This window comes from Mirounga leonina, unplaced genomic scaffold, assembly GCF_011800145.1.
Source record: "Mirounga leonina isolate KUSES-001 unplaced genomic scaffold, KU_Mleo_1.0 Mir_82, whole genome shotgun sequence".
In the NCBI taxonomy this organism is placed as follows: domain Eukaryota; kingdom Metazoa; phylum Chordata; class Mammalia; order Carnivora; family Phocidae; genus Mirounga; species Mirounga leonina.
Window position 1 is genome coordinate 31,538,160 of NW_023270825.1, and position 140,655 is coordinate 31,678,814.

General features: G+C 53.0%; 1 protein-coding gene across 4 annotated transcripts; it reads left to right on the plus strand.

Annotated features, from left to right (window-relative positions):
* Window positions 1–14,584: 14,584 nt before the first annotated feature.
* ACTN1 (actinin alpha 1) lies at window positions 14,585–107,466 on the plus strand. Of its 4 annotated transcripts, none has more exons than XM_034993043.1 (22): window positions 14,585–14,962; window positions 65,159–65,273; window positions 69,198–69,317; window positions 76,200–76,286; window positions 78,102–78,189; window positions 78,765–78,843; window positions 82,307–82,388; window positions 83,707–83,792; window positions 91,046–91,138; window positions 92,486–92,716; window positions 94,397–94,544; window positions 97,351–97,501; window positions 97,968–98,076; window positions 98,615–98,755; window positions 99,569–99,751; window positions 100,055–100,189; window positions 101,381–101,560; window positions 102,229–102,375; window positions 103,284–103,364; window positions 103,833–103,898; window positions 105,122–105,280; window positions 106,736–107,466. In XM_034993043.1, the coding sequence occupies exons 1-22, from the start codon at window positions 14,858–14,860 to the stop codon at window positions 106,892–106,894; spliced, it is 2,745 nt and encodes a 914-aa protein (XP_034848934.1). In that variant the 5' UTR covers window positions 14,585–14,857; the 3' UTR covers window positions 106,895–107,466. The 4 variants fall into 4 exon arrangements, with proteins under 4 accessions (XP_034848934.1, XP_034848935.1, XP_034848936.1 ...); XM_034993046.1 differs by lacking the exon at window positions 14,585–14,962 and adding an exon at window positions 58,458–58,521 and having other exon boundaries at window positions 106,736–107,071; XM_034993044.1 differs by lacking the exon at window positions 103,833–103,898.
* The last annotated feature ends 33,189 nt before the right edge of the window (window positions 107,467–140,655 follow it).

Here is a 140,655-nt window from a genome sequence, read left to right on the forward strand (position 1 = left end):
GAAGCGGGGGGGGGGGGGTACCCACACCCAGCAAGCTGTTCACCAACCACAGGATTATATCTGCCCAGGTTTGTTCCCATCCCTATTCAAAAACACTTTGGCACATCAATTCTTCCTTCTGAGCATACAGAGAAACAGGTCGGTGAAGGGGATTGCTCAGGCTGGTGGACCAACATGGGAGACAAGAAGATCCTTGAGGCCTGGACAGTGTTCCCCGTGAGGCTTCTCCTCAAGGCTGGGGCTTGGGAGCTGGGTCATAAGCTGTAGCACAGTGAAGTTAGGGAAGGTGGAGGAAGGCTTTCCAGAAGGCGGGAGCATGATGGATTGAAGAAAAGGCTTGTGGAGGGCGTGCCAAGAGGGCCATGAAGTAATGTTCCCAGAGCCCTCCAGTCCTCTGGTTAAAGGACCATTAACAACGAATTATTATCCTGGCTATTATTTCTGTCTGCAATAACAGCCATGACAATGGATGCTGCAAAGGTCAACCCTGGGGCTCCTGTTGCCTAATCCATTTAGTGAGGGTTGGAGGCGGAAATGAGCTGATGAAGTTTGTTGTTGATCCAGACACGTTTTGGCTGGCCGGCCGCAAGGTCGTGAGAAACTCCAGATGGAGTTAATCTCCTCTGTGTCCCAGGCAAGGAGGGGAGCTAAAATTGAACCTGAGCACATTCAAGGTAAGGCACAAGGAGTGAAAGCTCATCTCTGCTTCTTTTGTGAGGACACGGGGCCGAGTCCTGACAGGGATGGGCACACGCCCGGTTTGGGGCAGAGGCCCGCCTTGGTCACCAGAACATGCAGCTTGCCTGCTGTAGAGGGGCCCCGGCCTCCTGAGCAGCTGCTAGACCCACAGGGGTCTGGGCTGCCCATTTTATCTGGGGTCATCTCAAATCCCACCTGGCATTGCCAAGACCAGCCCAAGGTCACCCAGTTAGATGAAGGCTGAGCCAGGACCAGAAGCTGCGGCCCTTGGCTTCTGGCCGGAGTATTTCCACTCCACTGTCTGCAGCTTCCCCGCCCCACCGGAGGCAAGTAAACGGCGGCCTTGAAGCTCCCAGCTGGAGATGGTGGGGGATGGGGAGCCCGGGGCCACCCCCCTCTCGTGCGCTCCAGTCAGCCTTCCAACAAATGCACATTGAGCACCTACTGCGTCTCATGCACTGTCACAGGTGGGGGATGAGGGCACGGGGTTCGGAGTCAGACCTTGGCCATTGAATCCTCTGAGCCTTGATTTCCTCATCTGGAAAGTGGGCAACATTAATCCCTGTGCCTCACACATATAGTGAGTGCTCCATGAAAGGTGGCTGTCTAAGAGGAGGGCCTGGCGCCCAAGAAGTTCTTGGTCTCTCAGCAGAGCCAGATCCATCAATAACGGCACGCAGCGTACACGAACAGTCTTTGGTAGCAGAGGCTGGAATAACTAACTAACCAGGGCGCTAACTAACCAGTGCTCTGCCACTCACCAGCTGGATGACCACGAGCAGCTTCCTCAACCTCTTTAGAGGGGCCTGAATCTTCTTACTTGTACATGGGGATAATATAAATAGCACGTAAATTCAGGGTTATGGATTTGTGATTGGGACCTAGTAAATATGAAGGGCCTGATGCTCAGTAGGCAGCAATAGTCTCAGAAGTATCACCAATTTTGAGGTGAAGTCAGAGAATCTTCACAGGAGGGGTGATACTTGAATTGGGTTTTGAGCAGAGCTTTACAGGGAGAAGTTAGGCAGAGAGGCATGGACCAGGGCATGAAGATGGGCAAATACAGCATATTCAGAGAAGAGCAAGCAGCTTGACGAATCTGAAGCAGGGAGTTCGTGGGAAAGCGATGGGGAGGGCTCTGAACTTTTGGACAATGAGGGCAACTGGAGGTTTTTGAGCTTAGGTAGCACAGGGTCAAATTGGCATTTTTATTTTTATTTTTTAATTTTTTTAAAAAGATTTTATTTATTTATTTGAGAGAGAGAGAATGAGAGAGAGCATATGAGAGGGGTTAGGGTCAGAAGGAGAAGCAGACTCTCCGCCAAGCAGGGAGCCCGATGCGGGACTCGATCCAGGGACTCCAGGATCATGACCTGAGCCGAAGGCAGTCGCTCAACCAACTGAGCCACCCAGGAGCCCCAAATTGGCATTTTTAAGATATACTTTGTTACCACTTTATTGGTTGCTGGTTTTTTGTTTTGCCAAGAGCCATGTTATAACAGCAATAATACGACAGTGATGAACTCCTGAATAATTGTCAGAACTCTATCGGTTGCCAGTGACAGAAAACCAAAATCAAACTAGGTGTGGTGGTTTTCGGATAGGTCCACAAATTCTTTGATCTTCCTTCCTTTGAGAAGGATTCCCCTCACCTTGAATATAGGCTTAACTCACTTCTAACAAACATAGTAAGTGGAAGTGACAACGTGCACATCAGAGACTAACTCAAAAGGCACTCCTCACTTGCTCTCTTGGATATCTCATCCTGGAGGGAGTCAGCTGCCATGTTGTGAGGACACGCAATCAGCCTCCAGAGAGCCCACATGACAAGGAGCTGAGGGCTCCTGCCACCAGCCCCACCTCGAGCCACTGGGAAACCATATCCTTCAGGCCCAGTCAGGCCTTCAGAGTCCTTGCTAATAACCAGACTGAAATCCTCTGAGAGACTCTGAGCCAGAACCACTCAGCTAAGAGCGCTCCCAAATCCCTGACCTACAGAAAGTGAGATGAGAGATGTTCTTTTCAGTCACCACATCTTGCAGTAATTGACTGTACCGCAATAGGTAACTAATACACCAGCTTATGCAACAAAACAAAACAGGGAATTCATTGGTGCACATAAATTGAGACGTTCTGAAGTAGGTACCACTTGATGCAGGGGATCAAAATATGTCTCCAGGATTCAGTTTCTTTTCAGCCCTTAGATCTGTCTTCCTCTGCATTGGCTTTTTTCCTCAGGTTCCGTGTGGTGGCTCCTGAAAGCTCCAGGCTCCTATCATCCTTACTGCTAGGATCTCCAGGGGAGGATACTGTGTCTCTCTCCCCCAAGGGTGCGTCATTCATTCTGATTGGGTCCCAAGCCCATTCCTAAACCAATTGCTGTGCTCTGATTGGCCAGTCCCATCATTTGCCCCGCCCTGGTGGTTAGAGGTGGGGCCATCCAACCAGCAGGTTGGGGCCTGGGGCAAGCGAGGTGCCTCCCTAGAGGAAAATAAGGGTTCAGTTGCCAGGAGGGGAAATGGTTGCTGGGCAGTGAAACAATGGGTATCTATTATACCCACATTTGCATTGTACTTTTCCGTGTGTGTGCGCGGGCGCGCGCGTCTGCTATGTGTTATTCCACAATAGACACCTGACGTCCTGGCGGTTCCTCAAAATGCTTTAGCTTCCTCCATCTCATTTAGGTCTTAAGTGTTACCTACTCAGTGAAACCTCCCCTGAACATGCCATTTTAAAAATGTAACCTCCCTCTACTTCTCCACTGAGATATTGTGATTTTTTTTTAAGGTTATTATTATTATTTTTTTAAAGTAATCTCTACACCCAATGTGGGGCTTGAACTCACGACCCCGAGATCAAGAGTCACATGGTTTTCTGACTGAGCCAGCCAGGTGCCCTGATATTGTGATTTATAATAAGAAATATATATTGGCCTTTGTGCTCATTTCTGGCACAAAGTTCCTAAAACCCTTGAATTTTCCTATGTGATAAGAGCAACGAAGGTGCTCTTACTGAACCCCTTTCAATAACACTGGAGTTTATGTAAATGAGGTGATTTTTGGAAAGCACTGAGTGGTGCTGGTTGCCGGGGGAGCCAACCATGTGATGGAAGGGTTAGAACCTTCAGTCCCATCCCCCTGACCTTCGGGGAGAGGGGAGGAATCGGAGGTTGGATCAACTGCCAGTGGGCAATGCTTTAATCAGTCATGCCTATGTAATGAATCCTCCATAAAAACCCAAAAAAGGATGGGGTTTGGAAAGCTTCTGGGTTGGTGAACATGTGGAGAACCCAGGAGAATGGCACCCTGTCCCCATAGGCATCTCTTCCATCTGGCTGTTCCTGAATAATATCCTTTTATAATGAACCAATCGTCTAGTAAGTAAACCATGTCTCTGAATTTTGTGAGCTGCTCTGGCAAATTAATCAAACCCATGGAGGGGGCTGTGGGAACCTGGGATCTATAGCCAGTCAGTCCAAAGCGGAGGTGACATCCTGGACTTGGGATTAGCATCTCAAATCTTGCGGGTGTGAGTACTTAGCCAGGGGGCCTGATGCTGGCACGGGTAGACAGGGTCGGAATGGAGTTGAATTGTTGGACACTCCAATGGTGTCAGGGAATTGCTTGGTGATGTCGGAAAACCCACATTATCAGATCCCTATACGCTGTTCCCTTCCCTGCTTTGTTTTTTTTCCTTCATACTATCATACTATTTTCCTCATTTATCTTATTATCAGTCTCCCCTACTGGAATATCAGCTCCACAGGGCAGGGATTTTTGTCCACTTTGGTCACTGCTACACCCTGTGTGCCTAGAACATAGTAGGTACTCAATAAATAATGATAGGATGAACGAATAAATGTTCACAGTCATCCTGGGAAGTAGGTAGAATCGAGGTGATTCTCCTCTCTCTCTTTTTAAAGATTTCTTTATTTATTTGAGAGAGAGAGAGAGCTTGTGCGTGGGCCGGCAGTGTGGGGTCACAGAGGAAAGAATCTCAAGCAGACTGACTGCTGAGCATGAAGCCCGAGGTGGGGATCCATCCCTCCAGCCATGAGATCATGACCTGAGCCGAAATCAAGAGTGGGATGCTTGACTGACTGAGCCACCCAGATGGCCCAGTGATACTCCTTCTTTTATAGATAAGGACATTGAAACTTTTTTTAGATTAAAAAAATTTTTTTCAGGGCACCTGGGTGGTTCAGTCCATTAAACATCTGCCTTTGGCTCAGGTCATGATCCCATGGTGCTGGGATTGAGCCCTGTGTTGGGCTCTCTGCTCGGCGGAGAGCCTGCTTCTCCCTCTCCCTCTGCTGCTCCCCCTGCTTGTGTTCTCTCTCTGTGTCAAATAAATAAAATCTTAAAAAAAAATTTTTTTTCTAAGTAAACTCTACCTCCAACGTGGGGCGCAAACTCATGACCCTGAGATCAAGAGTAGCATGCTCTACCAACTGAGGCTGAAAGGCACCCCAAAATTTAAAAAATTTTTAACTGAAGTATAGTGTACATATTGTATTAGTTTCAGGCATACGACGTAGCGACTCGACAATTGCATACATTACTATGTACTCACCATGGTAAGTGGAGCTACCATCTGTCACCACACAAAGTTACTACAGTATTATTGACTATATTCCCTATGCTGGACTTTTCATCCTTGTGATTTATTTATTTTATAACTGGAAGTGTGTACCTCATCCTCCCCTTCACCTATTTGCCCATCCCCCACCCCAGGATATTGAAACTTGAGAGATTAAAAAAAGATTAAAAAGAACTTAAAACAAAAACAAAAACAAAACCTTTAATTGTTGAGTGATGAGAACACAGCAGAGGGGAACTTAATGCATTATAGTGTGTTCCCACCAAGTGAAGGTTAAATGGTGCCCTGATGCAGTGGTTCAAATCGAGAAAGCAGTAGGAGAACCGAGTCACTGCCTGGTAGGTGGTGATGCCGGGCGTCCACCTGCTGGATCACAGTCGGCCGGCAGCCTCTGTCTTGCTGGGGGTAGCAGGTGCATTTCGCCAAATAGCAACAGTCACATTCAAATTAACATGGCTTCTTTGAGTCTTACTGGTTTCATAGTTTCTTGTAGACAGGAATTTGTAAGCTTGTTTTGATTTTAATTGTAAAAAACCTAAAACCTTAAGAAGTGTGTGCCGAGTTTTATGTTCATAAACATTTGAGAAACATGAAAACAAAAATTAAGTAACTTTGTGAGAACTTGTATCCTTTATAGAGGAACTTGCTTATATTCAAGATTGAGAAGATTGAGAAGCACGGATTCAGAAGACTCAAACCCTCTTGTCATTGGTGGCAGAGAGGAGCCTGAGAAGGATGTTCTTAGGACAGGGCTCAGGGCTTAACGACCACCAAGCCCTCTTACTGTGCAGGTGAATAAACGGACCCAGGGAGCACAGGTCCCCTGATCCCAAGGATCTTTCTCTGATGGTTATCCTGCCAGCAAGATAAGGACACCTGGCCTCCAGAAGATTTTTTTTTTAAAAGTTTTATTTATTTAAGTAATCTCTACATGCGACATGGGGCTTGAACTCATGACCCCAAGATCAAGAGTCGCATGGTCCTCTGACTGAGCCAGCCAGGTGCACCCCCACCCCCCATGAAGATATTCTATCACTTCTAGGAAGTGCCCTGGGCAGGCCTCTAGGGTTGAGCTTCTGAAGACCAGTGGGACCCAGCTGCTAAGAGGGGGAAGCTGAGGTTAATCGGGCTCCCCTGCAGCAACTCATTCCCCGGGCCTGGAGTCGGCCGGCCAGCTCCTAAAACGGGGCAGAGGAGTGTCTTACTCAATGGGAATGTCCCAGCTGTGATTTGGGTGTTCTGCTCTCGTATTTGCTGGGAAGTAGAGCTAGCCGGGGGTGAGCTTGCAGCCCTCCTTGGAGTCAGGTGGGGCAGCTATCAGGTAGGACTATCTCTGCACCCGGAGCTGACCTCAGGGTAACTCTGAGCTGGAGATTTCTGAGGGCCCTGCTTGGATTTGACCCCTGGAATTTGGGGTAGAGATATATGCAAAAAGATGAGAAAGAGGGCCCCAGAGAGGCCAGATGTTCCTTAACCTGACACCCAAAGCTGGAGAACTGGGCAGAGCATGGGAACCAAAAACTTCTGCCTGCTCCAGGCCAGTTCTTCACCAGAGACCGGGCAAGAGGGAAACTGACCGTGTTCTCTCCTCCCCCGAGCAGCCTGTGGTGGGAGGGGCAGGAACTGGCCTAGAGGCAAACAGCCTTTCACTGGTGGCGGAGACGTGGGCCTGGTGAGGGCTGAGAGCTGCTAGCTGAGGCATGTGAGCAAGATGGCCAAGTCAGTGTCTCCAGCACTAACCTCTTGGGTGGTCAGAAGACCTAGGAGATACCTACATGGGCCATGTCAAAGGACTGGCCTTCCAGGGCCTCCCACAGCTTGATGAGGGAAACTGAGGCACAGAGATAGAATGTGCCTAATGCCATTTTTCATTCAGCAAAGATTGAACTGGACCACCTATGGTGTTCTAGGCCCTGCGTTAGGCTGTGTGGGGGAAAGAAGAGGGATAAGACCAGAGAGGGACAGTAGGAAAGAAAATGTGGACAAAGGAACACAATAAAGCAGAGGGAGTTACCTCAGTCAAAAAATGGTGTCTATGGGAGTTCAGAAGAAAAAGCGATCATGAATTAAATTGCTACTGGGACTGGCAACAAAACTAAGGTCTCTGACCAACTGAGCTAGAAACCCAAGAAACCATGGTGATTTTCCCTCCCTCCTTTTAGCCTTCTACAGATACTACCGTGCCCTTAGGTCTCTTAGGAAGAGCCGAGAAGGAGCCTATTACCATTAGGGGGGAGGGTTAGAGATTCAGGACACGATGAAGGAAACCCCCAGATCTTTGGGCTGGGAGGTCCAGGGTACTTTTAGTTTCCAGAATCTTGCAGATCCTACTTTTTCTGTGTTTCCCCACAGGGACTTGCAGGGCCATAGTAGGGAAAGAAAAGGAACTTCTGAGCATCTAAGTGGTTGGTCTGCTGCATGCCAGGCACGAGGCTGGCACTCTACACTCCTGATGTCACCTCATGTGGCAGTCCAATTCATTTCTATTCTCTCGGCCTATGCCTGTCAGTAAGTATCTGTTAGATAATGAATGCTAGGGGAGGAAGCCCATTGTTTGGTCCCAGCTAGACCAGAAGGTTTGGGAGGAATAGGGCTCTTCTGTGTGTCTCCTAGCATCCTGCCTGGCACAGAGTGGGTACCCAGTAAGTACTCCCAGAACTCATAGACCTGAGAATTCCTCCTTCTTTCTAAGGAAACTGGGTCATCTACTCCAGAGCCAGGTTCTTTCAATAGCAAAGCACCTATGGCTTTCTGGGTGACTCATTACCGACTGGATTGGGGCAGAAAGAGCTGCCTGCCGTGCTGGTGGTAGATTAGGCTAGTTTCAGAGCCTGCTGCTGGTGAGTCAGGAGATCTCCCTTCCTCGAGCAGCTCCAGGGAAAGGCCTGACTGGGGCCTGAAGGGGCATCAATGTTGTCTTCCCTGCCTTGACTTGAGCAAACTTCTTGAGCCTCCGTTCCTGCCCACTGGCCTGTAGAATGGCAAGAACTCTGCCCACAGTCTTGGTTCCTTTGTTGTTGCACCCAGAGAAATGCAGAGGATGAATGGAAAAGGGGCAACAGAGGCTGAGCCTCTGGAAAGAAAGCGGTCAGGACTGCTTTGCAGATGAATCCTCTCATTTTCTTTCATGATCTTACCTCACTCCATTTTGGCAGCCCACATGACTCCAGGGATTTTGTTTTGTTTTTCAAGAGCTGTTTTCTCTTAAACTTTTAATTGAAAAGTCATATGAAATGGACATGTTCCGGCTTCCCACCAAAACAAGCCCAAACAAAACAGCTCCCGTGGGGGCCCAAACAACCTTTCCAAACAATCATTCATGGAAATTTATTAAGCATCTACTGTCTATTCTAAGAAGGACATGACCACTCTTGCATCTTTATCCAGTATGGTGCTGGGCATAGAGAAATTGCTTGCTAAATATTGAATGAATTAATTTGGTGAAATTGATATCATATGCATGCCACTGTCCCTTATCTCAAGCCCCAACACGGGGCTTGAACTCACGACCCTGAGATCAAGACCTGAGGTGAGATCAAGAGTTAGATGCTTAACTGACTGAGCCATCCAGGTGCCCCTCAAGCAGCTAATACATCAAGAATCAATTGCTATTGGGCGCCTGGGTGGCTCAGTTGGTTAAGCGACTGCCTTCGGCTCAGGTCATGATCCCGGGGCCCTGGGATCGAGTCCCGCATCGGGCTCCCTACTCTGCGGGGAGCCTGCTTCTCCCTCTCCCACTCCCCCTGCTTGTGTTCCCTCTCTCGCTGTGTCTCTCTCTGTCAAATAAATAAAATCTTAAAAAAAAAAAAAAGAATCAGTTGCTATTAAAGTGAATGGCAGCGGGAATGGAAGTTTTTTATTCAAAAGGTTGATAAGCCTATGGCAAGATTAAACCCATAAAAAGAGAGCACTCCTCACCCACAGTAATGGCTGAAATTAAAAAAAAAATTGATAATACCTGGTGGTAGGAGGATGTGGAGCAACTGGATTTCCCACACCTGTTGCTGGAGAGTCAATTGTTACAGCCAATTTGAAAAAGTTTTTGGCAATATCTACTAAAAGTGAACATAAACCCACCCCATGACCCAATAATTCCATTCTTAGGTATATATCCAAGAGAAATGAATGCATATGTTTACCAAAATGCACATAAAAATGTTCATGGCAGGGACGCCTGGGTGGCTCAGTCAGTTAAGCGTCTGACTCCTGATCTCACCTCAGGTCTTGATCTTGGGGTCATGAGTTCAAGCCCCAAGTTGGGCTCCATGCTGGGTGTGGCGCCTACTTAAAAAAAAATTAAAAAAAGAGTATTCATGGCAGCTTTATTCATAGATTTCCAAATTGGAAACAAGGCAAGTGCCCATCAATAAGAGAGTGGATAAATTACTTAGGATATACTTACACAATGAAATATTACACAGCAAAAACAGAAAAACAAAAACAAATTAACTACTGATACAAGCCACAACATAAACAAATCTCATAGACATCAAATTGAGTGAAAAATCCAGAAACCAAAGTGTACATACTGTGTGATTCCATTTATATGAAGTTCAAAAACGAGTAAGAACAATTATCGGCAGTAGGAAGTCAGAATAGTGGTTTCCTATGTTGATTGTGAGTATAGATTGGGAGGGGGCATGAGAAACCTGAGGTGCTGAAAATGTTTTATCTTGATGCGGGTAGTAGTTTCCTGGGTGTAAACCCAGGAGCAATTTCATTGAGCTGTATGCTGAACATTAGCACCCTTGGGGAATGTGTTTTACTCTATGTTATATCCCTTTTTTTTTTTTAAGATTTCATTTTTTTTTTAGGAATCTCTACACCCAGTGTGGGGCTCGAACTCACAACTCCGAGATCAAGAGTTACACGCTCCACTGACTGAGCCAGCCAGGCGCCCCTGTATGTTATACCCCAACTGAAAAAAAAGAATGGATATTATAAACATGCATATAACTTAGTATCCCTAAAAAATTAACCCGTTTAGTAATTCTGTTCTCTCTATAGAAGGTGGTGTTATATGGGACTAGTATCACCAGTGTGATGGCCACTAGTGAGTCCTGGATGGAAAGACTAGTCAATTCATCACCTTTGGTCCATCCCTTGCGAACTCCTCCCTATTGAGAAACCTAAGACCCTCTTCCTATTCACTTATGGACACCCACGCCCATCCTCGGAACCCCTCCCCCTCTCAGAGCACCAGGGCCTTTCCTCTCTCTTTTTTTTTAAGATTTTATTTTATTTTATTTTTTAAAGATTTTAATTTTTATTTATTTGACAGAGAGATAGAGAGAGAGCACAAGCAAGGGGAGCGGCAGGCAGAGGGAGAGGGAGAAGCAGGCTTCCCGCTGAGCAGAGAGCCCGATGTGGGGCTCGATCCCAGGACCCTAGGATCATGACCTGAGCCAAAGGCAGACACTTAACGACTGAGCCACCCAGGCACTAAGATTTTATTTTTAAATAATCTGTCCATCCAACATGGCTTGAACTCACAGCCCCGAGATCAAGAGTCGGATGCTCTACTGATAAAGCCGGCCAGGCACCCCCCCTTTCCTCTTATTGGCCCACACTTTAGCCCGTGTTCTTGAATCCACATGGTCCTGTCTCCTCAAGAACTATGCCATCTCTCACTTTTCTCTTGCTTGCATTTTCAATTCTTTCCTCTCAACTGAATCCTTCCTCTCAGACTACAAATAGCTCAAGTTTCTCCTATTAAAAAAAAAAAAATTCCTCTTTTAGACCCCCTCTAGGAATGCCATATATATATATATTTTGTTGTTGTTGTTGTTGTTGTTGTTGTTCCCCTTTTACCTCTTCTATATTCACTGTTGTCCCTCATTCACTGCCTAGTGTCTCTTAAATTCACAGCTTTGGCCACACTACTAAAATTCCACAGGCAAAGGACACTAGTGAATTTTCAATGATCATATGCAAAGAATACTGTTAGGCCTTATTTTCCTGATACATCTGATGCTGCTGACTCCCCTCACTTGGAAACTTCATACCTTTGACTTTCACGACACCATGTGGTCCAGACTCTGTGTTCTTGCTGACCCCTTCCTCTCTGTCTCCTTCAAGGCATCTTGTTCTTTACACTCCCTTCTAAGTGCTGCTTCTCCGGGTTCCACCCTTGGTCCCCTTCCCAGCCCCTCTTAGGCATCCTTCATGGGTGGTCTCATGGTTGTCAATACCATCTGTATACTGTTGACCCTCAGATCTGTTTCCCCTGAGTTCAGTCAGGGCCATGCAGTCAACTGATTGCTGGGCAACCGAGTCTGAACGTTCTCAGAGCACTTCAAGTTCAATGTGTTCACACTCAATCCAGGATTCCACTCCCAAATCTGAAATTCTTTATCTCAACTGGTTGTACTGCCACCATTCATGAGATCATCCCAACTAGAAGCCAATAGTGAAGGCAGGGGTTCTCAGCCCTAGTACTGTTGATAACTTGGGCTGGATCTTTCTTTGTTGGGGGGAGACTGTCCTGACCCACTCGTAGATGTTCAGCAGCAGCCCTGGCCTCTAGTGACTGCATGCCAATAGTGACCCACCAGTTGTGACAACTTTTAGAAATCTCTCCAGACACTGCCAAATATCCTCTGGGAGGAAGGGTGTCAAACTGTCCCAGGGTTGAGAAACACTGGGTCCAAAGCATGGGTTTAGGAGTCACATATCTGCGTGTAACCTTGCACTAGTTAGCTACCTCCCCGAGCCTTAGCTGGCTTTTTCTGTAAGGTGGAGACGGTTCTCATCTCATAGTAGAGCTTACATAGGTCATATAGACGAAGTGCATGGTCTGTCTCACATGGGGCACTGGGCGAGAGGAGCAAAGACTCCTCTCTGTCCTCACATTGAAACCCTGAGGCCAGGGTTTCAGACAATACAGACAAGTATTTCTTGTCTACCCACTCTTCTCCATTTGCAATAGACTGAATGTTCATGTCCCGCCAAAATTCCTATGTTGCAAGCCTAACCCCCAGTGTGATGGTATTAGGAGGGTGTGTAGGTCATGAGGGCAGAGCCCCTTGCACCATGTGAGGACACAGAAGATGGCTTCTAGCAACCAGGCTGCAGGGCTCTCATCACACTGAACCTAAGCTTGGACTTCCCCACCTCCGGAACTATGAGAAATAAATGCTCTTGTTGAAGCCTCCTGATCTCCGATATTCCGTGACAGTGGCCCAAATGGCCCGAGACACCACTGCTGCCTGGATGATTGAAACTGCTCTGCACCTGGTTCTCAGCTTCTGTCCAGCCTTGGTCCCCTCAGATCCGCACTTCCCATGGCGCACCGGGCCTCGGTGGTCTGGCAGCTGCCCACCTCCACGGCCCCGTCTCTTGCCCCTCCTGGCCTTGAATGTCTAGTCTAGCTACGCTGAAGTGTTAGGCAACCCTTTTATACCAGGCAGTGTCCTGCCCCCATGTACTCAGACTGATCCTTCTGCCTGGAAGAGCCTCCCATGCTCGGCGTCTGGCTGACTCTTGTTTTTAAGGCGCACTTGAATTTCACCTACTCCAAAAAGTTACACCTGGAGCCTCCTTTCCCCTGCTGGGCTCGGTGGTCAGAGCTTTCCCGCTCACGGCTGCCTCCTCCCGCTATATTTTTGTTTCTGTATCTGTCTCTGCGCTGCATGGGGAAGGAATTGTATCTTTTCATCTCTGTATACATAACATCTAGCACAACCCCTGACACGCAGACAACGCTCAGCAAGTATTCATTGAGGGAACGAGTGGCTACAGCACCATGTTACCCTCTAGTTAGGTGTAGAGCCACAGTTTAGAAATGGTTATAAAATAGTCCATAAATCAGGGGCAGTGCGTCCTCAGCCAGGGGCTTGTGGCAGGCAGGGCGTTGACCCGTAGCACTTGCACAAATGTGAGGTTGACTAATGATGCAGGTAGCTGACAACAGCATCTGCTGGCGGTTCTGAGAGGCGGAGGCACTTTCTTCACCTTTTCCATCTGTGGCCTTTCAGGTGTCCTCATTCAAGGCCCTTCCTGGCAATGCACTCTTCTTCTCACTCCTTCATTCGCCCCTGGATTGACAAGCTGGAGTTTCTGCGGTTGGCTCAGCCAACCCTCGGGGCACAAATATAAAAGCACTCCTGTGTGCATGACCTGTTGGAGGACTGTTCTTCAGTCCGGGATCCCCTAGAGGAGCCCACCAGGTCAGGTCTGCCTCTTCCCAGTATCTGTTACCGCTGGGGCGGTGTGTACTAGGCCTGGAGAAGGAAGCCCAGGCAGGCACCTAGAAGTTAGAGGTGTTTGGCCAATTTTGCCCTCCTTCCTCCTCGAACAACAATAAGGCTTTGTTTGTCAGGCCTGAGGTTACAGGCTGGGCCTTGGAGTCCTGAAAACCTGCTAAATCCCGTTTCCAATTCAAATCGTTGAGCCTCAGTTTGCCCATCTGTCAGGTGTGTGTGTGTTGGGGGCGGGGCGTGTAGTAGGTAGACCACTCAGGGCCCTCCCGCCCAGTTTTCAGGGGGCTGCTGGGGCGTGTAAGAGGGTGGATCCCGCCTGCCCGCCTGCGGGGACGGGCAAAGGATCCCAGGAAGCGGGGCGACGTAGGCGCCACCGGGAAGCCCTTAGGCAGAGCGGTCCCCTGAGCCGGAAAGGACCCTGTGGCGAGGCGGGAAAGCTCTGTGGCTCCCGAACTCCGTTCGCTGGCCAGACCCCGGGCTCTCGGAGGGCAGGGGTCGGCTGGGTCGCGACGGGCGGGGCCGGGCAGGAACGGGAGGGAGAGAGTCAGGAAATTCCCAGGAAATTCCTTTCCATTCCGGCATTCCCTGCCCCCTTTCCTCGGGTGCTGACTTCTCCGGACCCTAGGAAGGAGACGTGAAATGCGTCCCGGCTTTGCTCGCGTCCCTTCTCCAGCCCCTGGCAGCGTGGGGGGCACAGTCAGGCCGGCGCGCCCGAGTTCGCCGCCTTGCCGCGGGCGGGGAGCGTGTCCAGTCCCCGGCGGCGACTGGGGCTCCGGGGAGCGCTGCCGCTCGGTCCCAGAGCCCGGGGAGGCGTCCCCCGGCTTCGGTCCCGTTCAGCTTAAGCTGGTGTCACATGAGCGGCGGGGGAGTGGGAACCCGGGGAGTGGGCGGGGGCGTGCGCGCCGGGAGGGGGCCGCCCAGTCCACCTATATGCGCCGCGGCCCGGCTGACGGATGCCAGGAATTCCCAATGAAAGGCGATGGGGGGAAGTTTGGGCAACTCGGCCTGGCCAATGGAGAACCTCGGGAGGGCTCTGCCCCTTCCCCCCGCCCCCGCCCGCCTCGGCTCCCGCAGCGCGAGTGTGTCCGCCTCGCTCACTGTGCGTGGAGATTAGGTCCCAGGCAGGCAGTCCGCGAGCTCCAGCCGCCGCCGCCGCCTCCAGCAGCAGCTACCGCGAACAGCGCCGCGGCGGAACCGGGCGCCGGGGAGCGAGCCCGGCCCCGCCAGCCCAGCCCAGCCCGGCCCGACTCCCTCCCCACGCCGGGGCAGGAGCAGCAAGCAGCCGCCGCCGCCGCCGCCGCCGCCGCCGGGAGAGAAGGTGGAGGAAGAAATCCAGCTCGTAGCACGCGCGCACCATCATGGACCATTATGATTCCCAGCAAACCAACGACTACATGCAGCCCGAAGAGGACTGGGATCGGGACCTGCTCCTGGACCCGGCCTGGGAGAAGCAGCAGAGAAAGGTCAGCAGCCTCCCCAGCCCGCCGCAGCCCCCCGGCCCGACGAGCTCCGTCCGCCGCGCTCCCAGCTCCCGGCTCGGAACGGGCTCCAGGCTCTCACGAGCGGGGGCGGGGGATGCGCGGCCGCTGCGAGGTGGGGTGTTGGGTTACAGGCGCGGGCGGAAGGGGGAGAGCCCCTTTCCCAGAGCCCGCGAACGCCGAGCCCGAGCGCGGGGAGGTGGGGCCGCCGGCGGGCAGGTCGCCTTGGGGTCCGCGATTCAGGCCACCCGGCTGCAGCCGCACGGTCCCCGCGTGGGCAGGGGGTGGGAGGCGGTGCTTGGGAGGCTGGGGCTGAGCCGCTGGCTTGGTGGCTGCTTGCTCCGGATCGATTTTCCCTTCCCTTCCCCGCCCCCTGGCCGCCTCTCCATATGGCGTGCGGTGGCAGCGCGCTTCCTGGGCCGCCCTGGGCTCCGTACCTGCGGGGGGCGAGCAGCGCGGGACCCTGCACCTTCCAACCTCAGCCCGCAGGCCGCGGGGGGCGGGGGGGAAGCGGGCGCCGCGGGGATTGGCAGCCACCTTCGGGTCTGCCTGGAGGGGGACCTGCTGGAGTGGGGCCGGAGCCGAGAAAACCAGGGGGCAGAAGCCGGTTCCCCAGCAGGCCCTCTGGGGGCGGGGTCAGGACGGCAAACCGTTTTATTGCTAAACTCAGCTGCGGGCGGAGATGGGTTTGCGTCTGCGTCCTGCCCCTCCGGCACCCGCTTATTCCTGGGAGAAGGCGAATTTGGGCAACTTGATCTGAGTTGAAGGGCTCCAGGACAAGAGGTTGTTTACTGGGATATCTGGGGTCAGTCATTGGGGAATCTCTGCTTAGCCACCGTCCCCAGGCGTCCCAGACGAGGTGTACCGGGTGCGCACCCCGCCACGGGGGCTGGCTCGGAGCTGGCGATGGGACCTGGGCACAGTGGCCGGTGGCAGGAAGAGGTCAGAAACCACTCTTGTGGGGAGGGAGGGGAGGGCGCCCCAACCCTGCCTCTGCTTCCTGCCTGAGCTATGAGCTCTTGCCCCAGGCGGCCACGTACCCTGAACACCCTCCTCTCTTCCCCCCTCCCCTCCAGCCTCCCCCCCCGCCCCCCGCTGTCCGCTCCCATCCGGTCCCTCCTCATTTCATCTCCCCCCACCCCCCGCTGATCTGGGAATGGGGGGGGACAGGATGGCGCGTCCCTTTGGATAGTGCGGTTAGGGCTGGGCTTGAGGGAGAACGCTCATGTCCAAAAATGGTAACATTCATTCCCTTTTTTAAACTTAAAAGGGGGGGGAGTTTAGGGAGCCGACTGAAGTTTTTTTTTCAGCCAAAGGCATCCTGTATTAGCTCACTCAGGAATCCTAAACCCTGAATCGGCGCCCTTTTACTCACTTCATCATCAGACAAACAGAGGTAATTTAAAACACACGCACAAAGGGCTTCCTCAAAGCCCTGTGACCTGAGACCCAGGCAGGGGCTTCTGCTGGGCCTGGCCCTGTAGGGCAACGGCAGAAGGTCTCCGGCTTGGAGTTGACTTACTTGCAGTGTGACAGTTGCTTAAACATTCCTCCCCCTCTTCCTGTTGCCCCCCCCAATCCCCGGGGAGGGGGGTGCTGTGAGAGTCCCCACTCACTGGGCTTATTTCCTGGGACAATTGGGCAGTTGGTGGAGCTCAGAATGGAGTGGTTAATTTGAAGATTCTTGTGGGATCAAGGTGGGGGGGCCTTTTTAAAATTTCGGGGTGAGGACTTCTTGAGACTAGATTTTAAATTGGATAGGAGGGGGTGGGATTAGGGCGGTGGATGTCTTGGGCTCTTCCATGGACAGTAGTGGAGACATCCCTGTTTGCAGAGCACCTATTATATGCCTAGTTGGGGCACGAGTGACAGGATTGTGGGATGAAGTTCTTGGGAGGGCAGAAACTCTTGTCTCCCCAGTGTTGGTCACTGGACCTGCGTATAGTATTCTGTATTAAATGAATGAATGAATATATTAAATATAGTTGGGGATAAAATTATATTGTCTCTGTTTCTGTTTATATATACACACATATATAGACTTGTAAAACTCTGACGTGGGCGGTGGTGGGTGTGTCCCAGGCCTCTGTAGCCAGGTGGGAACAGGTCATCTGGGAACTGTGGTGATCTAGGGGGTAAACTCAACAGTTACAAGGGCTGGCATTGGATGTGAGCCTGGCACACCTGAGGTTGAGGAAATGAGGGGCAGAGGGGAAAGTAACCAGTCCAGAGTCCCAAATGGTGCATGGCAGGGGGCTGGGGGGAAGGGCAGCAAAGTTGGACTTGGCATCCAGAGCCTGCAAGGACCTCTGGACCAAGGGGAGCCAACATGTGCTTTGGCAGGGTTGATGGAAGGGGTGGGGGCGTGGCACAAGCTCTGGGCCTGACTTTGAAAATCCAAGGTTTTTTTTTCTTTTTGTTTTCTGCCGTTAATTCTGTTATCTTGCATGGGCCTCAGTTTTCTTGTCTGAAAATTTCACCTAGTTCTCGGGGTGCTGGAGATATAAGGAAGTGGTATTATGTGGGAGATGAGACCTAAAGTAACTTGTTGCTTTTTTTTTTTTAAGATTGATTGATTTATTTGAGAGCGAGCGAGTGCACAAGCGGGAGGGGCGGAGGGCAAGGGAGAGAGCATCTCAAGCAGACTCCATGCTGAGCACCGAGCCTGACATGGGGCTCGATCTCATGACACTGAGATCATACCCTGAGCCCAAACTGAGAGTTGGATGCTTCACTGACTGTGCCACCCCACGCGCCCCAACCTGGGTGTTGCTTTTGACAGCCTCCCTGCTGAGCGTGGGAGGTGAGGGATGAGGACAGACAGACTAGTGGACAGAGGAGGCTGGCCATTCCAGAAGGAGGCAGGAGAGTGAGTACGTAGCTGGGTGGGTGGGAGGACACAGTGCAGTGGGCTACAAAGGCCTCTGGGGGGGAGGCAGAAGGCCCTGCTTTTAGCTGTGGTGCACTCACAACAATTGGAGAGACTTCGGGCAAGTCATTTCATTTCTCTGAGCTTTTATTAGAGTATTCAGCAAATACTTTCTGAGCACCTACTCCGGCAGGCCCAGTTCCAAGTGCTGCGGCTGGAGCAGTGAATGCTCCAGACAGGTGCTTCCGATCTGTTTCCTCCTCTGTAAATGGGCTGCATTCCTGTCCTGCCCTGTCCTGCTGATCCCTCAGGGCTCTGACAGGCCTCGGATGAAATGACGTGGTGGCAAGTACTTCCCTGGTGACTGGGTAGGCCTAGGCAGGTGCAGGCAGGAGGCATGACTCAAGAACCTGCATCGGTGGGCTGTGGCTTGTCCCGTCTTCACAGAATGCTTCCGTGCAGAGTTCATGGGCCTGGACTCCTTGCCTCCAGACACAAAATGCAGTGGCCTGGGGAGTTGGCTGGCCTTCCCAATCTTCCTGACCTTCGAGGCTGAGCTCTAAAGCCGCCTTTTTTAAGGGAGCAGGTCTGAACGCCCCATCTTTGCAGGATGACGGTACCCCCGGTTTATTTGCTCACGTGCGTTTTGTGCACACCCTCCTGTGTGTGCCGGCTGGACACCAGGCCAGCTGGGGAGAGCATGGATTGAGTAGCACCCTGGCTCTACTTTTGCAGGCTTGTGACCTTGGGCAAGTTACTTTAACCTCTCAGCCTCCAATTCCTTATTTATAAAAAGGAGCTAATATCCCCACCTGCTGGGTTGACGAAGATTTGTAAAATGGCAGCTTTCAGCTGTTAAATTTTATTCTCTCTTCTCTCTTGAATCCTGGAGGCTCGGATTTAGTGGGTATTCCCACAGATGCCAGTCCTGGGTTTTGTTTTGTTTTGTTTTGTTTCACATATAGGAGCTTTGTCAATATTTGTTGAGCTAATGGTGTTGAAATAGGCATTCACCTGGCAGGTGAATGAGGGCCCCGGTCCCGAGTCTGCACCCACACCATGCCAGGGCACAGCAAGATGGGCCCCCTTGTTTATACTCCCTCCTAGACTGCAGGACCATTGCAGGAGCTAGTCAAGGCCACTGGTCAAGGGGGAGGCCTGCTATGGAGTGGTTCACCTGGGGAGGAACAGGACATCGCCTGCCTTGAAGGTTAGGGCTGCAAAAACCAGAGTGATGCCTGGTGGAAGTAAAATGTGCAGGAGGAGAGAACTGATTCTCGTTTCAGTCCTCCTACCCTTCGCTGTTCTGCACTCCTGCCTGCTTCACCTTGTGCCCGTGGCCGTGGGTACAGGGCCCAGCCTCTTCTGTTCTCTGCTGAATCCCTGGTGCCTAGTACAGGGCAAGGTGTTGAGAAACAGCATCACGCATGGCTCCCAACTCCGGGATGGGGGGGTGGGGTGGAAATAGGGATGGAATATTTTACATTCCAGACAAACCAGCTCATCTGGGGCTGTATCCTGGCTCCAGCCTCTGCAGACATGCTCTGGGCACCCTGGGTTCAAATCTTGGCCCCTTCACGGACTGCCTATGTGATCTTCAGTGAGTTACTTACCTGCTCTGTGCCTGATGATGCCAATGGGGAAATGAGGAAATTAATCATTCCTGCCTGATATAGTTGAGTGGAGGTTTAAACCAAGTTAATGTGTGTAGGGAATTTAGCATAGCACCTAACAGGGAGTGCTCAATAAATACATGTTAACTCTTTTGAGGAGCCAGAGTTTCTGTGGCCTTTACCCTATATTCTTGGGAATAAGGTGTAGTATATAAACCCATCTTAGGAGGAGCCAACTCCTAGTTGGCTAGGAGTATGCGGAGTTGTGTTCTTTGACCTTGGACCTTGAAGTCAACTCTGGCTCATTCCGCGTCACTTGACCTTTCTGATTGCTCAGTCCCTTCGCTATAGAATGGTGTAGAATCTCTTGCCTACCCTTTACCTACCTCCTGGGTGTCCAGGATGAAGAGATGAATGTGAAGTGCTCAAAAGCTTTGTCAGTTTGTTACAGTACAGGTAAAATGACCTCAAAGTATGAATTTCCTCTAGAGGATACAGCCTGGAGTGTCTTCAGGCCCCACAGTCAAGTAGCTGAGGGCATTCTTGAGGCCCTGTCCATGCCTCCCGGCAGCCTACCAGCCCTGCTTTGCTGCTTCCTCTCCCAAACCCGTCTCATGTGGGTACTCTGAGGACACGATTGCCAAAGCCTGAAGGAGCTGGACGGGGGTCTGAAGCACGGGGCTGCGGGGCTGCCTCGGGCTACCACCTAGGCTTCCCTAGGATAGATGCAAGAAGGCCTGGAGCTCACTGAGAACCAGATTGTCCAGTTTTGAGGAATGATGAGATCTTTTTTTTTTAAGATTTTATTTATTTATTTGACAGAGCGCATGCACAAGCAGGGGGAGTGGCAAGCAGAGGCAGAGGGAGAAGCAGGCTCCCTGCCGAGCAGGGGGAGCCTGATGTGGGACTTGATCCCAGGACCCCGGGATCATGACCTGAGCCGAAGGCAGACGCTTAACCGACTCAACCACCCAGGTGCCTGAGGAATGATGAGACCTTGAGGGGCTGTTAATCACTAGAGTTGGGCTTGTGGGTGTGATAGGCTTGCAGGCTCCTGCAAGGTCTGTGGTCACCAAAGGAAAAGGAGGAAAGTCATTTCCTGAAGCTGACTTCTTGAGGAGGTGCTGCCAAGGCTGTGCTCACTGGAGTGGGGGTGCGGGTGGGGGGAGGCCTGGACCCCTGGGCCCTTCCTTGCAGGCCGTTCTAAGTGTGAGGAGGTCAAACCACACGGGCATCCCGTAGTTTGTTGTTGGGATTTGAGCTTCCCTTCTCCTTCTCCAGGAAGGCCTGGAGCTGGGCGCCTGGCCAGTGGCCACAAACCCTAAGCCTGGCTTGAGGACACACAAGCTGAGGACAAGCCTGGCTTGTCACACAAGACCTGGTGCCTCCTGTGGTTCTGGAACCAGGGTGGGGCAGCCCGAGCCTGAGACCTGCGATCTGCTGCTGTGTGTCTCTAGGGAAGAGCCGGTGTCTCTGCTCCCTTCTAGTCCCTTCTCACTGTAAGAACATCCATGGTGTCTCCCGGTGGAGTCCATCGGTGAGCACTGGGTGAATCCCTGTTAGGTATCCTACACTTCACCCGCCTGGAGCTGTGCATATCATGGTTTAGGTGGAGAGAGAAGCAGAAAGATAGAACGTCACACCAGGCAGTGCCCCAAGTGGCCCGAGGTGTGGTGCCGGCCGCTGTCAGGCCAGAGCCAGCCCTGCTCCCTGCCTGCGCTGGTGGAGAAGGGAGAGAAGAGCTGGTGGCATTGAGCTGCATCTGGAAGGATAGGCAGCGGTTGAAGACTCTGTGGGAAGCCTCCCCCACCTTCCCTGGCAGTTGGGCTATGTGTGTGTGTGTGTGTGTGTGTGTGTGTAAAGGAGGGCAGGGCAGGAGGGAGCCAGAAGTGTGGAAGGGCAGACCAGAGGGCAACCATGTGTAAGCTGCTGCAGGCCGGGCAGCCCCCCGCTTCCATTGTTCTCGCTCCTTGTCCTTCGCGCAGAGCTGACCTCTCACCTTTCTGAGAGGCCAGGCTGTTTGTACAGCTCACAGGTGGGGCTCTTGAGCCCCACACCTGTGCAGGTGTTGTGGGGACCATCCCAGCCAGTTAACCCCACCTGAGCTGCCCCCATGTGTAACCCACCCAAGCTTTTCCTAGGATGGGGTGTGCAGCCAACGGGCTTGTGGTCTTGGGGCACCTTCCCCACTAGTCATGCTTTTCTCCTCTCTGAGTGTGCTTGGTGGGCACGCATCTCTGCAAGGGCCTGGGGAGTGGGGCTCGGTTACTCGCCAAGGACATGGGAGAGGTTCCAGAGCCCACCGGCGAATTTGGACAGGTTAGTCTGCAGCTCCCTAGAGAGGTAATGGCCGAGAAGCCGTGGGCAGAGGAAACCCGTTAGCCTGCTTCCTTAGTCCTGGCCACAATGGGTCAGCCCGCTCAGACTCCTGATTCAGACCCAGGGTTGTGTCTCATTGCTGAGGCACCCGTGTCCTGCTAAGCACTAATTGCCCAGACCTGGTCCTGCTGGAGTCAAGGGGCCTTGGGAGTGGTGGGGGCAGGAGACCCAGCAAATTGGGGCTCAGAGACAGCCTAGAAGCCCACTTTCCTCCTTTTTTTTTTCTAAATAGATTTTATTTTTAAGTAATCTCTCTGCCCAACATGGGGCTTGAACTCACAACCCCAAGATCAAGAGTCACATGCTTCCCTGACTGAACCAGCCAAGTGTCCCCACCTTCCTCTTAACACATCAGGATTTCTCACTGGGTCCCAGGCTAGGCATCAAGTCCAAGCTCCCAGAAGCCTTCCTTCTCAGTGGGCAGGGGTAAATTTTTACACAGAGGGGTGGTCAGCTGCTCTCTTCTCTGCCTTGCCTGCCCTCACCCCTGCTCCCATGTCCTGGCTGGGGATTATCTAGCAGGTTCTCAACACATTGGGCACCTGGAGTCTGGGATAGTGATGCATCAGCCCCAAAGCCATGTGGGCAGGTCATGACCCCAGCTTGCCTCCTCTGTGTGCCCCATTCAGCCCTCCCAGACAAATAAGCAAAAATGATGGCAGTCCCCAACAGCCTGGGCACAGTCATCTTCCCAGACCAGAGCTGGGAGCAGAACTGTACTTAAAAAAAAAAAAAAAAAAAAAAAAAGCTTTTTCGCATCATATTCATAGGGGCTCCCCCACTTCTGAGCACAGGCTAGGTATCCGGCACTGTGTTGGGGACTCTGTGCCGCATTAGCACATCTGATCCCGTGAGATGGGCACTTTATCCCCATTTTACAGACGAGAGAGCTGGCTCAGAGCAGCTGCAGAACTTCCAAGATCACACAGGCCGTAAGAGGTGGGCCTGGATCCCCGGCTGGGCAGTGTGGCTTCCTCCGTCTTCTCACCACTTCGCCACTTATTCAAGAAATGCTTGTGTTATCTGGGAACATTTGACCAGGGGCAAACATAGATGAAACAAAACCCAGGGATGAAAACATTCTGGAATTAGACATTGGAGATGGTGGCACAACCTTGTGAATATGCCGAAAACCATATACTAAATATACTAAAACTTGCTCAAAACATGTATACACTAAATATATGTAAACATAGTCTAAATATATACATATACTATATATGTATAAATGTTCTAAAACCCACTCAAGTGGGTGACTTGTGTGGTAGAATTCTATCTTAATTTAAAAAACCTGAGAACATGCTAAGTAATAGAAGAAAATGACAATTGCCTGTCCTCCCACCTCTGGAGCTAAGCAGCCTCCCAGGAGTTGCTGGGGCTCTCTGCCTCCTTGCCCCTCTTCCCCATTTGTGTCTCTGTTGCTCACTGTTTACTCTAAGGTCAGGGATCCATGTTCATGGTGAGTGAGTGGGAGAGCTGCAGAAGAGGAAAATAATCAAGAGGGGCATCTTTCATAAAAAGCTTGGTGTGACCCCGTGCTTGGAAACTGCTTAAGAATAGATCACACACAAGCACAGACAAGTAGAAGGCTGGGGTGGGGAAGGAGGGGGTGGCTGTCCTCATTTCCCCAAGGCCGAGTCCCACCGCACCTGCACCTCTAAACCCTGTTGGTCTGGGAGCGCTTCTCACCTTCTGCCATCCCCCGGGTTAATGGGGAGGGGTGGGAGTGTCCAAGGGGGGCAGCTTTCCCCAGGCCCGAGTCCTGGGAAGGGGAGGGGGCCCGGGGTCCTCCCTCAGGAGGCAGCTGCACTGCTCTTAGGGTTGCCTAGCAATAGTGGGAAGAGGTGACTTAGCCCACTACAGAGGCGGGAGGAGAATCAAAAGCAGCCGGGGATGGAAATCGGGAGTAGATGCAGAGGATGCCGTTACCCTGGAAACTGCCTTGGTCCTTGGCTGTGGGGGGCTACTTTGGGGCTGGGGTCTGTTCTTCATTGAGAGGTTGTGGGGTCCTCTCCAGACCTGGGGGGTGGGGGACACAGAGAAAACCCCTCTTGCACATGGCTTGCATGTTAGACATGTTCTTTCGGTGGCCCCATTTAGCATCCGTGGCAGCCTTGGAAGGGATGTGGGATGATCACTCCTGACAGATGAAAATCCCAAGCCGGGAGATAGAAAGTAACATGCTCGACAGCTGCAGAGTGAGAAGGGCCTGGGAAGGAAGGTGCTGGTTGCCTTGGTCCTTAGGGGAACCTTTTGGTTTAAAGCATTTCCCAAGCCCAAGATCTGGGAGGTGATGTAAACACTGCCTACCTCCTGGGGAGGGAAGAGAAGATGAGGAAGGGAAGGCTGGGAAGGAGCGTGTTCTGCTTTATACCACCAGCCAGTATTTATTAGGAATGTCTTGGTTCCCCAAATAAGTAAAATGACTGATTGTTCACACTATTTGAGGGTTGTATGGCTTGCATTACCTCAATCTGTCAACCCTTTGAAGAAGGTACTGTTCATTTCCTTGTTGCAGACAGGGAAACTGAGGCTCAGAGAGGTTAAGTATCTTGCCAAGATCAACCCGCTAGTAAGCCAGGTTATGAATGAGCCCAGGCAGATCGACCTCGGAACTCAACTCTTAACCAGAAGTGCCGACAAACCTTTTGCTATTCTGTAGTTTATGTTTTGAGAGACAAGGCTTATATAAATGATATCATAAGGAACAACTAAAGATGGTTTATAATCAAGAACTCATTATAGGGTTCACGGTCTTTTTTAAAGATTTATTTATCTGAGAGACGGAGAGAGAGAGAGAACCGGAGTGGGAGGGGCAGAAAGAGAGGGAGAGAGACTCTCAAGCAGATTCCCTGCTGAGTGTGGAGCCAGACATGGGGCTTGATCTCATGACCCTGACATCATGACCTGAGTGAAACCAAGAGTTAGATGCTTAACCGACTGACCCACCCAGGTGCCCCAGGATTCGTGCTTTTTTTTTTTTTTTTTTAAGTAAACTCTATCCCCACTGTGAGGCTCGAACTCATGACCCTGAGATCAAGAGTTGCATGCTCTGACTGAACCAGCCAGGTGCCCCACGATTCATGGTTTTTAGCATTTATGCTTTCACACGTAGTTTTCTCTTCATTAATCATGATGAGCAAACTTGTGAGGTCTTATCCCCTTTTTGTAGACAGGGCAAGTAAGGCTCTGAAAGGTTAAGTGACTTTACCAGTGTCTCTCTTTCAGCTTGAATGGGGTGGAGTGGTTTTAAGTCCAAGTCTTTGACTGAAGGGTCTGAGAGGCTAAGCCAAGGGAGCAGGGCCTATCCAAAGTTACTTTTCTTGGTTGAAAAGGTAGGAGAACATTCTAATTGTATTTCTCCACACTTTTGAGTAGAAGGAGTAACTGACAGGAATAGACTCAAGTCCCCTGAACCTGAAGGTCCCTGTGTCCCTGGTGGCCTCTGTAGGGCTGACCCCAGCTTTTGGGAACTGGCCTCCCTGCTTTAAGACTCAACTATGTCCCTCCTCTTGCTCTGGTTCCCTCAGCCTCACCTGCTCATCTTTCCCTTTGTTGGGTCCCCAGGGGAACAGGCTTTGAACCAGGTAGCATGAGGCTCACTGTTTATTTTGATTTTAAATGAAACCCAAAGCTGGAGGTTCTTGTTTAAGCATTTAGACTATTAAGAAAGTTGGTGAGGGAGAGTTGGGGGGCTTAGGCTGGAGTCTGTTCAGGCTTTTCAGCGCTGCGGGCCAAGCCAGGGGACAGCCCCGGGGGGAGGACGGTGCCCTTCCTGACCCCCCAGTTTTGAACCTTTCGGCTCAGGGTGTAAATCAGAGGCCCCAAGTGGTTCAGCGGGCGGCGGAAAAGCGGTCAGTGGGGGAAGGGAGCCGGTGACAAGCTGCCTGCTCTCTGCCTTGTTTTTCCTGTTGCGTGCTGGTTGGTACCGGGGCCCGGTCAGAGCGCAGACACAGGCCTGTGATTTGAGGCCAGGCCAGGGCTCACCGGGGAGCACTTTTATGGACCCGAAGATTTATTTTTTAAAAGCCATCTGTAAAGCTGATTATAAACGGATGGGAACAGAATGGAGGGGTGCTCTAAGCTCTATTTTCAAATCCTCTGTAGGTGAAACGCCAGGAGGGGTGGGTACATCGAGGCGGGTGGCCTCCTTCACACAGGTCTCCGAATGGAACTTGGCTTTCTGTCTTGGAGGACAGGCCGCCTGCCCTGCGTGTGGGTGGGTGAGGGCCTGTTACAGTCAGACTGTCTTGTCTCCTTATGTCCGATGTGGGACTGTCCACCGTCACAGCCTGGGGTTTGGGGATGCAGAGAAGTCGGCCTTTCAATTCTTCTCAGTCCCACCGCCAGGAAATGGGATCCCCACGGCCTCCCAGCGTGGGGTCTGCGGGGCTGGGGGGGAGGCAGCCGCTTGGCAGAGATGCTGTGCTCCCGACCTCCGTGTCTGTCCTGGGCGTGCAGGCCGTGCACATGTGTGAGTGCAGGCACACGTGTGTGTCTCTCTGGATTTCACAAGCCCCTGTGTTGATTTTGGCCACCGTCTTGACTTCGGCAGAGGAGTGGCTCCCTTTCAAACACCGCCGACATCCTCCAGATAATCCATAATGGCACTTTCCAGGGGAGTTCCCGATATTTCGGAAAGGTCTTTCTTTCCAGGAACCCAGAGTGCTTTTCCAGACTTGGCTCTGGGAGCTGGGAGATGGAGGAGGCAGCTTGTGAATCCTGCTTTCCCGGAGCAGGGGAAGCGGGGCCAGACCCCTGGTTTCCTGCCCTTTATCCTGGATCCTGGCTGGGACTGTTCAGAGGTATCTTTGCATGCATGAAACCCTGAGGCCTCTTTTTAATTTAGATGTTTCCCCAGACTTGAGTCTCTGTGAAAGCCGCTGTTTTTGTTTACATTAAACAGTAGTTAATTTGGAGGTTCATTGTATGTAACTAACTTAAAAAAAATATTAAGGAATGCTGCACAGGGGTCTCAGTTCAGGGGGCCTGGCCGGAACCCCTGTAATGGGGCTGCTTGCACAAACAGTAAGGACACAGTGGGGCGCAGGGCTGCCAGGCTCAGGGACCTGCCCCTAATTCCCTTTCCATGGGAGCTGCTGGTTCAGAAGGCCCAGGCCCAGGGAATGTGTCTGGGGATGTGGACCTGAGCATCCGCCCCCCGGTGTGTACCAGCCCGATAGGGTGGTGTGGGCCAGGCGCGGTCAGGGGTTTCCCAGCTATTAATTCATTTAGTCTTTTTTTTTTTTTGAAGATTTTATTTATTTATTTGATAGAGAGGGAGCACAAGCAGGGGGAGGGGCAAAGGGAGAGGGAGAAGCAGGTTCCCTGCTGAGCAGGGAGCCCGATGCGGGGCTCGAGCCCAGGACCCTGGGACCGTGACCTGAGCCGAAGGCAGACGCTTAACCGACTGAGCCACCCATGTGCCCCTCATTTAGTCTTCAGAGCATCTTATGAGATGACTTAGCTGGAGATAAGGAAATTTAGAAAGGCCTGCAAAGGCTCAGGCGGTTCCAGCTGGTATTTCTAGGTTTTCTGCTCTGGAGGCCAGTGCACCAAGACCATGTGTGTTATAGGTGGAGGTGAGGGGCTGGCGTGCCTGTCCCCCGCGCTGTCGCCGTCCTCCCTGGAAGTAACCGCTATCTGGTGTTTGGTGCTTTCTGTCCTCAGCGTATGCTGTATCATGCAGTCGCTGCCTGCATAGTTGTCTGTATTTTAAGTGGGGTCACAGCCAACATAGCACCGCACATGCGCGCTGTCCTTTCTGCTCGCACCTCTCCTGTGCCCTGGAGCTGTCGAGGTTGGACTGGCCCCTCAGCTTCACAGCTGAGACCACAGCTGAGGCCTGGAGGGGCTGAGGGACCCGAGGGACTTACAGGGGGCTTACAGGTGGAGGCGAGACCAAAAGCTGGGTTTCCTGCCTCTGCGGGCTGCTCTCTGTGTCACCCTTCTGCTCCGCAACCGCCCCCCTCGCCCGGCGTTCAAGGACTCCCTGGTATCTGAGGAGGGAGGGGCAGGAGCAGCCAGCCTCAGTTTCTTCTTTTCTTTCTTCCCACACGTGTTTTGGCACCTGGCTCCCATTTCCTGGGGGGCACCTGCACCCTTGCCCGCCGCTCTCCTTTCCTGGGGCCTCCGAGAGTCAGCTTCTTAGGGACTCACTGCTTTGCCAGTTTTTCTCCTCCCAGAGTAGCAGTTGTGCTTTTATTGCTTCTTGATGAAGCAAATATGTAATGACAGAAAGCTACTGTGGATTTGGGAATGCTTCTAAATGAGTTTGCATTTTATGTCTCGCAGTGGCATCTTGCAACATCGGGAAGTTAGTCGTTCTCGGCACGTAGAGTTTGGGAAGAGGCCGAGGTGGGGAGCCACAGCTGAGCCCTTCTTGGCTGGGCCCCAGGGGCAGCCGGTGGGATTCCAGTTATGTCTCCCTGCCCCGGCCTGGTTTCCTGGCTCTGGCCTTTTCTTCCTTCTCTGCTGGCGCTCGGCCACTCAACGCTTGCCTCGCTCACTTAGCGCCTGGGTAGAGGATGGAAAGGACAGGCGTGTTGGCAGCCCCTTGGCAGCCCTCATCACCCTCGCTTTGGGCATTGTTGTGAAACTCTTGGCTCTGAGGACATTTGGAGGGTTCTCAGGGGATGTCACTGATCTATGAATGACTTGAGGCTCCTTGGATGATTGGAGGTAGGTCTGGGCGGGGGGGGTGGGTGGGCGTCTCAGGAGCCCTCCAAGGAGGCGGTTTGTCGCTTGGGCTTCCTGGAGGCTATGCTACTGCGATCCAGACAGACTCATGCCACCTCGTCTCAGAGCCTTGAAGCCTGGAAGGGTGGTTCTCAAACGTGACCGGGCGTCGAATCACCCAAAAGGCTTGTTAAAATACAGATGCTGGACGCCTTCCTCAGGGTTTATGTCAGTCTGGGGTGGGGCCTGAGAATGTGCATTTTTTTTTTTTTAAGATTTTATTTATTTATCTGACAGAGAGAGACACAGCGAGAGAGGGAACACAAGCAGGGGGAGTGGGAGAGGGAGAAGCCAGGGAGCCCGATGTGGGGCTCGATCCCAGGACCCGGGACCATGACCTGAGCCAAAGGCAGACGCTTACCGACTGAGCCACCCAGGCGCCCGAGAATGTGCATTTTTAACAAGTGAGCAGGCACCTCAAAGTTACTAGCAAAGGAGTTAGACCCAGGCAGGGGCGAAGAATTGGGGCTACTTTGCAATCTGCTGTACAGGTTTTGACGTAGATGGTGACTTTGCTGATATTCACTACCTAGTGCCTCCTCACCCTCCCCCCAAAATAAGGGAAAGCTGGGTCCTTTCTCAATTTGGGTGGCCCAGGCCTGGGGAGGGAGATGTGCTTCTGCACCCTGAGCAGGGTGACTCCTGAGGAGCCTCCTGCTGGCGCAAGGTAGGTGCTCAGCAAATATTAGATGTGCTGAGCGGTGACAGTGGGTGCCTTGGGAGGGGGTGTGGCAGCCACAGTCCAGCAGGGCGATGTCTGTCGGATGCTCAGGTGTTGGGTGGCGACAGTCCAAGTCACCAAGGGCCGCAGCAGTGATGGGGAAGCATCAGCTGGAGATGGGGTCCGAGCCTAGGATGACCTCAGGCCCTGCTATGCTGCTCTGCACCCCGCCTCGGGGTGTCTGATTGCAGGGTGGCCTGGAGCCTGTGCGCCCCCCGCCCCTGCCCCCCAGCTCCCTGTTAGGCAGCCCTGCTGTGTGTTTTCCTCTTTTGGCCAGTGGCCCACTTCAGATTCCTCTCCCGAGGTCCTAGTCATGCTGACACGTCCCTGTGCTCCCTGCCCTTGTTGCATTTGGCTAGCGCCCCTACTTCAGAAAATCTTAGGGAGTTTCTGGTCCTCTTGTGTGGGTTTGTGGGCCTCAAAGGAAGTAAAACCTCCTTCCAGCCCCAGCACTGAGGGTTTTCTCTCAAGCGGTGGATGTCAGCAGCCTGCTGTCTTTAGCCACAGCAGCCTGGGGGGCGTGGAACCTGACAGAAGCTTCAGACCCTCCAGCTCACCAGCATTGGGGTCCAGCAGGACCTTGGTCCACCTGCCTCCCTTTCTGTTGGAACCCTGGTGGGTGGCATTTAGGAGAGGAGTAGGTGTGGAAAAACCGTCCTCTTCTGAGAGAGCTTCCAGAGAGCTTGGAAGTGCTGGGGAGGACCCTGTTCTGTCCTCTGGGAATAAGGAGAGCAGGCGGGCAGGATGTCCCAGGGCTTGTGGGTGCTGTGTGATGCTGGACAAGCCAGGCCCGATCCTCACCTACAACATGAGGGCCTGGGTTATAGGATGGTGGGAGGGGCGTGTCCTAAATGCCTTACCTGGCTTTTCACATGGAGATGATCTCTAAGGTCTGGGTCAGGGCCAGCACTCTGTGTTTCTGTCCTCTTGATGGGGATTGCTCCGGAGAGCCAAGCACTTCTAGAGGTGATCTTGAGGTTGATTCCTGGGCTTCCCAGCCTGGCCCTGAGACAACTATTCTGCCAACCCACAGAGACTCTTATCTTTAGAAGTCTTCCGTGTCCTCAGCTTTCAGGAATTTGTTCCCACCCTCTAGGGAGGGCGTGGGTGGCGCCAGGTGAGTGAGTTTCCCTTATGGATCCAGGGGTGCTCTGTGTTTTGGGCCCTGCATGCACTCTTATTCTGGAAATGCCTGCCTGGGGTGTGGCCGTGTGGGAAGCCTGGTGCCGGTGGAGGGTAGGGAGCCTTATTTGGGATTGGTGAAGCGTCCCTTAGCTCCACCTTCTCACCTGGGTGCTCCAGGTGTGGTCCGGGGGTGGGGAGAGCATCTCTGCCTACAGCAAGATGGACCGTTCATAATCCGTCTTTTGTGTAGGCTTAGCTGCATCACAGGACTGGTGCGAGGTAGGAGAAACTCCAGCTGTGCCAGGGAGCAAGGATTTCAGTTTGGAATCTGCCCAAGGGACGGGTGTCAATAGGCGGCCTTGTCCTTCACTTTGTTTACTTCTAGAACCCAGCTCTGGCCCTTCTTTCCCTTGTAGCAGTGCAAAGAAATCAAATCAGAATGCCGGAGCCAGAAGGGGACTATACTGTCACCAGGTTCTCCCCCGACTCAGATGAAGAGACTGAGGTCCATAATGGTGATCTGACTTGTGCAAGGATGCTCAGCCATGGGTTCATTCCTTGTGGGGCTGGTTTTGGGAAGGACTGTTTATTCAAGCCCATATGCACCATCTTCTGAGGTCATGCTTGTGGGTGGGCTCCAGAACACCTGCAGATAGACGGGCAGCTTGAGCCTCTGTGCTCTGGAGGCAGAGGGATGGAGCTGCTGGGGTTCCGGCTAGTGTGTGGGTGGTCAAGTTCAGGTGGATTTCACACATGATGGCAGCAGAGCTCTGCCAGATTGGAGGTGGTGAAGGACAGGTGGGTTCTTTGTATGGCTGCCCTTATACTCAGATGTTCCTGGGACTGGCTCCCGAGACTGCAGTTGAGGAAGGGAGTGAGGAATGAGCCAAAGGGTCAAGGCTGGTGGTGCGGGTGGGACTAGCGGTCGCGGTCCGGTATTTACAGCTAACATGCCCACACGCCCAGCCTGTGCTAAGTCCGTGATGTGCTTTCAATCCATGAATCCTCATAACCACACTGTGCAGTAAAGGTACTATTCCATTCTCATCTCCACTTTACACAAGATATTGAGCTTTAGGGAGATTAAGTAATTTGCCCCAACCCACACAGCTCTTGAGCGGTGTTCTAGCCTTTGAACCCAGGGCTGCCTGGCCAGAGCCCACAGTCCTCACCACTGACCTGACTGGAGACCGGAAGCCCCTCACTAGAGACAAAACTGGGTCTCCACCCTCCTTGGGCCCCAAATACCTCTCTGCTGACACACACATTCCTGCACATTCCTGCGGAATCTGGAGCTGCCTATGGCTGCTGGGTGATGCTGGACGCGCCACACCTGCTCTTCACCTACAACATGGGGGGGGCGGGGCTGAGTGATAGGATTGGGGGCGGTGCTCCGTTGTCATTGCTGCTGGAGTTCTGGTCCCTGACACTCCAGGGCCCAGTGCTATGTCAAGCAGTGGACATGGGGGCAGCTCAGGGCTAGATGGGGGCTTCTCTTTGGCCTCTCCCTTTCTTCCCCATGTCTCTTCTCTTTCCCTCTTGCCCTGTGTGGCACCCCGGGCTCTGGCCATCCCTAAGGCTGGTCTTGGGAATGAGGCTGTACTGGGCCTTGCCTCTGGGGAGAGGTGGAAGTCCTTGCCTTCCTGGGAGCACAGGGGTGCTGGCCATGCTTCTACCGACTACCCCAGAGTGTGGCACCTTCTTGGCCACGTCCGGGGTGGGCTGGCCCTGCGTCTGTGGTGGTACTCCAGGCTCCACCCCTGACCCAGTCATGGTGGCTGGAGGCCCTGCGTTGCACATCACACTCTTACTTCATCCCCGCAACAAGGTAGGAGGCATTAACTCTATTTATAGGTGAGGGGATCAAAACCCTGACAAGTCAAATAACACACCGAGGCTCGAGTGCTGCAGGCCGAAATTCGCACCCAGCTCTGTGGGGGCTGAAGTGCCCCGCCCCGCTGAGGCCCAGATTGAGCAGAAACTGGCAGCTGGCTCCCAAGAGGCAAAAGCCCAAACCCCAAACGACAAGGAAACAGTGCTCAGCCTGGCTACAGCATCCTGGGTCTGGGCAGGCCAGGGAAGAGAAGGGCGCGGCTGGCCAGATGAAAGGCTTCCACAGGCTTGCGGGCACCGTCTACGCATTAGGCTGTGGCTGGGGCATCGCTCGGGAAAGCTCAGGCGGGCCAGCATAGTGGTGCCAGGACAGCCAGAACCAGTCTGAGCCTGTCTCTTGAATCTGGCCTTGCCTCTGGGATTTTGTTCTTTGCATTTCGAACTACGTCGTCACTTAGACCTGTTAACAGGCCGTAGGAGTCTGGTGAATAATACTAATGCAGGAGTCATGAAGTAACTCTTCCAATGCCGCGTGCCTGGCACCGTCGTTAGCTTTTTACCTCTAAGGGCCGGGGCAAGGACTTTCCACGCGCTGACCCATAAAATCTGCACGATGACCCTGGGACGTGGGCACTAGGATCCCCATTTTACACATGGGAAAACCGAGACCCAGAGAGGTTTAGTCAGTCACCCAAAGTCCTGCAGCCAGTAAGTGGCAGAGCTAGGATTTGAATTCAAGGATTTCCTGTCCATAGGACCATGATTCCCTTGAAGTCAGGGACCTCCGTGTGGCCTTTATTTCAATCTCCAAAGCTGGCCTTGCACCTGATACTGAGAGGGCTTTAGGAAAAGTTGTAATGATAGAATGAAGGGTGTTTGGATCCTGCCCTTTGAGCGAAAGCTGTCTTTTGCAGGTATCCTGGCCTGGCTGCCTGTGGGCGTGTGAGATCTGCAGCAGCCCCAAGGCCCACCCTTGGTGGCCCACCCTTAGTGTCCTACAGCCACTTACTAAAAGGGGGGCTGCCCCCGTACAGGGGGAGACTGCAAGGGTAGGTGGAGGAGGCAGGGCTGGGGAGACAAGCCCAGGAGACACAGCGCCCAAAAGCCCCTCACTAGCTCTTCTGCCCTTTGGGGAGATCAGCATTGTCTTCACGTCACATGTGCCATCAGATGTTGAATTGTCCGGGAGGGATAAGATAGCAAAGAATTTAGAATTTAATCAAGTTTTCAACTCATCGTGGGGGGAGGGGGTTGTTTCTTATTTCTCTCTTTTTCCACCATGCCTGGCGTGTGGTGGGCACTTAGGGAATGTTAGTTGCATGAATAAGTTAAAAAAAAAACAAACTTATTATGGGAAATACAAATACAGGAGTAGAGAAGAGTATAATGAATCCCCTTGTACCCATTACCCAGCTTCAACACTTAGCGAAACCGCCCTGTCATATTTAGCCATCTGGGCTAATTTACATGAGATGAACGTGCTCGTGAACTGCTCTTCTCACGTGTACAAAGGACAAGCGGAGACGAGAGGACCTTATAGCCCTAACGTGAACTCAGCCTCGTGTCATCTCCGTTCCAGGCATGGACGTGCAGTGCTCCAGAAGGCTTGAACTACTTGGTACCTGGCCACATGGCATGGCCCCAGCCCCAGGGTGGGCGGGAAGGCTCTGAAGGATGAGTTCAGCCAGATATTTGAGGTGGCCAGACATACTCTGGGGCCAAAGGCACTGCAGCCAACGGTAGTCTATGCACTCAGTTCACATTTACTGTGGGTCATTTCATTTTTTTTTTTAAATGACATTTTAAATCTAAGAAAAAGTATGGAGCAGAGTACAGCAAAGACCGATGAGCTTACCACCCAGATTTAACAGATATTAAGTACTTGCTCTTTCCAGGTCAGGACCAGGTGGTTGAGAGCAGGTCAGGGTCAGGTGCTTGAGAGGCCTGTGGGTGACAGGCCTATAAACCTTGTCACAGTAAAAGATGTCACATGCAGTATAGTGGAGGGAGCCCAAGGGAGGCCTCAACCCACCTTGGAGGAGACAGGTTAAGAGTTCCTGGAGGAGGCGATAAAGTGAGCTAAAAATCGAATCTCTGGTATGCCTGGGTGAGTCAAGCCAAGGGTGGTGGTGGCGAAGGGCGGGGAGGTGGGCCAGGCAAAGAGTGTGACCAAAGGCATGAGCAATGAGTATCAAGCTCTGAGAAGGGCGGGGCAGGGGATGAGCAAGGAGGTGCGGGCTGGGAGCTGCTGGAGAGAGAGAGGCCTGGGGGTGGGTGGCAGCCTACCCGGTGAGTCAGCAGAGGGACGAGCACGGCCATCTTCCGGGCAGCAGTGGGCTCTGGGCTTGACCTGAGACCTGCTCGGCACTTGGCTCTCTGGACCCTGCGTGCTGAGAGGGCTGGAGACCCATACGGTCCAGTGGGGAGGGTAGGAGCCATGTCAGGAGCAGTGGAAGGAACCTGGCTGTGTAGAGAAGGCTCCAGGCCAAGTTGCAAGGCCCAAGGGAGAGAACAAGTACTGGTGGGAGTTGTGTGGGAGATGGAGTCTCGCTCAGAATTTCTAGCCGTCAAACTTTCCAGAGAAGGAATGAACTGTGGGGTCATGAGTTTCCTGGTCTTGAGGGTGTTTGGGTAGACTTGTTGAAGCCCATGGGGGTGCTGGAGGGAGGAGGGCTCTGCCTTGCCTGGTGCCCAAGGTCCCTGCTCACTCTGTTCTCAGGCTTGAGGCTGGGGAGGGCGGGGTAGGTGACCCCTGTCTGGGTCGGAGGGTACTCCGGGGAAGCGGCTGTGGGGGAGGTGCTGGCCCGTTGCCATGGGCACCACCTCTGCTGTGGGTTTCTAGTTCTGAGGATGCCCTGGAAGGGAATGAGCTCACTCCACCTGCGAGGTGGTGAGTCAGCCTCCTGCTTGCTCTGCAGGGCGAGGCTGTGCCTCAGACCACCGGGGCTTCTCTGCCCGACTGGAGAAGAGATGGACACAGTAGGGACAGCCGCCAGCCATTCTGGCAGCCCCGGGGACCCTGACTGCAGTGGAGGCCGGAGGAAGCCTCTAGTCCACTCGCCCTAACCTCGGCCCTCAGCAGGGGCTGAACCATCCCTTCCGCGGGCCACTTGGTTCCTGTGGCCCGGGCGCCAACCGCAACCGTGCTGGCCTTGGGCTCGCAGTCGGTCCCCTGGGCTGGACAGACACGGAGGTGGGGGTGTGGAAGGAGGCATGCAGGCCATTTGCAAATGTCCGTCTGTCAGGGGTGAGGGTAGTTTCTGGGGGTGGGTGAGGAAAGCTTCCTGGGGGGAGTGCTGTTTGATCTGACATGGGAAGGCTGAGGGGCCGCTAGCTCGCCAGTCAAGTCCTAGGCGTTTGGAGGTCAGGGGTCATGGCCGATGGCTCCCGCCTCTCTCCACAGCCATGTGTCCAGGTGTCTAGTCTGTCGTTCTTATGACGGTGTGCTTGGCACATGGCTGCTGGTGGACAGCGACGGCGAGAATCTCCAACAGCTTTCAGGGCACCAGGCGTCTTCCTCAGGACCCTAAGACATCCAGACCACACCCACTGGGTTCCAGTCCCTAAGGAGCCAGATGGGGGCTTGTAGCCCAGCCCCTCCCCCAGTGTGGCAGCCTGGGGGGTGACAGGGGAAGGCCAGGGAGCTCTGGCCTCTGCTTGCCTGCTTCCTTCACCCACATGGGCTTCTGTTTCCCTTCGAGAAGATAAACAACTTCGGGGGGTCGGGGGGGGCATGACCATTTTAACCCTTTTACCTAAACACACAAATTATAGTTCCAGAAACCTATTTTTGTTTTCATCCTCATATATGCGTTATTTTGATAGTGGTAATCATAATGTATATACAGTTTAGTTCTGCTTTTTTATTTCTCCACATGGCATTTTATCAAAGTCTTTTTTTCCCCCCCATATAGGAACACAGCCTTTGTGTTCCTTCCCTGGAGAAAGTGAGAGCCAAGTATAGAGTTTGTTTCATGAATATTTTTTTATTTGTACTTTTTTCCGCCTTTCTCCAAAAAGCATTTGAGGAGAGCACATTAAAAGGCTCATGTATAACAAAGTTTTAAAGTTGCAAGATCTGAGCTTTGTCAGGGTGAGGAGGAGATAGTTGAGAAAACAGTGTTATAAGAGGTTAGTTTTTGTAAGTTTGCCTTGACCCTAGTTCGGAGCTTCCTGGTAGCCAAAGCAAAAGGGGAAATTGGAATTATCATACGTTTGTTTCTAATAAAAGGAAGTATATCAGTTCATGGGAGAGACACTTTTTGTAAGTACTGAGGGCTTGAACTTACAACTCTGAGATCAAGAGTCACCTGCTCCACCTGAGCCAGCCAGGCACCCCTGCATATTGGTTCTTAAATCAACCCCCAGGAGACATGATGTTAAGTCACAGTTAGATGAAGGCATTTCTGTGAGAAACTGAATAATGAAATCTCATCCTCTGCTTCTAGAGGTTCAGCCTTGGCGAGGCCTCACTCCTTGCAGATGCTTGTCACGGGAGACCCTCACTTGCAGTTGTTTGTCTGGGGCTGGAGAGCCATCTGTGTGGACTCCTGGGCCCTGTGTTTATTAGAGGTTTTCCAAGACCTTTACAGAGAAGAGAAATGGTTGCTTTAGGTATGAGGCACGTGAGGACCAAAGCTGCTCTTTTGTTAGGAAAAAAAGAGTTTGGCCCGTCCATCTTTTCAGAAGGAAGGTGGTGGAGGCCAAGGATGTCCTCCAGAAGCACTTTTGGATTTGTTCCATGTGTCAGCCAGGCGTTTATGGCCCAGAGCATCCCTTGCCGTGGAGCAGGGATGAGGCCCTGCGGGGAGAAAGTGGCAAGAAAGTGGCTTGCTAGTCGGGGCTGGGCCTGGTGGGACACCTTTACTGGCTGCTTCACTCCTCACTGAGGCGACAAATATTCTCCTCTTCCTTTTCCCAGTGGTGGACATTTCCATGCTTTTTAGTTTTGGGCTATCCTAGCTAATGCCTCTGTAAATATTACTTTCATGTGGATACTTTCCTGCATTTTAGGTTAATATCTGGGATCTGAGTTAATTGGCCAAGGGAGATGACCATTTTACATATTCATCAGTTGCCTTTATAAGATGGACTGACTTAATATGCCACCAGCAATACACAACCTATTTTTTTTTTTAAACTACTTAAAAAGGAAAGTAATGCTTATTGTGGAAAATACAGCCAGGTATCAGGAAGAGAAGAAAGATGACCTGGAATTCTACCATGCTGAGAGTATGGAGGTGTTGGTTTTGGGCGCTGCTGGAGCGAACCCACTGCCCCTTGTCAGGCCGGGGTCAGAGCTGGGGCAGTCCCCTCTTAATGGCTGTTTTAGCTGCCCCCTACCCGGCAGGGGGGCCGCCGATTTTCCTCTGACCCCAAATATCTTCGCCACTGGCCTGCCTGGCTGTGGGCTTACATTTCGAATCTGAAGGCCTTGTTCACATTTTCATCTAGTGTTAGATGTGTAGAAGGTGATTCAGAAAACTGTCAGGACTTACATATTTGGGAGGAAGATGTGAAATATGATCCCGCAGTGACAACTTAGCAGATTCTTCATGCCAGGGCTGGGTCTCAGGGACGGGGGCACAAGGAGCATGAGCATCCAGGGAGAAGTGGAATCCGAGGTGGGAAAGATTTCACCCAGACCTGGCTGCTGACCACATTCTCCAAGTTCCTGTCTCTCTGTGAGGCTTGTCAGAAGGACCAGGGCATTTGGTAACATTGAAGGGAAGTGGGAGAAGTCCTAGAGGAGAACCTAAAGCTGCTGGCTCTGCACCGGGCTCTCACTTCTCCCCGTTCACTTCCCCGAACCCAGCCTTCCCCGGCCCAGGTGCCGCTCTCCTGTCCCCACCCCCCATCCATCCGCAGGAGGAAGCCTCAGGGCGGGAGAGCCTGCTTCCCACGCAGGCCGGGCCCCTGCTGAACTCTTGGCTGGGGTGCTGGTTCTGGGCTGAGGGTGGCCGCACCCCCAACCCGCAGTGCCGCTTCCGTCCCCGGGCAGCTCCACTGTCACCTGAGCAGTCACATATCTGACAGAATTTCCCAGACGCTCGGATGGGAAGAGGAAGCTGGACTGTTCATGAAATGACTTGACCTGAAATAGGGAATGAGGCCTGTGGCCTTGGGAGCTCTAAGAGCCAACTGAGGATTTCTTAGGCCACTTCAAATGCCCACATGGGGGATGCATCGGGAGCACTTGGTGCTTTACACGCACCCGTGACACCCCTGGATGTTTGCGTCATTTTCAAGACAAAAGAGGCGATGCACAGAAGGTTCCTTTCTCCTGCAGCTCTGGCCCTCCCCGTTTTTCCTCTTCACTGAGAACTCGATACGTGGAGTTGGGTGCGCTTTGGTCGGGCACCGTACCTGGAGGTCCGTGGGTGTTTCTCGGGGGAGGAAGAGGTGGTGCTTCCATGATGGCGTCTCCGAGTTACCCAAGCCCCTGGACCCGCATGTGGAACTTTCAGGCTGTCTCGGAGGTGCACCTAGAGGATGTTAATGCTGAGTGTCCCTAATGCCGAGTGTCCTGTGGCCAGCCCATCCGACACATTGCCCAGCCTTCCAGTGTCCAGGGGCTGTGGAGGACCAGAACTTCGGAGCCATGGGATTTGCCAGGGGGGTTCTTCGTGCTGGGACATTTCCTTGGGGGCACCGGAGGGGGAAGCCACTGGAATGTCTCAGCTGCTGTTCGGGTTGTTCGGGTAAAGAGCTCCCTGTCAGGGCCTCATGGTGCTCCAGCTTGCGGCCATATGCACGGGCTGGGATTGATTTGTTCTGTCTGGCTTGCTAGACACTCTACCCTCTTTGCCTCTCCCCCCTGCCCCAGAAAACCACAAGGAACTATAAAGGCTGGTCTAATTAAGACTCATGGTCATTGGGAAAGAGAGAGGGACTCCTGAGGAGCCAGCAGACTTGTGCTTTGCTCTGTGAAGGAGAGGTTCCTTTGCTCTGAGGAGTGGAGGCAGGGGACAGTGAAGGGCTTCCTGCCTACACTTTATTGAGCACCCACTCCAGGGGACCACAACTCCTATAGGTTTTTTGGTTCCAGTGGGCATGTCGGCTCTCTGCCACTGATGCAGAGAGTTTCACTCCGATGCCATATTTACTGAAGGGTGGTCCACGGCCCACCTCGGGTTCATGTACGAACTGTAGCCTCCTGAGCCTTGCCCAGACCTGCCATACCAAATGCTCTGGGCGCAGAGCCCAGGAATCTGCATTTCTAGCAAGCTCCCTATATCTTTTTTGGATAACACTAGAGACCTCTGTGCCTTCTTTCCTGGAGAATCTTGTTGCTTCAGTCTGAATGGTAGGAGTGTCCCCAAAATGTGAACCAAGTGTCTCTTCTGGACCCTAAACCCACATTAGTTAGAGGGAAAGTAAGGAAAGGAAGGAAAATCTGTTCTTGCTTTCCTGACTGTACATTGTTTTGGGCCAGTTGGCTATCTGCAAGGCTGTTTTATTTTATTTTTAATTTAATTCTTTCTTTCTTTTTTTTTTTTTTTAAGTAGGCTCCACACCCGATGTGGGGCTTGATCTTACAACCCTGAGATTAAGAGTCGGCATACCCTCTTGACTGAGCCAGCCAGGTGCCCCTGCAAGGCTGCTTTAAAGCAATACTGCAGGGGGCGCCTGGGTGGCTCAGTCAGTTGGGCGTCTGCCTTTGGCTCGGGCTGTGATCCTGGGGTCCTGGGATCGAGCCCTGCATCAGGCTCCCTGCTCAGCGGGGAGTTTGCTTTTCCCTCTCCTGTTCCCCCTGCTTGTGCTCTCTCTCTCTCTCTCTCTCTGTCAAGTAAATAAATAAAACCTTAAAAAAAAAAAAAAAAAAGCAATACTGCGCTGCTCATGCTTTTCTCATACTGGGCTTTCTGAGGGGCCCTCTCTACCAGACAGATGGCCCTCCCTGCTCAGTGACCGTCCAGCTCTGTTGTTTGGTTTCCTATGGAGAGAGGGCCTTTCAACGGTCTGCATCCTGCCCCGCCCTGTCCCACCTTAGTGACCTCTGACCCTCTGGTGTCCATTGAGCCAGATGCTGACTGTGGGCTGTTGTCTAGGTTCTAGCTTTCATGCAGACAGCGTGACCGCAGAGGTTTGGGTTGGCTCTGGACTGTGAATGCCTCCTCATTGTCACGCTCCTGGGTCTTTTCAGCCAGGGGTGGGGTGGGGGTAGCTGCCAGCAGCCGTGTGTTTTATTGGCCCAGACTCAGACTGGCCCCTGGAGATGGGCCCAGGCAACGGGGAGCCTAGAAGGCCTGTGAGACTCAGTTGACCAGGGCAATTCAACATCCCTGGGCATCATTTTGGGGGGCTTTAGGTTGAGGAGCCCTTAGCTGCCTGTCTATTAGGAGTTTCTCAGGGGGGGATGTGGTACTGTGGGGCCGCTGTGTGGAAGGGGATCAGGGATCTCAGACGTGGGGGAGATCGAGTTTGGTAGAGCAGGCCTCAGGCGAGCCACAACTTGCCAGTGACATCAGAATGGACTAGGGTTACCAGGATTGGCATGGAGAAGTTGGGCCTTGGAGCGAAGATACAAGTCAAAGGATCCGTGGAGCACTTATTCTGGAGGCCCAGAGATGATGAAATCTTCTGGGCAATACACCTTCACTGAGAAAGAGTTCTATCAAGAAGAAGAATCCAATCCAGGCAAGGTTCTAGTTGAACAAGTGGATGCCCCGTGTTCTGAAGGCGCTCGGGATTGGTGTGGCCTGTGGGTCAGCATCGTGGCTCATTTATGTAGCGAAAGCTGTGCCAATGTTCATACCCTTTGGCCTGGTCATTTTACTCCCACAGCCTCCAGGATTTTTTCTGAAGAAAACTGTCTGGTTGAAACAGAAACGCCAAAGGATGTTCTCTGTGCTATCTGGAAAAAAAGCTTCTATGTCTAAGTAACATTAGGGGAGGAATTTCACAAACCCTCCTGTTACCTGATAGTGCTGGGACATTTTTTCAGCTTTTAAAATGACATTTATAAATATCATACAGGAATGAAATATTCAGTAGTCTGTTGGTTATTAAAGGACACTATATGGTATGTGCATTGTAATCAGTTGCAACCGTCAAAACTAGTGTAAACAGAAAGATAATAAGCAAAAATGAAAATGTCTGTGTTGAGGTTGTAGGATGAAATACTTTTTTTTTTTTAAGATTTTATTTATTTGAGACAGAGAGAGAGTGCAAGCAGGGGGAGTGGCAGGCAGAGGGAGGGGAGAAGCAGGCTCCCCGTTGAGCAAGGAGTCCAACATTGGGCTCGATCCCAGGACCCTGGGATCATGACCTGAGTCGAAGGCAGTCGCTTAACTGACTGAGCCACACAGGTGCCCCAGGATGAAATACTTTTTTAAGAAAAAATAGGATTTCAATTTTATAGCAAGTCAGGTAATTTCTGTCTGGAGCACCATCCGTCTCCAAATATTTTTTTGCTGTCACCTGTCCTTTGCTTGATTAATGGCGGCTCCATGAGACTTTATGGGCTGTCCTGAACACGCTCAGTGTGTGCTGTATACCATTAGGTGCTGTGGGGTGCACAGAAGGTATGCAGCGTGGTCCCCCGAGCTTAAGGGCAGGGGATGTGTCGCCTTGCTAGGGAGGTAGGATGTGCCTCCGCTGGGCCAGCTTATTAGTGCTAGGTCCTGAGGCATGGCCCCAGCACGGATGGGGGGCAAGGGGAGGTGGGGGAGGATAGGTGGATGGTCTGGGCCTTCAGCTGGGGTTGGAAGGATCTGTTGGACCAGGAGAGCTTTCCGGACAGGGGAGCAACCAGTCTGGCAGCCCAGCAGACTCCAGCTCTCTTGAGGTGGGCTCTGTCTGGATCCTCACAGCCTTGCATGAGATCAGAGATAAATAAGATGCTGTTATTCATCCTTAGAGACTGTCAACTCTGGTCTTGGAAATGGACTCTTCTAGGAATCTCCACAGTCCTCTAGGGACAGGGCTGGTGCTCCCCAGGACCTGGCTGCCCTGCCTTTGCAAGCCCTCTCCGTGCCTCCCAGGGGCAAATCCCCAGGCGCAGGAACCACCTCTGGAAGGCTGCTCTTTGGTCCCTTCTGGGCTGATGGTAGAGGATCAGCATTTCTTCTCCAGTGACCTTTCCTTTTAAATCTGTCCCTGGCCCGCATGGGTGCCAGGCACTCCTGGGGGGCCACCCCATCCACATTTGCCATTTGGGGACTTTGACATTTTGTTTAAGCAGGGATGTGATTGAGAATGTGTGAGGGTGAGAACCGGAGGTGCTGGCTCTTTAAGGCTCAGCCTTCAAGTGAATTTGGCAGAGGAGACACCGAATGTTTAATTTTAGGGCCAGGAGGGGGTGGGGGAAAGTCCCTACCACATCTGGTTTGTGTTAAGCCCTTCCCTTCAGAAAAGGGCTGTGTTTATGGTTCAAATCCGGCAGAGATGGTGCGGGAGGGGCGCCACTTTCCCCTACCAGGCGTTGGGGCGCCAAGAATGCACAAAGCTTCCTTCTGGTCCTGTGACCCCCACCCTGAGCTAAACAGTACCAACTTTGAGAACTCCCCGACATCCATTTTATCCCTGAAGTTACAGCAGATGTTCGCCTTCAGACGGCCTCTAGCAGCTGGGATTGTGGGGCTGAGGTCTGTCCCTGGTGCCGCAGAACTCCCCAGAGTTGGCCGACTGTCAGCTCGGCCTGTCTGGGGTCTGAGGGTCCCGGATGGTCAGCAGGGCTGCTGGGATCCCGGGATCTCAGAGATGTTCCAGGCTGTCAGAGCTGGAGGGTCCCGCAGAGACCAGCCCCAGGCCCCTCTTGACAGATCAGGAAACTGAGGCCCAAAGGGCTGAAGGAGCTAGTCCAAGGTCATGCAGCGAAGCAGCGGCAGACGCGGGATTCAAACCACACTTTCCTGGCTCTCAGTTTAGTTTGGCGCTCTTTTCGGGGCCCTGTATGGCTTCCCCTTCTGCTCTTGCAGGCTCTGCTCTCTCTGAGGGCTGGCTTGGGGACAGGGGGTGGGGTGGAGACGTCCGGGAGGCTGTGAGTGCCTTGAGGCTGGGCTGCCCACCGGTTTCCCAGCTCTGGCACGGCCCCTGGCACAGGGCGAGAGCTTAGAAAACATGCAGTGAATGAGTCGTGTGGTCTGAGGATGGGGGTGCTGGTCCCGTTAGAAGCGTTGCTTCCGGTGGGGGCTGGATACCAGGCATGTGTCCCTGTCTCGAGGCTCTCCTTGTTCCAAGGCCATGCCTTGTCTTCCCCAGCCCTTTGCCAGTTCTGGAATATCACCCAGCTGGTTCGGAAGCCCACGGTTTCAGAGCTGAAAGGAGCCGCTGATAGCAAGTGTTCCATCCCTTTCAAGTGACAAGTGAGGACTTGAGGCGGGGCCACGCAGCTCGTCGGTGGGAGCATCGGCACCTGAGCCCGAGTCTGCAGCCCTCCTGGTGTGCTCACGGTGGGAGCTGAGGGTAGAAAGAGGAAAGGCCCGTCTTGTCCTCTGTGCCTCCTCCACCCTGAGTCTTCCTCCATCGGGGGAACGTTTTCTCTGTCTCCCTCTTCCCTGCAGCTTCCTGTCCCCCTGAGGTGGAGGTGGCGGACGGGAGGTGGTTTCCCCAGAGCCCTCTCAGGCAGGGACTAGGCTAAGTCATTCCCTCGTGCCTTCCTAGAAGGGGAAATGGGGCAGACTGGCTCATTTCCTCCCAAAGCCGGAGTCACCTTGGAGTCAGAGCCCAGGGAGGGACACCCCAGTTACCCTTCACCTCTGGTCCTGGGGGTACTTCCCTGCTGCTGTTTTCATGAAGGGTGAGGGTCGGGGCAGCCCTGTGCATGATCGCTGGCCCCCACCCCAAGTCTGCCTTTACTGCTTTTGGCGGGGGGTGGTTTCTCATCCTCGGTGCCAGGCAGGCTGGCGCTGGTGGCCAGGAGAGAGTCAGGGGATGGCCTTGCCCCGCTTGTGGAGTGGGCAGCTCTTAAACACCAGCATGGCTCACGATTTGCAATGTTTTGTGTTGATAAGTCGTCAGTGTCTCTTTTTATTGTATTATGAGAGTATAACTTGCTCATGGTTAAAAAAAAAATTCCCTGCAGGTAAAATGGTTATTTTTCCTATGCCACACATAAGGTTTTATGTTTAATCTGCATCTCTCTATATTTATATATATAGAGAGAGAGTTTGTGGTAAAATATATGTAACTTAAGATTTACCATTTTTACAAAACTTCATTTATTTGAGAGAGAGAGAGCACGCGCGCACAAGTGGGGGGGAGGGGTAGAGGGAGAAGCAGACTCCCCGCTGAGTGGGGAGCCCGACGTGGGGCTCCACCCTAGGACCCTGAGATCATGACCTGAGCCGAAGGCAGAGGCTTAACCAATTGACCCACCTAGGCGCCCCCCATTTTTACCATTTTTAAGTGTCCAGTTCAATGACATGAAGTGTATTCACAGTGTTGTGCAAACATCGCCTCCATCCATCTCCAGAACTCTTGTCATCTGGCAAAACTGAAACTCTGTCCCCGTTAAACACGAGCTCCCCATGCCCCCCTCCCCCGGCCCGGGACAGCCACCCTCTGTCTTCTCTGTGAATTTGACTGCTTTGGGTACTGCGTTAAAGGGGAATCATCCAGTATTTGTCCTTTTGTATCATGTCCTCCGGGTTCATCTTTGTGGTGGCCTTTGTCAGGACTGCCTTCCTTTTTATGGCTGACCAATATTCCATGGCATGCATCCGCCACATTCGGTTTACCCATTCATCTTTTGGTGGACTTTTGGATTGCTTCTACCTTTTGGCCGTGGTGCATAATGCTGCTGTCAACATGGGTGTATGAATATTTGTTTGAGTCCTTGCTTTCGACTCCTTTCTGTATCTACCCAGATGTGCAATTGCTACGTTTTTTGTATTGACTGTTTATGCTTTTCAGGCACTTTGAGCCCCCAAGGCAGGGTTGATAGGTCAGCAGAGGGCTCTGGACACCAGCCCTTTTTCCTCCTCCCCCAGGGCCAGGTCCCTGGTCCGTTGGGCTTGTCCCAGTAGCTGCCTGCAGAGGTGAGCCGGCTGGCCAGCCGGGGAGTCACCACGGGGGTACCATGAAGTCTGGGGCCACTGAACTAATGAGAAGCTCTGGCATCTTCTGGTGAAGAAGGGCCTTTTTGGGCCAGGTCCCAGTCTTCCTCCTGCTACAGATCCTGGGAAGGGGACTGCAGCCTCCTGGGCACTCTGGGGAGGAGTGGGGACCCAGAACCAGAGGGCCCACTCTCCCCATGGCCACCCCCCTGCCCCCCTCCTGTTCTTCCTGTCCTGTGCTGATTCTGTGCCAGAGGCTCTCCTGGAGGGTAATTGTGAGATAGATTTTTGGCCAGTGAGTTAGAGAGACTGATGTAAAATTTCCTAGCTTCCGCTGGAGAGCAGTTCTGTTTCTTTTTTTTTTTAAAGATTTTATTTATTTATTTGAGAGAGAGAATGAGATAGAGCATGAGAGGGGGAAGGGTCAGAGGGAGAAGCAGACTCCCTGCTGAGCATGGAGCCCAATGCGATGCGGGACTTGATCCCCGAACTCCAGGATCATGACCTGAGCTGAAGGCAGTCGCTTAACCGACTGAGCCACCCAGGCGCCCTGGCAGTTCTGTTTCTTGATAACAGAGCAGGATCTCCTCTCCCCATTTCTGCTCTCACCACGTCTGCTGCACCTGCAGTTGACCGCTGGCTCAAGTCAGGCCCTCAAATATGGCTGCACCCCAGAGCCCCGCACGGAGCAAACTGGTTTCTGCCTGCTTGCTGGTGCAGACCTCCACCACGAGCCAGGATTCTGGCTCCCTGCAGGGATCTGTGCATCATTCCCTCTCGGGTGTACAGTGATCCGTCAGCTCCATGTTGGCTCCCTGAGAGTGGTAGTTCTGGTAGTAGCTGATCTGCTACCGTGTACTCAGCAGAGGCTCAGTGAGGGAGACAGAAAGCAGGGGAGGCACTGTGGAATTGGGTGTTAGGGAACTCCTGGGTTTCCGTTGAGGGCTTGTTCTTTGCCAGCTGTGGTGCTTAACCCTCTGGAGCCTCAGTTTTTCCATCTCTGAAATGGGGTTCAAAATCTTAACTTGTAAGGTTGTGGTGAAAAGCCCACGTGATAACTGGTACAGAGTGCTTGCTTGGTAAGTAAGTGTCACTGAACGTCAGCTGTGGGCATCGCTGTGCCCTCTAAGGGGGAGGGGAGCCACCAGCCAGCAGGCTTGGGTGAGGCCTTGGTGCAGGAAGGCGAGGTCTGGGGGCTGCCCTGTGCTTTCCCTCTGCTGCTTTGTTGTCTGGACCCAGGCCGAGCCCCCCGGGAGAGTCTGGATGAGGGGAGGAAGGGGCGCTGTGATGCGCTCTGGCTGGGTGGCTGCAACTTCCTCCCGGTGCACTGTCGTGGGGCCGGCTGCAGCTCCCTTAGCAGGGATTACGTGTTTGGGGGAGGGAGGGGGCCAAGGTACCTTGGGCTTCATTCCAGTGCAACGTGTTTTTGGATCCCGGCACCCTCTCCTGCCAGACCCTCTTAGAACTCCTCACTTCTGCGCCAGGCATTCTGGCTCAGCACTCTCTCTAAGCTGGGTCTCCGTATGACTGTTTCTTACGTGGGTCCCCCCCCTACCTTCCTAGATTGCAGGCTCCAGGACCCCTGCCCCCTCTTATTTGGGGACAGGAAATAGCAGCCTCCCCCTCCAGGCAGTGGAATGCCCCTTTCTCCAGCAGGATAGGATGATTGGGACCACCCGTGCATGGGTCACGTCTAGGCTCGGGCGAGGGAACAGGAGGGTAGTCCTGCTTACTGCTGTCTTCTCCTTTCTGTCCCACCCCTCCCTCCAAGCAGGAGAGTCCGTCTTGCAAGGCTGCAGTGTGTTGAAGAGCCCAGCTTTGCGTCGGCAGTTCTGGGGTGAAGGGAGGCTCTGCCATCTTCGTCCTGTGTCCTGCAGGGTCACTGCCAGGACTAACTGAGAGGACGGATGTCAACCACCCCTGGTGGGCTCCCTAAATGTGGGCAGGGCTTGTTATTTCCTATGTGTGCACAGAGCCAGGGAGCGATTTTAGCAAACCCTTCTTGCCCCTCTCTGCCCAGGGGAGGTGGTAAAGACTTCCTCTGTGCTTCTCGAGCCTAGTGCCCCAGCTTGCTCGATTATAGGATTCACGTGGAGTACTTGCTACTTGTGAAAATTCTGATTCATGGGTCCCACCCCAGAACTCCTGAACCAGAATGGCGGTTGTTGGGGTGGGATCTGCATTTTCAGCATGTTTTGTCATGAGGTCAATTTTGGAAACTCTCATATTTGCTGCTTTCGGATTCCTGTCCCAGTGGCTGTATCATTTGATGTCACGAGAGCCCACTGAGACAGCTCTGAGGCACGTATGGCCCCCCATAACGTGGAAGACTTTCTAGGTGAGGAGATGGCGACGCTTCCAGGGCAGACTCAGACCCTGTGCTCCCTCGTGGTGGAATTGGAATTAGAACTCGGACCTCCCAGTGCCGGGTGTCCATTGTGCCTGCCAACGTTCTACTGAAGCATGGAGAAGGTGGGGGATGGAGAGAGATGGGGTGACAGGAAGGAGGTGAGTATCACGGCTGCGGTGGTGGCAGAGGGGGAACAGTGGCGTTCTGCTGCCACCCCTTGAGGGAGGCCCGCGGAGACCAGCCAGAGTGAGCGGGCAGCAGGGCGGCGGGGCGGGAGCTCCCCCAGGTGTGCCTTCTGGAGGCCGGGGCCCCGCTGAGCGTGGTGAGCCGTGGGCTTTGTCCCGGGGCCACTGCGGATCCACAGAGGGAAGGAGGGTAAGGGAGGCAGGAGGGGCCAGGTGGACAGGACTCGGACACCGTCTCAGGGCAGTTGGTGGAATCCTGCAAGTCCTGTGGGTAGCCAGTGTCCACTTCTCCTGCCCTTCCCCTATGTAAGGTTAGGTCTGGGAAGCCTTCTAGAAGCACAGACAGGGTGAACCCCCTGCTCAGATGGTGGAGGGCAGAGTGTGCAGGAAGTGAGGAATGGGTATTGCCAGGCCCCTCCAGGGGCAGGGGTCCACTGCCTCCCTGCTTCCTTATTCCCAAGGTTGGCTTGGTCCATGAAAGGAAAATCCTTTTAGGTTCTTTATGTACCCCCCTCTTCAGTTAAGGGGCTCTTAATGAGGCTTTTAATGATTTCAGCCTGATTGTCTCTGGGTTTTGGTGGAAAGGCTTGGGGAGGGTGGGAGGGATGCACTGGATTTGCTCCGTTAGGCTGTTCTAAGGCCCCGCTTGTCCATCCCATCTGCGCAGTAGGATCGCCTTCCCTGGGGAGGCCTCTGTGTGTGCCCGTGCAGGCTCCACTCCTGAAGGGTGATCTGCCTGGGCTGGGGGGCTGTGGGCCAGTGGGCAGTGAGAGGGGAGGAGCCTCACGCTGGGCTTGTGTATGTCACCTGCTGCTGGGTGCTTGGAGGGGTCGGGAAAGAGGAGGTCCTGGCTGACCGAGCCTGTGGTTAGAAGCATGGGCTCTGCAGCCTGAATTCTGGCTCTTCCATGTGCTGTTTGATGTGACCTTGAGTGACTTTGTGTGCTCTGTGTGTGCTTTCTCATCTTTAAAATGGGATTGATGGATCCTCCCGAGGTTGGGAGGATTAATGATGCCGATGCCGATAGAGCACTTGACAGTGAGCTTGCGAGGGGATCGTGGTCTCTCAGATCCTTTTCCTCTGACTTTCACATTCGATTGTCAGGCTCAGGGCTGTAGACCCTCCTTTGTAGCCATGGTGAGCTGCTGGAGGTGTCTGGGTGGGCAGGGGAGTGTGGTTTCGGTGGATGGCACGTTCATCCATTCATTCCTTCATCTCATGGCCCAGGTACAAAATCTGAGGGTGATCTCTGATCCCTCCCTGACCCCCAGGTGTACTTGCATCTACCCACTTCTCTGTCTCCACCACCGCTGCCCTGGTCTAAGCCACTTTTCTCTCTTGCCTGGACCTTTGTGTGGTCCCTTACTATTCTCTGCTGACATTCTTGTCCACCTCTGATCTGTTCTTCACACCAAAATTAGGAGTCTCTTTCCAAGATTCAGGTGTAATTATGGGTCAGCCAACACCTGACTCCTGCTCCCACCTCATCCTCACCCCCGACCCACAGCCGAAGTCAGACAGACCTCTTTGGGGGCTTCCGTTGTTCTCAGGAGAAACCATCCTAACTTCCCGAACGAGCCTCAAGACCGGTGGACTGCTGACCTCAGCCTCTGCCCCCCGCCTTTCTCCTGCACCACCTTCCAGTGGTTTGAGCAAGGCTTCATTCCTTGTGCCTGAGCACTGTGATACTTCATTCCCTCTGCTTGGGCGGCATGCCCGACCCCACACACATGCATGGGGTGACCATATGGCTTGGTTTGCACCTGTTGCCCTGATGTAATTATTATTTTTTTAAATTGAAATTTAATTAATTAACATATAGTGTCTTATTAGTTGCAGAGGTAGAGGTCAGTAAATCATCAGGTGCATATAATACCCAGTGCTCATGACATCATGTGCCCTCCTTAATGTCCATCACCCAGTTACCCCATCCCACTCCAGCAACCCTCAGTTTGTTTCCTGTGATTAAGAGTCTCTTATGGTTTGTCTCCCTCTCTGATTTCATCTTATTTTATTTTTCCCTCCCTTCCCCTATGATCTTCTGTTTTGTTTCTTAAATTCCACATATGAGTGAGATCATATAATTGTCTTTCTCTGATTGACTTATTTCACTTAGCATAATACCCTCTAGTTCCATCCATGTCATTGCAAATGGTAAGATTTCATTTTTTTGATGGCTGAGTAATATTTCATTATATATGTATACCACACCTTCTTTATCCATTCATCGATCGATGGATGCCCTGATGTAATTATTAATAGCACCTCCTTTTATTTTGAAGTGCCCTGGTTTGGATGATAAATTATATGGTCCCCCTTCACATTTACAATCTTTTCATCTAATTAAAATTCCTCAGCTTTAAAAATTCACTGACTGGGGCGCCTGGTTGGCGTGTCAGTTAAGTGTCCGACTCTTGGTTTTGGCTCAGGTCATGATCTCAGGCTTAGGTCATGATCTCAGTGTTGTGAGATCCCGCCCCATGTTGGGCTCCGTGCTCAGGGTGGAGTCTACGTGAGATTCTCTCCTTCTCCCTCCGCGCCCCCCCCCCCCCCCCCCCGCCCCCCCCCCCCCCGCTTGTGCTCTCTCACTCTCTAAAATTAATAAGTAAATCTTAAAAAGAAAAAAATTCACTGACTTCCTCAGGCCAGCAGTCAGGTGTGTGTGTGTGTGCAGGCACGCTCCTACCCACACACGACCAGCCCTGTTTTAGCCCCAGACCTGGAACTTTTCCTGTATGCATTTAAACTCAGTTTGCAAATATATAGTCATTTATATGAGTCTCTGATTAACATTTGTCATCCCCAGCAGACTGAAGGCTCCTTGATTTAGGAGCCCAGCGTGTAACCCCAGGCCCTGTGTGAATCTGGCTCCCAGCTCACAGGTGGGGGATCCTGGAGCCTGGGTGAGTCAGGAGCATCTGCAGTGGACTGCTGTGGGGGAGGCTGCTGACATCAGGCCAGTCCAAGCCCAAACAAGCCAGTTGCCCACACTCTGGCATACACACCCCCGACTTGGCTGCCCCTCTAATTATACCTGATCTCTCTCAATGGGCTTTGTGTTCAGAAAGCCAAAAGAGATCAGAGTTCAAACCCTCTCTCTACCTCCCTAAAACTGAGACTTAGAAGAAAAACCTGCCTGGCCCATTTTGCATCCCCAGGGAGCCACCGGGTCCAGGACCTTCTCTCGTGGCTGGATGTGAGCGCTGGGGGTGACTCTTAGCCTAGTGTCCTGGGCTGCCCTTTAGCTACCCTCCTTGATCCAGGCCCAGGGACAACCTGAGGACAGCTGCACCAGATGCCCGTGTGGCTCTAGACAGACCCAGGGCTGGTGCAGGATGGTGGGCAAAGCTGGGTGGTTGGGGCGGGTGGTGTTGGCTGATTCCTCATTTGCTTCCCACCCTGAATGAAGATAGAAGGCTTCCCTGGAGGGGCCTCAGCCCCAGCATAGCGGCAAGGGCTCAGGCTTTGGTGTCCTATGGACCTGGTTAGATTTCAGTTCTGTCTCTCACTAGTTGTGTGCCTGGGAAGGTTGTGAACACCTCTGGCCCTCGGTTTTCTCCTCTAGCATGGGATTGTTGAGCAGGTTTGCTGAGGTGGTGGGTGCCTCACAGAGTGGTAGGGATAGCCAACATCTTTGATCTCATTGCCTCTCTGCCCCCCCTCCTTGGGGCCAGAGGTCCCCATTGCCTTTAGTGCCCCCTTTGCGGGGGCTTGACACCGTATTTTTCTCAGTGGTTGTGGTGTGGTTGAGGGCTGTGGTGCCCTCCAGCTGCCCCTGCTCTCTGCACGCTTTCTGAGGTGAAGCCCAGAGCTGGGGGACAGAGCGGGTGTGGCTCTCCCAGCTTTGAGGGAGGCTGTGACCACACTCCCCCACAGACAGAAGCCCCGTGTCCTGCCGGATCCCAGCAGAGTTGGAGAGTCCTGGCCACATCCACCTGCGGCTGCACTTCTTCCCACCCTTCCGAAAATGTGGATGTTTCTGTAGACACATCCCTGTTCCTCAGCCTCCTGCTTCCTGCAGCGGATCCCTTTGCCGCCCTGTCCCTCGAGCTGGGCTGGCCACTTGGCCAACAGGCCCACCGTGCTGGCTGCCAATGCCCCGAACTCCTGACAGAGCTTGTGGCCCGGCCGGGAGGGCAGTGGTGGCATGGGATTCCATCGGCCTGGGCCTCGGTGGGCTTTTCCTTGGCTCACGGGTTGTCTTTGGGTCCTTAATAGGGGGATTTTGGGGTTTCTGTGTTGCTTTATAATGTGCTGATCTGTGTTTGGGTTTTGGGAGAAGAAACTTTATTTTCCTGGACCTCAGGTGAAGAGAACTGACCTAATTAGGCCCTCAGCTCACAGCCTACTGTCACTGCAGGTCCGGGCCTGGTCACTGTGCATCCATCATCTTTTTACCCCACTGTCTTCCTACACTGGACGTGCGAATCGTCCCCAACCCCTCCCCTGCCAACACAGCTGATGGAATGATGAACATTCTCCCACCAGTGGGAGTGCCCGGTCTTCACCACGGGAGGAGTTCTTTGGGAGGGGGACTTCCGGCGGGCATTGCTGGGTAGCCGGGCGGGTGCACGTTGAGGTGCACGTTGTGCTTGACGATCTAGTGCTGGGTTGTGCTCCAGAAGGGCTGCACAGTCTGCTCCCCAGCAGGGCATAAGAACCCGTGTTTCCCTCGACCCCAGCAACATCCTAATTGCTTACCAGTCTCTTAGGTGTAAAGGGACAATTACTGCTTTGTATGCAACTCAGGAGGCCCTCCATGTGCCAGCCTCTCGTTCCCTTCCTCCAGTCAGCACTCCAGGAACCAGAAACTTCCTCTTAGGCGTGGGGCAATTGCTGTCACAGAGGAGAATTATGGAGATCTTCTGCAGAAAGCCCCCATGCCTTGGGGAGTGCCAGTTTATAGAGTCTGCTGTTGCTGCTTAGGAAGTTTGCGCCTCCCCGCTCCCGGCCCCCTCCAGGGTGCCAGTCACCGGGGTGACTCCTCCTGGCTTGTGATGCTCCCACGGTTGTTGGACTCTGAGCTGGCGCCACCACGCCTGCTTTCTGCTTGGGGCATCTCTGGGCTCCCTGGAGCTTTGAGTTTTCCCTTGGGAGGCCGTGTGCCCACCTGTATTTGGTGGGAGGTCATGTGGCTGCTGGGTGGCAGTCCCCTCAGGAGGGAGGTGAGAGGCATCACAGCGTTTGGCTTCCGTCTGGGCCGACTGGTGCTGAGGGCCTCTCGAGGGTCATGTGGCCTTGGCTGGGTCAAGGAGTCTGGGGCCGGAGGAGCTGGGTCGCAGGGCCTGCTGGAGCTTGCTGACCCAGACTCGGGAACACACACGGCACCGAGGCGACTTCCCTAACTCCCGCAGGGTGCCCGCTGCCCGTTTCGCACACAGTTCATGTCCCCTTGCAGGCCCGTTCCTGCCGAGTGTGATTTCACAGATGGAGGCTTCGAGAGGTAAAGTTGACGGTCACACCTCAGCTACACAGGGGAGTCCAATTAGGGTCAAGTCAGCCAGACCACAGATTCCCATATTTTAGGAATACGAGGCTGGGCCAAATCCTTGTCATCCAGGGAAGCATTCTGTGGAACTGAGTGGCCCATAGCTGTAAGCATCGGTGCCAGAAAAACCAAATGACCTCACTTTTGGGTGGCTTTTCCTTCTTTGGAAAAGGAATGTGTAGGCTACTCCTGTGAGCTCCAGCCTGCCGAGGCCTGTGTGCCGTCAGACCTGCAAGGGCCAGAACTGGACTCCAGACGTGGGGGAGGTGTCACAGGCGGGACCAGCTCAGGGTCAGCCGTGGGGAGCAGGCCGTTCTCACACTGGTCTCCAGAGCAAGGTGTCGCCCTGCTGCAGGGAGGTGTGAGGTGTGGCCAGAGGAGCAGGTGCTCTGGGCTGTGAGCTGCCCTGCAGAGTTGCTACTCCTTGGGGAGGCATCCAGAAGGCCAGTGGTACCTCCAGCTCAGTTCAGGCCTGGCTCCACCACTACATGTGGCAAAAGATGAGGCCAGGCCCTGTCACCTCAGAATCCTCCAGTTAGCTTGCTTTCAGGCCACAGGCAGTAGCCGGCTACTCCAGTCCATGCCCTCAGCGCCTGGACCAGCGGAGGGTCCAGGACCTGCCTCTGCAGCTGGTTTCTTGCCAGTGGGACTAATGGGTAAACAACAACAACAAAACCGCGGTAAAAGGCTTAGTGGGGTCCTGGAACATTTTAGTTTAGTTTTGTCCTTTTTTATAACAGCTTTTTTGAGATATAATTTACATACAGTTCACCCATTTAAAGGGTGGTTAGTGTACTCACAGCTGTGCAACCATCCTCACGGTCAGTTTGAGAACATTTTTTTTTTCTTTAAGATTTTATTTATTTATTTGACAGAGTTGGGGGGGCGGAGAGCACAAGCGGGGGGAGCGGCAGGCAGAGAGAGAGGGAGAAGCAGGCTCCCCGCAGAGCAGGGAGCCCGATGTGGGGACTTGATCCCAGGACCCTGGGATCATGACCTGAGATGAAGGCAGATGCTTAACCGACTGAGCCACCCAGGCGCCCCTGAGAACATTTTCATCACCTCAGAAAGAAAGCCCATGCCCCTTAGCTTAACCCCACTTTCTCCCCTGCTCCCAGCCCCAAGCAACCAGGACTCACTTTCTGTTTCTGTAGATAGGTTTTTGGTTTTTAACATCTAGTGAGCACTTAATCTGCATCTCGCACTGGGCTAAGCCCTTTGCATTAGCTCACACAACCCTCCCGTGTGGAATAGACGCTCATTTTTGTCTTTGTCTTCCTGATGTGACAACTGAGGCCCGGTGGATCCGGATCACAAAGGCCACCAGAGCCTGCTGATGCCCTCACTGTACTTTGGCCTCTGGCTGCAGAGGTGGGGATGGTGGAGGCGCAGATTCTCATTGGCCAGGAGCTAAGGGGACCGCCTTTGCTTCTTCACGGGGATCACAGGCCACCTGTCTTTAAAAAATGGTTCCCCATTCTCTCAGGAGCCAGCAAGTTCCCCCTACCCTGGCAGGAAGGCGCTGGGCTGCCCAGGCCTCTGTCTGCTTTCTGAGGCCCTTGTCAGGAGGGAGGCTGCGGGCGCTGTCTCCATCCAACCCGGGTGTGTTCATCAGGTCAAACCGCCTGCCAGGATGAGCCATTTGGGCCCCTGCTCCTTTGTCTCCCAACGTGGGCTGCAGGTGGACATAAAGGGAGGAGACAGACAGGCCCCTGCTCCCCCGCCTAGTCTCCCCACCCCGGCTGAGAGGCTGGTCTCGAGGTTTCCTCATCAGTGGGGCAAAAAACAACAGGACGTCTTTCTTTCCAGCCTGTAGAGCTCTGTGAATGATTAACCTTGATTAAACAGAAAGGGATGGGAAGTGAGAACAGTACGACCGCGGATGTTTATGGGCTCCTTCTCTGTTGTGTTTGCTTCCTTCCATTGGCCTCATTTTGACAACAGCCTGCAAAGTAGGGATATTATGTGTCCCCATTTGTCAGATAAAGTGTTGGAGGCCTAGACAGGTTAATTACGGTCCCACAGCCAGTGAGGGACAGAGGTGGGCTGGATTAAGACTTTTTAAGTGTCTGCTGTGGACATACTACCAGGCCGTCTTTGATTAAGTACATAAGATCTAACCTGGTTCTTTCTGATGCTGTGCTGTGTAGGTCCTGTGGTTTTTTTTTTTTTTTTTTGTCAGAGAGAAAGAGAGCACAAGCAGGGGGAGCAGGCAGAGGGAGAAGCAGGCTCCCTGCTGAGCAGGGAACCTGATGCGGGACTCGATCCCAGGACCCTGGGATCATGACCTGAGCTGAAGGCAGATGCTTAACCTACTGAGCCACCCAGGCAATCTGCTGTGTAGGTCCTGTTATACCCATTTTATACGTGGGCATCCTGAGGCCGAGACTGAGAATCCTGTCCAAAGAGAGCTAGTGAGATGTGTAGGCTGGGGCTGCAGCCCTGGCTCCCTTGGGTGCCCCAGCCGCTTGCACCCTGAGTTTCCAGGATCCCAGCATTCCCATGGCCCGGGGGGCAAGCTGTGAGAGAGGTACCCTTCCCAAACAGAGGAAACTGCCTGGCCGTTCTCAACTTTGTCAGCAACCACTCCCAGGTTGGGGGAAAGTAAATAGACCTGGGTGGAGATGTTCTTGAGGACTCTGCTTTTCATCTTCTAGTGAGCCAGCTGACAGCTTGCTTTGAAGGACTGGCAGCATGCCCTTGATAAGTGAACCAGATACTCCTATTTATGTTACGAGAGCAGCGGGCATCTGAGATCACTTCTGGGCAGCTCTTTGCCTACACACACCACCCAGTGCCCACACCCTGGCTAGACTGGCCGCGTGCGGGGACCAGAGGGGTCTGCAGGGTGGCCTGCGGGAGAGAGAAGGTACTCTGGTGGTGCCGGCAGATGCTGCGGAGAACTCGACCCCGCGGAGAACTCGACCCCGCGGAGAACTCGACCCCGCGGAGAACTCGACCCCGCACACATGTGGAGGAGCACCCACTGGGAGGGGGGTCGGGGCTGGGGGCCAGAGAACTGATTTTTGACTTGAGGAGCCTAAACCCGGTCCCTGGTTGTTCTACTCCAGGGAGGGGCACTGAGAATGAGCAGCCAGGTACCACCTTCAAGAGGCTGAGAAACTAGACTGGGGTTTTCTGGAGCCTCTTGGCGAGGGGGTGCTGCCCTTCATCTTCCCCCATGGTTAGCAGTTTACTAACTATTGGGGTGGATGTGTGTGTGTGTTTGATTGCTGGCTTATCCTCCTGTCCTGGCCCCTAATTATGACTTTCTTGGGGAATATTCTACAGGGATAAGGCACTTTAAAGTTTTTCAGAACACATTCTCTATGTAATATCTTATTTGATTCTCTTACTAATTTTTTTAAGTAGATGGGACAGTTTTTTTCCTTTTTTATTGTTCTTTTTTTACTTTGGAAACATCTGTTCCCCCCCCCCCCCCCCGATAATACATGAGCACGGACCCCACACCCCCACAAAAGAATTCTTAGAGAAATGGGAAGTTCCCTATATCCCATCCCAGAGGTCTGACTTAGATAAATGTATATGCTTGCAGACAGACTTTTCTTATATTTGCATAGCTTTTTTTAAAAATAGGTAATGATTGTATGTGGTATAAAATTCAAAAGAAACAGAAGGGTACTCTGTAAAAAGGAAACGTCCGTCCCTCCTCTGTCAGGAGGCCCCAACTCCCCTCCCTGGAGGCAGCCACTGTCTCAGGTCCCTATATGTCCTTGAGGGACATTCTGGCCTACAGCTTTTGTGGATGATCCAGTAAACTACTAACAGGTGTCTGGTTGTGAGAGTGGGAACTGTCGGTCTCGAGATGGAAACACTGATCATACTTGGAATTCATTGAGAAGAAACTGTCCCTATGGAATTTATTGGCCTCTTTTGATAAGTAGCAGAGCCTACCAATCCGAATCAGCCCTACAGGAAACAAAAGATTGCCCCTGTGTGCTCTATTTGGTTGTGCTTTTTTTTTTTTAACTGAAGTATAGTTGACACACAGCGTTCCATTGGTTTCAGGTGTACAATAGTGATTCTCAACAATTCTATACATTTTGCTATGCTCACCACAAGGGTAGCTCGCATCTGTGCTTCTGTGAATTAGGCACGTTATTATGGGTAAAGTTGCTGGATTCCAGCTTGCAAGGTGTGACGGACTTATTTGGGGTTCCATTATTGGAAGGGGTTGAGGTGACTTATCCGGGATCACACCCACACCAGGTTCCCTGACCCCTGTCCTCTGAACACTAGGTCCCCTGGAATGATCTCAGAGGAGCGGGAGGATGTGCCTGGGAAAGGTGTGGTCAGCGCGTGAGCCTGGGGCCTGTGGTGGCTCTGTGAGGTGGCGCTGCTGTCTCCCCCCCCACCCCCCCCACTGCCACGCCATCTCATTTGGCTGCAGGTGGGTTATCTTGTTTACTCTGTTGCGCGACCAAGAGAAAAGGCACCTTTGTCAACGGAGGCTTCTCTGGTGAGGTCAGCCAAGAGTGGATGGCCTGGATTGTGCTCGGAGGCGAGTAAACATCAGAAAGGAAAGTGCTAGCAGGGAGAAGGGTGAGGGGGCAGATCGGTAACACCGGCCGTATTTGCGGACGCCTGATCAAGAAGCGGAGACAGTCACGGACGTTCGCTTCCTGGAGCACCGGCACTGTTCACGTGCGGATGGGTTTTGTTTCGGGTGTGTTTCATGTTCCTGTGATCACTCACTTAGCTTTGAACCTGCAGTACATACAGTTCTGTATTCTGCTTTTTTTGTTAGTCATATCTAAGGGTTCTTTCCATAATAAGACATGGTTTCAGAACCTCTCATTTTGGCCGTGTAATGTTCCATTAAGTGGATGAATCATAATTTACTTTGCTGATACTTTATTAATATAATTTGGGGCCATTTCTAATTTTTTCCTCTCAAGTAACGCTGACAAGAACATTTTCATGCTCACGGCCTTTGTTTAGCAGTGTTTGCCCAGAATAGCGCCCGGGCATCGGGCTGGGGCTTGTGCACATTTTACTTCCCTTTGGTGAGGAGCTTTCCCCAAGGTCATCCTGCGGCAGCCCGCCCGCCGCGACGTCAGCCCGCCCGCCGTGACGTCAGCCCGCCCGCCGCGACGTCAGCCCGCCCACCGTGACGTCAGCCCGCCCGCCGCGACGTCAGCCCGCCCGCCGTGACGTGTTGCGCACCTTGTCACGGTACCCACGCTGCCACGGGAATTAGCAGAAACTTATTTTTCCAAAGGTAACGAATGAAAATCGGAACCTTTGTTTCAGTTCCCCCAGGACGGCAGTGTGCGTGGTGCATCTGTCATCCCTGGTGACCGGTATCAATCCTCAGTCAAGCCCGAGTGAGGGGAGCCCCCTCTTCCCCGGACGGGAGGTCCTGTCAGCTTTTGCTACCAGCTCCCTGGATGGCCGGCGTCCGCTGTGGTGGTAGGAGGGGTGCCCGTGCTAAATAAGCACTGGTGGGTGCTCAGTACTGGTGTCAACACATTGTACGTTCCTGTTCTTGTACGCGCCACTTTTTTGGTGAGGAGACTTAGAAGGATTTCATGTTTTCCCACTGTGGAGCCAGAGACCCTAGGAGTCTTTTTTTTTAATATTTTATTTCTAAGTAATCTCTACACCCAATGTAGGGCTCCAACTCACAACCACGAGATCAAGAGTCACTCGCTCTACCACCTGAGCCAGCCAGGTGCCCCAGTCCTACTTGCCTTACACTTGCCCCTTCTGCTCATTTATTAAACCTCTTTGACGCTTCGTTTCCTCATCGGTAAAATGAGGAAGAATAATAGCACCTGCTTTAGAGTGGTGTTGTGAAGATATACGAGTTAAAGGGGGTAAAACACTGAGAAGAGGGTCTAGTACATAGTATGCGCTTGGTAGATGTTAGCTGCAAATATTGCTGTTATTTAGGGCATATGTTTGTCTCCTCTAGGTTCTTGACTGAGGGTGATGTTTAGTTGTTACCACTTGAAATGGGGAGATGTTAGTGGCATCTCATGGCAGGGCCCAGGGATGCTGCTGAACATCCTGTGATGCATAGGACAGGCCCCCCAACCCCTGACAAGAAACCAGCTCCAAGTATCAATAGTATGGAGGTCGAGAAGCCCTGCTCACACGTTTAAGTGTGACTCTTGGTAACTGATCAGCTCAGACTCTGTGCCACCGCTGACCCGAGTCACCCAGATTCCATCTGGTTGGTGGTATCATTTCACAGTGACCCATTTGCAACGATACTCCGTAAGATTCAGCCCACCCATACCTGCACCTGAAATCCACAGTGTCCTGGTGGAACAGGGAGTCAGGAGGCTGGGTTGTGAACATACCCGACTTTGTGGCCTGGGAAGAGCCACTTGCCTTCTCTGGTCGTGTGTCCTTCGTTGTAAAGTGAGGCTTTGACTTGGGTGCTGTTAGCATCGCTTCCAGCTCTAACATTCTTCGATGAAATGTGTTGAGCAGCAAGAACTTGTAATAATTGTGGTTCTAATTATTGTGGTAGCAGTAATAATAGGTAATTATTGGGCAGCCACTCGGTCCCAGGCTCTTTTCAGTGTTTTAAATGGATCATCTTGCGGAATCCTCCGATCTGTGCTGTTATTACCCTCATCATATTACCCCCACTCCACAGATGAGTGCCTTGAGCAGAGCCATGTTGAGTCGCCTGCCCACAGTTACCACCTGACCAGAAGTGGTTAGACCTGGAGTTTGCATCGTCTTCTTTAGAGTGAATCCTTCCAGTCTCTTGGATGCTTGCTCTCTAGAGTGATCCTGAGCAAGTGTCCTGACCTTCCTGTGTTTCAGCACCTCATGTTTGAACACTCCCTTCTCCCACCAAGATGAAGGGTATGAACACCACCTGACTTTAAAGGCTCAGCCTCTGACTCATGCTTATGGGGTGATCCTCTGTACCCCACATCCCAGCTGAATGTGATTATACAGATATTCTTTTGGAACCTAAAATATAGACAATAATGATGGTGATTGTGACTATTTCTTACACATTTACTATAGTTCAAACATATATTAGTAATACATTATCATTATTAACATAAGTTAGCAATATTAAGGTTAATATCTTTTTTCTAATTTTCTATTGTCTATTTTTTTTTTTTTTTTTTTTGCGAGAGAGAGAATGAGAGACAGCATGAGAGGGAGGAGGGTCAGAGGGAGAAGCAGACTCCCTGCTGAGCAGGGAGCCTGATGTGGGACTCGATCCCAGGACTCCAGGATCATGACCTGAGCCGAAGGCAGTCGCTTAACCAACTGAGCCACCCAGGCGCCCTCTATTGTCTAATTTTATCTTACTTAATTTTCATCACAGTTCTGCCTGGTAGATGCTATCATCCATCCCCATTTTACAGATTTGAAAACGGAGGCTCAAAGAGGCCCGTGTGACTAGAGTCACATTCTAGTGCATCTGAGCTGGGAGTGGGGGACAGCATGTTCTCAAAAGCCATTTGCTTTCTCAACACGTTTTAAGGGAAATATATACTTGTTAAAGATATAGTGGAAAGGTATTAGAGGATTCTCTGTGACAGCAGGACTGTGAGACCCATAGAGAAGGTAGACAAAGGCGCTTCTCCATGGCCAGCTCCATGGGACTCACCTGGGCTCTAGCACCCTCCTCACCTGTCTCCCCTGCTGTGATGTGTCTATCTGTCCCCTCGCCCCCAACTTGGGGCCTGGCCAGGCCTATTCGCAGCCCTTTCAGTGCTGTTCATTAGATAGGGTTAGATATGCAGATTGGATATGGGTAGATAATTCAGGGTCAGAGCGAGGTTGAACAGGGGTCTGGGTTCTCTGCCAGCACCCTCAGAGGTTGCAGCTGGAGGAGGGTGAAATGGGAAAGGGAACTTGTGAGCACTTCCAGCATGGGGCCCCAAGCACGTTTCCTGGGACCTCCCTGCATCTCTGAGTCCATTTCTACAGCAGAGTGCATCCACCAAAGGCCCATCAGCAGCTTCTTTCCTTTCTTTCTCCTTTTTTTTTTTTTGAAGATTTTATTTATTTATTAGAGAGAGAGAGAACATGAGCAAAGAGAGAGGGAGAGGGAGAAGCAGACCCCCTCTGAGCAGGGAGCGTGATGGGGAGCTCCATTCCCATCCAGGACCTGGGATCATGACCTGAGCTGAAAGCAGACGCTTAACTGCCACCCAGGCAGCCCCCATCAGCAGCTTCTGTCTCTTTAGACTGTGAGCTGAAGAAGGACCCAGTGATGGGCCTCTTGGAGCAACGGGAAGGTCCTATAGGGTGAGGCGGGGTTGGGACTAATGGCCCCTGCCCTTCATTTGAGTGAGGCTGGACCATAGCCCTGCTGGGGTAGTACTGCTCACCACGCTGGGGTGTCTGGGCTGGAGGCCATGGGGCCCTGGGGTCTCTAGCCATGGGCATCACTTGTGGTTGTTGGCGTTTCTTCCTTTCTGGACCCCTGGGGCACTGCTAAGGGGCAGGTGACCTCCTCTGTCATAATGTTGGAGCATGAGCGTCAAGACCAAGGTCTGTTGGCGCATCTTCACCATTAACGGGGACATCTCCACCCTTTGTGTTTCTGGTGGAAATTACTTGAGCTCTGTGCTTTGAATCCAGTTTAATAAGTCCTTTACTAAGGAGCTCCTGGAGGGCTGCCCTGGCCAGGGAGCCATGAACCTTCAGACTCAGACACAACAGGTGGGGTTATACGTTGGAGGAGAGAATATGGCTGTGTGGTGTGCCTGGAAGCCCACATTGTCCTCCCCACTCCTTTGCCCCGTTGATTTCTTCTCTGGTGAGGATCCACAAGGCCACTGTCCAAGTCACAGGCTTTCTGCACCCCATACCACAATGTTAGTCCTTTCCCATAACACATTAGAGTTCTCACACACACCAGGTGTCATCTTGGGAAGTCAGGGCAGCACTTTCAGGGTGACAGAGTTTGGTGGCTGTGGGCAGGGAGGAGGCCGCAGGCTGGGGGCACAGAGCAGGTGAGTCCACTGGGAGGTTTCAGGGGGAGCTGCTTTTTCTCTTCTTACCACCGATGGTGCGCTAAGTGACAGGCACTTTATAAGTGTTTTCTAGTTAATCCTCCTGACTTTATAAAGTGCTGTCACTATCTCACTTTTACTGGTCAGGGAACTAAAGTTTAGGGAGGGTAATCTCAAAATCACACAACTGGAAAAGAGTTGAACTCAGATGTGGTACACCCTGACATGCATGGTCTCAGTCACCGAGTGACCCCCACCGTTCCCTGCCTCGGCCTGAGCTGCATGAGAGGTGCTGCTTATTGGTGGAACTTTCCTCATTTGGGAGGTGCTCAGACGCCCCTTCAAGGCAGTTACCTGTGAGGCCCGGGAAGGGAGACTGGGGGTCTCCCAGTGCCATGCAGCCCCGGAGGCCTCAGAACTAGGGCTTTGTGTGGGAGCCATGAGCAAACACAGGTGCATTTCTGTCTCCCAGGGCTCTGAGCCTGGCTTCCCCAGGAAATGGGGCTGGCTGCTTTCAACAGCATTTTCCTCTTGCAAAAGCAGTATTTTTTTTTTCAAAACCAGCCTCTTCTTCCTCTCATCCGCAACCCCTCTTCACAACTGAGCGATAAACAGATTTCACAGCCCCCAGCTGTGCCAGTGTGGGTGATTCTTACCAGGACTCTGGCCACATTGGACCTGGACTGTCCCCTGCTGGGGGAAATCCACTTCCCCTCGAGTCTGTAGAAAACCCCAGGCAAGGGCTGAGTGAGGGCCTGGCAGGGAGATGAGAGCAAGGTGCGGTGGAAATTCCAGATGGTGGTAAATGAGAAAAAGCTGCCCTCCCCCCATAGTATGTACAGTGTGATGACACCCGGGGCAGGAGTATGTGGACAGGTCACAGCTGGGAGAGAATATGGAACCACAAGATAAATTCTCTTCAAGATGAAAAAATTCTCTGATACGTTTTACAACAAAAAAAGTTTTAACAAAATGCAAAAAGAGGCTCAGTACCGTCTGGTCCCCTGCTGGGTTGTGGTGCCAACACTAGAGGCAGGGCACCCGGTAAACAGGCCTCCTCTGAGCTGTCTTACACTTCCAGAGGGTCCCTGAGGGCGCTTTTTGGCCCATCAGCCCCCTGCCCTGATACCATCCAGCATCATCCACAGGTGTGGTTGGGTCTTCCAGAAACCCCCGCCCCCCGGCCTTTGCATGAGCTCCTCACTGGCTCCTTCACCCAGTTGTCATCCCCTAGAATGTCCACTGCACAGGGCAGGGGTTTTTACTTTTGGGTCACTGCTGTGTCCCTGACACTGCTCTGGGACTCTAGGCAGAGCACTGAGTTCACACCCTAGGAGCTCCCATTCCGACAAGTGGCCTGGCAAGGACCGTGCACTGGGATATGGGCAACGATGGTGTGGGCGCGAGCTTTGGGCTCTGTGCCCCCAACCCAGATGTGGCGGTGGGTTGTCAGGAAGGCTTCCGGGAGGAGGTGATAGCTTGGCCTGATCTTGGAAGATGAGTGTGAGCTAGCCACACGTGACATGGAGGACATTCCAGGCTGAGGATCAGAATATATCCCCTGCCCACCCTCATCTGTGTGCCAGTCTTCCCAAAGCTTTTGGATAGCATCCACGAGCCTCTTCTCTGTCATGGGAGCAGACTCGCCTGCAGAGTGGATCAGTGTTTGTAGGGAGAGAGAAGTCGCCTCGTGAGGCATGATTTAAAGATGAGGCCCGGACTTGGGGGTGTCATAATGCTGCCTCCTCCTCCCCACCTGCCTGGACTGACACCATCCCTTCTTCTTGCTCACAGGCTCTTCAACTCTTGCTTACCTAAGCAGCCGTTTCTTTTCCCCTCATGATCACTGGGGTGACATTCCTCCCTTCGGCCTCTTCATTGCCACTTCCCTTTGTTCCCCAGGGCAAGAGGAAGTGGTGGGGGAAGGGGGTCATGAGTCTGGTGACCTTTCTTAGGAGGTGGGGTGGTTCTGGTGTGGCTGTTATGGGTTGAGCAACACACCCCTCACCATTGCAACTTTGCAGGGCGGGTGGGAGGGCAGCTGACTGGAGTTGCTGTGGGGGGCTGGACATGGGCGCCTGAGCCCCGGTGTCGTTGAGGGTGCCATTTGAGGCATAGAATTCTGGAGTTGCCAAGAAGTAGGTTGCATCTGAAGCTAGAGAGCTCTTTTTTCTGTTTCCCATGGAATGTGACAGCTGGGGAGAGACCCCTGCCCCAATTTTAGGCGGGCCTGGGAAATGGAAGCACATGCTTCTGTTTCTGTTCGTCGGGTCAGCCTGTTCCTTGTGCAAGCTGGTGCTGTCGGCGCAGGACTGCTCGGTTGATCCGGGGGCGCTTCGGGCTTGCTGCTCTCCCCCCACAGACTAGAAAATCACAGTATAGATGGTCTTTCATTTAGTCTCCTCAGATTCCCTTCTGGAATTCTTCCTCACACTTGTGCAGCTTGAGGTGCCTCACACCCCGATGCCAGACACATGCATGCACGCACACGCACACGCACATTGGGGCCCTCACCTTTGTCTCCTTGTCCTGAAACCGCGCCTCTGAACTCTGAGCCCAACAAGACTTACTAATTCTTTCCTTAACCAGCTGCCAAGTGGACAAAGATTTAATCAGCTCATTTGCCCTGATTAATTAAGGCTTACTATGTCACCTCTGGGGTATTCTGCCTTGTACCTGTGATGATGGAAACTAAGCCTTATAACCTAAAAGGTAAATTGCTGGCCCTCCCAACTGCAGGTGGGGAGGCATAAAAGGAGGGTCCATCCCACGGTGCCCACCCATGCCTTCCATACAGCAACCAGAGAGGGCATGAGGCAGGCGGGTCCTGGGGACCCACCGAGGCCCCCGTGGGGGCCTCAGAGACCTTGTGATGCATGGGAAGCCTGACCGCTTGCTCGTCTTTCCTTTGCCCAGACGTTCACAGCATGGTGCAACTCCCACCTCCGCAAGGCGGGGACGCAGATCGAGAACATCGAGGAGGACTTCCGGGACGGACTGAAGCTCATGCTGCTGCTAGAGGTCATCTCAGGTGAGGTGGGCCACCCTGGCCGAGGACGAGGTGCTTGCCTGCTGGGTTCGGCCACTTTGGGGATGCTGCCCCGACAGCTCGGCTTCTGCTCTGCCTTTGCTCATGGTGAGCTTTGGGTCTCTTGAAAGAAGTTGGGGGTGCCATGTGTGAATTCAGACTAGGAGACTGGGTTTGGTCCTGGCTTTGCTGCTGACCGTCCACGTGTCCTTGGACAAGCCACTGCCTTTCTGCCTCAGCACCCTCATTTGCAAAACAAGGTCAACCATGGCTGACCATCTCCAAACCTTGGCTCCACTACTACCTCTCCACCTATATGCAGCTGATCTCACTCCCTTATCTGGCCCCCAGGGTAGAATTTGGATGTCCAGAAATCCGGAGAGACAGCTCCCCTTGAATGCAGATCTCCACTTTCTTATGAATACCTTTCCTCCACCATGCCTTAGAGGTTGGTGGTTCCAACATTCTCGCCTTGGTTCATACGCTGGGTATCTTAGCTACTCTCTTCACTTTACCTTCTACCTCGACACCAGTGAGTCCCAGACCAGGTCTCAGTCCAGCCTTTTCCCTCAGGCCCCATCTCCACCCAGATGTCCCCCAGCGCCCCCTCAGCATGCCCAAGACTGTGCGGACTACCCTTGGCCCTGACTGACCTCTTTCCTCCTATAATCTCCATCTTGTTCTCCTGAACCTAATGTAGGCATCAGAGACCGCTCTTCCTTTGCTTTGCTTTCCAAGTTGGCATTCAGGTTCTGTTCATTCTATTTCCTTCTGTTAGCCGTTTAACTTCTGCTGCCGTGGTGTCAGCGTGGGCCTGCGTCAGCTCTCACCTAGATGATCCCCAGAGGCCTTCAACCCCCTCCCAGCTCCTTCCCCACTGCCGCAGTCCGTCCCCCGCACCACAGCCAGCCAGAGGGGCCATCTGACGGCCCAAATATGGTCTCGCTGTTCCCTGCCCAGAACCCTTCAGTGCCTCCCCAGGGCTTGAAGCCTGCAGCCCATATTCCGTAGCATAGCTCCCAGGATCCTTTGTGAGCTGGCACCTTTTTGGTTTTCAACTAACTTCCCAAAAAGGTATCAGACCTCAGACCCTCTGCCACCCCAAGAGACACGCAGTCCCCACCAAGGACAGGCTCTCTGCTCTCTGTGCTTCTGCATAAGCTCCAACTGACTTGTTCCCCAGTACTTTTAAATATCTTATTGCAGGTGAAATCTGTGTGTCGGAGGGTGGGGATGGGGGATTGTGTGTGTGCGGTATAAACTACAGAACATAAGATTTAGCGTTTTGAACATTTTCAATTTCATTGAGTATTTCGTACACTCCCATTGTTGTGCAGACCCACCAGTGTCTATCTGCAGACTTCTCCGTCATCCCGCACTGAGACCCCATGCCCATTAAACACTAGCTCCCCGGTCCCTTCTCCCTCGAGCCCTGGGCAGTCACCCTTCTCTTAGTCTCTGTGTGACTGTTCTCAGTACGTCATATTAGTGGAATCAGACAGTATATGTCCTTCTGTGGCTTATTGCATTGTAATGTCTTCCAGGTTCATCCACGTGCCAGACTCTCCTTCCTTTTTAAGGCTAACATTCCATTGTACATACACACTGCATTCTGTGTACCTATTCATCTTCTGATTCACATTGGGATTGCTTCTACCTTTTGGCTATTGTGACTAGCACTGCGGTGAACATGGGTGTACAGGTATCTTATTTGAATCTCTGCTTTCAGTTCTTTGGGGTCAATACCCAGAGGTGGAATTGCTGGACCATATGATAATTCTATGTTTAATTTTTTTTAGGAACCATTTTTAGGTACTGTTTTCCTCTAACTGCCTTTTAGAATGTCCTACCCTGCCTCCTCTTCCAACATTTCTTAGTTTACACAAACCTGGTATTGTTCTTTTTCATTCTTTAAAACTCAGCTCAGAATTTGCTTCTAGGAAGGCTTTCCCCATACGAGTGGCTGTCCTCCTCTGGGCTCCTGTCACACCCCATTCATCCCTCTGTTGTGTCCGTTTCCCCATGGCATGATCATTTTTGGCCCATTTGTGCTTTTCCCCATTCTACCCTGTGCTGCTTGGGGCAGGGACGGTCTCATCTCTGTGTCCCAAGTGCTCAGAATAGCACTTGGCATGTATGTGATGCTCAACAAATATCAGAGTGACCAGATGCCCTGCACTGGGCTTTTCTGCATAACTAGCAGCATTTTCCCCACCGAACAGGCGGGCCTTTGCACATCTGTGAACTGGACTTGTCTCTTTCCCTGGGGTGGGGGACATCAAGTCACTGAGACATTGCCTTTTCCTCCTTGAGCATCGTGAGGTGAGTAGAAAAGCAGAAAGAAGGGGCTAGTGTCCCGAGAGGTCCTCTGAGTAGCGTCCCCGGACCACCCACACCAGAATCCACAGGACTGCTTGTCCACATGCAGAATCCCAGGCACACCCCAGACTTCCTAAATTAGAAACTTAGGAGGCAGGAGAAGGGGGCTGGGCATCAGAAGCGCGAGAACTGCTGGCTTCACTGCCTTCCCTGTCCCAATGGAGAAGTCCTGTTCCAGCCAGTGTGCACAGCTGGGGCGCTGGCTGGGGAGCCTAGGCTCGGCATGACCTAAAGGCTGGGGCTTTAGCAGGAGAGCCTTCAGGGTGGGGGTGGGATGGGGTGCTGCCTCATCCATCCTATGGGAGGGAGTCCCCGGGGCATTTCATCTGCCCAGGGGGATGGTGGGGTACCTAGCTGGGGAGGCTGAGCAGCGGCCACAGCCTTGGGAGAGCTGCAAGTGGAAAGTCTTAATTTAATCATAAAAACCCAGCTGTGCTTCCCTGGGAGCTGCCAGGCCTAATCACATCTGTGGCAGGAAGTCTGCTCTCGAGAAGCTGGTGGCGGGGGAGGGTGGTGCTGGGAGGCCCCCTGGAGAAGTGCTGCTACCACATTGTGGCAGCCCTGCTCCTTGAGCGGTCACGGCGAGGCTGCTTACATGCTGGGTGTGGCGGGGTGGGGATGTGCGGCGAGGCGGGGCTGGAGACCGTGGCAGGTGCAAGGGTCCTGAGTTCGGGCTCTAGGATGGTAGTTCTCAGCCTTTTGGTGTCCCTGGCCTTTTAGAGACTCTATAGCTATGTGCACTTCCCCCCGCTATGGGCACGCATGAGTTTTAATTCGTGCCTCTGTTCTGAGCTGAAAGTGCTCTTAACGGGGTGTTTGGAAAACCAGCTCTTTTCCTGAAGCTTCTGACCCTGGAACCTGCGTTGGAGGAGGAGGCGGGCTGAGGGTGGGGAGTTGGCTTGGAGCTGAGCCAAGGAGAACCCACAAGAGGCAGCAGTTCTCCAGCGAGAGAGGAACACCGTGGGCAGCTCCGTTTAAACACTAGGGGACTTTTTCAGAATATTCTAAAGTGCCCACATATCTTCCTGGGCCAAACAGTATAGACTAGAAGGGGTTCAGAGCCTTTGCATGTGCTGCTCCTTCTGCCTTGATCATCGCTCCCTGCTGTCACGGCCCGGCTGCCCTCCCACTGGGAGGCCTTTCCTAACTATCCCACAACTCCATCCCCCACCTGCCCTCCTTTGCATCCTCTTTTTAAGCATTTATCCTTCTTAATGTTTGTTCATTTGCATATATTTGTGTGTTTCTCTGTTTGAAGGTCTGTCTCCTCCTGGGCCAGAAGTGCACGAAGGCAGGAAAGTGTTTTGTTCACCCCTATATTCCTAGCACCGAGCCAGGTCCCGGACATACAGGGCTTACTACAGATCTGTTGGGTGGAGGCAAGCAGTTGAGGTCTGAGAAGTGGCAGGAAAGAGGCAGGATTGACTCTCCCTGTTGTTCCCTGCGAGGGTGGCCCTCATTGCTCCTGGACGAGGGTGTCATGAAAGCAGCCCTGCTCCCAGGAAACAGCATCTGATCCTCCCTGCCCCCCCCTTGGTCTGCATTCAGGGGAGCGCTTGGCCAAGCCGGAGAGAGGCAAAATGAGGGTGCACAAGATCTCCAACGTCAACAAGGCCCTGGATTTCATAGCCAGCAAGGGGGTCAAGCTCGTGTCCATCGGAGCTGAAGGTGAGTGAGGCCTGCCGTCTGACTGCTCTACGGAGCCTGATTTTCTGCTCCCTGTTCTCTTCGCCTTTTCTGCTCGACTCCCGGGTTCCCACACCCCTGGGTGCATTGGGAAGTGGGGCCACCAGCACCTCCATCTGGTCGACCTGTGGATTCTTCATGTAACAACTACACTTTCCATCCAGTCTCTGCCCCCTGGAAAACCAAGGGCCTGCTCCCTGCTCCTGACCGCCCCCAACACCAGCCGAATCCTGGTGCCCTGAGATCCTGTGAGAGTGGAATGCCACCTCCCTCACCCACAGGCCTGCCTGCACTTTGCTGCCCGGGGCAGAGAATTCTGCTGCCTGCAGAGTGTCAGACCCGGGCTGGGTGGAGGGTGAAGGCTGCCTCGAGGCCTCACGGAGCCCTGGGAAGACTGATGTCCAGAAGCCTTCAGGAATATTCCTAATAGCATTTCTCTGCAGATTAGCTTCTTGACTCTTTCTCCTTAGCTTGAAAAAAAAAATTTTTTAAAGCTCAGTATAAATTTGTTTGTTCTTAATGGCTTAAGAGAGGCAATGCAGTTTTTTGTGTGTACTGTGGTGACCCCAAAGGATTTGGGGAGGGAACACGGTAGTCAGGCCCTGTCAGCACTGCGCCCCTTGGATTCAGCCGGGGCTCACTGGGCACCTGCTGTGCGTGCCAGAAATCTCAAGCTAGGGAGGGTTTCCATCCATTCGTTCATCATTTGATGTATGCGCACAGCTGTGATCCCGAGCAACGCACTGTGGCAGGTACTGTGCAAAAGCCCTTGGTGCTGGCAATCTCGCGGATCCCTCCCACAGCCTCTCTGGTGGCTCTCGTGATTATCCTCATTTGATGAGAAGGAGCCAGATGCCTAACGAGATGAAGTACCTTGCTGAAGGTCCCAATGTCAGTAAGTGGCAAAGCCAGAGCTCAGACCAGGTCTGTGTCTGAGAAATCCCCCTAGAGTGTGGCCTTTTCTTGAAGAGGGCAGGGGACTTGCTCCAGCAAATCAGAGGAGTGCATCTCTTTTCTGGTGGGATGAGTCTAAAGCTCTCCCCAGCCCCCCTTTCTTTCCAGAAATTGCGGGATTTTGTATTACTACATCAAACGCGAATGTTCGCACAGTATCGGCAGCCCCCAGTCTGCGGTGTCAAATCCGGCCGACACGGGTTTTCGTAAATATTGGAACCCAGCCACACCTGTCTGTTTACATATTCTCTGTGTCTGCTCTCCTGCTACAATGGGCAGAAGAGTTGTGACAGAGACCGTATGGCCTGCAAAGCTGAAAATATTTCCTGTCAGCCTTTGGCAGAAAAATTTTGCCAAGCCCTGCCTTCCTGGGGCTCAGGCTCATGCTTGGGCAGTTGTGGGTGCTGCCTCATGTGTCCCACCCAGCACATCTTCAGCTGTGAAGCAAAGACTGAGTCTCTATATCCGTGTGGCGCACACAGCAGGTGCTCAGGAAATGTTCGAAGGACTCACACCTAGCGGGGTACTTTGTTCTGTGAGTGGAAACATATTCTCTGCTTCTTAGAAGAGTAGTTTACTCTCTTAGGGAAGATTAAAGACTTGGCAGAAAACGTTTCAACTAAGCAGGGCTGGGAAACCAGAGAAGATGGCGCTCAGCTGGTCTGGTGCAAGCTCACATGCCCCCTGGGACAGGGAAGTAAAGGATGTGTAAGGGGGGCCAGGGGTGACGGTAGGGATGGGTGGGGATTGTGGAGAACTGGGGAAGGCATGTCCTTCTAAGTGGGGCACCTACTAATCGTTTGTTGCTGTGGGGGAGATACAGGTCCAACATGGCTAGATCTTCCCATTTTTTCGAAAGAAGCCAGAAATCCAGATTTTTAGAAAGAAAAACAGCTACCTAACAATATATATATATATATTTTTTAACTCTGAGGTCCAAAGGGGAAGGGGAAGGGGGAAGATGGGAGAGAAGAAGAGCATTGGTTCTAGCTCTTTGGCTAGACAGGATGCTTGGCATGGGCTCTCCCCTTCCACCTGTGGGCAGGCCTGTAGGGTGGGTATCACCAGCCACATTTTATAATCAAGGCAACTTAGGCTGAGAAAGTTGCTAGGGCGGAAGCCTGTGGTGTGCTTGAGCATGGGTTCTGGACCAGACTCCTTCCATGTGGCAGAGCCAGGATGAGCCTGGGAGTTTGGGCTCCAGAGCTGAGGTCTGGACCTATTTCCATAGCTGCGGACATGGTGCGCGGGGGCCGAGGATAGGACTTTCTTGTCTGCTTTTCCTCAGCTGCGGAGGGGTGGGTCAGGTTGGCTGTGCCTGCCTGGGCAGAGGGCGAGGAGCAGAGACAACCTCGGGCATAAACTCCACTGGCCCCTCTGACCTTCCGGGAAGTCAACCTAGCTGGCCTCGGATTTCCAGCTTTTCTCACACAGGCCTCACTTCTCTGAAGATTTTGAAAGGCTCCTTTAAAATGAGATAATCCTGACCTCCTCACTGCCCTAGGGAGTCCGTGCTTTAGGCTGAGCCTTCCACTTTGAAATCACCTCTCCTGTTTCAAACTGAGCACTCAGATGAGGCTGGGATGGTTGCTCGGCTGTGCCAGGAAACTGGATGAGGCCACAAATGGGTTTTGTTTATTGTAATGAAGTGCAGTTTATTGCTGTAGACTATAACATAAAAGGCAGTGGAGCAGATCCCTTGGAGTAAGTGCTCGTGGGGGTCCAGGTGGGGAGAGATGTTGCCGGTTACGCTGAGGAGCGTTCTGGGCTGAGGGGGGCAAGCCCAGCGTGGGCAAGACCCCAGATCTTTAAAGGATTATCACGTGGTGCAGGACTAGACTCTGGTGAACCCCTGAGGGGTAGACCCAGGCCCAGGAGGCCCTATGGGAATGGAATGGCTGCTCTGGAGGGGCATATGGGCCCTGTCCCTGGAGGTGTGCGCTTGGAGGCTGAATGCAAGGAATTTCCGTATGTCCAGGAGGGATTAGAATAGATCCTTAGGGTTTCCTGTACCATACTTGATTTAGAATATCTAGACTTCATGGAATTGAGGCTTGACCTAGGTGAGTAAGGTTGGGATTTAATCAGGTGAGAGGACCCGGAAGGATTTTTTGTCTTAGGATCTTTGGGCGGGGTGGGGGGGGCTTGATGGCTTTGGGTGTCAAGAGCCTGGGCGTGATCTTGATAATTGATCACCTGTCCTTGGGGCGGAGGGGGTGGTGGGTGCAGTAGCTAAAGCATGGGTCTGGGAGCTTGGTGACCCCCAGGGGTCTAGTTTCTGTCATGTGGAATGTCTTCATTCTACCGCCTGAATCCTGGGTGGGTGACTGCATCCCTGGGGTGGGGGCAGCGGGTAAATGCAGGATGTGAATGCTTCTTGGCTGGCTATAGACCAGGAATGGCAGAAACATGCCCCCCCCCTTCTTCTCGTACCCACAGCAGACATTATAGTCCATTCTCATGTTTTGTCCACAGGGCCCAGTTGTGTGGCCTGGGGACCCTCCTTTTGGACCCAGCATGCTTGGCAGCCCCATGACATAAAGCTGCTGGTGAGATGGGGCCTCCCTGATCCAGACATACAAATGCCTGGGAAAAGGATTTGCTCTGGGGGTGGGACAGGGAGCCAGTGAGCCCTGAGGCTGGGGTGGGGCATGGGGTGTCAACACACCCCACTCTTTTTGCCTGTACTTGGCTCTCCTGTTTCCTGCAGGATCTGGTATGAGTGAGAATTCAGTGAGCAATTCAGTGAGTTCCTGGGGGAAGGGAGAGAGGAATAAGTAGGCAAGACCCCCAAAAGAAGCCACTCTTGTCTCCCTTAGTGCTGAGAGGGCACTGAACTCAAGGCCACAGGAGGCCAGGTATTTGGCCTTCACACGGGCACAAGAGGGGGCTATAGGATGGGGCAGAGGCGGGGGCCAGTGCTGCAACCTCTGCTCTTGGAAAGGTCAAGAGTGGAGGCCTCTTTCACCGGAGCCTCTTCTAGACATTAAAAAAAAATCCCCTGTATTTGAAACACCGTCCATGAAATTTCACACTTGTTTTTTCCACTTTCCATATTATAAAGATTTCTCCAGGTCATTAAAAACTCGTGAATGTAATTTTTAGTGGCTGTGTTAATTGCTGAGCATAGCTGTGCTCTGTTCCAGATCTGGGTCTTGCCCTGGAGGAGCCTGAGTGTGGTTATGTTCTCCCAGCCACAGACCTGGGTAACCTCTGCCCATTCACCTATATGTGTGTAGAGCCCTCCAGTACTCATTCATTCATTCATTCATTCATTCATTCAACAAATGTTGATGGAGGGCTGTCTCTGGGCCAGGCACTCTGCTGGGCTCTAAGCCGTGATGCAAAATGGAAAAATTGTTCCCCTCGTGGAGCTTATGCTCTGGAAAGGGGGAGAGAGAAAACACACACACACACAGGTGTCAGGTGGAGAAAGATCAAGCAGGGAGTAAAGTGGGAGGTTTCCAGGAGAAGATGAGGTGGAGATGGAGGGAGGTGAGGGGCGAGTCCCGTGGATATCCAGGGAGGAGAGAGCTATGGGGAGGGTGGAGGGGGACTGTCAGGGCTTCACTGGCCGCTGACTTTGACTCTGAGTCAGGTGGGAAGTCGTGGAGGTTCTGAGCAGATGGCTGACGGGCAGGACATCTAACTCCATCACACCTTGTACTTAGTATATTCTCGCTTTCCAACTTGGGGCCATGATAAATGACCCTCTTCTGTACAGCAGCCTTAACTCTGTATGTCAGATCATCGGCTCGGTGTAGATTCCTAGAGGGAGACTTCACTGTCAAAAAGTTGAACAATTTCGGGGTCCCTGGGTGGCTCAGTCAGTTAAGCATCTGCCTCCCCTCAGATCATGGTCCCAGGGTCCTGGGATCGAGTCCTGCTTCGGGCTCCCTGCTCAGTGGGGAGCCTGCTTCTCCCTCTCCTTCTTGCCTGCCACTCCCCCTGCTTGTGCTCCCTCTGTCAAATAAATAAATAAAATCTAAAAAAAAAAAAAAGTCAAACAACTTCAAGATGCTTGATCCTGTTGCCAAATTATTTCCCAGAAAGTTGTTGTTGTTGTTTTAACATTTATACAGACGGTATGAGCATGAGCGGGAAGGGCAGAGGGAGAGGGAATCTAGAGCAGACTCTGTGCTGAGCCTGGAGCCCGACGTGGGGCTCGATCTCACGACCCGGAGATCACATCCTGAGCTGAAACCCAAGAGTTGGACGCTTAACCAAGTGTGCCACCCAGGCTCCCCAGAAAGTGTTTTTTTTAAACCAATTTACACTTCTAGCCACAGTGTGCCAGGTAGGCTTATTACCATCAACACACATGAAGGTGTGGGTTCCTTGTTTTTTAACTTTGCTAATTTAATAGCTGGGAAGATACTATCTTCTTTAATTACAAGAGAAATTGAACGTACTTATAAATTGGTTATATTTCATGCTTTGTGAAGTATTTATTCAGGTCTTTTGCTTATTGTGAATTTGGCCTTTTTCTTATCAATTTATATAAACCCTTTAAACATTATAGATATGAAACCATTGGAAATCACAAATAAAAGGGCATTTTTTAAAAACCAGATCTTTATGAACTGATTCTTAGCTGATTGACTGCCTCTGCGTCCCCCGAGCGTGCTCTGCACAGTGCTGGCTGGCTTTTTACTTCTTAAAGGAGATGGTCATGTACTGCTCATTTCTGTCTCTCACCCAGGCCCTCCTCCGACTCAGGTCTGTGCCCCACTGGTGTCTGCGGTTCTGGGAGGGGCATGTAAGGCCCTTGTTAGCAGGAAGAGTTACATCCTGTCCCCTGCCCGACATGGACACTTTTCGTCCTCAGCACCCCGATGCAGGCTCAGCGGAGTTGCCCGCCCTGCCGGGAATTAGCAACAGCGCTCTGTACCTTGTTGGGCCAATAGCGGCTCGCAGTTTTGCCCTCCCTTTTGAGGAAGGCGATAAGATCTTAGAATATCATTTCCTTAGTGGAATCCACTCTTGCTTAATGGGTTTGTGGGAAGCAGACCCTAGTGGACATGGGCTCAGGATATTGGGAGTTCCTGCAAGTTACCCCTTCTCATGGTTCTGTTAGGTTTCTCCTATAGTCAGTTTTTCAGGTTGGAAAAAATAAGATACTCTTTGGATGCCAGACTGTTAGCTGAGAGTACCTTGCCAGGGGCTGGGTTACTGTCTCCTGATTTGGAAGCAGGTGAGGGTAAGGAGTCTACATTTGATTGCCACAGGCTCAGCCCCCAAGACCTTAAATGGCTCCCTTGTTTTAGGCTCCTTAAAGACAGGTATTTATGTTTGTATTCTCTGCCTCTGGGCCTGGTACAGGAAAAAGAAATTACTTCATAGAATTTATAGCATTTTTTTAAAGTCTAAAAAGTGTTACTTAGACTGAATTTAGCGGGTTATCTCTTAATTGTGATCTTGAAGCTGTTGTTTGATTTTTTAAAAAATATGCATTTGATACCCAAGGGTTGATTTGTGACTTAGTGGATCCTTCAAGATGTCAGTTTATAAACCTTTGTTGGATTGATTCCTTTCTGTTGCCTACACTCGTTTTTTGGGTACGGATGGCTATTTTGAGAGCTGTGATTGCCCAGACTTCTCCAACTCACAGAGTTGCCAGAACACTTGTGATGTCTCCCTCTTCTCTGTCAGTCTCTCTTGCCTTCCCTGATGCACCCACTGGAATTGATCACCTATCTCGTGTTCCCCGGGTCACCCCCAAATAGACTTCTCTCCTGGCACCTGTGATATCTAATTGTACTTTTAAAAACATACTTACTTTTTCCTAAAACTGGAGCTGTGTGGTCTTTGATTTCCTATGTGGTACATGCAGTGATGTGGGCACTCTGGGAATTTTAACTCTGCCCCTGCTAACAGCCATCCTAACATGTCCCGATGCCATTTCTGTAGAAATTGTGGATGGGAACGCGAAAATGACCCTGGGCATGATCTGGACCATCATCCTCCGCTTTGCCATCCAGGACATCTCTGTGGAAGGTGGGTCTCCTGCTGTTTCATTAGTCCCCAAGCCCCCTCCCCCCGCCCAATCAACCCTGCCCTCACCATCACGTCTTCCTCCCTGAGCTCAGCCTGGAGAACCCCCTGACCCCTGGCAGTGGGGGCCCAATTGTGGGCCACATCCTGGCCCCAGGGAATCCCACTCACTTTGGGACTGCCCAAGGGTGCTGTGGGGAAGTATTGGCTCTTGGGTTGTTAAATCCAAAAGGGCAGGGAAATAGCTTGGCAGCCAGGAGGCTGTGTTGCAGGATTCTGAGTGGACCCGAGGTCTTCCACTTCGCTCCCATAGCCCCCTCTGGTGGCCACGTCACAGATCTTTAAGAGGCCACTAATAGTCTGGGGCCGCGCGATCTCTTTAAACTTTTAGTTCCACACTCCAGCAGTTTTTGAGCTTTATTATCTGATATGTGTATATTTATTTTGTAATAAATTGTATTTGTGTATTGATATTCGTATTATGAAACACACATACCAAAACAAATTTTAAAAAGGTGAGATGGAGATAATATTTTAAAAATATTTTTTATTCATGGGGTGCCTGGCTGGCTCAGTTGGTGGAGCCTACGACTCTTGATCTTGGGGTTGTGAATTCGAGCCCCACACTGGGTGCAGAGATTCCTAAAATAAATAAATAAATACGTAAACTTTACAAAATATATTTTTATTCATATTCATGGCCCAGGAATCTTATAAATATTTTTATTCAAAGTAATTCTTTTGATGGGAAGAATGTGGAATAAATTGCTTCCTTCTGGAAATTTTGGTTTGACACATGATGAGATAGCCATGTGAAGGCCTAAGTTTGGTTTATAGATGCTTGGTATTTAGGGCTGAAGTGGTTAAAAAGGTGTCCACAGTAGTCACTTCGAACATGGTTCTTGTGAGTGATGGTGGATATAAATCCATTTTCAAATTGCCTTCTTGGTGAGATCAACTTGATTCTTTGGGGGCTGATTTCTTGTTAGCTCTGGTTAAATTGTCGTTGTTTTAATCTTGTAATATGGCTGATGAGCTTGAGCTGAGGAGAAGCATTAGCTTTGCTGATTTTTTTCATTGTTTGCTTATGCTTGAAATATTATCTTTGCAGAAATCATGTCATGTCATTTTAAAGTCCATTTTGTGAATTGAGAGTAAATGAGATCACCCATGAACCCTCTTTGCTGGGGTTCCATTTCTGCAGTTCACAGATGCGAGCACATGGGGGCAGAGTGGTTTACAGCCCTTCTGTGCAGGGAGCTCCTGCGGTCCCCTCAGATGCCTACCTGCTTCACCTTACAGACATGTGTCTGCTTCACACATACAGCAATGGCGTCCACCTATGCATTAAATATAAGGAAACTTTATTTTTTAGATGATCCTAATGCTTCTGTCCCCCACGGTTGTGTGCACTCTACGCTGCCTGAATACCCCAATGCGGAGATCCCAGGACTTCAGATTTCATAGGCCAGTCAAACATAGACCTGACATGGGTTGCTGATTTACTTTGTAATGCTCCCTGTCTTTGAATAAAAGGGAAGGATGGGGAAGAGATTCTGAAAGTTTGAAAGGCCATTAGATCAGTATTTACGTGTGTTATGTGGCTAGCTCGTAAACGCTGCCTCACTTGCTTCTTTGTTTCTCAAATAACTTCTCAGACTTTGTTGAGGAAACAGACTTAGTGGCCTGGTAGCCCCAGGGTTGGCATCTAGGGGTCTTTGTATAGACCCCTCGTGTGGCGGAGCATGGACCCCGTGGGCACAGTGGGTGGGGCTTCCCGCACACTGACCTCTCTGCCTGCCGCCCCCCTCCTCACAGAAACTTCTGCGAAGGAAGGGCTACTCTTGTGGTGTCAGAGAAAGACCGCCCCCTACAAAAACGTCAACATCCAGAACTTCCACATAAGGTGAGTGGCTGGGGGCTGAGGGGCTCTTGCAGAACCTGGGCTGTTCCCCCAAGACCCTCCGGCCCCCTTTGGCTGGGTTCGTTGCAACTCTAGAACAGAGCAGAGGTCCCTGGGGAAGAAGTTGCTTTCGAGGGGCGGGTGCCACAGACCCTCCGATGCCACCTTCCCTCCCAGCGGTGCCTTCGATCTAGCTGCTGCTACATAAGCCTTCGGTTGATGTTCCTCGAACTGCTGGGGAGCTCTCCAAGGAGAGTGTCCAGAAAGTTCCAGCCTGGGGCACTGGAACAGAGCAGAGAAGGGGAGGGGATGGAGACCTTGGTGGAGAGTAGAGTTGGATGTGGTAGGTGTCTCAACTTGCCAGGCCCCCAAAATCTTGACCCCAGTGCCTGGGATTGCGGCAGGAAGAAATGCTGCTTCCCATCCTGTCTTCTCCTCACTCCTGCTCCGAAGCACTGTGTGTTCATCTCTGGAAAAAAGGAGGACCCTCCCCTGCAATCCTCGTTTAGAGCTTTCCCTTACTTAATGCCCAGTCCCATTCACCAGCTTGCCCCCCACCTTCTCTCTCCCTCGGGCAGCTGGAAGGATGGCCTTGGCTTCTGTGCCTTGATCCACCGACATCGGCCTGAGCTGATTGACTACGGGAAGCTGCGGAAGGTACGTGCGGTGGCTCCCGGCTGCCAGGTCCCTGCCAGGTAGGGGGGAGGTAGAAGAGCAGGCCTGGGGCCCTCTTCTGAGAGCCCATGGCCACGGTCAGGGGTGTCATTCCCCTTAGACTGGCCCCAGAGACAGCCTGTAGAAGTCAGAGAAAAGCATCTCCACTATGAGGGCTACTTGGGTTCCCTGTGTGCACAGCATGCGTGTTCTTGCTGACCCAAATAGCCCACAGCGTATTAGAACCCTGCAGCATGTTGTTGGGGTGATGGGATCTTCACTCACGTTTTCCCCTTCTATTTTGGGGGTTTATAAAATGGTTATTGTACTTCCACAATTTAAGCTATTGCATGTTAGAGGCATTTGCTCCCATCCAGGTCCAAGACTTGCTGTACAGTCCCAGCAGATTTCCACCAGACTCATTGCTGAAGTTTGGCTGGGAGGTTTTCTTTAGCTACTGCTTAATTTCACTTATGCTCTTGGCTTGAAGCTGCTGGGGGATTTTCCTGAGCATGTGTATATATTGAGGAGCAGACCAGGCGGTGGGAGCTCTTCTGGTATCGGGGCTGGCCTAGACCTTGGAGAGGCCTGTCGGGGACCGCTCTGACCTCACTCACCAGCTCTCCTGTGAGCCCATCCCGGTGCCAAGAGGCCACCCGTGGAGCCCTCCCTACACCCTCAGCTGATGGTCTAGAGCTCGAGTTGGAATGTTGCCGGTCCGTGCGTGAATCTCTTGACAAGGTAGCTTCTAGGACTGCCTGTTTTTACGTTTCTCCACTTGACCCTGACACTTGGAGAACACAGTGTTCAGTGAAGACCCCCACCTGGCTTGTGCCCCCAGAGGCCAGGCTTGATGTTGCCAGTGCGGGAGCTGCTCTGGCAAGTCCATCATGGTGTCAGGGCCTTAGTTTCCAGGGTGTGGGGGAGAAAAGAAGTAGACTCCCATATCCTCCAGTCACTCGAAGCCAGGTCGAAGCCTGAGGCTGGACCCCGGGCCCACCTTGTTTTTTTGTTTGTTTGTTTTTTTAAGATTTTATTTATTTATTTGACACAGAGAGAGAGAGCACAAGCAGGGGGAAATGGGAGAGGGAGAAGCAGGCTCCCCGCTGATCAGGGAGCCTGATGTGGGACTCGATCCCAGGACCCTGAGATCATGACCTGAGCTGAAGGCAGACGCTTAAACGACTGAGCCACCCGGACCCCCCTCAGGCCCATCTTGTGAAGGAGAGAAGCCCATGGCTTGGCCCTGCACGTGTCTTTGGTCAGGGGTCCAGCTCTTCCCAAGCCACCGTCTTAGTGGGTGGGAGGGTCCCTGCACTCCAGCTCAGCTGCCTCGCAAGAAAAGAAAATCAGGTTGAGAACCCCCTGACTTACCCGAACGCTGTGTGGCCGAATTAAACAGCCGAGGCAGGAAACCCTAGAGGTGGTGATCTTTTTCTTTCAAAGACATCATCACACACCTCCTTACTGTTTGCCTGATGCACCTAGGTGATAGTTGTGCATGTGTCTGTTCCTGTGTCCATGTGCTGGGGTACAGACGGTTAACCCATAGCCGTCTGCCACCCCACATAGAGAGGGGCCCTGCTGACTGTAGCTCTCCAGTCCCTCCCCCCATGCCACAGAGTGTAGGGTCTTGGCCCTCTGGGAGGTGAGAGTCTAGGGCCCTTTGCTATCCAGCCAGCCGCCCACCCCCGCATGTCTTGTCTTTTCACTGTTTCACTGTGTCTGTCTCTCCTCTCCTTAATAGCATCAGTAAAATCCAGTCCAAATCCTAGCACACACCTGGTCCCACTGAACCATGGATGCTTTCCAGAAAGCACAGGTTGCTGGAGCCAAGTGGCGTTTGAACGTAGGGGAGAGCTGTGGGGCTCTGGCCAGGATGCTCTTCCTTCCCGCTGTGGCCTTAGCTGGGCCTGGGAGCCTGGCTGTGCCTGGAAGCTGAGTGTGGCCGGCGGGTGTGGCCGGCGGGTGTTGCCCGGGGCCTGAGGGCTGCTTGAGGCCCTGGACGGAAGTGACTTTCACTGCTTGGCATTGTTTTTTTTTTTTTTTTTTTTTATCATTCTGGAAGCTGTCAGCAACTTTCCCAGAAGGACTCCACCTTCTCTATTTTGAGCAGTTTCTTCCTGAAAGCATCCTGGATGAATGTATTTATTTCTTTGTAACTTTGTGATTCTTGTCTTTGCAAACGGGGACACTGAGTCCTGGGCTGGAAAAACCAGGTTGCTGTAGGTTAGTCTGGGGAGCCAGGAAATAGTGGGGGAGGAACCACAAGAAACTCCCATTGCTATGTAGTGGTTTTTTCCCCACGTTAAAAAAAATTTTTAATTCTGGTAAAACATAAAATGTAACATGTAAAAACACAAAACATGTATGATATAAACACTTGAGCCATGCTGAGGTGTACAGGATGGTGGCAGGGACGTGTCTCCCATGCTCTTGGTCCTGCACAACTGAGACCCTGCACCCATGAAACCATCACGCCCCGCTCCCCACTCCCCCGGCAGCCACCATCCTACTTTCTGACTCAATGAACTTGACTACCCTAGATGCCTCGTATAAGTGAATCATACAGTATTTGTGTCTGGCTTATTTCCCTGAGCGAATGTTTTCAAGGCTGACCCAGGTGGTAGCAGGTGTCAGAATCTCCTTCCTTTTGAAGGCAGGATGATAATCCATTGTATGGACACCACATTGGTTTGCCTGCTCATCTGTCAGTGGGCAGTTGTATTATTTTTGCCTCATGGCTCTTGTGAAAATTGCTGCCATGAATATGGGCGTGCAGATATCGGTTTGAGTCCCTGCTTCCAGTTCTTTGGGCTGTATACCCAGAAGTGGGACTGCTGAGTCATATGGCAGGCAGGCCGAGGTTTAACTGCTTGAGGACCCTCCATACTGTGTTCCCAGCAGCTGCACTAGCTTGCATTCCCACCCACGGTGCCCATGGGCTCTGCTTTCTACACATCCTTCCCAGTCCCCAGTCTGTGTTCTGGAGATGGTAGCAGAAGTCAGAAATTGTGGCTGTTTGAAGGAGCCCCCAAAATTTCATGGAATGCGAGCAGCTTGAGGTCTCCTAGTCCGACTCCTAAATAGCAGAGGGGAAGCCGAGGGTGGGTTGCTGAGCAGTCGCACCGGCTCCTGGCAGAGCTGAAACCAGGAGCCAAGACGAGCAGCGCCCAGGCCTGTGAACTGCTCCCGGTGTGTACTTCTTAGCCGTTCTTTCTTGGGCTGCAGGCCAGTATGCTTTACGCTCTTTCTCTGACAAACTGAGACTTGAGGAGGAAAAATGGCACTTTAAACGCCCACCCAGCAAGCTCTAGAGGGGAAGCCGGCCTTGTACACCCAGAGCTGGGCCCTGGGGACCAGGGGGCCATAGACATCCTCTCTGCACCCCCGTCTTTGATCACCCAGGTGTGGGTGACCAGTGGCTTCTTGGGCCCCCCATGCCTTCATCCTCTTCTTCCTCTAGGACGACCCACTCACAAATCTGAACACAGCCTTTGATGTGGCAGAGAAGTACCTGGACATCCCCAAGATGTTGGATGCTGAAGGTAAAAGGTGTTTCCTTCTGTGCCTGCATCTCTTCTTACCTGCCCTCCCCCTCATCCCTCCCACCCCCCACTCTGTGACCAAGCTGGGTGGGCCCCAACGGCCCGAGGTGGGAGGGGAAGAGGCCTGGCTCTGCGACCTCATCTGGGGAGCCCCGGGGGGCACGTGCCTATCACGGATTCCTCATTCCCTGCCGTTTGGAGGGGAGGCTAGCTGGTGCCCTTGAGGCTGATCTGCATCAACTGCCTGTTCTTATTTCTGTCTTGGAGCTGGGGTGGTGGGTGCTGGGGTGGAACAGTGTTCCTTTGTTGTAGGGAGGGAAAAACTCTTTTCCCCTACTTTCTTAGGCACTCCAGCTGGGATCCTGTAAATTAGACTGGCAAAAGACAGATTAACAAGAGAAAAGCAAAGAGAAGTCTATTAACATGTGCATTCACAGAGAGCTCTCAGTGATGAGTACTTCGCAGGGGTGGTTAGGAATTTGGGGTCTATATCCACACCTAACTTGTAGGGGAAAGGGAGGGGATATCCAGCATTTATGGAAAAGCAAGTGACTTTTTAGAAAGATGACTGGGCCCTTAAGAGACTAGGAGGGAGAGATGATAGTTGATGACAATGTCTGTCTGGGACCATTTTCCAATCTGTGCAAAAGCAGGAAGAATAGTATATAAACTTTCATATAGCCATCATCCCAAAGAAACAATTAGATTTTGCCACTTTTTCCCCCTTTTGTTTTCTTAGTTGAAATATTTTAAAACAAATCCCAGACATCACAGCATTTCACCACTACATACTTCAGAATACATACTTAAAAATTTGGATATCTTCTTATGTAACCGTAAAACAAATTTCATACCTAGCAAGGTGACTGTAATTCCTTGATATATCTACTGCCCAATTCAAAATAAAATTTCCCCAGTTGGTTCTTTCGAGAGTTGGTTTGTTTTAATCAGGTTCCCAATAAGTCTGCACGTAGCATTTAGTTGTTCTGTTTCTTCTGTCTTTTCCCGTCTGTAGCACCCCCCTCCTCCCTCCGTTCCTTTTTATTCCTGCCACTGAACTTGTTGCAGAAACGGGGCCAGCTGCTCGTGGAACGTTCCTTATTCTGGGTTTGTCGTTTGCTTCCTTGGGACACTGTTTCTCTGCTCCCTCTACCTCTTCTATTCCTGTAAGTGGAGGTTGATGCCAGAAGCGGGTAGGATTCAGGCTCAGCATTTGGGCAAGAAGACTTGGACCTTCTGTAAACTTCTTTCCAAGTCACATCAGGAAGTGCATCACGTGTTCGCCAGCTGGCTTTTAACTCCAGATATTTCTTGACAGACATCGTCGGAACCGCCCGCCCAGATGAGAAAGCCATCATGACTTACGTGTCCAGCTTCTACCACGCCTTCTCTGGAGCCCAGAAGGTATCTGGGGCCCCCTGCTCCTTCGTCTCGCAGCACACCTGATGCCGGGCCCCAAACCATGCACCCCCACCCCACCCCACCCGCCTCTCCCTGGCAACAGGGTCCGGATGGTCTGTCTCTTTGGTAGAGTTAGCTCCCGGTGCCAACGTGGCGCACGCTCTTGCTCGGCTCTCTCCCACCCTATCTCCGCTCCTTCTCTCCTCTTCCTCTACAGTCTCTGAGAAGCCTGGGCTAGAGCTCGCCTTCTGGGGCCCAGAGGCCCGGCTTGAGCAGGAAGAGCTGCATGTGTGAAATCAGGCTGGGGGTTCTGGACACCTGGGAGGCACAGTGGGCAACAGCCCCTCTGTGCCCACCTTTGTTGAAGCTACAGGCTTTCACAGAGCCGCGGGGCTTCCCCTGGGGAGGCATCTCCTGTCTCCACTGACCTATTTTACAAAGGTGTCACGAAGCCCCCACCTTTCTCCCAGTCACGGGCATGATTTAGCAAATCTGTCCACAGCTTTTTTGGGCCCTGGTGCCTTTTATATCCTTCTATATCCTGCCTGGGACCCGCATGTGGGGTCACTCTGCACTCTGTGTTCGCAGACATAAGCACAACCCCTTGGAGTGCGGGGGGAGGGGGGAGGTGGGCAGCTGTGAGCCCCTTCAAATGCTCTGGCTCAGTTTTGCTCAGGGAGGCCTGAGTTTAAAGTCCAGTTGTGCAGGTTCCGCACTGCACAAGGGTACCACAACTAAAGAGCACCCATTCACACTGCAGACATTGAAGATTTGAATATTTTTGTTACTAGGCTTAGCTCAGGGAGCAGAAGCCCCTCTCCTAGACCCCTCTCACAGGCAGGACCCTGGAAACACAACAGGCCGGGCTTCGTGGTTTCGGGCCGAGGACCTGTCCCATCACATGGATGTGCTCAGGCAGATTTCCCACCCTCCGCATGGAGTCTGAGTGACCTGTCTCCAAATGCATGATGGGGGTGCTCCCTGCACCTCTGCCCAGCCTTCCCCTCTGCCCTCTCTCCCCCTTCCCTGTCTCGGTCTGTGCTCTCCCCTCCCCACCACTTTCCCCTCCCACCATCTCATTTCTCCTCTTTCTGCCAATCCCCTCATTTGCTGTCTCTGCGACCATCCTGTGTTCTCTCTGGCCGCCATGGCTGTTTGGGTTTATTCTGTGCTGCTGCCACCCCCCTTTCTCCTCTCAACCTCTTCTCCTTCTCTGTGCAGATGTGTAGGCACGCTAAGGCTGGATGGGAAGGCCATGTGACCTATTGTTTCATGTCACTGCCACGCCTTCTTGGGTGCGCAGAAGGTGAGCTCTCCCTCGGCCTCGCCCGCTCTCCCTGCCACCCTCCGCCCACCTCTTCCATCCTCCCGGGATGCTCCAGCAACAGTCCCGGGGGGCCACGGCCCCTGCAGTGACAGGAGGGACTTGAGAAGGCCCCCTGCCTCTTGTGTTCTCTGAACCTTGGCCAGGACACCTGAAGACGCCCGAGAGCCCCAGCCTCTGGCTGGCCCCCGTGTCTCTGTGTGTACACGCTGGGTAGTGGAGGCCACAGATGAGAAGGGAGCTTGTGGTCTCAGCTCCTTCCCTGGATCCTGAGTCAAGGGCCCTTATCCCAAGCGGCACAACTCCTGGCTGTGCTTCCTGACTACTCCCTGAAACATTCAGGACCCCTTTGTGTTCTCTCCTTCCCGCTTAGGCAAGACCACCCTCTGAAATTACCCAGCAGGAGAGGCAGGGGGAAATCTTCCTGCCTTCTCCCTGGTATCCAGGCCAGAGGCTCAGCGCCCTTCCCAGCCAGGCCTGCCATGGGCGTGGTGCAGGCTGCACACTCCACACGGGTGCCACGGGTGCCCCATAGACCATGGAGGTGTGAATATTTCCTGCAGAGGGCAGGAAAAATAGGCTCTAACCTATCAGTATGATAGTTTTCCATTAGAAGTGCCTTGGGGAGAGGCGCCTTTAAACCATCCCACAGAAACACCGTATGGGCTAGCGGCAGCCCTGTTCCCTGGCTGGATGGGCACCCAGAACCCTCCCCGCCTTCCTTCCGGGCCTCGCCTCGTTGGCACGGAGACAGGAGAGCTGTCCCGGGTGGAGGCTTCCTCACAGGTGTCCTGGCCCTCCCAAGATCTCCCGCCCCTTCCAACCTCTTCTCTGGTCTGCCTCTTGCTTCCTGTTTCTCTCTGTCCCGCCTCCACTGCTGCTGTCTTGCCAGCTTCTTCTGGCCCCTCTGACCCCCCAACCTTTCAGCCAGGCTGTGAGCAGCATCTCTACTTCGGGGGCGGGCCCCCAGCCCTGATAACCAACAGAGGGCCCGCTTGCCTGCGTCCGTAGCTAGAGGGCGCTCTGCTGTGGGGGTTTCCTCTTTCCAGCTCTTCCCCTCCCTCCCCTGCTCCTCCAAGGGTTCTGTCCTGGGCTTCATGCCTGCTGACACTGGCCTTCCCTGTGTCCTGGCTGATGATGGTGCTCGGACGGGAGTGTGTGTGTGCGCGCGCGCGTGCGTGCGTATGTGCGTGTGCATGGAGCAGCCTGCTTTCCTCCCTCCCAGACCTCATGCCACCTCCCCCCATGCCCTCCTCCCTCCCTCTCATCCTTGTTGCAACCATTTCACGCTCCTTTTGTCCACATTCAAGGACAAGGTCACCAGTGTGGGGCTGGGGGTGGGGTAAGGGTGGTGTGCCTCTCATGTCCTGGGTCGAGAGTCTCTCCCAGAGTCGTCCCGGAACGCTTCTAAGGATTCAGGCAACTGCTTAGAGCCAAGCGGGCCGGGGCGGGGGGAGGGGAAGCTTCGCCCTCCCCTATGGAAGAAGGAGGGTTCTTTCAGACTCACACACTCTTCTTGTCTTGACCGTCTCCATGTCTCGTGCCAGCCGGGGGACATATCCTGAAACCCATGCCCAGGGCCCTCCATCCCCACCACTGTCTTCCTCTTGTCAAGCCTTGGACGGTGGAACTAGAAAGGCAGCGGAGTGCCTTGCATGCACACACGTGTCCACACGCGTGCGCGCGAGCGTGCCAAGTAGTCCACGTACCCGTACAGGCGTATGGCACGCAAGTGCACATCATTGGTTTTCCTTGTTGGACGAGGACCGACTTCTGTTTGACATGTTGGTTTGGGTTCTGATTCTTTCTCAGTTTCCTTTTCCCCTCCTCTCCCCCCGTGTCGATATAGAATCAACAGAAAGCAACAGATTTTGTTTATGTAGTTTGTGCTTTAAAGTTCATGGTCTATTGGGAACGATCGTGAGAAATAACCATCTAAGGCACAGACTAGCTCTGCTGTAGGTGTTTCTGGATGCTTTCAGGAGTAGATGGTGATGTTTGCATCTCTCTGGCCCGTCGGTTGCTTGCTTTTTTCACATTGTGAATCTCCTACGGGAAAGAAACCCCATTCCTGCCCTCAAGGGATTCACGGTCCATCTGGGGGAAGCCCTTACACCTAGAAGCCAACAATAGCTGCGGTCCAATCAGTGCCCGCTTTGCTGCAGACTGAGCGGGGGCGGGGCAGGCTGGAGGGCTGCAGGGCTGCACAACATGCGTGCTTTCTTGAACTTGAGCTTGGGGGTCTTCAGGGTTGAGTAGGGGCCCTCAAGTGAAGAGGTGGCAAGTGTGGGGAAGGCAGTCACAACGTATGTGACAGCTTGGAGGTGTGACAGCATAGCTGCGAGGGGAGGGCGAGTTAGCCCTGCTGGCCGGGGCTCTCCCGCTGCCCAGAGCGAGGCACCCAGGGGAAGTGGGAGATGGCAGGTGGGGAGCTGAGCCCCTTTGCCCACGGGCCCCGCTGGTGGGGACACCGGGGCTGGGTGCTGATTTAGACACAGGGAAGGGCTGAGCTGTGGGAGGAAGGAAATGGGCAATTCTAGGTAGATTTGGGAAATTTTGACTAAAAAGGTCACAGATGACATTTTGGTGGCATTCATGTGGATGGTGGGTGACAGAGCCATTGTGCGTCATTTGGCCACATTTGGATGTTAGACGTCACCTTAATTAACTACCTGGACCAGCGAATTTGACGTTGCTTTTTAGAGTAGCAGCCTGGATTGGGATAGCTGAGTTTCATGTGGGATAGCTAAGTTGTTAGTACTCCAGGAATAATAGTCCCTAACTTGGGAAAAACAACACTATCATAAAACCAAACAGATCGTTCTGTGTTAAGCTGTATAATAATATAACTTAAAGCAAGTCATGAAAAAACAAACCAAGGGAAGATAAACACAAATTTCTAGAAGTCTTCCTTTGGCATTTAGGAGTAATCCTTTTGCCTAGCGTTAAAAATATTTTCTCAGCCCATTAATGATATTTGTGCTTATGTCCTTTATCTCATGCAAATTCTGTTAACATCAGAAAGGCTGGGCAGTCTGGTTCTTCTTCTCGGTTCCAAAGCAGCCCTCCTCTTGCAGGAAGGATTCTTCCAGGGTCAGTGTTCTGATGGTGCTTCAATTTCTTTTTCTCTCAGAGAATGAATCTTTCCTCCCCTAGAACAAATCTCTCCTTTGAGCCGTCTTCATGACTTGGTGGTTCTGGGTACCTCTCTCCTAAATCCCCTGTAGTGATGGAGTTCTTGTAGCTACAGGAGAAACAATTTCTAGAAAACTAGAAAGTGGGACAACTGGGGTAGGCATCCCCCCCCCCCCAGCCAAGGATCTCACTTGCCTTCCACCTCAGCGGGTATGTCCCAAAGGTCTTACTTCCCTGCATGGCCTCTGTGGCCTCCTGGGCTAGGGGTGGTGGATGACCAAACCCTTCTTTGTAAAGGGACCAATGTGGAAGCAGGTGTCACCTTGTAGGCTTCTGCAGGGGGAGTTACACAGTGAGCGAAAGAAACGGGTCAAGGTCTTGAACTTTCTACCTGTCTTTTTTTTTTTTTCCCCTGAAATTAAATCAGGATTCCAGGAGCCTGCTTCTTTCCTAAAGGGAACTGTGGGAGCGGGGCTGTCCCTTGAGGGCGGAGGCACCCCTGGTGGAGTTTGCAGACGGGCCATTGCCGTTTCTAAAGAAAGTACTCTTCTTCTGTGGTGCCTGTGCTTTCTTTCCAAAGGCAGATATCCTGGTTATAATGATCAGTTTTCTCAGTCTCTCCGGGTAAAGCCACCTGGGCATGGGCAGGCTGAGTTGCAGGCTTGGGAAAGAGGCGGGTCTCTGTGAAAAATCCCCAGGTGGGCCACTGGGCAAGTCCCCCAGACTTCATCCAAAGGAGCCTGCCTTGACCCTGGAACAGGCAGCAGGCTCCGGGGGGATGGGTGGGGCTCCCGAGGGAGGCTCCCAGGATCCATCTCCTAAAATTCCACAAACACAGGCCTCATTCAGTCTGCCGGTTTGACAAAGTGAACACAAGTCAAAGCTTAGGACCACTGAGCCCAGGATTTCAAGATGAATCAGGAGGGTAACAAGGCCAAGGAGGGCTTTATCCATGAAACATCACAGTAATGATACATGGTATCCTTGTTATGGTATCAGTGGTAACTGCTACTTGCCTGTGATGCGTGGCCATCTCTGATTCTTACCCACTTGGTCACCATGCTGGACATAGCTTACCTATGTCAGTACAGAGACCACTGGCTCCCCCGGGTCCCTCTCCCCAGCCTTCAAGGGAAGTGGCCCTAGTGACTTCAGGTGGATTGCTACCCCCAGCCCTCCTTGTGGGGCATGTCGGCCTGTTCCCTATGACCTTGCTCTTTCCAGGGCCCCACAGGGAAGGAATTTCCCTCCTTGTCACCTTTTGGGATTCCCTGTAGTTACCTGTTGGTTTTTAAGAGGAAGGATGATCAATCAGGAGTTCTACATGAAAAGTGGCCATGGCATCTCCAGGGCAGAGTTGGGCTGGAGGGCAGAGGGGTGAGGGTCTAAGGATGTGGCTCCTTGCCTCAGTGTCTTGAGACCTGGGACTCAAAGCACCCATCCTGTCTTGGAGACCCTCTGGCCATTCCCACAGTTGGACCTGGTGGAGGCCTCCTTGTTCTGACACCTCACCCTAGAGGTGCAATCTCTTGACTTTGAGCTTTAAAGGACCTTTATGCTGACCTCATTCTGCCCCCTCACACACACACATCCCAGCAGGCCCTCCAGTACATGAATCAGTGGGTATGTATCCTATTTGAAAAGTTCTGCAAAAAAAAAAAAAAAAAAAAAAATTTACATCTTAATTATTTCTTTTCAGTTCAAAGCACCCTCATTCTCAGGAAATTCTGCCTTATGCCTAGCCTCTGTTTATCTTGCTGCAGTAAAAACTCATTTTGTCTTGTTCATCAACCAGTTGTGAGGTCCCATCTTTCTGTCCCTTAAGCCCTTGTCATCTGCAGGGTCACCCTTCTCTAGGGCCCCATATCTGTCTTTTCATCGGCATTATCTGCTCCCACCCCTAGGCTGTCTTTCTATCCCAGGACCCCCAAAAAGGCTTTGAGTTCCCCTCCCCTTGTAGTTGGGTCATGATGTGAAAAGATAGATTTTAAAAATTACCGGAGCGCCTGGTGATATAGGGACATGTGGCCCTTGCCGGTGTTGGGTCCACAGTGCCCTCCATGGCCCCAGAAGGCAGTGTCCCCTGGAGTTTCTGGGCCTTTGCCTCTGATTTCCAGTTAGTCCCCTCTCATTCCTCTCGTCACCAGGACCCATGTGGGGCATCTGCTAGCCCAGCACTCCCTCAGCGCAAGACCCGCACTTAGCCTTCCCACAGGCGCCTAGCTTTCTGGATGTTCTGCCTGTTCTGGGTTGGTCCTATATCTCACCTTCGTGCCATAGAGGGTCTCCGAGTCTTCTCTGATGTTCTTTAGGCTTTGAGCCAGGAGCAGATTCTGTAGGGATCCTGAGAGGCCCTGCTGCTTCTCACTAGGCACCTTATTCCAGACTCCCAGCTTTGAATTTCTGCATCTCCCAAGATCCTGGCCAATTCAGCCTGAGAGCCTGAGCCTTCAGAATCCCCAGGGCCTCCACTTGGGATTCTCGGCTGGGTGTGCATTTTCTCACCTCTTTACCTGAACATTTTGATTGTATCAGTCATCACATTAGTGTCTTCCCAACATGCATGATTGGCCTCAAACTCAGGTCCTTTTCCAGGGGCCCCCAGTTCAGCCACCAAGATCTCTCTTTGGGCTCCCTTGATCCGTGGGACCCAGCGTGGGCTGGCAGAAGCTGGCGAGGAGGCGGTGGATTCGAAGCCCTGAGAGCTGCCTTCTTGCCACGTGGAGCTGCAGGGGTGAGAGCTCTTGCTACCCAGGGCTGACCGTGAGCACCCCCTCCCCACCTTTCTTGTTGCCAGGCGGAGACAGCAGCCAATCGCATCTGCAAGGTGTTGGCCGTCAACCAGGAGAACGAGCAGCTCATGGAAGACTATGAGAAGCTGGCCAGCGATGTGGGTACCTCCTGGGTTCTCCTGGCCCGGCTCCAGCCAGGCTCTGCTACCCCACCCTGGGGGAAGAGGGAGCCCCCAGAACCTGTCCCCCCAAACCCACCCCTGGGGCACAGTCTGAGGCTGGGTGTAGTCCTTGGTCTCAGCACAGCAGATCCAGGGAAGCTTCCGCTCCTCACCCATTCGTTCTCCCAGGAGGCAGAGGGGGGCGCCAATCGAGCCGAGTCCCCGGCTTTTTCTCTCACCAACAAACAGTGAGCCTGGCAAACTCTGCACCTCTCTGGGTCTTGTTTTTTTTTTTTTAACTTCTCAAGTGAGAGCTAAGCCAAGAAAGAGATCTCAGGGGCCTTTCTAGCCTGGTATACTGTTGTTCTGTGAGAGGCTTGGCCTAGAAAAGGAGGACGCCTGGTTCTGCGAGGATGTGACCTGGAGAGGGACCTGTGCTGGCTCAAGCTAGCTTAGCAGCTGGGCCCACCCAGGGGACAGGAGGAGATAGTGCTGGGTCTGCTGTTCTGGGTTTCGCCATTGACTCTATTTGGGTCACTTTAGGCTTTGAGCCAGGAGCAGATGCTGTAGGGATCCACTTGCTTCTTCCTTAAAAGAACTCAGCCTTCTGAGCCTCTGGTGGATCTGCCATCCAGCATACTAAGAACCCAGGTGCCAGGCTTAATCCCTGCTCTTCCATTCTAGCCTCCTCACCTTGGCACCTCACGGTGCTCGGTCACCCCTCTGCAGCCTGGTGGAGGCTCACAGCACCTAACCCCATGGGGTCCCCGTCATTATGCCAGTGAGTTCATTTGGGGGACAGGCTGGTACCTTGCAGGCGCTCGTTCTGCCTCCTGTGACCACCAACACTCCCCCTGCAGCTTCTCCACTGTCATCACCTTACCCAGGCTGTTCCCTGCCTGTGCCCCAGAAGCCGGCCTCTTCCCTTTTGAGTCAGAGATCCTCATTCTAGAATTCTAGATGGCCAGGTGACAAGGGCCTCGGGAAACAACTGTGCACCCCTCCCTGGTACGGATGAGGACACGGAGGCCCAGCCAGGTGGTAGAGCTGGAACCGGAGCTCGGGTCTGCTCCTAGTCGCGCTGACTTCCCACCAGGTCTGGCAGAGCAGGGAGGTGGAGTTAGCCTCCTCCCCTAGCAGAGAGGAGGCTGGTGGCCAGGCTGCATGAAGGAGCACCCTGGAACCTGGCCTCGTGGCTGGGGAGTGGCAGTTGGGACAGAGTGTGCTGTCAGGAGAGCCCTCCCCCCAGCTTCCACAGCGTGGGAAGGGCCAAACGGCCATCAGGAGGAGAGGGAAGCAGCCCTTGCCCCCGCTCCCAGCATCCTCACCCCTTCCGCCCTCCAGCTGTTGGAGTGGATCCGCCGCACCATCCCATGGCTGGAGAACCGGGCGCCGGAGAACACCATGCACGCCATGCAGCAGAAGCTGGAGGATTTCCGGGACTACCGGCGCCTGCACAAGCCGCCCAAAGTGCAGGAGAAGTGCCAGCTGGAGATCAACTTCAACACTCTGCAGACCAAGCTGCGCCTCAGCAACCGACCCGCCTTCATGCCCTCTGAGGGCAGGATGGTCTCGGTGAGTGCCACCCCCCCGCCCCCCCAGGCTGGACCGCCACCTCCAGCCCCAAGCTGCTCCCGGTCAGGGCAGGACATGTCTTCCCCTGCCTGCCCCCCAGGCTCAACCCCCACACCCCCCACTATTCCAGGCCCGACTTGCCCTGCCAGACCCCAGAATATTCACCTGGACCCCCCAGCACCACCTTCTCCCCCACCCCTCAGAAACCATCTTGGCAAACAAAATGCCTCTTGACATATTGAACCAAACAGGGCTCGATTCAATAGCAATTAAGATAATTTTTTATTGCCGTGGAATCTTTTTTAAGCACTTTAAAAAAAGTGTATTACCATATAAAAAATGTAATGGATTTTTTTTTTTTGGTTGGATATTTCAAAGATACAAATAGGCAAAATACAGAAAATAGAAATTACTCAATCTCAATTACCCAATATCAACTTAAAAAATGTTAGGGTGGCTCAGTTGGTTGGGCATCCAACTCTTGATCTCAGCTCAGGACTGGATCTCAGGGTCGTGAGTTCAAGCCCCGAGTTGGGCTCCATACTGGGCACAGAGCCTCCTTAAGAAAAAGAAAAGATTTTTGGAAAAGATTCTTTTAGTCTATGTAAATATAATTTTTAAGGAAATCCTAAAGCATGTTATTTGATAAGTTGCTTTTTAAAAAAAAATTAAAATTATATTGTGAATGGCTTTCCGAGTTGTTAAATTCTCTTCATTTAGGTTACTTAAGTTATTACTGCTTCCCGCTTACCTTGTCCTCAGACTTGGGAAGAAATGTTATGAGCCAGGGAAGCATGCAAAAGAAAATTTAAGAATTCACCAAGATAGAGCTTTTGCCCTTTAAAATGAGAAGTCATGAGGAGGCGTGGGCATATAAGGCGGGAGGGGCCGGGGACAGGCAAAGCCCGTTGGAAGGAGGCGGGATCCCGGGGGACCCTGGAGGAGAGGAAAGAGTCTCTGGCCATTGTATCTGCACTTTGGAAAGCGGCTGTCTTTTTACAGATTCCAGGCTAAAACAGCAACTTTTAGGTGGCTAGAGCCCCTGCTAACAGAGGGTGCTCTGTGTGAGTTAGAAGAGCCCCCTCCTCCGGGTGGATGTAGCCCGTCCCCGGGGCCTCCAGGTGGCATGCAGGCTGGTTCAGCCCCTATCTGCCCAGCGGGCACCCTGTACTAATTGTAGGAGCGACCCTGTGGGTGGCTCCGTGTCTGAAGGGCTGTGGGTTTGTGCTCAGCAGCTGTCACTGTCCTCAGATGCTTGGCCAGCTCGCCCGGACCAGGGTCTCTGCAGGCTCCAGGCTACTGCCCAGAGCCCATGAGCAGATCCAGAGATGTGGGGAGCCTGGGAGGCTCCCATGCCTGCTTGCCTCATTCAATTGTTGCTCTTTTCCCCTGGCTGGCCCTACATTCTCTGTGATTGGTCAGCATCCTGGGCCACAGAGGGCCTCGGGCTCTTTCCGCACAGAGCTGCACGCCCAAAGCCCTATAGCTGGGTGACCCTTGTGGACTTGGGGCCTCGCTCCCAGCCCAGGAGGCCTGGTGCCCAGGAGCCTGGGAAACACCAATGTGGGGCTGGGTGTGCGTGGCTGAGATGGGGAAGGGGCTTCTTCTAGAAGGCATGGGGCAGCTGTGGTGGGTCTCGGGGGCCAGGAGGGGCTGACCCTGTGCCTCCCATCCCTACAGGACATCAACAATGCCTGGGGCTGCCTAGAGCAGGCGGAGAAGGGCTACGAGGAGTGGCTGCTGAATGAGATCCGGAGGCTGGAGCGGCTCGACCACCTGGCAGAGAAGTTCCGGCAGAAGGCCTCAATCCATGAGGCCTGGACGGACGGTGAGGCCAGCCCAGCCTCCTGTTTCCCCCCGGGGGTGCTGGCTCTCGTGCTCCACCAGCTGAGGCGCCAGCTACGGCTTCTTTCTCTCTTGCTGCTTGTTTGTTTTGTCTCTTACCAGTACTTGTCAATAGACAAGTTCATTAGCCTTTTAGGTGTCTCTGCTTCCTCGTCTGTAAAGTGGGGATAATCACAGTGCCAACTTCATAGGTTTAGGGGAACGGAATGAATGGATACCTGGGATAGGATGATGCTACGTATATGTAATTCATTGTTGGTTTTGGTCACCGTGATGATGTCTTCTTCCCTGAGTCTGTTAGGTTGGGGTTCTCATCCCAACTCTGCCACCTAGAAGCAGAGTAACTTTGGACCAGCGATTTAGCCCCCAGGTCTCGTTCCCTCATCTGTGACATGCAGATGACCATGCGCCCTCTCCTGTGTTAGCTTCCTAGGGCCGCTGGTACAAAGGACCAGACACTGGGTGGCTTCACACAACAGAAACGTGCTTTCTCAGGAGGAGGAGGTCAGGAGGAGTCCAAAGCAGAAGGGTTGGCAGGGTTGGCTCCCTCTGGAGGCTCTGAGGACAAGGCTCTCCGTGTTGCTTCCTGGCATCTGGTGGTTGCTGGTCATCCTTGGTGTCACTGGCTTAGTTCAGTCTCTGCCTCCAACCCCCCATGGCTGCTTCTGTGTCTCTCCTTTTTCTAATAAAGGCTCCAGTCATTGGATTTAGGGCCCTCCCTAGTCTCCTATGACCTCATCTTAACTAATTGCATCTGCAAAGACCCTATTTTCAATTAGGGTCAGATTCTGGAGTTCTGGTTTGACATGAGTTTGGGGGACACTGTTCAACTCAGCATGCCTCCTCCTAGGCTTGTTGTAGGAGTAAACATCATAAGGACATTTTATGCTTAGCTGAGCACCGGGCACATAGAGCCCACTCCGTAAATGGTAGCCCTGGGCATTTTTCCTCCTCTGCCTTCCCTCTTCCTGTTTCCAGCCTCCCGTTATAGTGACCCAGAGCCTTTGCCGTGTTAGCACACGCATGTCTCCATTACTCCAACTTGGAGGCACTTGGGGCCATGTCTGGTGTCTGCTTGTTGGCAGCTGAAGTTAACTCCAAAGAAAGAAAAATCACATCTGGAATAGTCTTTTGCAGGGTGGAAGGGGGGATCGCACCAGCTCACCCACATGTTTCGATCATGTCCGCTCCAGGGCCAAGGCGCAGCTCACAGAAAGGTACAGAGCAGGGGCCGGCCCCGTCAGCCGGCCCGCCACCAGCTGGTGTATGGGCCGTAGACACTGGCACCACCTCTGGGCAAAGCAGTGTGGCTGCGCACGTCCACGCCTAGCCGTGGCACTGCCTGCCGACCCGGGAATTCTTGAGACTGTCTAAAGAATTAACCCTGAACGTAGGGAAATCACACGTCCAGAGAGATTTGCCGTGAGAGCCTCTCTAATAGCATAAGCTGAGGGGCCTGGATGCCCCACAGTAGCGTGGCAGGTGGTCATGCCAGTGGTGGCTCAGCCACGGGAGGGGACACATGTGGCAACTGGAGCCGGAGCAGAGACTGATGATGTGCTGCTGAATGTTTGAAAGGCAGGAAAGACAGCTTACATATACCTGCTGGTTGTAACATAGCATCTGTATAAGGAAAGATGGGAATGGAGTAGATAAGTAGGCTCAGCTGTAATTTCTTTCCCCCTAAACTTGTCATATTATTATTCTGACCTAAAGAAAAAAAAAGTGGAGGGGCGCCTTGCTGTCATGAGACTCTTGATCTTGGGGTTGTGAGTTTGAGCCTCACCTTGGGTGTAGAGATGACTTAAAAATAAAATCTTAAAAAAAGGGGCACCTGGGTGGCTCAGTCAGTTAAGCGTCTGCCTTCGACTCAGGTCACGATCCCAGAGTCCTGGGATCGAGCCTGCATTGGGCTCTCTGCTCCATGGGGGTCTGCTTCTCCCTCTGCCTCTGCTCCTCCCCCTGCTCATGCTTTTTCTCTCTCAAATAAGTGAATAAAATCTTTAAAAATTCTTAAAAAAAAAAAAAAGTAGAGGGAAGGAAAGAAAGGCCACATCGGGCACCGTCTTCCAGCCTCCACAGCCCAGCCTTCATTTGTTGAGCAGGACTGAGCATCCCTGATGGGCCCAGATGGGGAGGGTGGGCGCACGGGCCAGGCCAGGCCAGGGCGGCCCCTGTCCTGTACCAGACGCTTCACGGGACAGCTGTCAGACATCATGTAACAACAGTCCCAGGAGGTTCGTTTCTCATCCCGTTTCCTCCTGGGAAGCAGAAATCCAAGACATGCCAGCCCCGCCCCACTGCTAAAGAGAGGGCGGTGCCCCTGACAGAGAAGGTTCTGGCCACTGTTGGATTCTGTGTAGAGTGCACTGGACATGCGGACCACAGTGAGAGTAATTAAGGGGAGGGGTCCCTGCAGGGCTGCTGGGGGCTAGCAACAATAGCTGGAGAAGCTCTAAAGATGGGGCACCCCTGAGGTGCTTGGGTGGTTCTTTCCTGGCTATACCACGGGGCCTAGCCCTGTGTAGTCTTCGTATGTAACCACTCCTCGTGGCCCCGTACGTGTTCCATGGAAAGTAGGAACTTCCCCGACTCGGCCTCTTAGTGGGTGTTCCTGCTGCACATCGCTTTCTCAAGCTGCAGATGATCGATCGCTGTATGGTGGACATCTGGGGACGTCGTGCCCCCGGATATGGGGCTCTTGGGGCCCCGAGGGGTGGACGGTCGGGGCCAAGAAGATGGGGCCTCCGGCTTCTGCTCAGCCTTGTACCCCCTCTCTCTGAACCCAGGCAAAGAGGCTATGCTCCGGCAGAAGGATTATGAGACTGCCACCCTCTCGGAGATCAAGGCCCTGCTCAAGAAGCACGAGGCTTTTGAGAGCGACCTGGCCGCCCACCAGGACCGCGTGGAGCAGATCGCTGCCATTGCGCAGGAGCTCAAGTAGGCGAGGCGAGGCGCGGCAAGGGCTGGGGCTGCTGTGGGAGGCGAGGTGTGGCTGTGAGAGGCGAGGACGGGGGTACAGCGGGCGCCCGAGTGGGAAGGGCATCAATACAGAAGACTGAGTGTCCCCCCAGGCGGAGAATGAGCCCGTGACCCTACTGCTGAGGGCATCTGGTCCTTTCCTGGAACTAGTGCAGGGCCAGAGCTCTTGCTGGGCCTCAGAGGCTCCCTGCCGTGGGGCACTGGGGTCAAGACTGGCATCGCCTCCAGCCGAGGTGTGCCAGGGGCCCCGGACAGAACTGGCCTTCATTTGTCTCCCAGCAGTCTTCTGAAAGCCAAGGAGTTGGGGGGTGGGAGGGGCACCTAGAAGGCCCCCCCGTGCTTCTCGCACCTCCAGCCCCAGGGAGGAGAGCAGGTCCTGGAGGTAACCCGGGTCACTGGACCCTTCCTGTCTCTTGCCTTCTAGTGAGCTGGACTATTATGACTCACCCAGTGTCAATGCCCGGTGCCAAAAGATCTGTGACCAGTGGGACAATCTGGGAGCCCTAACCCAGAAGCGGAGGGAAGCTCTGGAGGTGAGGGCCCCTGAGGGAGAGGGAGGCCTGCCTCTAGCAGCTCTGGGTGCCTCTTCCTGCTTTGTGAGTCCCTTTGCTTTGAGCCAGAAGGCTCCGCTGGGTTCCCTGGACCTGCTCTGGCCTGCCTGTCGAAGGTTCACCCTGGCACTGGATTGAGCTTTGCCTTGCTGGAGATGCCTCCTCTCTGGCTCTAACCACACCTCCTCCTCCTGGTCTAGTGCACTTCGCAGCCCAACCCTAGCCATTTGAGAACTTTCCTATTCTACAGGTCAGACCGGGGGCCAGGCTGGGTGATTCCAAATGTGGGAGGGTCTGTAGATCCCTCATTAAGAACCAGTGTCCCAGAGAAAGCCTAGTCTTTCTGTCTGACTTAGTCTGGTGCATCCAGACCTAGACCCCTTGTGGCTGGCCAGGAGGGTCTTGGAGGCCTGGGGCGGGGCGGGGTGGGGCGCGGGGAGTGGGCAGGGAGTGATGATTCTGGATATGACTCTGCTGAATATCTCCCTGTCCACCCCTTCCCCTCAATTGTCACCCCCAGCGGACAGAGAAACTGCTGGAGACCATTGACCAGCTGTACTTGGAGTATGCCAAGCGGGCCGCACCCTTCAACAACTGGATGGAGGGGGCCATGGAAGATCTGCAGGACACCTTCATCGTGCACACCATCGAGGAGATCCAGGTGTGCTGCAGACCCCTCACCCCCAGAGGCCGGCTCCCCCAGGCCCCCGTGCAAACCTCGCTCCTGCAGAACTGCTCTGTGGGGATGGGGATAGCGGCCAAGGATTTTATACATTTGAACGAATTACATTTTATGTATTTTGATTAGGTAATATATGCAGATGGTATAAAATCTAGAAGATGAAAAGGATATGCTGTAAATTCTCCCTCCTACCCTAGTGCCCTCCCCAGAGGGAAGGGCATATGCAGGCATTTTTTTATTTATTCATTAGTTTATATTTATTTTTGTGTTCTTCATGTATTTATTTATTAATTAATGTGTTCTTCCCCATACCCTCTTTAACACAGAATTATATACTGTATTCTGAATCCTTGTTTTTAACTTAATGTTTTGGAGCTCATTGCATATTAATAGCTTCCTCATTCTTTTATACAGCTGCAGGGGATTGGATTTAAAAGATTTTGCAAAGGAAGCCTGGGTTGGGGAGGGTCACCTGGGGAGCAGACCTGGGGCACCCTTGTCCCTGACCCGACTGTGGGATGGGGTACACTCTAGGGTGGTTGCTCCTGACTTCACCAGCCCTAAGCATGAAGCTATTGCTTTGATGGCTCTGCCTTCACCTCCCCATGGCTGGCCCTGCCCGCCTGGTTCTCAGCCATGAGCATCCTTGGTTGATGCCTCTGGGTCTCCCAGCTGGGGTGGGGCCAGGCCTTCAGTGGCCCTGCCACCCCCCTCTACCCTGGGACCTGTAGGGCTCCCTTAGTTCATCCTGCCCACAGGAGGCACCGGTCACTGTGCTTCTCTCGCACCCAGGGACTGACCACAGCCCACGAGCAGTTCAAGGCCACCCTCCCTGATGCCGACAAGGAGCGTCTGGCCATCCTGGGTATCCACAACGAGGTGTCCAAGATTGTCCAGACCTACCACGTCAACATGGCGGGCACCAACCCCTACACAACCATCACTCCTCAGGAGATCAATGGCAAATGGGAGCACGTGAGTGCAAGGGCTGGGTGGGGCATTGGCTGGGCCATTGAAAGTTTTATAAGGGCAGGGATTTTGTCCCCTTTTTTGGTTGATTTTTATTGATTTTTATTGATCTTATTTTTTTCACTATCACACGGTAAGTACTCATCGGTCCAGTTAATGAACGATGGAGTTTCTGGAACAGGTCCATGTGTTCACTCCTGTTCTATACCTGCCTGGCCCCTTCCCTTCGTGCCTCTTCCATTTCCTCATCTGAAGTATGGGGCAGGTGGCCGGCCCGTTGCCCACGTCCCATGATTGTCCCCACCCCAGGTGCGGCAGTTGGTGCCTCGGAGGGACCAGGCCCTGACAGAGGAGCACGCCCGCCAGCAACACAATGAGAGGCTACGTAAGCAGTTCGCAGCCCAGGCCAATGTCATCGGGCCCTGGATTCAGACCAAGATGGAGGTGCGTCCCCTCACGGGAGGCAGGGATGGGGGCTTCTGCCCCTCTGGGCACCATCCCAGCCGTCAGGCTTGCCCTGTCTCCTCCTAGGCGGGACCCCGGGAGGAATGCCTGTCCCAAGCCCATGATGGGCCTGCTGCCCTACAGGGGTGTGGAGCCTGTCAGGGAAGGCCAGTGGGTTGATCTCGATCTCTGGTTTGTGAGCAAAGACCCACCCAGGGCTGCCATTAAAGAGCCACATGAGGAAGTCCCACAGAAGGATGAGTGCCTGGGGAACTGACTAGCTGATTTATCCTTTGGCTTCTTTGACTGAGCAGGTCTCCCTTCCTCCTGAGCAGAGAGCTTTGTCAAAGAGAGGATCTTTCCAGAGAGAGAACTGAGCCTCGGGCGAGCATGGAATTTTTTTGTTGAGTTGTTGGGCCAGATCCTGGGGCGCTGTAGATCAGGGAAGGGGCCCTGCTTGGGTTAGAGAGCATGGTGTCCCTCTGAGCTCCTTGAGGGCAGAGACCATGTCGAGCTCATGTTTGTGTCTCTCCTGCACCCCACCCCCACCTGCTTAGCACATGGTGCGTAGTAGCTGCTTAGGAAATATTTGCTGGGTCAAATTGAGTGCACAATTGAGGCTTTTACAAACAGGTTTTGTTTCCATAGATGAAGTCAAGACAGAAAGGGGGATGAGGCCTGGCCCGTGGGGCAGGTGGGATCGAGGCAGGCCAAGGCAGGCCCTGTGGGGGCAGAACAGCAGGTGCGTGGCCACTGAGGAGGCGCGTCAGGTGCTCTGAGGCTGTGAGGAAGCTGGATCTGTGGGCAGAGAGAGAGTCCCTGAGGTGGGTGATAGCTGGGAACAAGGCTTGGGCGGGGAGTTTGAATGGCAAGCAGAGGAGCGAACGTTTAGGTGAGGAGCTGACCTTGCAGCCCCTTTCTGAGGCTGAGAGGCACCCGAGAGATGGGAAGTATGTCATCTGGTAATGACAATTCTTCTCATACCCCTTTATGATGCTGTTGCCACACCAAGGTGTGTCCCTGCTCAATGTGTCTTGTTCTTGGTTGACTAATGACCACTGATGGGTTCCCTGGTACTGGGGTGGGAACCGAGAATCATCTGAGGGGCTGACCGATGACCTGGGTGCCCCAGTCCCTACCCCAGGGACAGAGGTGGGGTGGTCTGACAAGGACTTCCTTCCGGGTGAGCAGGAGATCGGGCGGATCTCCATCGAGATGCACGGGACCCTGGAGGACCAGCTCAGCCACCTGCGACAGTATGAAAAGAGCATTGTCAACTACAAGCCCAAGATCGACCAGCTGGAGGGTGACCACCAGCTCATCCAGGAGGCCCTCATCTTCGACAACAAGCACACCAACTACACCATGGAGGTGGGTGGCGCCGACCTTGCTTCTCCGGGAAGGGAGCCCCATATCCCCTTCTGCTCCCCACCCCCTGGGCTGGCGCAGGGGGCAGTTACCCATCTTCCAAGGGAAGTGCTCATCACAGGAGGACAAACTCTCACTTGGGAGTGAGGGGATACTCGCTGCTGCTCCCCTCTGGAGCTCTGGGTCTTCAGGCTCTTCTGAATTTCACAGGGAGGTTGTTGAGAATGCAGACTCGCAGGCTCCAGCTCTAGGATTTGATTCACTAGGTCTGGGATGAGGCTGAGCACCCTGGTGATTCAGATGCAGGTGGTCTCCAAACACTGGCTTAGGCACCTGCTCTCCAAGTGGTGAATTGTTTGGACCGTGAAGGCGTGTGTGTGTGGTGCTAGAGCGGGGATGTGCAGGGCCCTCCTTCCTGACTTGACTCACGCTGTCAGTTCTGGTCTCTGCTGCCTCAGGTGGAGGCCAGCGCCCTCCTTTGCTTCCCCTTTCATCATCTGGGTCCTCTGTCCTGGTGTGTTGTCCTTGTCCTGGTGATGCTGTAAATCTGGCTGGCGGTCCGGATTTGATTGCTTGGGCCGTTTCAGTATTGGGGGAACGAGTAGCCGGGAGCGGCCGAGGCCCAGGCCTGGGGCCCTTTTGCTGACAGGCTCCTCATCCCCGCTCCCCAGCACATCCGTGTGGGCTGGGAGCAGCTCCTCACCACCATCGCCAGGACCATCAACGAAGTGGAGAATCAGATCCTGACCCGAGATGCCAAGGGCATCAGCCAGGAGCAGATGAATGAGTTCCGGGCCTCCTTCAACCACTTCGACCGGGTGAGAGCCCCACCGCCCGCACTTAGAGCAGTCCCCAGCCCCTGCCCCAGGGCCCTGGAGGGCACTGCCCAAGAGGTGGGCAGCCATGCTGGGCCAGTTCCTGGGCAAGCGAGGAGGAGGAGGAGGAGAAGAAGGGAGAGCAGGGAGTCAGCCTGCCCTGACTGCACCTCCCAGCGGGCCTTAGAAAGCCTGTCCCGGTGTGTTGTCCCTGCTTTTGCGGAGCAAGAGTGCATGTAGTGAGTGGAGAGAGGATCTCTGGCCCCGACCCTTGCTCTCTGGCCACAAGGAGTCAGCCCTTGGGAGCAAGGCTCCCCTAGCCTCAGGGAGGCTCCCTCCCCCCACCCCCAGCAGTCTTTGGGAGACTCTGTGGGGCGTCAGCATTATTTGTCCTAGGTTCTCATCCTGGCTCTGGGATAGGCTGGGTTTTACATGGGCCGGCCCTCCCAGTGCCCTGGGGCTTCTGGGCAGCCAGAGGGGTCAGAGCATGGGGTTCAGTGCTGCCCACCGCCCCTGCCTCCTGCCCTGTCCTCCAGCCTCCTGGGTGGGTGAAGCCTCCTTGGAAAGCCGGGTTGGGGCCTTGGGCACGGGGTGGGCCGGGCCCTTCTGGGGGAGCTTCTCACCCCTGTGGCTCACCGTGTTCCCCTCTGGCCTGCTTCCCAGAGCAGGGCTGCGTGTGCCAGGGAGAGGGCACCCTCTGGACCTCGTCCGTGTGTCTAACCGTGTGCACTTTTATTTCCCCTCCCCCCCCCCCGCCCCTTCCACCCTCCACCCTCTCCACCCGCATGCCTTTGTCCCCGTGTCTCCCCACACACACCACCCTCCACCCGGGGCATGGCCCACCCCCTCCCCTCACGGCCTCCACCTCCCTGGCACCGCATGGCTCGCTGCCTGGCGCACGGCGGCCCCAGGATCACTCCGGCACGCTGGGTCCCGAGGAGTTCAAAGCCTGCCTCATCAGCTTGGGTTATGATATTGGCAACGACCCCCAGGTACTCGCCTCCTGCATGGAGCACGCTCAGGGGTGGCATCCGGGCCGAGAAATAACGCGTTTCTCCTTTTTCTTTTCTCTCTCTCTGTCTGGATCTCCCTGTCTCCCCTTTCCTGTGGGCCTCGGGGCTCGTCCTCTCCTGCTGTCTGGCCCATGTCGGGCTCCTCTTCCCACTGCTCCAACTGCTCTGACCTCTGCCTTCGGTCGTCTTTCGTGGGAACCTGCCCGGGGCCCACCTTCCTCTCTCCTTGTCACTCTCCATCCTGTGGACGGACTTTTGCCTCTCCCTATTCTCTCTCCTCCTGTGGATGTGTCTCCTCCTGTGTTCCTTTTCCCTTCCTAACCACCCCCCAACCATACACCTCGACCTCCCCTTCTGGCCATCTGCGCCCTGTCCTCCTGGCCCTGGGCCGGCCCTTCCTCCTCCTGCTTCTGACCCTCCGGTGTCTCGGTGCCACTGCCCCCACAGAAGAAGACAGGCATGATGGACACGGATGATTTCCGCGCCTGCCTTATCTCCATGGGTTACAACATGGTAACGTAAACCCCGCCCTCTGCTCTGACGAGGGCCCGCCAGCTGGCCAGAGAAGCCGAGTCCTGGCCAGGGCAGGCTGGAAGCCCTCAGGCTAGGGGCTGCTCTCACTGGAGGGGCCTCACGATTCTGGTCTGTCGGGAAGATGGCGCCCTGCAGGCTGGGCCCAGCCTCGTGACCTGTGTGTGTCCCAGGGGTCTGGCCTTCTCACCTCGGTCTCTGTGCTGGCGTATTCTTTGGCACTTACTGTGGAGATGGGCTTTTTCACTCCCGTGGTGGATGGTGGGGCTGACCCCAAGGCTAGCAGGGAGGACTGGAGGTTTGGACTTCCCGGGTCGGGTTGGGCTCGACTTCATCTTTCAGGAAGCACAGAGGTTTCTGCCTCCGCCCTGGCGGTGGCTCCGGCCACGCCTGCCGCCCCTTGGCCTTCACAGTCTTCTCAGCTGTGTGCCCTCACGCAGGCCTTCTGAGCAGAGCGGGGGCCTGAGCTGGGCAGCCAGGCAGCTCCTGGGCCGCAGTGCAAAGGGCAGAGCTTGGCTGCCCCGGGCCGGGCAAGGGCACAGGCTTGAGACGCAGGGAACCCAGGAGTAAATCCCAGCTCTGCCATCACCAGCTTGGGGACCGGGATGAGGTGAGGGGACCCCAGCAGGACTGCGGTCAGGGCTCACTGAAGGAACTTCCGTGAGTGCTGTGCATGGGTCTGACACACACAAAGTATAGTGTGGGGAGGTCATAGGTTGTGGAGCCAGACCATCCAAGCTCAAACCCCAGCTCTTTTACCTGCTGGCTGTGTGACCTTGAGCAAGTCACCAAGCCTGTCTGGGCCTCCGGTTGCTCGTCTGGAAACCCGATGGAAGGAATAAGGACCTGCGCCATACAGTGGTGGGGAGGGTGAAAAGAAGCGAAATGCCTGCAGCCATTAGAAGAGCACCTGGCACACGGTACATGCCCCGTGCCGTCAGCCTCGACAGCTGTTGGCAGGACTGTCGTCGTTTGCTCCGACGGGAACCTGTGGGGTGTGGGAAGCCTGAACGGGGTCTTCGCTCTTGGGTCTGATGTCCCTGTGATGCCCTTAGGACAGCCCAGGTCAGGTCAGGGGGCCGCTGTGCCCCCCTCTCACAGCCTCAGGCTACTTTGAGCCCCCAGGGGCTTCAGGTCCATATGAGACATTCCCAGCAGCCTGTGGCTGAGAGGTTGACAGGCCTGGGGTTGGCTCTTCTCTCCAGGGAGAGGCAGAATTTGCCCGTATCATGAGCATCGTGGACCCCAACCGCCTGGGGGTAGTGACGTTCCAGGCCTTCATCGACTTTATGTCTCGGGAGACCGCCGACACAGACACAGCGGACCAAGTCATGGCCTCCTTCAAGATCTTGGCTGGGGACAAGGTGGGTCTGCTATGGCGTGGGTGCTTTGCAGGGTCCACTCCGATCTGGAGGGGAGGTCACTTGCACCCCGTGGCCCCTTCCTCCCACTGGGCCTCCCCCTGCTGTCCACCTCCACCCATTTCTGTAATGTTTTGGGATCAGCTAAGGTGTTAGGACACAATATGAGCCTACGGGGGTGAGGGGGTGTCTCCTGCCAGGGAGCGGGACTCCTTCGCACTTGGGCTGGAGCGATGAGTAGTAGAGGTGGGTAGAATGGGGTGGGGACGTGACCGAGTGATGGAAGGGCCGTCTGAGAACTCAGACTTCACCCTTACGTCGTGCCGGGCACAGGCGGGGAGCGGGAGGGAAGCATGTCTCGCACTGGTCTACCCTGAGCAGCAGTCAGTTTCGGTTTCCAAATTTCCCAAGTCCCCTGCCTGGCAATGGAACAGTGGGAATACCAGGGGAAACTGGCAAAGCGGGGGATGTCTAGAGGCCAGAGTTCCTTTCTGTAAAATTCATAGGATAATCCTTCTGCCATCTTTCCTCCAGACTGAAAAGATTGAGTTATAAAAAGCCAAAGCTAATGGGGAGCATAATTTCTGGAATGTCTCAGTCTATAAGGGAAAAAGACTGAGCCAATAGAGGTTCCTAAAGGTCGGTTCCTAAAGTTTAAGGACACCCTATTAGAGTCCTAGCACCTTGGAGCTGGAATGACCCTCAGAAACCACTTCCTTGAAGTGACTCTGGGTCTCTGAGGTCCAGAAAGGGGCCTGGGCTCCTGACTTTTGGAGTGACCTAGGGGTAACCCTACCCTCCTCGAAACTGGTTCCTAGGGGACTCTGGCAGAGGTAGGGCATGGGGCTGGGGGGCCACCTTGCGGGTCAGAGCCTCAAGTGAACTGTTCTGGAGCCTAAAACTCCTAAAGGAAGCAACTTCCCAGTAGACCTGTCACGGACACACAGAAACCTGGGCTGAGACCAGGCAAGGTGGGGGCAGGCCCACATCTCGCAACCGTGGTGGAGACAGCTGTCCGCCATGGCGATGTCACGCTTGGATGCTCACTGCATTTGCTGAAATTACGTGACCTCCAGAGTGTTCACTTGAGCGGGTGTGCGTCCCAGCCGGAGTCCCTGCTGGTGTTGCCCCAGCCCGTGGTTGCTGCAGACTAGAGAGATACATGGAATTATAGGTGCAGTTGGCGCTTGAATTAGCTTGCACACAGGCCAAAGTAGGTATGGAAATGGCACGACAGGAGATTGAAAACGAACATGCATTTTGTATATACACACGTGTGTATGTATGCAAGTGCGTGCATTATAAACATGTGCGTATATAAATGTATACGTGATATACATGTGCATGGGTGCGCGCGCACACGTCTCTGTATCCAGAAGCAGGAGGAGGGGACGGGGATGGGGCGAGGTGCTGCCACCCCCAGTGACATCCCGGCGGCCCTGCCCGCTCTCTCTGCAGAACTACATCACGGTGGACGAGCTGCGCCGAGAGCTGCCGCCCGACCAGGCCGAGTACTGCATCGCGAGGATGGCCCCCTACAGCGGCCCTGATGCCGTGCCGGGCGCTCTGGACTACATGTCCTTCTCCACGGCGCTGTACGGCGAGAGTGACCTCTAACGCGCCCGCCCAGGCCAGCGCCCTCACCCTGCCCGCTGTGCGCCCCCCCCGCCCTGCGCCCCTGCTGCCCCCTCTCCCGCCGGGATTTGGTCTCCTCGCTCAGCCTCGAGCCCGGCGAGCCGGGACCCACGTGGCATCGAGCCTCCCTGCCCGCAAAGTGACAGTTTACAAAATTATTTTCTGCAAAAAAGAAAAAAAAAGTTATGTTAAAAAAAGTAAAAAAAAAGCCAAAAAACCACATATTTTATTATAGAAAAAGTATTTTTTTCTCCACCAGACTTAAATGGAAAAGAGGAAAAATTAACTGTTTGCACCGAAATGTTTTGTTTTGTTGTGACATAGGACAATAACCAAGCACAATGTTCTATTCTGTACTTTTTATCGATTTTTTTTTTCTCTCTGTATCATCTGCTGTATTCATTTCTCCAATCTCATGTCCACCTTGATGTGGGAGCGGGGGGTGGGGTGGGGTAGGGGGGTATCTCATCAGAAGGCACATTGGTGCATGTGTGTTTGCTAGCTCACTTGTCCATGAAAATATTTTATGATATTAAAGAAAATCTTTTGAAATGGCTCTTTTTTAAGGAAAAGAATTTATGTGTCTTGTCTTCTCGTTTTTAAGCCCAGAGGTTGTGGTTAACGCACTTTTTTTCCTTTAGTTTTAATTATTGCCGATTAAAAATGAGTAAGATTGGAGAGTGTGGACAATTTCGATACTACTTGTCACACACCATATTAAAGCAACAGTGCTCCCATGACCACTCTTGGCCTGCTCCTTGCTCACTGTTTTCCAGAAGGGTGCGTGGGTCAAGGATGATGGGGGCCCACTGTACCCAACCTTAATAGGTTTTTGACCCTGGCACATTCCATCCTCCTACATGTCGCTATCTTTATTTTAAGAAAGAAAGGGTGGTTTCCTCTGAAGGCTCCTGTGATTTGAAGATAAGGTCATGGATGTGTAAGGAAGGGGCTGTGTAATAAGTCCTACCTTTGTTTTCTATCGCATCAGACAGCTCTGTGACATTTGTGTGCCCCTCCCTTCTGCTTATTTTTGCTATAAGGGAACATACTGAACTGTCTCAGTAAGAGTCCTCTTGACCCTCACTATTCAAAATGTCCTGCAGTTGGGGCGCCTGGGTGGCTCAGTTGGTTAAGTGTCTGCCTTCGGCTCACGTCATGGTCTCGGGGTCCTGGGTTCGAGACCCGAGTCTGCTTCTCCCTCTCCCTCTGCCCCTCCTCCTGCGTGTGCTGTCTCTCAAATAAATAAATAAAATCTTAAAAAAACCCCAAAATGTCCTGCAGACAGCAGCAGTCCAGCATCACCTGGGAATTTGCTGGAAATGCAGTCTCAGGCCCCACCCCACACTTTCAGAATCAGAACCTGCATTTTAACAAGATCCCCAGGGGATCTGTGTGCCTTGCTCTAGCCTCTCCGGTTTTTTCTCCTTGCCTGTCTGTCCTTCCTGAGGCTGTCTTTTACTTACAGGACAGGGAGTGACGACTATCAGTGATAATACCAGTGCAGTAGACTGTTGTTTCCAAAGTGGGGACACTGCACTATCGTTCCTTTAGCTATTAAGTGGCAATAATAGTGCTGTTGGAAAGCCAATGCAGTAACACATAGAGCTCCTAGAATCTTAGAACATTCTGGAATACTTACTGCCCAGGGAAAGAGGCAAGAGGACTGTTCAGAAGGAAGGACATGGGGTAGAAGTTGGCATTTGCTTTGGGAAACATTCCTGTAGGATTTACCACCGGCTGGTTAAAAGTCCAGTAAATGCTCGGTGTCGGTCTGTGGTGGGTGCAGCTCCATGGGGAAAACCATGGAACAAGACCAGAGCCTGGCCTCAGAGGGTCAAAGTCCTTTGAGAGAGGCTGATACACAAGATACCCTGTTCTGGCTATTTACCTGCAAGTCTAACTGAGGGCACAGTGGTATAGGAGTTGAGGAGAGAGGGAAATTGTTCCAACCAGGAAGTTCCCTAAGCCCAAGGTGTGAGCACTTGACCATACCACAGTTTCTAGAGGTCAGTCGACCTTTTCACTGCTCACGTTAGAAAAGAATTGGGTAAGAGGCATTTGAACGGAAGTATGCTTACTGAGTTATTCTACATCCTTAGACAAATGCCCTTATTTGATGGTCTCAATATTCAAATTTGCTTGTATGTGTGCAGATGGCTATATCCTTACTTTACATTTTCAATCCTGCTAAAGAGAGAAAAATTTTTAAATCCATTTCTTAAGCTATTTAGGTTATCACACACATCTTATTATATGGATAATGCCATTTTTTCTGTAAACATAGAAACCCTCTTGCTTGTCCTAGTCATTCCTACATGTAACAGTTAACCACTCCGCAAACAATCCCATTTAAATCTCCCAAAACAAGTTCTTGTAAATATTTTAAACATATTTACAGATTTGAATAATTCTTTGCAGTACATCAGACTCCCCACTGAGGCAAATTCAAATTGAGGCCGCAGATTCTTGCTCAGCACAAAGCAGTTGAAATATTATTAAGTGTAAGTCAAGTTCTCTGGAGCAGTTCAAAGCTGTTTACTAACAGTTTTCTTCCACCTCCAAAATGAAAATTACACATCTAATCTCAATTTCACGTTCCAGGTAAAAACCCCAAAGTGAATATATGCCAGATTCTCTTATGAGTTCAAGCTCCTTAAATTAATCCACAGGTTGTCATGAGTATAAACCTGCTGAACACCCCCCAAAATCTTAATACTGAGAGTTGGATTTACTTCATCCTTGTACTTCTCTCCACGTAGGTGATCTCAAGTCCCCTGGTCACTCATTGCTGGGTTTTTGGGTCACAGGTTGAGAATTGTGACATGCATCACATGGGGAGTCCGAACCAGGACACAAGATGAGGCGCTCACCCACTTCCGGGTTTCACCCAAGGCCCCGGGGAACTCATGGCCTCGATTCAAGAGTCCAGCGTTGAGTGCGGTGTCACCAGGGTCTCCAAGCCCTGGCCCCTCCTCTGGCACTTCTGTCGCCTCACTCCCTCTCTGGTCATCTTTTGTATCTCACCGTGGGCCACTCTTCATCATAAACCATTCCAGCTTACTCTAAATGATTGGATGGATGGAATTTTCTACCCTGACGAAGGGGGCAGTTGATTGTTCCTGCATCGGTGGGATGAACGCATCGAATCTCTTTCTTGCCTACATAGGGCATGCATTTCTTTTGTGTTTTTATCTGCCTCTGCCCATCCCTTTGGGGGGGAATTTGTTGACAGCCTGATGAAGGCCAATCTGTAAATAGAGCTCCTCTTTCTCTGGCCTGTCAAGCCTTCGGTAAAATCCCACGACCCTTCCAAATCCCAGGCCTGTCTTGGGAATCTGCTGCGTCCTCTGTCGCTGGGCCAACTCAGAACTGTTCCCTGGATACAGGACCAATGCCCGAAGAGTACAGTCAGTAGGGTGAGTGAGTTACCAGCACCGAGAACAGGTAAGATTTCCTTAGGTTGTAAGGAGGTCAGAGGCTCTGTCAGTTCTTTGGCCTGTGCCAGACGGCGGGGATCCTCGGCAAGGACAGCGTCCAAGGACAGCGTCCAAGGGTGGGGAGTGCCCCTGAGCCATCCCACCTAAACCTAGCCCTGGACTGGGGTCTGCCTTCCTGTCCCTGAGGGAAGAAATACAACCTCTTTCAACATCAGTGCCTTTCAAGGGAGACATGTGGGCTCAGGGGGGCCCTGCTACTTCCCAGCTGGACACATAACCTCCCCACATGGCGTCCACCATGCCTCTTTCTGTTTGTGCTGGTACATGGTAGGCAGTTAATAGGTGACAGTAGGTATTCATACAGGTGTTTTTTCTTTTTAATTAGCTGTGCTTTGTTAAGCTATTTTAAATATTCTTAAGGCAAAAAGGCCTGACTCTAGAAAAGTGCTAGTAAGGGGAGTCCTCTTCCGGTCTTTGAGCTCTGTGGTGGGCTGAGTACTGGTCACGCCCTAATCCCTGGAGCCTGTGGTTGCGTTACTTTACATGGCAGATGGGACTTTGCAGATGTAATTAAGGGTCTGGAGATGGGGAGATTATTCTGGGTGATCTGGGCGGGCCGTCATAAAGAGGTAGGCCAGAGTGTCAAAGTCAGAGAAGGAGAAGTGATGGAGGTAGAGGCTGGAACGCTGTGGGGCCGTAAGCCAGGGCATGTGGACAGCCTGTAGAAGTTAGAACAGGCGAGGGAATGGATTCTCCCCTAGAGCCTCCAGGAGAAATGCAGCCCTGCTGACCGACTTTGGGTTTCTGACCTCCAGGACCATAGGCGTACCTTGTTTTATGGCACTTGGCAGATAATGTGTTTCTTACCAATTGGAGGTTTGTGGCCACACTGAGTTGAGCAAGTCTACCGGTGCCATTTTTCCAACAACATTTGCTCACTTCATGTCTTTGTGTCAATAAAGTATTTTAAAATCAAGGCATGTGCATTGTTCTTTTTCAGAATAAGATTGTCGCACACTTAATAGGCCGAGGTGTAGTGCGAAAACAACTTTTACATGCAGTGGGGGACCAGAAACTTCAGCTGGCTTGCTTTATTGTGATGTTTGCTCTGTTGCAGTGCTCTGGAATGGACCTGCTGTAGCTCCGAGCTAGATGCCTGTATAAGATGATAAATCCATGTTGTTTTTAGCCACTCAGTGTATGGTGACTTGTTATAGTAGCCGCAGGAAACTAATACATGCTCCACTGTCCAGGCCTCCGGGAAGCCTGGCTGCCTCCCTGATGTCAGCGGCCCAGGTTAGAGGCTTGAGGCTCTGGAGTAACCGCGCCAGCTTCCAAGGCCTGAGTTGTCAGTGTTGGCCCTTGCGAGGCCGCCGTAGCTGTCGAACCAGAACCCCTAACCCTAAACACGCTAAGCCACAGAGTAAGGAGATGGAAACTACCCAGCCCTGAAGCCCCAGAAGGGCCAGAATGGCTGGGCTCGGCAAGAGGTGGGGGAGCTGGTTAGCTGCACGGGGCTGAGGGGCTGGGGGCTTCGGGCAGGACACAATCTAGGACACTAAGTTGTTTGAGAAAATCAGGAGTTGAGGCTTTTATTTCATTCTCAGTCTCTGTGGATCAGACTTAATGGAGATGTCTGTCCCCTTGTCCTTCCAGAATTTTCTGGGGAGCTCTCCCAGGCTCTACTCACTGCAAAATTCTTTTTGGTTCCAAATTTAGATCCAGTGGTGAGAGCAGCTTTTCAGGAAGAGAGGGAGGAACCATTATCGTTACAGGTAAGAGCACGGTGAATGTAGAAGGGATGGGTGAGAGATTTCCAGGGAAGCCTAAGTGGGCCTCCGTGACAGGCTAAATAAGTGTGGGATGAAGGACAGGAATGTCCATGGAATGTTAGTGTCCGAAAACCGTGGAGGTCACGGAGTCCAACCCTGCCATTTGACAGAGGAGAAGATTTCGGCTTGAGAGCAATGTCTTGTTCCCGGCCACAGAGGTAAGCTGAGGCAGAGCTGCGGGAGAAGCCAGGTCTCCTGACTCACAGCCCAGTGCTCTGTGCAGAGCAGCCAAGTCGGACACAAGGTGGGTGGGAGGAGAGAGAGGCAAGAAGAGAAAGAGAGAGAGGGATATTTCGTTTTCATACACAATCAGCATAATTAGATGTAGTAACTTGTTACCCAACCCAGTGTCATTTGTGGATGGTGCTCAGCAACTGCTAGGTTACGTATTGATTAGGACACTTCTAGTTGTCAGAGTCACACAGCCCAACCTAAGCTGCTAACGCCAGACTGGTAGTTTTACTGGCTTGGACACCTGAAGTGTGTGGAGGTCATGCTGGCCTCCCAGGTGCCTGAGGCAGGGCCCCCCACAGTACCAGCGGGACATGGTTTCTCTGGATTGAGTCCATTCTCAAACAGGCTCTCCTTCCCACCTTGCAATTTCGAGTCTAGCGAGGAGACTCTTGGGGAGAGAATGACATCCCCCGGAGGTAGGGAACATGGTGGCCTCAGCCGGGGCAACGGGATCTGCTCACTGGCTTAGGCCTGGCCTGGGTGCTCACCTGGAGCGGAGGGTGCAGCCCCAGCCAGGCCACCTGCACTTGGAGGGGGTGTGGCAGGACTCTGTGCCAGCGACACACGAGACTCTGCCTCCCCGCAAAACTCACATGAGGAGTGGGCTCTCCAGAAGCTGAGGCTGGCCAGCCAACAAACAGGACGTCCCCCATGAAAGTGGGAAGGAACGGATTCCCAGCCCAGATCAGCCTCCAGAAGCTGCTCTCACGGCCCTGCTCACACCCAGGCAACTTCCACCTCCAGTTCTTGCATCTCTGTGCCCGGGGACTTTCCTCCCAGAGCCACCAAAGGCCACCATGCCTGAGGATGAGGCAGGCTACCAGGAAGTAGCTCCCACGAACAATGCGTACCAGCTGCCTCCCCCGCTGGATGGCATTATTCCGAGGCTCGGGTTTTGCACGGTTTCACAGAGTTATCCCAACAGGATTAAGTCCAGCTTCCCCCCGAGTTCACGGCACAAGCTCAGCCGAGAGGCTGCTCTGGGGATAACCCAAATGAACACACAGCCCACTCTCAGGGACATGCCCCGGAGTGACTTCACCGGAGAGCCTCTGTCTAGACCGTCGAGATGTGCCCCAAGGGAGTCCCATGCCCCGTACAAACACCGGGCTAGCACACTTGGACCTGCTGGCTGGAGAGTCTATGCCCGCTGCGTGTTGAGAAGGAAACACCAAGTGCGCAGGCAGGGGGCTGCCTCCTCTCTCTGGGCTGCAGTCCACGTGGTTCTTTATGTGTAGCCGGTGGCTGGGGGGGAAGGAAGGCTTGCAGAGGAGTGGGGCATCCTGGTGTCAGGCATGTGGACACTCAGAAAACTGTCCCTCGGCACCTGTGGGGATCCCCAGGTTTAGGAGCAAAATTCCCATTTTATAATTCAAGGCAATGGGAAAACAGAGCTCTTTATGCAAAACCTTTCTTTATAGGTTATATTTAGGACACATCTCTCCACTAAGCGCTGCCTGGAGGAGGGTGGACGTTCGGTAAAGCAACCAGCGCAGAGTCCAGTAAGTCCTAATTAAGGCTTCCACCCTCCCCGCACTACTACCTGAAAATGCCATTTGAGAAAGCAGGTCTTAAAATGAGCTGGGTGGCTGTTGCCCTCCAGTGGCCAAGTGTGTCCTTACAGCGTGTGGCAGGTGGAGAGCGCAGGGAGCAAAACCTGCTTCCATCTGCTACCAACGTGTCTCGCCTGTGTAATTTCTGGGATGGCGGGGGCCCTTGATCTGTGCCACAGAGGGGTGGCAAAACAACCGGGCACACTTAGCAGGAGAAAAACAATGGCTAGCATTTGTTGAGCACTTACCTTGCTCTGGCCCAAGTCCTAAGCCATTTACGTGCATTTAATCTTCACACAGACTAATATTGTCCCTTTAAAAAACAGGAAACTGGGGCGCCTGGCTGGCTCAGTCAGTTAAGCGTCTGCTTTCGGCTCAGGTCATGATCTCGAGGTACTGGGGTCAAGCCCCGCATTGGGCTCCCTGCTCAGTGGGGAGTCTGCTTCTCCCTTTCCCTCTGCCCCTCACCCCTACTTGTGCTCTCTCTCTCTCTCTCAAATAAAGAAATAAATAATATTAAAAAAATAAAAATAAAAACCAGGAAACCAAGGCATAGAAATCTTAAGTTAGTGACAGAACTGGGATTTGAACCCAGGTCCCTCTAATCCCAGAAGTAGAAGCAGTGCTTCATTCACCTTACCAGAGGTTCTCAGACTCAAGAATTGTTTGGGAAGTTTGTCAAAGATGCAGAGTCCAAGGCTCTGTCCCCTGAGCACATGATCAAGTAGGGTCCAAGAGGAGCAAAGACAACTGGAAATCTGTCCTTAGGACATTCTGGGCAGAATCCAGTAAGTAATCCAAGCAGGTTCATGGGCCACAGTTTGGGAAGCACCAAAGTAAAATCTCATCATTGCCAGGAGGGTGATTTTGTCTGGACACAAGAAAGAACTGTCTTTTTTTTTTTTTAATTTTTAAGATCTTATTTATTTGAGAGAGAGAGAGAGAATGAGTGGGAGGGTGGGGGTGAGAGAGAAGCAGACTCTCCACTGAGCAGGGAGCCCAATGAGGGGTTTGATCCCAGGACCTTGAGATCATAACCTGAGCTGAAGGCAGATGCTCAACCAACTGAGCCACCCAGGGCTCCAAGAAAGAACTTTCTAGTCATATATGCAGATTCAATTCGTGTCTGCATGCCAAGCATTTTGATAGGTGCTCTCATGAGCACAGTGTCAGTCCCCCTCCTTGGTAACTCTGGGAGCTCAGTGTACCCAATGTGCAGATGATGATGCCTCCAAGAGAGAGCAAACGCCGCCCTCCCCCCTTTCTTCTACTTGGAGATCCCTTTCATTCAGCATTCCACTCTGTGTTTACAGTGGGTCTCCGGTGATGCCCTCCAAAATAGGCCACTTTGGCACAGGGATTATTTTGAACTGAAAGTGATTGAAAAGCAGATACAAGAAAGGCTCCCTGTTCTCCTCCTATTTGCCGGAAAGCAGGACATGCAATTCTCCCCTCTCTACTAGGAAAGACAGAAGTTGGTCACCAGAGAGAGCGCTGTACCCATATCTGCCCACAGTGGCACCAGAGGGGCCCATATAACAAACCTTGCTAAAACTAGCCTTTGTTACCATTCATTTCCCCATTTGCCTTCCCACAATTTGCTGTCCTAGAAACCCAAAGTCTTTTTCCTTTGTCTTGTTGCTTCTCTAAAAATGTATTGTTTTCTGTCAAGACGCTGTATAAGCCCAAGTTCTAACCACCCCTCTGAGTTACTCAACTCAGCTCTCCTGTGCGTATGTGGGAAGAACATGTTAAAAAAACTTCTGTTTTTCTCTTGCTGATCTGTCTTTTTTTCATCAAAACTCCACCCTTTATCATTAACTTACATTTACTTCATTTGGTACTTCAAAGTGAAGGATAACTTGGTATATTAAAAAGTTATTGAAGATGAAAAATTATCTCTATTTTCTTTATCTACCTTTTAAAGCAGTAAGTGAATTCCTTGTTTTGAGGCTTTTCCTCTGAAGTACAATGTTCATTATTTCAGATTTATGATTTTCACAGAGAAATATGGCTTGAATCAATAATCATCCATCTGACTTAAGGAAGATCTACCATTTAAAATAGACAGGGGTGCCTGGAAGGCTCAAGTCGGTGAAGTGTCTGACTCTTGATATCAGCGCAGGTCTTGATCTCAGGGTTGTGAGTTTGAGCCCCACATTGGGCTCCACATTGGGCATAAAGCCTGCTTAAATAAATAAATAAATAAATAAATATTAGAACAAATACCTGAATCACTCCAGAAGATCTATCATTTGTTAACTTTGTTTTCTAAAATTTGTGAAGTATTTGTTAATTTTTTTTGAGAATCTGAGTCCAAGTACCAATGGAAACAAAACTCAGAAGAAAATTTTTGTTCTAATATTACATCTACTATTATAGAAGTAGCTCTAGATAAAGTGGAAAATACTTCTGAAATGTCTTTTGTTAGTCTAATTTACAGTGCCCCAGCCAATGAACCTGAGATGGGTAGAGGAAAAAAAAAAAAAAGGTTTCCTTTCCTTCCCCTACACCCCTGTGGAAATTAAGCACCTTGATGTTGTTGGGGACATTTGCATTGTCTGGCAAGGGGCCCAGAGACACATCTACCGGGACCCATCATCTGCGAGGAAGAGGTCCCGTGTGGTAAGCTGAGGAACCAGAGCAGCATGAAAACTCCCAGCAGCCTGGGAGGAGGAAGGCCAGCTTGCTCACAACTGGGGGCCCTACCACTGCGGCTCCTTGTGATCATCTTCCAAATAAACCATTGTTCTTAAACCCTGATGAGTGTCTGTTTTTAGGGAAAACTCAAGCCAAGCTGGTGCCCCCCTGTCCCGGGCCCAGAGCCTCTGGCATTCTAGTCCCCGTGTGATATCTTGCTGGCTAGCAAATAAGAAAAGCTCTGGTTTGCAGTGTGCTGGTTTCTGGGGCGTGAGTACTCCCACCGTGGCTGATTTCCATCGGCCAAGTTGATGTCCCTGCCCACAAGGTAGAGAGGAGGTGCCCACTCCAGGCTCTCAGGGTGGTGTGAGCTGGCCCTGCACGGCCCCGCCCCTGGAACACCCACCACGAGCTACCGTGAGAGTCCGCCCCTTCTCTGCATCGCTCTGCGGTGTCCTGGCATCTCAGCACTCAGCAGTGTCCACTCATCCTCTCATCCTGGGAACAAATATTTGTTGAGCTGATGAGAGTAGCAAAGCCACAGTGGTAGTAGAGTAGAGGACTGCCAGGGGGTGTGTCTGGGCAGAGGGGAAGGGATTCATGGGCCTGGGAGAGCCAAAGGCTGCCTGGAGGGAGTCTTCTGGACCGAGACCTGAGTCTCTGAATATAAACTTCGAATCTACCAGGCCTGGCAGGGAGAAACTGAACACACAGGCTCAGCAAGAATAAAGCCCAACTGGGGGGTAAGGGGCACGTGGGAGAATGTCAGGTCTTTGGGAAACAGGTGGCTGCAGCATAGAGGAGGAGAAAGGAGAGGTGTCCCTCAGTCTCTGGGGGACACGACCCTGGTTTGATCTGCTATCCCACTGGCCCTCCCTAACACCCCAGGCTGGAAGCCAGACAGGCCCTGCCAGTGGCCCACCAGCTGTTTTGAACATGGGAGCCCTGACTCGGCCATCCTGCTAGTCAGTTCCAGTCTGACAAGAGAACTTGCAATTCGTGTCTTTCCCCAAACTGCCACCTTGAGGAGCTCCTGCAGCCTCTTTCCCCAGGGCCTGGGGAGAGAAGCAAGGGGCAAGCTGGGTTAGTAAAGACCTAGTGGGGCTGGGAAGGCAACAGGAAACCCACAATGAGAGCCCAGGAGGACAGGAGGTAGAGATAGGCCAGAGAGGCCAAGTCCATTGAGTGGCTGCAGAACCAGGTGAGCTGGGGGCTATGAACCAGGCCTTCCAGAAGCTTCTGAGCTTGGAGCTGAATACGAAGGATTCAAATAGAGCAGATGAGAATGACCTACCTACCCTGGAGAATTAGCCAGGGCCTGAGGACAGAAAGGACAAACTGGCTTTGGTCTTACCCCCCTCCCTTTACCCAGAAGGTGAGACTCGGACAACATAGTGGGAAGCATAGGGGCCAGCAAACCTGGGTTTGAATCCTGCTTCTGCTGCTTACTAGCTTTGTCACCTGGGGAAGGCTGTTTACCCTGGGTCGCATTCCTCATCTGTGAGGTAAGGCTCCCGGGGTTGTATAACAATGTTTGCTAGCTGACCAGCATGGTGCCGGCAATATAATTAGGGTTCAGTAAATAATATTGGATTTCACTGAATCTAACATGTCATCACTTCTTATTTCTCACTTTATTGAGATATTATTGAAAGCCACCAATTTTAAGACGCATCTTTTGGGGGAGAATGCTTTTACAGCATGTATCTTGTACACTTTAAATATCTCACCATTTTATTTGTCAGCTCTACTTCAATTAAAAAATAAAATCATCTTTATTTTATGCTCTTCTAAGAAAGAGAACAAAGCTGCCATCAATTGTAAGATATATCCAGATTTCAGAGATAACAAAATGTGGAAAAAATGCACGTCTTAGCACTGATGACATGCTGTAGTTCTTTTTTTCTTCTCATTTGTGGTTTTTATGCTTCTGGACTTTTCTGCCTCTGGAATATTGTAGATAGAGTGTCATACCCCCTCACTGAGCACCCCACCCCCGGCTGGGCTGAAGACATGGTTTCCTATCCTCTGCCCTCTCTTTCCCTTGCATATGCCGCCCTCCCACCGCTGGTGCTTGGGGGCTGGGGTCTGTGCGTCCTTTCTGTTTCAAGGGGCCCAGGAAGTCAGGGTCTGCAGTGGCTCACACTGTGTCCAGGACTTTCTGTCCTCCCAGGGCTGTGGATGTGGGCCCACGTGGGTCTCCCATCTTTTGGGAGGCTGACAGGCCCGTCTGATTTCTCCCAGCTACGGCATGCAGAAGTTTAGGATACAGTGAAACAAGCCACGGGCTCCCTTGAGCTGCAACCCTGACCATGTGTACCCAGGGGCTGGTCTCGGAGCCTGATGCCACCCAGGCACACGTCCCTTCAGTTCTCTGTCCTGTCCAGTGTTTTCTTTTAATGCCCAACTCGTGAATTTACTTCCTCTTAGTATACTCTTAAGGTAAGGCTGATGGCTATGAAGCAAAAATTTGTTTCCAAAAATTTGTTTTTGCCGTTTTGAGATATCTTGGCTAAATGGTTGGTAGTTTTGTTTTGTTTTGTTTCTCTGTATGAAACTTATATCTGCATTCCAAAACCTACTGACCAATTCATGGATCTGCTCAGTGTACTCTGAAACCTGAACCCTGACTTAACCCTCACCCCAGTTTACCCTGGGTACTTGGACACCGAAAAAAATGGTTTTCTTTGGAAAATGTACAATAGCTTTTTTTTTTTTTTTAATTGAAGCATATGGGTTTTAGAATTAGATGGACCCTTCCTGGTGTGTTGCTCTTATTAATGAAGCTACAGAGGAAATCCTTGAACATTATCTTTGTACCCATGAAGGTGGATGTGTCTGTGAGGCTCATGATCAGTAATGGGATTGCTGTATTGATGAGTATGTGCTTTTATAATTTGATAGGGTGAAAATTACCTCTCATTTATGTTCCCACCTTAATGTTTAAGAGAACGCATTTGTTTAAAGGTGAGCTTACGATTGGGACACCTGGGTGGCTCAGTCAGTTAAGTGTCTGCCTTCAGCTCAGGTCATGATCTCAAGGTCTTGGGATCGAGTCCCGAAAGGGGTTCCTTGCTCAGCGGGGAGCCTGATTCTCCTCTGTCTGCTGTTCCCTCTGCTTGTGCTCTCTCTCTCTCTGACAAATAAATAAATAAAATCTCAAAAAAAAATGAGCTTAAGACAATCTAATAGGATAAAAGCTGCATAACTAATTTGATATACGAAGTGGTAGGGATCATCATCAATTAGATGTCAGGATATTTGTATGTGTGTGAATACAAATAAATAATCTTTTTATTGCCTAAGGTTTATAAATTGTGTGCCTGTTTAAAAACACTGCTTTATTGAAGTCTGATTAATAATTAGAAAGCTGTGGATATTTAATGTATACAGGTTGATGTGTTTGTGTCTGGCTCCTTTTAAGTCTCTCCATCCCTGGAAATCACACAATTAACGTACGTGGGGCCAATAATTTAGACATCACTGTTGTTACGGGGCTTTTAAAATGAGAAAAATCAAGTCCGGCTGGGAGGACCTTGCCGCAATCCTGCTTTGGGCCAGCAGATGGCGCCTGTGCTCCCCCGTAGCCACCCCGCTGTGAAACTGGACTTAATACAGTAACCCCACGTTGCCCTGAACATATAATTTTCAAACCTCCTATCCCACCACAAGGAAAACCTCGGAGGATTTTCTTCCAGGAAGAGCGATTAGCCTAACCTCTTAGGAGGAGAAATTGCATCCCCGAGCTTGATTGGGAAAGTAAAATATCCTCCCTAAGCGGTCTTGGGGGGTGGAGAGAAACCACCATAGGCCTTTGGGAGGGAGGGGTTGCTGGGGAGGGCTGGGAACTGCAGGATCGGGGTTAGGGCTCGGGGTGGGAAGTGCCTCGGATCTGAGAACATCGGTTCCCAGCCTGTCAGCCTCTGGGTTTAGGTGGGAGGGTGATAGAGACACTGAGGAGGGGCAGGATTACTTGGGGTGGGAAAGGGGCCTCTTACCTGAGCCCAGCTCAAACCTATGGGGACCAGGCCAGCGCAGGGGACCTCCCACCCCACCCCCCTGCGCCCCAATCTATAGAGATCAGATGTCATGGGGGATGCAGCTGTGACAAGGTAGGTATTGTCCTCCCCTCACAGAGCCTGCAGTTTGGGGTGGGAGCAGAGCAGCCTTTGGTGGGGTCGGGGACCCAGGTCAGTTGTCTTAGACTCTGGACACCCTGGGATTGGAGAGAAGACTGGAGGGAGTGATCTGAACCAGAGAGAATGGCCTAGAAAGGCCCGCACAGTAGGAGGAGAGCCAGCTACAACCAACCTATCATTGGGGGAGAGTGGAGAGCTCAGACGGAACTGTGGGTGGGGGCGGGGGCACTTGTCACGAAGGCTGTCAGTAATTAGAGCCAAAGGAAGCATCCAGATGGCCAAGACTGTGTGACCCTGGGCAAATACTTCGCCTCTCTATACCTCCGTTAGGATCAACATCATAGGGCTGTTAAAAGGGTTAAACACAAAATAATGCTTGTAAAGCATGTAGCACCGTCCCTGGCCCCTAATAAGTTCTCAGATGGTTCTTGCTGCTATCATTTATCATCATCGTCATTATGAGTTGTCATCTGCTGGAAGAGGAAGGATGGGAAAAGGTAGGCTCCGGATGGGCACCGAGAGGACAAGTCATGGGGTGGGGGAGGCGGAGCAAGCTGGACAGTGAGGGAACAGTGGGAGCGAAGGCCATGAGGTGAAGTGTCAAATGACAAACGTAAACAATTTAGTAATATGTTTGGTGTCTTTTATTTGAGGGGAATAACAGCCCATGGATGGAGGAGTACAGAGCCTTGCAGACGTGGAGCAGGCTTTCTGAGGGATTTGGGGCAAGAGTTTTTCGTGGAAACGGCGTGATTGGCTAGGGGGCGGGGGATTCCCTTAAAAGTAGGCGGGTCCTATTGTCTAGAGTGGCGTAAGCTGGAGGGTTGTGATTGGTGTGTTAGGTTTCCCGGCAGTGACGCACTTCCTGTTCAGTGCGGCCGGATGTAGGTTTAGACCGGTGACGTGGGCCGGGTCACGGGGGCGGCCTCCCTGTTGTGGGTCCCGATGTATGAATTACTTTTATCAGAAGGGGACAGAGTCCTCGCTCCTCACGGTGTGGCCCGAGGACCGGCCGCAGCAGCCCCTGGAGCTCGTTAGAAATGCACACTCTTGGGCCCCAGCCCCGGCCTTTGACTCGGAAGGTTCTGTTTATCGAGCCACGCAGATGCTTGCGTGTTGGCATCTGCGAAGCATCTTCTGAGCCAGGACTCCCGGGCGCAACCAGTGTGGTGTGGCAAACGGAAGACGGGAGAGACAGGTTGGGACCAATCAGTACACTTCCCCCTGAATACTTCTACGTGCACCTTGTTAATTAGGACTCCGGGTTTGTTCGTAGTCCTCCTCTTTGAGGCAAAACATATATACCCACGAAATGGACATATTAACTGTCACAGATGCATCTGCCGATGAAACCAGGCTCCAATCAAGATAGAAAATGTTCCCAGCAACCAGCAAGTCCCCCCCCCCCCCCCCGCCTCTTCCCAATCAATCCCTGCCCCAGCTCCTGGCATTCTGATTTCTTCCCCACCGGAGGTTATTTTGCCAGTTTCCGAACCCCGCATAAGTAGAACCACATGGTAGGTTTTCTTGGCAACACTTCTTTCACTCGGCATAATGTTTCTGATACCTCCATGGCATCGTGTGTATCTGTGATATGTCCCTTTTCCTGGTGGAGTTGTGTTGTCTCAGCATGCCACTATTTACCCACTAGGTTGTTTCTGATTTGGGGTTCTTAAGGAGTAAGGCTGCCAGGGACATTCCTGTGCAAGTCTTTTCGTGAACATGTGTCTTCATTTCTCTTGGGTAAATACCCATGAGGTGGAATTGCTAGGTTATAGAGGAGGTGAATGTTTAGTTTTAAAAGAAACCTCTAGACCTTTTCCAGAGTGATTGTACCATTTTATACTTTTACCAACAACGTATGAATGTTCCAGTCAACATTCTCACTGGCATTTGGTTTTGTCAGGCTGCTTTTCTTTTCTTTTCTTTTTTAAGATTTTATTTATTTATTTGAGAGAGAGAGTGTGAGAGGGAGCATGAATAGTGGGGAGGGCCGGAGGGAGAGGGAGGAGCAAGCTCCCTGCTGACCTCTAGATCATGACCTGAGTGGAAGGCAGATGCTTAACCCACTGAGCCACCCAGGTGCCCCCAGGTTTTTCAATTTTCACCATTTTGATGAATGTGGAAGGGTATGTCACTGTGGTGTTATTTTGTGCTTCCTAATGATGACTAATAATGACTAATAATGATGACTACCTTCTTTTATATGCTTATTGGCCATTCACATATCTTCTTTTGAAATCTTTTGTTTAAATCTTTTGCCTATTTAAAAGTGGGGTTATTTGTCTTGTCATGACTGAGTTATAGGAGTTATTTCTATATCCTGGATAGTAGTCCTTTGTCAGATATGTTTTGCAAATATTTTCTGTGAGTGGATTTTTACAGGAATCTCAGCTATTGGGTTTGGCCCCAGGCGGGGCTTGTGTGGGTGTGGGGCTGGAAGCGGAGTGGACTGCTTTGGGGTTGTTCCTTGTATGGGGCCACGGGCCCCTCCCTCACAGGGCTGGTGTGAATTGGGAATGAGAGAACACAGGTGAAAGTCCTTTACAAAGTATAACAAGATAAGCAAAAGTTTATCCTTGACCCTTTAACCAGGACAGGAGGAAGGGCCATTTCTCTGCCTTTTCCCCAACAGTGCAGTCTCTCTTGGGAGCAGCAGAGAAAAAGCTACCCCTTGGCTGGAAACGGCCTCTCTGGTTAAGATCTGAGTGGTTATAGTGGAGCACCTAAAACGGTACAGGTTTGGTATCACATGTGGACTCAAATCCACATTCCGCTAGATATCATCTGTGCGCTCTTGTGCAAGTCCTCATTTCATCTGGAAACTGGAAATAACACCTACCTCAGCCCGGTCACTGTGAGGATTAAAACAGCTCTTACTCGTGGTGTTGTGATTATTTGCAGGATGGTATGCTAAGAGGGCTGCAGATGCTTGTGCAGTCCTCACAGTGACCCTTTGATGTAAGTTGTCTCACCTTCTGTTTTGGTTTTAGGCAGTTGGTGGTTGCTTAGAAGATGCTCCTGGAGCCTGTAGAAGTTGCCTTGAGGCTGCGCTCCCCGGAGTCCTCTCCGGAGAGGGCTGCTCTATGTGCCGGTGCCAGAGAGGAGCCACCAGAGGGCGCTCGCCGCCGCCTCTGGGCCCGTGCTGAGATTGGGAGGTCCCCAGCCCCAAACTTTTTCCCACTGCCACCCTGCTCCCTTCCAGACTGTTCTCTGTGGCATTTTTGAGGATGGAGTGTAGTCTCCAGAAGGTCCCCGTTTGGGGATAGGGGGCTAAGTAGCCCAAGGGACCCTGCACAGGAAGGCCAGGGAGGGCAGTGTTGGTCTCTGTCCCCTTAAAGGTTTCCTTGGGACAGGGGTTCATGCAGGGCCCGAGGGCACAGGGGAGGGAGCCAAGCTGTTGAGCAGCTTTCTGTGCACCCTCCCCCACCCTCCACACCCCCTGTTACCTCCCTGGACTGCATGTCACACACCCCCACATAGCCCCATTGAAGGTACGGGTAACAACTCATGGCTAGGCAGGGCTGTGCCTGACCAGGCATGACTCTGGGTCTCCTTTTGGCTTCCTCTGTCTCAAAGTTGAGGAGTATTTGGTACTTGTTCTCCAGAGCTTCTTGGGCTCCCACCTGCCCCTTGCTTACTTCAGTCTCCCCCAGAGAGTTGGCTGGGGGTGGGGGTGGGGAGTCCCTCTGTGTGCCCTTTAATGCACAGAATAGCCTTAACTTGGTCCATTTACTTTCCCTTTGTGCTTCATGGAAGGTGTTGGGGGGTGAGCTCATAGACCCCTAGGCGCCCCTCCCTCCAGCTCTAAGATACACAGCCCCACATTAGAGCAACTTCCTCATCCTCACCCCCTTTCTGACACATTATCCTTGCTCCTGGCACCATCTAGCCTGCCCCACCCCCAGTCCAGAGCCCAGGTGGGGTCTTGCCCCCAGAAAGAGGGACCCTTGGCTCTCCTTGGCCATGGCAGTGAGCCCTTGGTAAGCCACTTCCACGCCAGCTCAAACCCACCCCCTTAGGCCAACGGGCCGGGGCACTGACCCCAGGGCCCAGTGGCCAGGGGTGCTGTCCTGGCCAGGCCTACCTGCCTGTACAGGGCAGCAGTGAGGCCTCTTGGCCGCCTACCCCACCTCCACCTCAGGCAGGGCCAATGGATCTCTTGCTCCTCTTTTCCTCCCAGCAGGGATGGGCAGGTCGATACCTCCCGGCCCAGGGTCCTCTTAGGCAATCCAGTTCTCAATGGCCCGTCGATGATTGACCAGGCCGGCCTGTTACTTGGTCATCGAGTGTGCATGTGTCTGGCAGGCACATGTCTCCCTTGTTCTGGAGACGTGCCGTCTAGGGAAGGAGACCTGGGGGGACGTCATGGTGAGCCAGCACGGAATGGGCCACCCAGTCTCCCAGAAGCCACGTTCCTTCCTCGCTCCCAGAGGCCACGTGGCCTAGCAGCACTGGCTCTTCCCTCCAGCTGAGCCATTAACCACCACCGACTGGTTTACTAGTTTACTCATCCACTTGTGCACTGGTCCCCTCACCCATCCATTGGTCCCTTCACTCAGCCGCCTGCCCACTTGCTCGCCTGCTGGGGGCTGTGAGACATGTGGACCCACTCCTCCACTGCCTCATCCCCACGCCTGTCCGCTCGTCTACTTGCTTGTGCGCTCCCTCCCTCATCCAGTGAATGTCTGAATACCTCAGGTGCCGCTCCTGGGCTGGGAGTAGCCAGCGAGGAAGTGCTAAGTGGTGGAGGGCAAGAGGGACCAGATGAGAATCCTGATTGTGGGATTTCCTGGCCACGTGACTGTGGGCATACTTGCAAATTCCTGAGTGCCCGCCTCCTCATCTATAAAATAGAGACCCCATGCACCTTCCTCCTCCCAGGGTGGGTGTAAAGATTGGCTTCAGGATTAATTAAAGTGCTTTAACCAGAGGCCAGGAAACAGAGCTGTGGTTACTGGGCCTCTCAGTGGCCAGGTCCTGGCCGTGGGGACCACACTTGGCCTATTTCCCCATGGCTACCCTGTCTCATCCCTGCTTCTCAGCGAGGCTATGTTCCTTGGGCAGGCGGCCCCCACACCCAGCCTTGAAATGGAAGGCGATAATCACAGCCTTCCCACGCTCCCTTCCCTCTGCCTTCTTGCCCATGGGGCACTCCGGGGTTGCATCAGGTCAGCCAAGACGCCTGGAAGTTCCAGCTTGCTCCTTCCCTTTTTGCAAACAAGTTCTCCATGACAGCTGTGGGGGGTGAGGCGGGTGGGGACAGGCCTCCAGCATCTGACCCCTTGGAGGGTCATTTCCCCTCCTGTCTGAGGCCCATACCTGGCCAGGACCCAGTTAGCTCCCACCCGGTTCCCTTCCTCAGGCCTAGTGTGGACTGTTCCCTTCAGCTGCTCTGGGGGCTCCTTGGGGGCAGAAGATGCTTCCTGGCTGCAGAAAAACTGGCTGAGCTGAAAGGGTCAGCTGGGGCGGAAGAGGGGAGAGGGACAGGGATGGGAGTGTGGTTGAAGTGGTGCTCTGTCTGCGGGATTGCTTCCCCACCTCCCCAGCCCCGCCCCTGCCGCAGACAGTCTGGCTGGGAGGCTGCACAGGACATGGGGGAGTGTGGTGTGCTAGCCTGGGCTGGGGGAAACGTGTGCAACTGTGGGTTGTGGACTTTGGAGCGGGGCAGACAGGAATGCAAACCTTCTCCTAGCCCCATGACATTAAGTCACTGGTAAAATCTCAGTCGTTTAAGACATGCCTGTGAGGGGCGCCTGGGTGGCTCAGGGTGAAGTGTCTGACTCTTGATTTCAGTTCAGGTCATGATCTTAGGGTCATGAGATCGAGCCCTGAGGCGGGCTCCTTACTGGGTGTGGAACCTGCTTAAGATTCTCTCTCTCCCTCTGCCCCTCCCCCACCTCCCTCTCTGGGGGGGGGGGGGAAGACAAAGAAATGCCTCTGATGTGCTGAGCAGGGAATGAGCCTGGCACCTAGGAAGTGCTCTGTCATCAGGGCACGCGGCTGCGGGCAGTGGCAGTGTACCGGCCTGGGTGGCCCCTGGCCATTCGACTCTGCCCAGCACCCTCACAGCTGCCTCCTGGAGCCTGAGGCGGGGTCCTGTGAGGGCTTGGAGGGATCCTACCCTCCCTCAGCCAGTCCTCAAGGGCACCTCTAGGGGAACCTTTCCTTGTTGGGAGAAGCCTTCTGTATTCTGGATGGGGGTGCCGGTGGGGGTGGTGGTGAGGGAGCCCAAAGCCCTCCGGCCCGTGTTTTCAGACTGATCTACTGAATGAACCTGCCTTGGGGGATTATAGTCTAAAGATGGGCTCAGCTGCGGCACCCACACTTCAGCTGCAGCTGCCCATGGGGTTGGGGCCCCACCTCTGGACTCTTCACCCCTGGCCATGTCGTCAATATTAGTTTGATTAATTCACTCAGTTTTTTTTTTTTTTTTTTTAAGATTTTATTTATTTAGAGCGTGAGTGGGGGGAGAGGCAGAGGGAGAGAGAATCTCAAGCAGACTCCGTGCTGAGCACAGAGCCCCACATGGGGCTCGATCCCACGACCCCGAGATCGTGACCTGAGCCGAAGTCAAGACTCGGACCCTTCACCGACGGAGCCAGCCAGGCGTCCGGAGTTCACTCAGTTTTAAGCTTCTAAAGGACAGGGACTTTTTTTCCTTTAAACCTGTGTCTCCTTGTTGCCTAGTCATGTGACTGGCTCTGGCTGAATGAAAGAAATGAATGGCTACTAGGCAGGCATGAGGTCAGAAGAGGGCAAAGGGACAGTGAATACCATGTCTTGCTTGGGCCCCGAGTGAGCCAAGGTGGGCACCCCGGGCGGGCGTTCGGAGTCCTGTGCATAGCCTGCCCTGTGCCCTCTACCTGCACTGAGCTGGGAGGCCCCGCATGTGTGCAGCCTTCTTGAGCCAGGTCAGGGCTTTCCTATGCCCTCTTCCTGGGGCCTAACACCCACTTCCTCTTTGGGGGTTGGCACCCTCTTCAGAAAAGGACTGCTTTGAAGGCGGGGGCTGCAGGGCACGTGGCATCGAATGGGTGCTTAGTAAACACTTGTCCACTGAGGCATCCGCTTGCTGGATGGGCCTGGCAGCTCTGCCCGGGGAGCCGGCTGGGGACAATGCTCAGGACCTGGCCTGCCCAGCAGGCTCGCCCCAGGACTGAGGCACCACCCAGCCTCATACCCAGTCGAGAGGGAGGGCTTGAACCCCAGGAGGCTGGCTAGGAGCTGGGATTTCCCCTGAGGACGTGGCCTCTTCAGCCGCCTCTGGCCGGGCAGAGCAGGCTGGCTGGGAGGCCGCCCTGCCCACGCCGGTGAGCTGGTGCAGGGAAGAGGCCAGGTCGCAGCTGGGGGAGCCGGCATCTGCCCTCAGCGGCAGCCCTCCACTAGAACCGCAGGGCCAGGATGGGGCCCTCCGGGGAGCAGGCGTGCTCACATGCCACGTTTCCGCCGTTTCCACTGTGGAGCTCAGTGCGATCCAACCCTGCTTGGCCACACACTGGCTCTGACCTCTGGGTGTTGCTTGTTTGCCCTCAGTCTGCTTCCTCCTGTGAAGTGGAGGTGCTTCCATACAACGGAGCATTATTCAGCCGTAAAAAGAAACGGAATGCCAAGCCGGGCTAAGATGTGGAGGGACCTTGAAAATGTGCTAAATGAAAGAAGCCAGACACAAAAGGTCTGGCTATGTGAAGTATCAGAATAGGCAAGTCCAGAGACAGAAAGCAGATTGGTGGTTTCCAGGGGCTGGCGGGGAGGGGGAAATGGGGAGCGACTGCTTAATGGATGCGAGTCTCCTTTTGGGGTGAAAATGATTCACAACTGGATAGACTTTGGTGGGGGGGGGGTTGCACCATGCTTTGCCCGTGCAAAGTGCCGCTGAATTGTTCACTTTAAAAAGGTTCCTTTTCTGTCATGTAAATGTCACCTCAATAACAACGATGGCGATGGCGTTGCTACTGACCTCACTAGGGGGTTGGGAGCATCCGGGAGACGGTGCCTGTGAGGCCCTGCCTGGAGGCACGGAAGCCGCATCACCCCGGCAGCCGGGCCAGTTCCCTTCCTCACTCTGCTCTAGACTCTGGGGTCCAGCACAGAGGCCGAGGTGGGGAGGAGGGCAGGGGGCGTAGGCTGGCAGATTCCCTCCACCGGGGAAAAGGGGACTTCACTGGCTGCTTCGCCAGCTGTGGGCAAGGCTCCTGCAGAGGACCCAGGCTCCAGCCTCCAGTTTGCTGGGCGGCTTTGGGCTGGCCCTGCAACCCTGGCCCATTTCTTAATCTGTTCAGGCCTGCCTCGGCCTGCCTTGGAAAAGGTATGTGACGACTGCATTTGACATGTCACCCCGGTCACATCCCTGTGGCCCAACTCCCATCTTCTTCACAGTGCACACCACTGCCGGGCAAGGTATCAGGAATCTCTTGGTTCTTGTGTTTATTATGCGTCTTCCACATAGAACGCAAGTTCCCGGGCGCCTGGGTGGCTCAGTCGGTTAAGCATCTGCCTTCGGCTCAGGTCATGATCCCGGTCCTGCTCGGTGGGGAGTCTGCTTCTCCCTCTCCCCTGCTCATGTTCTCTCTCTCTCTCTCTTTCTCTTTCTGAAAAAAATAAATCTTTAAATAAAAAATGCAAGTTCCACAGGAGGAGATGCTTGATCTGTCTTGTCCATGACTATTTCCAGCATCCATTGCGGGGCACATAGTAGGTGCTTGACAAATGCCTGTTGACTGAACAGATACATGAATCCTCCTTCTTTACACGGTGGCTGCCCGTAGTAAGTGCTGCCAGCGAATAGCTGTGAGGCCCGGGCTGTCAGTATGCCCCCCTTGCAGATGAGGAAGCTGAGGCTCTGGGACAAGGACGGCCACCACGGAGCTGGGATTTCCACCCAGCAGCCTGGCATCAGAGTCTAGGCCATCTCCTGCCCTCAGAGCTCCTGCTCTAGAAGGCAGCCCGGGGCCGGAGCATCCTGTTCCCTCAGCAAACTGGCCCCTCCCACTCCAGGACCTGGGCGGCCCCACACTCACCGCCCCGGAGCCTTTTTCTCAGGCTCACAACCACCTCAGCCCAGCTACCTTCCCTGAGAATCTCTGTCATAAAGAAGGTGAGGCCCTGATCTGGCCTGTCTCTCCACCCCCAGGCCTTCCTCACCCAAGGGAACCTTGGTTATAAATACAGGGGGGTCACGCCTTGCGTTTGTATTAAGCACCTTTCATCTGGGGAGCTCCTCCTGGCTGTGGGGAGGCTAATTAGCTGCTCTCTGGGAAGAGTGAGTAAGAGCTGACGTCCCAGCCCGGGCATCGGCTGACGAGAGCTGGGGCTGGCTCTCCCGGGGAGAAGTGGGCGCACCACCACGTGGGCCACTCACCCCTCCGTGCTTCTCTTTGCCGCAGGACCTCTTCACAAGGGTCCCCTTTCTCTGGATGATAACGAAGGCCACCATTTATTGAGTGCTTACCATGTTCCAAGGGCTTGCTGAGCCCCTTCCGTCTATTGAATGTAGCCTCGTGTACCAAACACAGGGGCCCATGGGGACGTGAGAGCAGTGGGACTCCCATTATCAAACCTTCCTCCTTGTGCCACAGCGGCCGGTGCTTCATGCAGGACTTCATGGAACTGACAAGAAGCTCTTATTAGCACAGTGCTTCGCGTGGAATAAACACTCGGTAAATGGTAGCTAGTAGTATTCATCTTCAGAACGATCCTATGAGGCAGGTACTGTATGACTTCATTTCCCAGAAGAGGAAGTTGAGGCCCAGAGAGGTTAAGCCACTGGCTGGAGATCACACAGTGACTCAGGAGCAGAGCTAGTACTTGAACAGATTGGTTTGATGCTAAAGCCGCACTTAGCTCTTCAGGTGCTCTTTCCTCTATCCCCTCGAGGCTATGACCCCAAAAGCCTTCCTTTGCATTATTGTAGGGTCACTGAGCAGGGGCTTCTACTCATGTATCCCTCCAACAGCGTGGGCTTGCACCAAGACACCTTGGGGATCACCTCCTACAACTCCTCCCCACCCCCCATTTTTCAGATGAGGAAACAGGAGGGCAGTGACTGTGCAAGGGGACAGGCCTAATGGGAAGATGGGTCCTCCTCACAGCCAGAGGAGTAGAGAGCAGTGGAGAAGGGCCGCAGCTTACCCCTCCTTCTCCCTTTAACCCAAGCATCCTCGCAACACAATGCCTGGCTTCCATTCTGTGGGACCCAGCCTGGCCTACCCGCAAGGAGCTGCCCGAGGGACACGCAGGTGGGATGGGGGCTCCTGCTGCAGGCTAGGGACCCGAGACTGGGGGTGAGGGGCGGCACTCCACCTACCGCCGCTGCAAGGCGCTTGGAGCAACGGGCCTCCCTCTTACTGCACGCCTGACGCGTCACGGACGGACTTCAGTACAGACCCACAGTCGGTACTTAAAATGCTCATCGGAGCAACGGCTGTGTCCTGGACCCATGGTGGGGAGATGAAATGTGGAATGTACAGAGGGGTAGATGGCACACCATGTCTTCTCCCCATTGCTGGGTGAACTGGGTGATCCATCAAATGTGGCTCTCCTTTGGGCCTTGGGAAGGGGCCTAAACAAATCTGGTTCAGGCAGCGGTGGGCCACGCGCACTTAGCTGAGGTTCCCGCAGGTGGGACGCCATTCTTGGGTGCCGAGGGGGTGGCTAAACACTCAATATCCACCTTCTCTCCTCCTCTCCTCTGAGTGTTGACCCTTCTGAAGAGGCAGGTCTGTGGGTACCAGTTGCACAGACCTAGGGGGCTGTGACCCTCTGCCTGCCCCCCAGTTCTGCCCCTCCAGCTTCTGCACCTCCCCTGGCCTCTACAGCTTCTCCCTCCTCTACCCGCTGCCTCACCCCTCCTCCCCTCCTCCTTCTGGCCTCAGCTTAAGGGTTTCCTCAGAGATGCCTTCTCCAACAGCCCATCCCAAACTGAAAGGAGTTTCCCATGTAGATATCTGTTCTTTGAGAATCTTATTCTTTCCCTTCACAGGAATTGGAAAACTTTTCAAATGGAATCTTATATTTATTTATGAGAGTATTTGTTAAAAACGAGTCTATCTCCTCTGTTACGGTAAGCCCGGCAAGGGTGGGAACTTGGTCATGGTCGTGGTGGCTTCTTGTCCTTGGTGCCCAGCAGGTGCATTATATATTCAATGAGTGACGCCAGAATCCCCAGGACGGGATGAGCAAACTGAGCCCGCTGTTCTGTAAATGTGGTCCCAGGACCCCCAGCAGCAGCAGCAGCAGCCCCTGGAAACTTCTTAGAAATGGAAACTCTCTGCCCTTGAGTGTGGGGCCCAGCCACGTGGGCTTGAACCAACGGTCCAGGGCGTCCTGGCGCATGGTGAAGTTTGAGAACCACTGGAGGAAGCAAATGCCCTGCTCCTCCATCGGTGTGCACTGGGGCAACGGGCAGCTTGGGCCGCCTGTGAGGAACCGGGGGTGAGCAAAGCCACGAGTTCAAAGGCAGCCGAGGGGCAGCCCTTCTCCGAGAAGGCGGCCGAGCGGGTGGACGCCGGCCCCCGCACGCTGCTTGGCGGGCCGGCCACTGGAGGGCAGTGCGACCACGTTCATGGCGTCCCTGCGAAGGCCGCCGGCGGGAGCGGGAGCAGCCCTCGGAGGCCCGCCCGGGCCCAGCTGGGGTGGCTTCAGCCCGGAGCGGGGGAGATGCGGCGGGGCGGGTAGCCTGTGCAGCCGGCGGCCTCGGCCCGCCTCGCCCAAACCCTGGCGTCCCTCCGAGCGGAGGGCAGCCGCGCGCCCCCCTGGCCCCCGTCTCCCCGACGGCCCCCCTGCCTCGCCGTCCAAGGCCGGCCTGGTGGTGGCCAGTCTGGCTCGCCGTGGACCTGGAAAGTTCGGCGGGCCTGCAGGACGCGCAGGGGAGGAGATACCGTCAGGCCGCCCGGGGCACAGCGCCAGAGAGGGCGGCGGGACCTTGACAGCCTCCCCAAGGCAAAGGGCAGCCTCCCGCGTGACCCCTCCGAAGTGCAAAACAAGTCGGCCATCTTGGCGGCCGTTTAACCCCCTCGGGGCCGGCGGCGGCGGCGGCTGGGGCGGCTGGGGCCGGGGGCCGCGGGCCCGGGAAGGGGGAGGGATTGCTAAGAACTTCAGGGAGACCCGAGACCGTGGCAGCTTCCCCAGGGGTGTTTGGAGGTCCCATCCCATGAGCCCTAACGAAAGCCCGAGCTTTTGTAAGAGAACTGGATGTGTTGCAGGGCACCCTCTTTCTTCTTGCCCCATTTTCAAAGAGCATAAAGCCAGAGGCGGTAAAGAGGCCCCTCCTGGGCATCAGGTGTTGGTCCGGAGTCAGGATCTGAGACGTGTGTGTATCCAAGTGTGGTATCTTGTTGCTCACAGCATGAAGTGCCACTTCTTCCCAGGTCACACCGGTGTCCAAGCCAAGGGGCCAGGACTGGCAGCCAGGGGCTGAGTCTGAGTGGCACCACGAGGACTTTCAATGCCATTCCGAATGCCACTTGAGGAGCTACAGGCCCGACAGGCCACACCACGCCTGTTGTCGTCTATCTGACCTGGTCTCACATCCATACTGTCTCTCTGTTATCTGGTACTTTTCAGCTTCTAGAATATTCTTAATATTGCCAGTCCTTCAAGGCCCAGCTTAAATATCAGCTCCAGCAGGAAGCCTTCCTCAGTTTCCCTCCCTTTGTTGCCAGTCTCTCTGCTCCTCTGCCCACCTGTGGTACCATTAGTCTTTTCTAACAGGACTCTCCTGTTTTCCTCCCTGCGTCTTCCTCCACTGACTTGTGGGCGCTGTGAGGGGAGGGACCGTCAGATAGTGGTCTTTGTGTCCCTCGTGGTGCCTCACACATGTTGGTCATTCAGGAAAGGGTTGTTGCAAGAGAATCATGAGATTGTCGAATGGGTTTTGGTGTTGGAAACAAAGTTCTCAAATATTTTGAACCTTGGGCGAAGGAACAACATATAATGCTGTTTTCTTAGGCCCTGTAATGGAATCCTTTTGTGTTTTTAATTGCTTTAAGTTATTTTTAGTGGAAATGTCAGGGTGCCATAGGAGAACAAACACCACCAGTCCGAGCTTGACCAAGGAGACTAACCACTGAGTCCTGGGATGTTGCTCCCTCTGTGTGGCCTTGGGGTGGGAGCCTGTGACAAGGGATGCCAGTCTTCAGGTCAGGCCCCACGGGCCAGCCAAGGAAGGTCTGTGCTGGGCTTGAGGTCATGATTTCAGGCTGAGATCGCCAGAGGAAGCAGAAAAGAAAGTGCCTGGAGCCTTGGAGGAGGCTGAAGCTAAAGGAAGAATCCCTTTTCCTTTTAAAAGAATAAGCCAAAGTGCTTCATGAAGGACTCCAGAAAACCCCTTTCATGCCTCACCCACAGATGATTTGCTGAACGCTCATTAAGGGGAAAACAAAGAGGTGGTTTTGTTTATTTATTTAAGAGGAAAAATGAATGAGCTGTGACAAAACAATTTGAAACCAGGCCCCTCCGAGACCTGGGCTTTCACTTCCTTGATGGGAAGTAAAACAGAGAATCGAATCCCCCTCCAAATAAAAGTGAAGTTAATAATCAGACAGCTCGCGCCCTGGCCACATCCTGTGTCAGCTCCCTCCCTCCCTTGGCTCACTGTTTATAGCTGCAGAGCCGCCCTCCTGAAGCCCAGAGTCAGTTTAACTCTCTCCTTCCCATCCCAGGGAAAGCCCAACCCTCTGGTGCAGGCCTGGCCTCTGCAAGGCCGGCTCTCCCCAGGCCTGCCCACGTGGGCCTGTCCCCCACGGGGCAGCCAGCCTGCCTCTCGGGCTCTGGCTGATCAGTTTAACAAGCCCCGCTTAGAGTTGAGTGATGTTTTCTGCTTGTCTGCAGCTGCACCCGGGCAGTTTTCCTTTCCTTCTCCACCCTTCCAGGGCACCACTAGGTATCATTTCTACTCCAGCCTCAGGGCCTCTGCTCTTTGCAGCCTCCAGAGCCTGGTGGTCTCAGGAGGTGCATTCTGATAGAAGGAAGCACGGATATGTGGGTCTTCTGGTTTGCGTTGAGAACAGTACTCTGTGCATGTCCCCGAGCTGCTTTCTATGAAGACTTTAGGCTTCCTTCAAATACATCCCCACCTTGTAGCACAGCTATTTCTTCCAGGAAACGTGGGGCTGTTAGTAGTGCATCCCCACCGGGCTGAGGAGGAACCCTTGCTAATATTTACTGAGGGCGGTTTCTGTCTAGCCATTGTTGTAAGCCCCAGCTCTGCCCTGTAGGCCCACTTGTTATAGACTGAGGCCCGGAAGGCTAAGCATCGTGTCCATTGTTACAGGGCTGGTAACTAGCAGAGCCAGGACTCGAACTCGGGCACTGTGGCTCCGAAGCTCTCAGCCCTCACCCTCGAGGTCTCCCAACAGAGATTGTTCTCTTCTCCGGAGCCAGGGCGCTTGCAGAGAGTTTAGAAGACTCCCGCGAATGCATCTCAAAGTTCCCAAAGCCCAGGGACCTTTCGAGAGGGTTCAAATTTTGTGTAGGGAGGCCTCCCTCCATTCTGTTTCTTCCTAGGGAAGAAGTGCAAAGGACATGCAGCCAGCGGGGTGGACAGTGGTCTGAAGGAGAGAGGCTAGGGCGTGAAGCAGGTTGGGATGGGACAAACACTTTCATCACTTGGCAAGAGGCCATAGAGCAAGAATCTAAAGACTTGGGGTGGCTGCTTCCTGAGCCACAGGACTACCTTCTGCTCTGTCCCCTTGTCCCTTCTGGTCCTGTAGCCCTCACCTAAAGTCACGAACGCCTTCTCCTGGCTGGCGCTTGTCTCTAGAAGCCACTTACCAGTTGCCTGGGGACAAGTGGCAAAGACTCATGAACTGGCCCTGTGGGTACCTGCCTCTCCTGGGATCCTGGCCTCTGGACGCCATGGCTGCTTAGATTTGTTCTTGGAAGGGTTGGTGGTGGTCCACTCACCTTGCCCAGCCATTTGGCACCTCATCCCTCTGACCTGGGAGGGTGTGTTCTGCTGCCCCCTGGGGTCTGGAGGCCTTCATGACCGCCTGCCTGTAACAGCCCGGGTAGGCTGGAGAAGCTCCCTGTAGGGGTGCGCTGCTGAGCACAGGGCCTGCTGTCCATCTGTGTACCCTGAACTCCTTGCCCCTGTCTTTGGGAATGAGATGATCTGCTGATCGTCTTCCTTCTTACGATGCAGTTTGCCATTCAAAGCCACGGCCCCGAGGGGAGAGTGCCCTATTCCTCATTTTTCAACTCATTCTTCAACTAGAGAGAAAGTGGGGGGCTCCAACCCAAGTGGTCCGTTCTTCCCAGAGCAGGGTGACCCTTCTTGAGAGGGAGAGGACAGCAGTGGCTTCTGTGACACCCAGTAGGATTCCCAGTCCAAAGAGGTCTCAGACTATGTGTATCTTGACTTTGATCTAATTGCGATGTTTAAGTGAGGCCACGGCCGTTCAAACAGAACACCTAAGATGGGGGTGCCTCCAGTATGGTCCCGAGAAGCTAAAGGCTGACATTTGCCAACAACCCCTCAACTCAGACCCATCCTTTATCAGCGCTGACTAGTGCTAAGACGCTTCATGTACATTAATCTCGTTCAACCTCACACCCTAGGAAATGGGGCACGTATGGTTCTCCCCATTTTCCATTTGAGGTTAGAGAGGTTGCCCAATCTGCTATAATCGCTCTATGCTGGAAAAAATAATTCATCGTGCTTTAAAATACATTGACACCAACCAAAGGATAATTTTCACTGAGTTTAAAAGCAGTACCAAATGAACACCAGTCTCTTTGACGGCTTCTTCCCAGGCTGGGAGACCCTGAGGGACGGGCCAGCACTCTTGGTTCTCATGTGTGTGGGGGGAGGAGGGCTTGGGGCACTTTCCTACCCCCTGGGTGGTGGTCTTCCTGACTCTTCTCCAGCCCTCCCCACTCCTGGCAGGTGTCCCACAGCCTCCTCTCCTGTCCAAGAGCACATGTCCTCAGGAAGTAAATATCATGTTGCAAGAACCAATAAGACAAGAATCCCTGAGTTAAAAACGTTTCAGCTTTTATGAACTTAAGACCTTTTATTGTGGAAAATTTCAAACATATACAGGAGGAGACAGAGGCGTGTGATGAATCGCCATGTACCCATCACCAATATCACCAACTCCTGGCCAAGCTTGTCCCCTGACACCTCCCCACCTCCCATATAATACTGAAGTAAATCCTATATATCAGGGCATAACATTTCATCTGCCAGTATTTCCGTATGTATCTCTAAAAAAAACTTAGCCACACGGTCTTTATGTCACCTAAAAACTAACAATACCCCTTAAATGTTAACAAGATTCTGTGAGTGTTCACATTTCCAGAACATTTTTGAACTCTTTGCCTTTCTACTTTAAGAAGGAAAATTGGCCCTGAAATAAGAATTTCTCAGCATTTGGTCATATCCTTACAGTCTAGCTCCTAAAAGGACAGATCTCTGAATTTGGACAGAAATGCCCGGTTATTAAAGTCTCTGAGGCTCGTGATCCCTGCGTAAGCTTGCTCCCCCCACCGCCCTTGGCCTGGCCTGTGCTGGGCACATGGGGGGTGCTAGGTAACTACGTGCTGGGGTTCACGGAAGGATGAACACATGCAAGGGTGGGGATGCAGCCGAGTTGAGCTAATGCGGGAGGACTGGAGCGCAGCCCCCTGCGTCCTCCCACCCACGCTGTGAGTGGCTGTCCTTGGCTCTCCGCGCAGTGCTCCACCCGCCAGCTGCCTGGGCCTCCTCTGGGACCCTCTCCTCTCTCTTGCTCGGGATACTTGACTGTGTTCCAGTGACTCCGTGGAACCCCACTTTGTGGGGCCTCCAGCTTCCCTCTTGGTCTTGCCAATTCGCTGCTGAACACACAGCAACAGTTGACTGGGGGTGCTTTTAGGGAGGGAGGGCTGCTCACATGTGCCAAGCGCCTTGCTCACTGTCCTCGCGGCCACAGCCCCAGGAGATGGGGGTTGCCGTCACGGCCATTTCAGAGCGGAGACTAGAGGAGGCAGGTAAGTCCCCTGCTTGCCTAGGCAGTGCCAGTGCCGGGATTTGACTGCGGTCAGCCTTGAACATGGGCTACTCTCCATTGGTTCCCAAATGTTAAGACTCGTTTGGCAAACTGCTTGGCAGCGTGGCCCGGGACCAGGCACTTAGGCTTTTGAGGACAAATCTCAACAGGTTGGGATCTTCAATCACCATGCACTTTTCCCTGCGATGTTCACATCTTCCAGAACAGTTATAGCATGACTTATTATTATACACACCCTTATTAGGAGATTAGCTCAGTTGAATGGAATAAATTTTAGGTCATTCAGCCTCTAATTTCCTGGTTTGTCTTTTTTCACGGTTAAATAATAGTTTGAGTCATAGATTATACGACTGTGGCAGGTTGGAAGGTGAGGAGGGAGGAGAAGAAACCGGGTTGAGTATCCAAGGCTACAACCTAGACGTGATCCCTGCTGTACATTTGGCCACATCTCTCCGTTTTTGATAGAAGAAAAATGTGACTTTTGGAACGTAGAGAACCGGGGTCAAGTACTTAAGAATTCTTGGGGACAAGGGCCGGTGTGTGCACTGTTTCCTTTGTCCCAGTCAATCAGAGCCCGGCTTGTGTGGCTTCCCCTTGGCTGAACTTTGGGAACAGTTTTAGGTGGCCTGGGGAGGCTCAGACCCCTGTGCACCAGCAGGCCTCCTCACCCGCTGCAGACAGCCTGGACGTGCCAATGCGGGGCGCTAAACCAAACTCACATTTTTACTTTCTTTGCTTCTTGATTTTTGCCTTGGTCTGGTTCAGCTGCTGCCCTAGAGAAACGGACCAGTGGGCAGAAGTGGGTGTGATTAAGTAAGGGAAATGAACGACCTGGGCAGACACAGACAAGAGACACTGGCTGATTCACAGAGGAAAAGAGGGGCAACAGAAGGCTGAAAGGCCCAGCTGACAAAGGGAGAGGAACCAGGGTCTTCTGCAAGTGTTCATGGGGTTTATGGATAGGAGGCATTTGAAGGTGAACTTCAAGAAACTAAGCTGTTTGCCACCTAGCAATGAGAAAACTGTAGCTATCTTTAGGTCCCAGTTGGGAATGCCTGGAAACAAATTTAAATCATCTAAGTTGTTTCCAAAAGTTGCATTTGCTGGGACCCCTCTAGCTCCGCACAGAGTTGGGTATGCCGTCTTCCAGGCACCCCTGCTGTGTCCGAGGGCTGGGTTAGCCCTGGTCCCCAGCAAGGTGGCTGGGAAAAGCCCACCCTAGAAGATGAAAAGTGGATGGTACAGCTGCATCGCTCCGCAATGCTTCTCCGTCACAGAGCTGCTCCTGCTCAAATCTCCCAGTGGGCCCTCCAGAGGGCACCATGATGGAAGCCACCAGACTCTGGGGCGAACTGGAATGGTTTTTGGCCTTGCCCCGGGCAAGATGAGCTCTCCCTCTGAAAAAGACCAGCGGTGGTGCTGAGCTGGGGAACTGTAGGAAAAACAAGGGCATGCAGGAAAGCTTGTTTTTCTAGGACTGTCCTCTGCTCAGCTTTAGAAGAGTCTGAAATCCACAAAATGCACTAAGACTCAGAACATTACTGAATGTGGTTGGTTGAGGGTCAAAGCAGTTTTAAACTCATTGCTGCTTCTCTTTCCCTCCTGGGTCTCTCTCTCTTTTTTTTTTCTGGTATTGTTTGCGTTCACATTCTTCTTTCCAGAATATTTATAACTGCCCTTCTCTTCTTTTTGATTCTCAATTCCCTTCCCCACCCGACTCTGCCTTCTTAGCATAATTTTTCTTTTCTTTTGGCCTTCCTTGTTTTACATCTGGATTCCCGGATGGTTTATTTTGTCCGTTTCCTGAATTCCCCTCCTCTCCTGTTTCTTGTAGTTCTTCCTCTCCTTTTCCTTCAGCGTCAGTTCCCTCCCCTCAAGCTTTCCTTGGGCCACACAGGCTTTTAGTCTTGCTCATCTGTTTCAGCAGAGCTGGCAAGAAGGAGGCCACAGCCGGCAGGCAGAGCCACGGTGGCAGAAGAGGACCTGAGCATCTGAAGATTCTCCCGCAGTGGTGTCTCTGGAAGAGGAGCCCTCTCCTTGGGGAGGGGAGCTGGGGGACAGGGCTCCTCTCCCCCCACCTCAAGGGTTCACATCGGCTGCCAGGCCGGGGCTGAGGGCCGGGGCAGATGGTGTTTCCTCCACGGTGTGTGGGCCTGGGCCCCACTGCTCAGCGAGGCGGTGGAATCCGTCCCTCTCTGAGTGGACAGGTGGGGGATTCACCGGCTTCCACCCTAAAGGCTGGCGCTCAGGGGAGGTGCATGCCCTGGGAATGTATTCCTCGCAAAGCTCTGTGCTGTGGGTGGGACGACTTGCAGCCTAGGGGGCTGCCTCCTGGGGGAGTCTGGGTGTCCTCTGAGAGTCGCTCTCTGGCTGAAGACCCAAGGCGGTTTCCCGGCAGGAGGCCCTTCCCTCCCAACACCCCCAGCCCAGCCAGCGGGTGTTTTTAGGGCACAAAGAGAATGCAAGTGGGGGCTGATCATTTCAAGGTGTCTTAAAGGCGGCTGGCCACTGAGGAGAGGAGCAACACAGAGCCCACCTGTGGGAGGCCCTGAGGGTCAGCCCCATACTGATAGAAGCAGGTGGCACTTCTTGAAGGGTGCAGTGGCAGAGAAACCCTAGAAGTCGCAGCCGTGCCCCTCCTGTGTGAAGTGACGGGGGCGGGGGGAGAGGCGCGTCCTGGCTCTGCTCCCCAGCTGTCTGAGGCAGATCGACTGGAGTCCATCTGGCCGTCCCCCACCCTCCCCACCCCCCGACCCATGCCTGCCTCCCACCCTGGGACGTCGGTGCCACTGGGGCCTGGCTGAGCTCTGGGTGGGCCTAGATGAGGAGCAGCTGGGTCGATGCGCACCCGGGGCTGCGCTGCATCCCGGGCTGCCGGGGCCCAAGAGCACCAGCTGGGTGTCCATCAGGCCGC

What these genes read in the sequence shown, in the direction of transcription:
- ACTN1 (XM_034993043.1), top strand. Translation starts at nt 14,858, where the DNA reads ATGGACCATTATGATTCCCAGCAAACCAACGACTACATGCAGCCCGAA. An exon ending in CGTGTCCATCGGAGCTGAAG is followed by an intron (nt 69,318 to 76,199) that starts GTGAGTGAGGCC and finishes CCATTTCTGTAG; the next exon opens with AAATTGTGGATGGGAACGCG. An exon ending in TCTCCATGGGTTACAACATG is followed by an intron (nt 103,899 to 105,121) that starts GTAACGTAAACC and finishes TCTTCTCTCCAG; the next exon opens with GGAGAGGCAGAATTTGCCCG.